This window comes from Pongo pygmaeus, chromosome 22, assembly GCF_028885625.2.
Source record: "Pongo pygmaeus isolate AG05252 chromosome 22, NHGRI_mPonPyg2-v2.0_pri, whole genome shotgun sequence".
Taxonomy (NCBI): Eukaryota; Metazoa; Chordata; class Mammalia; order Primates; family Hominidae; genus Pongo; species Pongo pygmaeus.
Window position 1 is genome coordinate 55,155,987 of NC_072395.2, and position 142,284 is coordinate 55,298,270.

The 142,284-nt window shown below is 50.5% G+C and overlaps 3 protein-coding genes across 6 annotated transcripts; 1 reads left to right on the forward strand and 2 right to left on the reverse strand.

Moving 5' to 3' along the window:
* The first annotated feature begins 10,220 nt into the window (after window positions 1–10,220).
* ABCG1 (ATP binding cassette subfamily G member 1) lies at window positions 10,221–87,686 on the forward strand. 4 transcript variants are annotated; one of them, XM_054468569.2, is made up of 15 exons: window positions 10,221–10,393; window positions 16,760–17,003; window positions 61,542–61,659; window positions 63,876–64,008; window positions 67,567–67,617; window positions 72,956–73,101; window positions 75,422–75,545; window positions 76,696–76,810; window positions 78,690–78,874; window positions 79,012–79,113; window positions 80,852–81,020; window positions 81,894–81,994; window positions 82,300–82,458; window positions 84,998–85,116; window positions 86,597–87,686. In XM_054468569.2, exons 1-15 carry the CDS (start codon window positions 10,352–10,354, stop codon window positions 86,823–86,825), a joined length of 2,037 nt encoding a protein of 678 aa, XP_054324544.1. In that variant the 5' UTR covers window positions 10,221–10,351; the 3' UTR covers window positions 86,826–87,686. The 4 variants fall into 4 exon arrangements, with proteins under 4 accessions (XP_054324544.1, XP_054324546.1, XP_054324543.1 ...); XM_054468571.2 differs by having other exon boundaries at window positions 10,223–10,393; window positions 78,690–78,838; XM_054468568.2 differs by lacking the exon at window positions 10,221–10,393 and adding an exon at window positions 10,973–11,136.
* Window positions 87,687–102,567: 14,881 nt separating this feature from the next.
* Window positions 102,568–106,318, reverse strand: TFF3 (trefoil factor 3). The gene is made up of 3 exons (XM_054468938.2): window positions 106,202–106,318; window positions 104,394–104,540; window positions 102,568–103,171 (listed from the first exon to the last, which is right to left on the reverse strand). The coding sequence occupies exons 1-3, from the start codon at window positions 106,281–106,283 to the stop codon at window positions 103,158–103,160; spliced, it is 243 nt and encodes an 80-aa protein (XP_054324913.1). The 5' UTR covers window positions 106,284–106,318; the 3' UTR covers window positions 102,568–103,157.
* Window positions 106,319–136,310: 29,992 nt separating this feature from the next.
* Window positions 136,311–140,733, reverse strand: TFF2 (trefoil factor 2). Its single transcript, XM_054468953.1, has 4 exons — window positions 140,618–140,733; window positions 139,619–139,768; window positions 137,431–137,577; window positions 136,311–136,493 (listed from the first exon to the last, which is right to left on the reverse strand). The coding sequence occupies exons 1-4, from the start codon at window positions 140,694–140,696 to the stop codon at window positions 136,480–136,482; spliced, it is 390 nt and encodes a 129-aa protein (XP_054324928.1). The 5' UTR covers window positions 140,697–140,733; the 3' UTR covers window positions 136,311–136,479.
* Window positions 140,734–142,284: the final 1,551 nt, after the last annotated feature.

Here is a 142,284-nt window from a genome sequence, read left to right on the forward strand (position 1 = left end):
GGAGACCTGGATCCTTGTCCAGGCTTTATGGCCCTAAGCAGGTTACAAACCTCATGGAGCCTCCATTTTCTTATTTTCATGTAGCAGGATAATTTACTGGGATAATTTATGACGTTAATTTTCCCTGCTCTAGCAATTTTCCCCTCCCTTTAAAAAGTAGTCCTGTCTTTTTTTCTTTTTTAAAATGAGTTGTTTTTCTCCTAAAGCCTTTAGAGAGTTGCAGGACCTGAGGCAGAAGTTTCCAGGCATGTAGAAGATAATCTCTCTAACCAAACTTTTGCTTTTGAAAGCTTAGGCTCCACAAGGTGACTGCCCCAGGCCCTCCTGGAGGGGAGAAATGCAGAGCTGGGGTTCTGGGGGAGGGAGGCAGGAGGGTCAGGAGAAATGTCTCAGAGCCTGGAAAGGGTTGCTGTGGAGTCTGCAGGCACCAGGAGAGCTCAGAGGTCTCAGGGAGGCAAGAGGACTTCTGCTCAGGTGATCAGGGGGCTGAGTCCACTGAACACTTGAGCTGTGGCCTTTGGAGCCATGGAGAGTTGATCTGGGCCTGACCTGGGCTTGGCGTGGAGGAGCTGCCTCTGAGGGACCAGGCGCAGATCATCTGACTGATAGAAATAGCAAAATGTGGGCTGCCTGGTGCCTGGTGTGAAAGTGTAAAACCCATGAGGGTCCAGCGATGGCACCTGCCCTCCTACCCCACAGGGCGTTCTGAGGCAAAATGCAATCATGCACATTACAACATTTTCTAAAGCATTCGAGGTTGTCCAAACATAACTCATGGTTTTTATTAAGCACCTACTCCAGCTAGGCTCCATGCTGGGAATGATGTTGGAGCAAAGCAATATTAGTGAGATGATGGAATTTATCATCTCTTTGGAGAGATAATGCATATACTGGGTGAAGAAAAAGCTAAAGGTTAGAGGGTCAATCTAGAAACTACTTGTAAGGATTTTCTCATAGAGTGGCTTTGGGCCTCTGACTTTTAACTTCCTTGTTAAACTGATGATTGTAATCAAGACTTTCTAGCTGCAAGTGACAGAAATCTAATTCATACTAGTTCAAGTTCAGAAGGGAGAGTAGAGGATCCCATAACAAAGAATAATAATAATGAGCACCAGCATTTATAAGATGCACACTATGTGCCGGCCACGGCTTTCAAATGCTGACACCTCTAATCCTTGAAACAGTCTTCTGAGGTGAACAGGATCGATCATCAGCCCACTTAATAGCTGAGGTCACAGGGTCACTGAGAAGAACGAGTTTGTTTAAAGAGCCGCCATCTGGCTCTGGGGCCCAGCACTTATCAAAAGTTAAAAATGGTTGCCCAGCCACTTGGGAAGGGCCAACGATGGACAATAGGCGTGAAGTCGGGAGGGCAGGATGTAGGGGCTCCAGCGATGAAAGGGCTGATGAAAGGGCTTTGTCACTTCCTCCATCTCAGCTCTACTTCCCTGGGGGTGTTTATTTAATTCCTAGCCAGACAAACACTTTCCTTACATCAATGCCAAAAGGAAACAGGGAAAGAAACCCTCTCCCTCTTAGGGTCCAGGAAGTCCCTGCGAGAACTCTGATGGCCCTGGTGGGTTGTGTATCTTTTCCAGAACATCAGTAGTGGCCAGAGGGATGGAATGTTCTGGGTGGCTCCAGGTGGGGGTTGAGTTCTACAGTTGACCACACAGAGTCAGGGGTGGGAGGTTCCTTGGAGGAAACGTGGGGTACACAGTGGTTCCAGTTACTTCCTAGCAGGGATCTGTTATGGGTGTGATGGGAAGCTTTTAATTATTTGTGGGAAGGAGGCCTCCAGTAATTTTCCGGTGTCTGTCTCTGAGACTTCTGTCCTAATCTTCAACTTTGAAGGTCATCCGGTGGCCAGATGTTATTTACTCTTTCTTCGTTTAAAGAAATGGTTTCCTAGATCTTTCCCAGCCACTCTTGATTCCATGCTAATGGAAGAAAACAAAAGGAATCTGTCTGTAATACTTAACTTGTCTTGTCTTAACTTAATCTATGAAATATCTACTTGCAGTTTTTCCCCTGAAACCATCTCTCATCATCTGTCTTGCCACCATAGCTTCCAGGCATCTGCCGCCCCTCTCCCTCCACCCTGCACCTCCTTGATTTCCCTCATCTCATGGCCTCTTCTTTGCACTGACCTCCCACAGGCCGTGTGTGCTTGGTGAAGAGGGGGTCCTCTCTACAGCTGGGCTTGCTCACCAGAGGAAGCAAAGGAACGTATCTGGATGCTGGAGACAGAATACCATTGAAGTCAAGAGTGCCAGCAAAATAGGAAACAAACAGTGGAGATTAAGCATTCTCATTTCTTTTTTTTTTTTTTTCTTTTTTTGAGACCAAGTCTCCCTCCGTCGCCCAGGCTGGAGTGCAGTGGCGTGATCTCAGCTCACTGCAACCTCCTCCTCCCGGGTTCATGCCATTCTCCTGCCTCAGCCTCTGGAGTAGCTGGGACTACAGGCATGCGCCACCACATCTAGCTAATTTTTTTATTTTTAGTAGAGACAGGGTTTCACCGCGTTGGCCAGGATGGTCTCAATCTCTTGACCTCCTGATCCGCCCGCCTCGGGCTCCCAAAGTGTTGGCATTACAGGCGTGAGCCACTGCACCTGGCCTCAGCATTCCTATTTCTTTCAAATGAACCAACACACAGAGTTGCTATTTGGTGTATCCAACCAGCCTTATGCTGCTGCCCTCCCTGATGACATGGTCTCTGTGTCTGACCCACTTTCCCAGGCTTCCGCTTGAAGGGCTAAGGCATGGTTTTCCTCTGCACCTGTTCTTCCTGCTTTCTCCATTCACCTTTCCCTTCCTCCTTCCTTCCTCTCTCTGTCTCTACCTCTCTTCTTTCCTTCCCTTCTTTCTCCCTGCTATGATCCAAATGTTGGTATCCTCCCGAAATTCATAAGTTAGAACCTAATACCCATTGTGACAGCATTAAGAGATGCAATCCTGGGCCTGGCCTGGTGGCTCATGCCTGTAATCCCAGCACTTTGGGAGGCCGAGGCAGGTGGATCACCTGAGGTCAGGAGTTCAAGACCAGCCTGGCCAACATGGCGAAACCCCGTCTCTATTAAAAATACAAAAAAAAAAAAAAAAATAGCCGGGCACGGTGGCATGCGCCTGTAATTCCAGCTACCCAGGAGGCTGAGGCAGGAGAATCGCTGGAATCTGGGGGGCAGAGGCTGCAGTGGGCCGAGCTTGTGCCACTGCACTCCAGCCTGGGTGACAGAGCAAGACTCTGTCTTAAAAAAAAACCAAAAACCAAACCAAAACAAAACAAAAACAAAAAAAGAGATGCAGTCCTTGGGAAGTGATTAGGCCATGAGGAATGGGATTGACAAACTTATTAAATGGTTTGAAACAGGTTGAAAGGAGCCCCTTTCCTTTCTACCATGGGAGGGCACAGAAGGCACACCTATGAGGAACAGGCCTCCAGACCCTGCATTTTCTGGCACCTTGAATTTGGACTTCCCAGCCTCTAGAACTGTGAACAATAAATTTCTGTTGTTTTTAAGTTACCCAGTCTAAGGTATTTTGTTATAGGAGTCCAAATGGACTGAGACAGAAATTGGTACCAAGAAGCAGAGTGTTGCAGAAACAAAGACCTGCAGATGTGGAAGAGGCTCTGGAACTGAGTAATGGGCAGAGGCTGTAAGAGTTTAGAGGAACAGGCTCAAAAGGCCTGGACTGCCAAGAGTGGACATAAAGGGTGATCCTAGTGAGGTCCGAGAAGAGGACACAGAGCCTCTGAGATTATGTAAGTGGCTGTCATCAGAATGCTGATAGAAGTATGGATGATAAAGGCCACTCTGTTGAGGTGTCAGACAGAAATGAGGAACATGTTACTGGAAACAGGAGGAAAGACCATCCTTGTGACAGACGGCAAAGGACTTGGCTGAACTGTTTGTGTCCTCATGTTCTGTGAAAGTCAGAGTGGCAAGGGATGAACTTGAATATTTGGTGGAAGAAACACTCTAAACCATGTCTTGAGGACACTGCTTAGCTTCTCTCTACTGCTTATGGTAAAATATGAGAAGGCAAGAAATCAACTAAAGACGGAATTTTTTTTTTTTTTTTGAGACGGACTCTTGCTCTGTTGCCCAGGCTGGAGTGCAGTGGCACAATCTCGGCTCACTGCAAGCTCCGCCTCCCAGGTTCACACCATTCTCCTGCCTCAGCCTCCCAAGTAGCTGGGACTACAGGTGCCTGCTACCATGTCCGGCTAATTTTTTGTATTTTTAGTAGAGACGGAGTTTCACCATGTTAGCCAGGATGGTCTCGATCTCCTGACCTTGTGATCCGCCTGCCTTGGCCTCCCAAAGTGCTGGGATTACAGGCGTGGGCCACCGCGCCCGGCCTAAACACAGAATTTATAGTCAAAAGGGAGGCAGAACTTGCAGAATATTCTCAGCCTGACCATACTGTAAAGAATAAAAAAGCAGGTTTGGGAGATTGAGGGTGTAGCCAAACTAGGATTTCAGGCAGAGATTAGCATGGACAGGCAGAAACCAGGTGCTGTGCATGAAGACTGTGATGGCATAACCCTGAAGGCATTTCAGAGGTTATTAGTGCTGCCCTCCCATCACAGGCCCAGGGTGCTGAGGTCTGGGGGACAGAACTATGCCCACAGAGGTGCCTGGAGTGCCTGCAGGACCTCGGCACCTGCTGCAGTGTGTCTCCCTCAGAGGGCACAATCAATAAACCTTGGGGGTCTGTGCAGGGCCATCTCCATGGGTGTGTAGAGGGTAGGAGCTATGGAGGCATGGCTAGCTCCATCTGGATTTCAGAGGACGCTTTGGAGAGCCTTGGGGTCCAGGCAGAGAACTGCCACAGGGACAGAGCCACTGCAGAGAGTCCCCAAAAGGACAATGCCCAGTGGAGGTGTGGGGGCAGGGCCACCTGAAGACCTCAGACTAGCAGAGCCACTGACGTGCACCTCCAGCCTGAGAGAGTCACAGGCAGGAGACTCCAGCCCATGAGAGCTGCAGTGTGGGCTGTGCCCAGCAAACCCATGTAGGAGGTGCCACCGAGAGCCCTGGGGGCCTAAGTCCCTCCTTAGAGTGTTCAGAAGGTGGGACCATGGAGTCAAAGAAGATATAATGCTTTTTGCCCTGTTGGGTTTTGGACTTACTTGAGACCTGTTATCCCTTTCTTCTTTCCTGTTTTTCTCTTTTTGGATGGAAATATCTGTCCTGTGCCTGACCCATCCTTGCATTTTGGAATCACATAACTTGTATGACTTCAGAAGTTCACCACTGAAGGAATTTGCCCCAAGAGGACATTTACCTTGAGTCCCACTCACATCTGACTTAAATGATGTGTAGCTGGGACTCTGGGCTTTAGACTTTTTATTTGGTGCCAGGAACAATTTAAGACTTTGGGCACTATTGAGATGGAATGAACATATTTGGCATGTGAGAAGACTGAATTTTGGAGGGCCAGGGGTGGGATGCTATGGTCTGAATGTTGGGGTTCCCCCTAAATTTATTTGTTGGGACTTAATGCTCAGTGTGATTAATACTCTGATAGTACTAAGAGGTGTGGCCTTTGGAAGGTGATTAGTTCATGAAGACTTTGCCTCATGAATAGGGTGGAGCTCTCATAAAACAGGTTGGAGGGTCCATCTCTTCCTCTTCCATCATGTGAGGACACAGAGGCGCCATCTATGAGGAACAGGCCCTCACCTGACACCAGAGATGCTGGAGCTTTGACCTAGGACTTCCCAGCTTCCAGTGCTATGAGCAATACATTTCTGTAGTTTACAGATTTCCCAGTCTACGATATTTGTTACAGCAGCCAGAATGGACTAAGACACACATACACTCTCTCCCTCCCTTGGTCAGAGAAGCCAACAGGGCCGGGGCCAGGCTGACCAGAAGGGAGATCTCCAGGCCCAGCCCAAGGCAAGCTCACCACAGGGATGTGTCTCAAGCATGAGCACCTGCTGTGTTGTCCTGGCCTGGGATGCCAAGGGCACGGTGTTCATCCCTGTCTCTCCCTCCCTCACATCGCTCACCACTGTCAGACAGGACAGCCACAAGCCCTCTTTCCTACTTACACTGGGGGCAGCATCTTCTATTCTTAACTGGCTGGGAACTTTTATCTTCAGAGTCAGAGATTTGGGTTGTGAAAAGCAGGCAAGCAGACAAACATCTCTCTGCAGCCTCCTCCCTATTCTCCTACCCAGTTTCCAGAATCTGGGGAAAAAAAAATCCCATAAATTGTCATACTGCATATTGCCATCAGGCAGCAGTGGCCATGGTGCAGGGAGGAGCTGGGCAAAGGGGCAGAGGGACAGCTTTCTTTGTTTTTTTGTTTTCCTCCATGAAATGGGGAGGTGTCAAGTGAGCGAGATGTCCCCGGCCACACAGTGAAGCACAAGGCAGCCGAAGACACAGCAGGCAGGTCAGGTCTGTGTGCACATTGGCAGGCTGTGTGCAGACCAGCCTCGGCCCAGGTGGAGAAGCAGAGGGATCTGCAGGGGAACGAGGGATTCAGAGACCTGTTGTTGGGGTCCTGCAGAAGATGAGGCAATTCAAGTCACCAAGCCAGTCTCATCCCAATGGCCCGGCTGGTTGCAGAAACTCACCAGGGACAAGGGGTCACCTCACCACAGGCCCACCTGGACATGTGACTCCCCTGCACCCACCCTCACAAGCACCAAGTGCAGGATCCTCATGCCAGAGGCCAAGTCCTCAGGGTGCCCCTTTCTCCCCTTCATGTTCAGCCTCAGCAGCTGGAAGTCCACAGAAATAAATCAGACACTCCTAAAATGGGACACCATAGGGGAGGCCAGATGGAATAAGAGTTCTCTTCCCACAGACCTAGACTTCCATTGACTCCACTCGAAGTCAACTTGGTGATGCTGTTGGCTGCAAGTCAAGGCCAACATAGGCTGTGCTAATAGATGCAGACCCTCTAGAGGGAAGGAGCACATCACCCTGGCCTGTTCTGTCCTGATCACACTGAATAGGTGTTCTTTGGTGGCCCTGAATTTCATGAGGGACACGAGGAACAGGCACCCATCCTGAGAAGGGGAAAGTGGGACAAAAGGGCATCTTCTAGGAAGCCACACTGGAGAGACTGGGGGCATCTGGTCCAGAGAACAAGGGTCTGGAAAGAATGTTGGTGCCATCACTGGCTGGCCAAGGCCTACTCTGGGGAGTGACTCCATGTTGCTGTGGTGCGCAGAGCAGTCAGGGTGACAGGGAGTCTGATCAGACACAGGTTCAGTTTGCTAATGGTGACAACACTTGATAATGGAGTGGGTTGCCAGTTGAGGTAGTGATATAGTTTGGCTGTGTCCCCACCCAAATCTCATCTTGAATTGTAGCTCCCGTAATTCCCACATCTTGTAGGAAGGACCTGGTCAGAGATCACTGAATCATAGGGGCAGGTCTTTCCTGTGCTATTCTCATGATAGTGAATAAGTCTCATGAGATCTGATGGCTTTATAAAGGGGAGTTTCCCTGCACAAGCTCTCTCTCTTGTCTGCCGCCATGTGAGACATGACTTTCACCTTCCGCCATGATCATGAGGCTTCCCCAGCCACATGGAACTGTGAGTCTGTTAAATCTCTTTCCTTTGTAAATTGCCCAGTCTCAGGTATGTCTTTATCAGCAGTGTGAAAATGGACAATACAGACAGGAAGGGGGTCCCCACTGGAAATTATCAGGCCCAGTAGGACTCGCCTGTCAGCAATGCCTTAGCAGAAATTTCTGTTGGGGTTGGGACTAAGCTGGTCCTGTTGAGAGCTCCCCTTGCCTGGTTGATCCTCAGGGTTCTACTTAGAATGCCTTGAAAGGCCTTGGCTGGGCACCCATGCCCAGTCTTTCTGCAGGGTTCCATTGGGGTTAATCTTCTCATTTCATCCCATGTGAACCAGGCCAGGCCCATCAGGGTTTGGCAACCCCCTGATGCAGTGGTAGCTGCCAGGTGACAGGAGCAAGGCTGCAGCTGCTGGGGGGCCATGCAGAGACAGCCTGCCAGAGGGGAGACCACCTGGGGAGGCCAGAGACATGGAGACTGCAAGAGACCAGGGGCTGAGGACAGAGTAGTGTACAGGTCTTTGGTCCCAGCAGTCCTGAAACCAGTGCACTCCGAACCTTTCTGTACTTAGCTTAAGCCAGTTGGAGTTTCTGTCCTTTACAACCAAGAGCCTTGATAGGAACGGCACAGATCTGTGCTACGCTACTGTTGGCTTCTTCCCCAATCGGGCACTGGAGGGGAACACAGCAGGGACTAGAGTGGGATGCTTGCTCGGTGCCGGGCATGGTAGAAAGTGCTTGCCATGCCTTATTTCCCACGTGGTGGGGATTTTGACCCCACTGTACAGATGGATAAGTGAGGACCCTTTCACTTATCCTGCAACAGAAAATCCAGCAGTCAAAGCCAACAAGGGCCCAGCATAGAATCGTCCCTCTCCGACTGCATCCTCATGCTCCACACACCATCCCCCTGGCCATTCCCAGCAGCCCAGTAAGCACTGCCTCACACTTCCAGTTCCGGACCAGCCACGACGGCCAGGCTGGATGGGGGCCATCCACTGGCTGAAGCCAATTGCCTATTCTCAAGCTGAAGGTCGATCAATCCCACATAAATCTTGGGGCAGAGAACTGGGGGGAGGTAGAAGGGGGGGAATGTCTAGAAGGAAATTCTGGGCACATTCCTGGAAGTGAGGAAGCACCCGGTAAACACAGCAGTCAGATTTCTTCATCTCAGCCAAGTGTAAAATCAAGGTAATGGATCTACTCTTTTTTTTTTTTTTTTTGAGACGGAGTCTTGCTCTGTCGCCCAGGCTGGAGTGCAGTGGTGAGATCTCGGCTCACTTCAAGCTCCACCTTCTGGGTTCACGCCATTCTCCTGCCTCAGCCTCCCAAGTAGCTGGGACTACAGGCATCTGCCACCATGCCCGGCTAATTTTTTGTATTTTTAGTAGAGACGGGGTTTCACTGTGTTAGCCAGGATGGTCTCGATCTCCTGACCTCCCAAAGTGCTGGAATTACAGGCGTGAGCCACTGCGCCCAGCTGGATGACTCTTGAGACAACACCATTCAGACAAAGGCAAGGCCTCCCACTTAAACTCATAACCGTGTCTCCTTTCTCTCCTTCGATTTGAGCAGCAGAATTTGGTTACAGTCATCTGACCTGTGGGTGTGAAGTCCACCTGCCTGGCATAAAAAGCTGTGCCTCGTTTCTAGGTGAGGAGAAAGACAGAGACCTGCCTCATCTGAGGTGTGGTTGGGAGCGGGGACCCAGGTGTGCTGGAAATGAAAAGAAATGCATTCCTGTTTTTCCTCCCAACACACAAACAACTGAACAAAAGCATTAGGGCCTGAGACTGGGAGTAAAGAATTCCTTGTCACCATGGGTACCAGGAAATGGCCCCACATATATAATAAGGGCTTTAGAGATGCTGGACCATCTGATATTCCAGCCTGGGGCCACATGGGAGGGTGCCCTGTTGTTATTCCTTATACAGTTCCATGAACACGGCTATGGCCAGGTTCTAAATCCGGCTCTGGAAACACCTCTGTCTGCAGAAAATGAGGCTTTTCTTTTTTGTTCGGGGATGAGCAGAGGGCAGAGGCCTGGACATCTTCACTCAGCACCCCTTTGAGACCCAGCACTTAGCACCATGGCTGACGCACAGCAATGTCACATGTGTGAGTGCACACGCTGCCTCACTGCCAGGGGTCACCCCACACCGGTGCTGTTGGGGGTGTTGGAGTGGTTATCTCTTCTTTAGTCCTCAAGCTCCTACCTGGCAGAGAGCTGCCCAACACCGTCGGGGTGGGGGGGTGGGGGGGGGTGGGGGGGGAAGGGAAGAAGCAGCAGCAAGAAAGAAGCCCCGTGGCCCTCACCGTCCCTCTCTGGACACCCCCTCTTCGGCCCCATCACACAGCCGCTTGAGGCTTGCAGGCAGTGGATTTCGGAGCCTGGGAACCCCGGCGTCTGTCGGGTGTCCCCGCAGCCTCAGCCATGCTGGCCCAGCCCCCGCGAGTTCGGGACCCGGGGTTTTTGGGGTGGCAGGGGGTTCCCATGGCGCCTGCGAGGCCTCTGCTCGGGCCGCTCCCGGAACCTGCGCTTCAGGGGGCCTGGTCCACCGCCGCCAGCAGGAGCAAAACAAGAGCACGCGCACCTGCCGGCCCGCCCGCCCCCTTGGTGCCGGCCAATCGCGCGCGCGGGGCGGGGCCGGGCGCTCTGGAACCAGAGCTGGAGCCGGATCCCAGCCGGAGCCTGAGCGCAGCCCGCACCCAGCGCAGCGGCCGAGCCGGGAACCAGCGCAGCCTCGGCCCCGCAGCTCAAGCCTCGTCCCCGCCGCCGCCGCCGCCCCCGGGGCATGGCCTGTCTGATGGCCGCTTTCTCGGTCGGCACCGCCATGGTGAGTGAGCGCATCCTTCGCCCGCCGGGAACAGGTTTTATTTTCAAGGAGAGCAGGAAACACACAAAGACTCGCAAGCTCGACCTGACACCCCTCCCTGGAGCGCGTCCTCTGGGCGCTGACCCAGGGCACCCTAGAGAGGCGCCCGGCTCCGATCGCTGCCCCCGCCCCTCCGCCCGGGCCACCTGGAGCCTCGGGATGCCCCTTGCACCGGCAGAGAGCACGGACTAGGTGGAGGGGCCGGGAGTGGGGCGGGGGCAGCGAGCAGCCCTACAAGTTGGACCGATGGCCTTGACCTGATGGCTTCTGGGCGGCGGGCGTGGGGCGCTGGGGACCCGGAGCGCACTGGGGACTGGGGAGGGGCCGCAGCTTGGGCCGGAGGGAAGAGAGGACTTGAAGAGGGGGAGCCCCGCGCGCACGGCTGTGGGCTTGGGGACCGGGGACTTCTCGCGCCATCCCCAGGAACGCCAGGCAAGGTCTGGGGGAACAAAAGAGGAAGCTGCCCCCAGAGAGCCGGAACCTGCGACTGCACTCCCGGGGACAGTCTCTCCCGGACCCACTCGGGGAGGGGGCGGCGAAGGCCCGGGGAGACCCGCGAGGGGAAAGCCCGGATTCCTGCCGGCCGCCTTTCTGCGCGCGCCGGAGAGAGAGACGCGGTGGGGACAGGGATGCGCATCTCACTTCCCCGAGCTCCGGAGAGGGATGGCGGGGTATCGGCGAGTTCACTGCTGGACACAGTTACTGTAAGTGCTGTTCCCAGGGGTGGTCAGGAATCTCCCTTTCTGGTTTTCTGGCATTAGGAACAAACAACAAACCAATCATCAGGCCCCCAGCCACCCACCTCACCTTATCCTAGGGCCCTTCATGTCTACGCCCAGCACACCAACATCGTATAGGTAGCTAAAGTACAAATGCAAAGTCTTCCGTATTCCACGCCGTGTATCTGTGTAGTTACTACCCTGATATTACTTCCCCGAGGCTGTAAGCCCACAGTGCATGGCACGCTCCGGGGCTCACCCCGCCCCTCCCCTGTAAGTCATTTTTAGCATCCTGTATTTGAAGTCAGCAGGGCTCAGCAGGATTTGACCGACAGTTACCTCTTGCCTTGAGCTCAAGAGAAAAAAAAAAAAAAGTAGCCAGGTTTCTGCGCATGCTCCGCTGTGACAACTGCATCCTATGATTCCAAACAGGTTACTGTAGAAGATACGGAGCCTCGCCAGCTCATTATATAATGATTTTGTGTAAACGATAGAATGGGGCCGCAGACATGGCCAGGCGGTGGGTGGAGGAGCGGAGAGCCCGAGCGGGAGACCCGCAGGCTGACTCCCCTCTCTGGGCTGCCCTGCCTTCCCTGCGTGGCTTCGACATAGAAGAGGCAGTGAACAAAACGGAAAAGCCGTTTCCCTCCCGGTGACACTTGCTTTTCTCTGGTTGAATCTTTGAGCAACACTTGGGAATTCTGCCTTTTGCACTCGTTCATCTATTAGGATTCCTAAATGAGGTTGACCATAGAAAATTAAGGAGGTTATTGATGTTAGTTGCAGGTAGAGAAAGTTATAGATCTTGCATTAGATGCTAGTTAACTCTTGAATTCCTTTTAGAGCTGCAAAGGTGGCTTGGTGTGGGTTTTCCTATAATGGACATGTGGAAAAATAATGAATCCGATGTTTTAAGGTACAGATTTTTAATACCAAGATCTTAAAAAAATGTTATATTATCATTTGATACTGCCCCCAGAGCTCAACTGTCTTGTTATCACATGGAGACAGTAATGGCTGGGCTCATTGTTTTGGTGAACATTATTTTATTTTGAAAATTATTTTCCTCTCTGAAAACTTGGTACTTTAAAAAAAGTTTAAACATTTCTATTCATGCACAGCTGTCCCACCCTGAAAGCACTAATCTGATGGTAGAAGCTAAGCAGAGTTAGGCCCCGGCTAGTCCTTGAATGAGAGACCACCTGGGAATTCTGGGGGCCGTAGGGTTAAAATAAAAATAAATTAAAAATAAAATATATTCTGGCCAAGTCATAAACAAAGAGCCCTTCAGAGATACCCAGGATCTTAAGCCTTGCTTTTCCTTCACCTCCGTGCCCTGGGGTCCATCCTGGTGTGGACCCTCTGAGCTGTGAGTCAAAGGAGGTACTTGGGGGTGAGCCAGGCACTCAGGGGAACATGCTGGAGCCCCTGAGTTCGGTGGGTATGCAAGGGGTGGCAAATGTGTCCAGTGGGAGGGTGGTATTTGGAGGTGTTCTGGGATTCCGAGTGACCCCTCAAGTGCGATCTGGTCTCTGGCTCAGTTCAGGGTATGATGCCTTGGGTATTTTCTTCTGGGCAGTCGCCTTGAGGGCTCTTGGTCAGTGCATTTTCCTCTTATGTGCTTAGGATGCTTAGGTGGGTACCAAGGCTGGCAGCAGTGAACCAAAGAGAGAAGACAGAGAGCTGCATGCTAACCGTGCTGCTGACTGGCTCCTCTTCCTGTTTCCTGACTTCCTCCTAATACTAGGAGAAAAAGTTTCTATCTCTGTGTTGCTGGTGGAAATGGAGTGAATGCGGCTCACCATGGCCTATGGGTGGCTTACTGACTGCTAGAGACCCTCCCCAGCTAAATAGGCATGTCTATCTGCCCAGGATTCAAACTGTAATCACAGGCCACTCTGCTCAGCGCCCAGGAAAATATTCCCATGAACAGCAGCCAGGAAGAATCCAAACAGGGTCTCTTTGGCATTCCACATCTATGAATGAACTTACTATGACTTACAATGTATTGTGCAGCACAAATCGTATGTGGCCCGGTGCGCGGGTGGGGGAAGGTCAAAGACAATGCTTCAGTAGGATAGGGAAATGGAAGAGTGGAAGGAAAAAATGAAGAGAGAAGATGCATGTGTTTTAATTTTAATGAGCTCAGGAGGCTAAGGAGAAACTCGCTGTAACCTACATTGCCGGCAGCTCTCATCGGAGGATGTGTTTCCAGAGAGCTGGTCTATTTCAGACTGACAGGCCACTGCCTCGCATCACACAATTTTCATGATCTTATTAATTGGGAGAGGCTGTTAGACGCTGTGGAGGAAAGGTGGTCAACTGTGTGCATTGCTTTGCTGTTGGTTTATTTGGGGGTGGGGCTGTATGATTTCCTTGGTGTGGATTTTCCTATAATGGACAAGGGCTGAAAGACGCCGAAACACCCACAACTCACCCGTGGAAGGCTAAGCAATAGTCAAGGGCCGTTACAGAGGCTTGTGGTCTCAGACCTGGAAGCCTCTCAGAGCAGGGCCCCAGCCTGGCCACGCCCTAATCATGGGGTCTTAAGCAAGTCAGACAATGTCTCTGTGCTTCCGATACCTCCTCCGAACTGGAGATGGTCATCCCACCTCCCAGCGCCCCGTCCCTGTTAGAGTTGTGGAGGTAATAAGAGGCATAAACTATATAGGCTAGAGTTTAATAGGCACATGGTAATTGCTGGATCGATAAACACTATTGTTTGTAATCACTTACCCAGCATGCACGAGCCATTATTATTTAATACTTTACATCGCAAGTACTTGATTCTGGCTTCTCTCTTTCTTACTCCCAAATCAGTTTAGTCACCCAGTTTTATCCTCCTGGCCTGTCCCCTTGCCTTCAGCCCCACTACCACCAGCGGATCCAGGCCACCATCACCCCACCTGGTTCACAGCAGGAGACTCTTTTGCAGTTCTGGTCCTGTTATTCCCTTGGGGCTCCCCAAAGATCTTTAGATAAAATGCAAAACCCTTAACGAAGTTGGCAAGCCCTTCCCCATGGGGACCTTGTTTGCCCCTCTAGTCTCATCTTATTCTAAAGCCCCCTACTCTCCTGCCCCTACCCTACTAGCCCAAATCCACACTCCAGCCCCCATATTTCTTACAGGTCTCTGAACACTTCACTGTCTCGTGCTGGTGGGACTTTGTCTATGCTGTTCCCTAGCAGAAGCCACCAGGAACCAGCACCCCTCTATCTCACCTTGCTAAACTCAGCTAAGATTCTATTTCTGCAGAAAGACTTCGTCCTGCGTCTCCCCATCTCAGGGTCTGTATTGCGTTAGATATCCCTTCTGAGTTACCCATAGTATGCTCTCCGCCTGGCTCTTGGCTCGACCTATTGTAATTAGTTGGTCTTCCTCAAAATGAAAGAAGCAGATCATAGGCACACATGGGGAAAATGCACTCACCAAGAGTCCTCAAGGCGACTGCCCAGAGGAAAATAACCAAAGCATCAAGAAGCACAGCTGAGCTTCTCAACAATCTGGAGGCACTTATGCTTTCCTCCTGGCTCTTGCCTTAACCTATTGTAATGAGTTGCCTGTTTTCTTGCCTGGGGCCAGATCTTGAACTTGAGCTTGCCAGGTCAGGGGCCATGTCTGTCTGGCTAATTGCTAACCCCAGGGCTTTATCTGGTGCTCAGTTTGTCCAGTGAATGAGTGAGTGAGACAGTGAGTGAGTGAGCAGATAGTGAGTCTAGCAGAGAAAGTCAGGGTCTCATGATAATGTAGATGGGTGGTGTGGTGGCCATTCACCCTGTATTAGTGTGGGCTTCCACAAGAAAGAAGCACCTGTCCCTGGGCTTCAGCAGGGGCCCCACACCTGTAATGGGTGTCTGAGGAGAGGGTGCAAATGTTGCGTGGCAGCTGGCCTCCTGGGGTGGAGGTGGAGAGGACCCACAATGGGAGAGAAGTTGCTCGAGCCCCCTAGGCCTTACCCTCAACTGCACACACAGCCATTGGGGGTCGCGTGGCAGAGCCCACGTCTCCCAGCAGGATTGGGTAGAACCCAGCACGTTCTGTGTATTTACTTGTGTGGCAAGATGGGGATGGAAACGGACACAGGGAACCAGGCCTAGAGCGCATTGTCTTGTTGCACAGCTTTGTTGATATCCCCCCTCCAAAGCCCAGATTTGGTGCTTTTGGGGCTCTTTTGGAATCAAAGTGAGCTCTAAACACCTGGGGCAGCAGCACGGGACCCCAGAGGGCAGGCTGAGGGGCATGGCACAGCAGCTCCTCCAAGAGGCCCTGCCACAGGGGCACTGGGACCAGCTGGGGGGAGGCTTCAGGGTCCCTCCCTTGGAGTCTGCATCTTATCATCACACCAGACCCCTAAGGAGTGCGGATCCCTTGTCAGACACACACACACCCTCCCAGCTCTGCTCGGGAATGTGGGAACCCACTTACGCTGGCATCCTAGACACCCTGCATGCCCGGGACCAGCAGACCAAGCTCAGCTTTGTCAGAGTTTCACTCGGCACCTTTAGTTTTAGCCACACAATATTATAGCCCAGGAGCTAAGTTTTGTTTTCATGAAGGACTTCAGAGGTAGAAGATGCCCGGGAGGGGTGTGTGTGTGCTTTTGGCACTGTGAGATGTTCTCTCTTGATTTGGAAGACAGCAAGAAAAACCACAGCAATTTGCTCCCCCAGGGTTCTTCTGTGTTTTGAAAGTACCTGAAGCTTATTGATTTGCTCATGGTTGCCAGGCCATTAAAAAAGGATATTTCTTTCTTTGCATAGATACTTCTGGGTTCTTGGCAATCGGTTACAGTTCGTTTGACTCCCAATGGAAGCTTTAAAAGCCAATGGTAGCTACAAAAGATTAGGTACTCTCACGAGGCAGTGAAGTGAACACCTATCTTTTTTTTTTTTTTAATGACTCAAATTCTGGGATAACTTCTGCTACTCACTTGATTGTGAGACCTGGAACACGGTCCTTAAATTGTCTATGTCTCCGTTTCCTTGTTTGTCTAACATATTAAAAAATGTTAACCATTCCAACTTTTCAGCACTATAATGAAGAGGTAGCAACAGAGTAGAATTGTAAGTGATTTGGAAATTTTAAATGCAAAATACAAAGGCCAATCCCCACAAAACTCAGCAACTCAGGTGATGTCATTGCTCCTGAGACATTGTTATGAGATTACACGAGAAAGGCACAAAACAGTTCAGTGTAAATATAAGTTTCTCGTTTTTTTATTTCTTAGGCACCTGGTGTGTCTTTATTGAGGTTTTTAAAATGAGGGGACTGTAAATAGATCAATGCCTATGGTGGCCAGTGTTTTCTTCTTTGAGGCAAGTGATGATTCATGGATTATAGTTTTATGATTAGATTTTATGATTCCAAAGTAAGACTTGTAGATCAGCGTAACACTTTACCTTAATCATTTTTTAATAGAAGAAAATGTGACGGAGATGACAAATTCCACTAGGTAGGCACGTTTCTTCTGGGGCCAAAGGCGCTCCTGCAGTGGAAGAAGTGTTGCTATTAATAACCAATGACCCTGAGCCTCATGGTGAATCTCTTCATGTTCTTTTTCTTGATGCAGCTTATAACAGGTCTTGTTGCTTCCTCTGGTTTTTCTAGAATGCCAGCAGTTACTCTGCAGAGATGATGGAGCCCAAATCGGTGTGTGTCTCGGTGGATGAGGTGGTGTCCAGCAACATGGAGGCCACAGAGACGGACCTGCTGAATGGGCATCTGAAAAAAGTAGATAATAACCTCACAGAAGCCCAACGCTTCTCCTCCTTGCCTCGGAGGGCAGCTGTGAACATTGAATTCAGGGACCTTTCCTACTCGGTTCCTGAAGGACCCTGGTGGAGGAAGAAAGGTAGGGAGGGCGGCTGCTTTGTGTATCAAGCTGGGAGGAGCCTCTGAAGGAGGCAACAGGTTGTTTGGGCAAAATCGGGGTCTGGAAGTTGAGAGGCTGAGCTTCTCTTCCCAATGCCGTCACTGCTGTGGTCAATTTATTCTATTGCTTTCTGCCTGAATTTTCCTGTCCTATAAAATGAACAGGTTGGATTTGGTGATCTCAAAGTTCATGGTTGCTCTGAAATTCTGCAATGTCATTATGGAGAATTTCACAAAGATTGACGGGTGTCAAAGTGTGCCTGTTTCTGGCATGTGCTCAGAGAGCCCTCTTTTGTGGATGCTATTCATGTCCATCTTTCAAGATGGAACTGTTTTTCAACCGCCCAGAGCAAAATGGGTGACAGGTGCCCCCTCCCAGGCGTGAAGCGTTAAAAAGTGGCCAGTGACCTACTGACCTCTCCAGAGACCCATCTTGAAAGGATTCTTTTGTGGGTGATTGTGGTAGGCTAGAAAGAAAACTAAACTGTTGAAATGAGCTGTATACATAAAAATAGAAAAAACAGAGAGGACAGAGCTCAGGAGGTGTCTGGAACACCACACAATGCAGGAGTTTGCCACCAGCTTTTTGCATGTTACAGGGAATTGATGAGTGGTAGTTTGAGTTTTCTCAGCAACCTTCCCTAGCTCTAGAGTTTCACAGTTTGTGGAGTTAATGCCGCCCTGGGTTGGTGTGTTTTTTTCCAGCCTGATCTGTTTCTTTCTGTGGAATTTATCCTTCATCTCCTTCTGCTCCAAGCACTCATTGTCTGCTCCTAAGTGGATCAGACAGGTGGGTTGGGGGAGCTGATAGGCAGAGGACATGTCAGACTTCATCAAGAAACCATGGTCCCTAGTTTCTACTGAATCATGGAAAGCAACTTGAAAATCTGGGAAGACTTTGGAACAATACAAATGACTCAGGTACCCCTGGAATATGCTAATATTTTAGGACTTTGAACTTAAAACTGGATTCAGCCCTTCTCTCATTTTGAAGAAGACCAATCAAGACTCACGTTTTAAATTTTCAGTTGTCTTTCTTCTTTTCCCTATTATCTTCTTTTGGTTTTTCTACCCTCTTGAAGCTAAGTCTTTGAGACCCTTAGTGTGGGCAGTCCTATCTTCATTGTAATCACAATTTTAGAGCTTTGACCGACTGGTGCCTGAGATCTGCAAGCCCAGTTGGTGGCTGGGTAACTGTATGTCTGTGTCTGCACAAGCAGAAACAGGTTCAGTACCTTCTCAACAGACAACAGTATAGCACTGTGATGCGATACTTGCATTTTCAGAGCATCCCAGACTGTTCTGTTAAGAAAGCAGCACTGTGGCAGGCTCAGATGTGGGCCCACTCCTTTGATCATGTTGGAATTTCAACATAGGGTTCTAGAATTCTCCTTCTCAACTTAAAGAAATATTTTATAGAAAAATGTATCAAGAAACCCAGACACCGTGTCATGTTTTGGCCTCATTTGTCTATATAGACAAATTACGGCAAAGCAGTGAGCAACACAGAGCGATTCCTCTCTGTCTGTTTTGTGTGGCCTTGGAAATGTTGTCATGATGGTAGAAAATGCTGGGAAGGGTGTCTTGTAAAATGAAGATGGGTTGTAATGCAGAAATGAAGACATCTGAAACCTGGTGGCATCTGGGTTTGAAATGTCTTGGCATAAGCCTGGTACACAGGTGTAGCCAGTGTTTGCAAGTGAAGAGTATTGCTCCCCTACCCAGTGTGTTTGTCTGTTTTCACACTGCTATAAAGAACTACCTGAGACTGGGTCATTTTTAAAGAAAAGAGGTTTAATTGACTCACAGTTGGGCATGGTTGGGGAGGGCTCAGGAAACTTACAATCATGGCAGAAGGTGAAGGGGAAGCAAGGCATGTCTTACATGGTGGCATGGGGTGGGGGGAGAGAGAGAGAGAGAGAGAGAGCGCAAAAGAACCCACACACATTTAGAACATTAGATCTCATGAGAACTCCCTCACTATCATGAGAACAGCACGGGGGAACCGCCCCCATGATCCAATCACCTCTCACCCAGTCCCTCCCTTGACACGCGGGGATTACAATTCAAGATGAGATTTGGGTGGGGACACAGAGCCAAACCACATCACCCAGTGTGTGACTTGTCACTCCTATATTCTCTAAGTGTTTAAACTGATCACATGAATCATCACAGTTAGCCAGCTGGTAATGGCTCTTAGTGAGGGAGGAGCCCCAACTGTCCATTCTTAGAAGCGCAGCCCGGGTCGGGTGGCCACCAGATAGAGACTTGCCCTACAGTAACCTTGTGTGCTCAGGCAGGGGAAGAGCCCAAAATGGGCCCCCGAGGGACCTGCCCATGAGTCAGAAATGGGTGGAGCCAGAGGGGTTGACAGACAGGATGTGTCTGGTGTGTTTCACCTGCTGGTTTCTGCAGGGGCCAAGGGTAGTTTTGCTGTCTGGCTTCCTCCCCACTGCCCTCCCCAGCCACAGCAGCACCTGCGTCTGCCTTCCCTCTCCCTGCTCCTCCTCCCCTGTGTGCCCCATCCTTTACTTTGTCCCTGGTGCCTGCAATTCAGAGTCTAGATGGTTTATCACTCCAGCACACAGAATAGAAAGGAAACTGAGGCAAAGGAGGTTAAGGACTTGCCCATGCTCCTGGGCTCAAGAAGGGCAGGGCTGGGATGAGGGCAGCAATTTCTAGCTCTGTGCACTCCGACAAGGTGGCCATGCCTTGCCTAACGCAGGGCCTTATGGGGTGCCAGTGTCCATGCAGCCAGCAGGGAAGCAGAGCTCTTCCTGGAGGCTCTGGTGCCCGCAGGGTTTCCTGCTGTTGGTGGTTCGGTTGCCACTGCTGAAGAGTTTTTCCTGCCAAAGGGCGCTAGCTGCAGAAGCCCTCTCTGTGCCCACTGTTCTCCCAACACCAGCCTGTTCTTGGGTGCTGCGTCCAGTTGGCTCCAAACTTGGGTACCATATTTCCCCAACTAAAAGCCAGGACAATCAATAACAGTGCTCATTAAATGTGGATCTTGTGTTGCGGCTGCAGGAGGAGCTGCATCCCACTGGACCTCACCTGCACAGGTCGCCACCCTCCTGGTCCGCCTCTGTGCCTGCTGGTCCTCCAAGTCGGCCTCTTTTGCCCCTCCCATGCATGGGTTCCTCCTGCTCCTGCTTTTGTCCCTCCAATTGCTGGCGGTGGTCTCAGTCCCCAGCCATGATTAGGTTAGGCCAAGAAGTCAGAGCCCAGCCTCGCTCTGCATTTCTCTCTTCTCATGGTGGCGGAGTTTGCATTTGGCATCATCTCTGTGCGACTCCAAGTGTGACGTTGGGTCAGGGGCTACTTCTCTGACTGCTCTCAGTGTATTCATTTTGCTGTCTGGACCAAGTCCATTGTTTTCAACTTTTAAAAATTCAGTTTGATGCATTGAGCTAATTGTAATGATCACGCTGAGGCTGGATGTCCTGGCATTGCTGGGGAGGTGTCTCCGAAGGTAAGAAGTGAAGCAGTTTTGAAAGTGTCTGGTTCCGGCCAGGCGCAGGGGCTCACGCCTGTAATCCCAGCACTTTGGGAGGCTGAGGCGAGTGGATCACAAGGTCAGGAGTTCGAGACCAGCCTGGGCAACATAGTGAAACCCTGTCTCTAGTAGAAATACAAAAAAAATAGCCAAGCATGGTGGCAAGCACCTGTAATCCCAGCTACTTGGGAGGCTGGGGCAGGAGAATTGCTTGAACCCAGGAGGTGGAGGTTGCAGTGAGCCGGGATCGTGCCATTGTACTCCAGCTCAGGTGACAGTGTGAGACTCTGTCTCAAAATAGAAAGAAAGAAAGTGCCTGGTCCCATGCTTCACAGTAGGGCAAAGGAAACAGGAGCTCAGACACAGAGCTGATTCGCTCAAAGGCAGAGACAGGGCTGGGACCCAGCCGTTCTGACTCCAAGTTCCTTCCCATTACAAAGACACTGGACCACTCCAGTTGTTTCCAGGAAAGACTTTTTCTCACGTGATTTCCCCCAAAACATGGTGCTGCGATACAAACTCAACATACAACGCCCTAGCAAAGCTGGGCATTGTGACCAGAATAACTTTATGAAGTCCTACATAATTATTTTAAAGAAAGAGAACTTCACAATCCTTACAAGAAAGGCGATGCGGGAAACAGTAGTGGTATTTTTAAGAAGAGATGCCAGGCACTGATTCTTTAAAATTTTTGAGCTTGACGATTACTAAGTGTTGAATATGGCATTTTAACAAAACATCTTGTATTTTCAATTGTAGTTACATTTTCACCATATGACTAATGATGTCTTTGGAGGGAAAACTAGATCATATAATAGATTCCTAGCAGAGAACATAATTGTGAGAGGAACTATTCTCAGGAGAGAGGAGTACACCCCAAGGATAATTTCCCCGGCTTCGGATACAGTAATTACTCTCCCTCTAGGAATTCACTCACGTAGCTTGTGTTGATGGGATAAATGGCTCGGAACAATATCAGCTTTGGTGCTGTCACACAAACTGTGTTGGGGACAGATCAGAGTGATCTGGTTTAGTTGTTCCTCCTCACCCTTAGGTGTGACTCTTTTGAAAGCAGCCTTTGCTTCCTACAGAGTAGACACTATGTTGAGAACATTTAGGAATGTGTAAGAGTAAATTCACAGAATAAAATTCTTCTTAGGTAAAGATGATGCGGATGAGCAGATTTTATTGTAAGCTGCTTTCAGAGCCCATTCACACAAGGGTCTCATTTTATTAGGGTGTGATTGGCCACAGTGAACAAATGGAATGTTTGGGTACTCGTACACTGCCCATCCCCCAGGAGATCCCGGCGGTTTCCACGTGTAGTTGACTGAATGATAGCCGTTCTTCAATCCATTTGGCTCATGGGGCCGATTCAGGAAGGATCTGTGCATTCTTCCTGTGGAAAACTGTGACATGAGGCTCAGAGATGTGACCAAGTTCATAGGAGTGGGGAGGAAGGAACTCAGAACCAGGTCTGTGGGATTTCAGGCCAAAAAGGAGCATAGCAAGTGCTTAGCTCTGACGTGGGCACAAGACTGGACCACCAAGGCACAGCTGTGCCTAGCCCCATGTTATGAAATGGTTTGGGGTTGCCTTGGCTGTAAACTGATGCATTTCCCTTTTAATTGGCCTGCTTGGATGTCAGCAGCCGTTGGACATTTATAGGGATTTCCTGTCCCTCTGGAGAGGCTCCAGCTTCCCTCTCCTCACCAGGAAGGGGAGGCTGATGTGCACGGCGTGCTTTCTCTCCAACAGGTGAAGCGATTCTCAGAAATCAAATTCACCTCCCAAGATTACCTTGAGGTGAAGTTCAGGTTGAGAACAAACGTAGTCATATCTGGGGCTTTAGAGCATTTTCTTTCCTATCTGCAGTCAGGCCGTGGCCTCCACATGGTGACACTCTGATGGAATACAACATCGCCTCTTGCTTTGAAACCCAACCCTCCAGCCTCATCCTTGCCAAAAACCAGGAAGGGGCTAAATATTCCGGGCAGCGCCAAGTCAGATTATCTGTATTGGTTTGCTTCTACGCTATAAAAATGTGTTTGGACACCTTTCTCAAATTCAGGGTTGCTTTCTCTTAATTTCTATAGCCATTTCACAGGGCCTGTAATGACAGGCCAGCTAAAGTGCATGGAAGGCACCATTAATAAATCCTTTCAGGAATTCCATTAAGGGAAGACTGGATTCCAACCAAGTGCTGGTGACTTGATCCAACCTGCTAGAACAGGGAGGGGAGGCAGCCCGGTTAAAGGCAGAGTGTGGAGATCCTGTCGCTAGAGGTTTTGAGAGGGGCAGATGCTCAGGCTGAAGGGGCATGGATAGTTCCCTAGCATGAGTGAGTTACTTTTGTGCTTCTTTGAGGCTGTTATGCTAAGGTGGGCTTTCTTGTGGGCCCACAGAACATTTCTTTTAGTCCTTTGCCTTTAATGGAGGTGATAGCTGATTCCCGGTGCAGTGTCATGGCCCCAGGCCACTTGCAGGGATGGCTTGCTTGAGGCTGGGGCATTAACAAAGAGTCTGCCTTGGAGAATTCAGAGGACTGGAGAACCCTTCTCTTCCCTGCTGGGGCCAGTTCCTAGGTTCTCAGTGGCCCCAGGTGGGTGGGCTACCACTCAGGTCCTGAGGGGTAGCACTCCTTTGGTGATGAGGTCTTCTGGCACAGTTCTGATCCCTCTGCCTTACAGGGCCCCAAAGAGGCTTTGAAAAAATGTTGAGAATGGACCAACTCTCGCAGCAGATTCATGTGAGTTGAATGTTTAGCCGCTATGTGCAAGACCAAAGGGGTTTGCTACTTTCTTGGACAGGCTTCATATCCAAGGGGTCTAGATGCTCCCCTCCAGCCAGCACGTTCTCTCCCTGTGAACACGTTGCAAGGGAAACAAAACCCTCACCAGCTAGGGCCTGCGATCTGGGTGTGTGACTCCTAAGTGTGGCGTTGTTAGCAGTGGCAGCCTCCCTGGACAAGGCTCAGATGGTTCTGCCATCATTGGCCTTGGGGTCTCCTTTTCTCTTTGCCAGCCTCAGATTGGCAGGTTCTTTATTTGGACTTGTTAATACTTTGTCATTTTCCCAGAGAGTGCTCCTGTTCTTGAACCATCTGGCCCCTTCAGTGCAACTCTGTAGGACTCTGCTCTGCTCCGTGGGGGTTGGTGTCACTGTTTAACTGTTGGAGGATGTTCTTACTACAATCGTTTTCACCTGCATGGTGGGTGTCCCCCTGCCTTCCTCTACCGCCTTGAATAGGCTTGTATTTTGAAAAGTTCACGTTCTCCAATGGAGGCCCTCCCTATAAACCAGAACCTAATCCACCAGTCCAAGAAATAACCAAAGGTGGCATTTTGCTGAACATGACACCATTTCTTTTGTTTATAAATTGGCAGGAAAAAAAATGTTTAGTAACCATACACCTGCTCTTTCTGAGTTCAGTTCTAGAATCAACAGATTAGCTATGAACAAAGAAAACCATGTGGGTCAGATTAAATATATCTTGAAGGACTAAACTGTAAAACTAGGGATTTGTCATGGAGGTGCATTCTCCATCAAACTCAGTTGATGAAGTTCCAACACCTGCATAGGAAAGCTTACTCTCAAACAGTGCCGACTGTTTTTGCTCACATTGTGAGAAAAGGCAAAAAGATGGGTTTTCAGTCATAAGTGGTGGCAGGTGGGCCTGCAGGGATCCAGTCTGATCTGCAGCCAAGAGTTTCACTTCCCACTTTGTCAGCTGTGTGCTGTTTGTCACCTCCATGCTCTGTGGGGTAAATGGCATTTGGTGTCAAAAGTAAGACACACCAGGGTGACTTCAGGGCTGTGATTACGTCCAGCTGAGACCTATATTTAGAGTCCAAATCTTGGAGCCAAAAGGAGTCGTGCTGCCGTAGCCCGCCCTCCTGCCCTGTGGAGGGAGCCTTCTTGCACCATTCCTGACAAGGGACAGCCAGCTTCTGTCTGAGCACTTCCAGCAACCAGGAACTGACACCTCCCAGGCAGCCGGGCTATGTTTGCACAACTCTCATTCTTAGAAAATGCTTCTGTCTGTTGAGCTGAAATCTGTATTTAAGCAATGTTCATTTGTGGATCCAGGTTCTGTTTTTTGAAACTCCGCAGACCAAGTTAATCTTGGTCTTGAAATGAGCTCACAAATCAAGGGGAAAAGCCCAGCCAAGTACAGAACAATAACCAAATACATTACAATCCAGAGCTACCTCGAGAGGAAGAAATAAGAAGTACATGGCCCTTGCAGGAAATGAGGTCAGAGTCCTGCTTTGGGAGGTGGGCAGCACAGCGGCATCCGCAGGGTGCAGGGCAGTGGGCAGGCGCCCCTGCTGGAAGGTTCTTGCTGTCTGTAAACTGATAAGGGTGGAACCCACTGGAAGGGCAGAATCTGAGTCACGTTCTTTCTGTTTCTTTTACTGTTATAAGGCAACTTGGTGCCTTCCAACCAAAAAAGTCCCCCTCTGATATCTCAACTGCCTATCTTGAAAGTGAACCTTTTGGCAGGAGTTTTTATGGGATTTCTCAGTTGTTATTTCTCTCCTCCCACTGTTTTGGGAGAAGTGTTTTCTTTGTTGTTGTTGTTGTTGTTTTAATTAAAAATAACTGGTGTTTACTGAGCAAATCGTGTTTGCTTTATTTGGCGCTTTGCCTCATTAAGCCTTTGGGGAGCAGCCTGGGACACAGATCAGTATGGGCATCTTCTCCAGAAGGGAAGGAGGGTGGAGGGGGAACGAGGGCCTGCCCAGGACCGCTGGCAGGTAGGGGGCAGGTCCAGGACTGGACTTAACACCTGGAGTCCCAACTCCCTGCCTCTATAAGCGCCACTGAGAACTCATCTCTTTGCAATCGCTCAGACCCAGGTAATAAAATGAGCTGCGTTGAGTTTTCCTTACCCAAGACATAAACCCCAAACCCTGCTGACAATGAGGAGCTACAAAAGGCCTCTCCTCCTCCTGGGGCACGTGTTCCGGGAATTCTTTCATGGATATAGGTATGGGGGCATCTTTGGCCTCTGTCCTTTGTCTGGAGCTCCCCGCACCCGGCTGGGGGCTGCACTGGACACGTCTGCCCACCCTGGCCCTGGGGTTATCAGGCCACCTGGCCTCCACCAAGGCGTTCCCTCCCAGGGCGGGATTCATCCTGGCCCGTGGTGATGTGCAGGCTCCTGGAAGGCCGGGCTCTGCCCACTGAGTGTCAGCTCTAACGCAGGCTCTCCATACTGAGTAAAAAAGCCCGTCCTTTCTCTGTCTGGTGCAGGTGCTGACTCTGCAGGCCTGTGGACGCACGGAGACGTTCGCGCCCTTGCCCGAGCTGAACGCCCGGGAGAAAACAGCGCTGCCGGGGCCTCTCGCGCGCGCAGGTGCGGGCGGGGCGGGTGCGCGCTGCCGCGCGTGTGCAGCGCCCGCCCATCCGCCGCCACCGCCCGCGCCGGGGTTACTACCGGTCAACGCTCGCTAGTAACCTCCGCGGCGGAGCGGCGGCGCGGGGAGCGGCGCGATTGGCTGCGGGCGCCCGGCGCTGTTGCCAAGCTGGAGGAGGCAGCTGCAGCCCCGAGCGGGGGTCGCAGCCTCCCTGGGACAGGGCGGCCCCATGCATAGGGGATCACCGGGGCCATGCAAATCCCGGCGCCCCGCGCGTGCTGGTGTTCTCCTCTCCAGGTCCAGGAACACCGGTCCAGGAAGCCTGAGAGCGCTGGCAGTAGGAAGGGTCGCCAGTGTGGACCTGAGGGTGGAGGTGTTGCCACCCGGGGCGGCCTGCGCTCCATTCAGGCTTGAGCGGTGACTGGGAGACCCCGGGAATGGAAATGGCGCGCAAATGCTGGTGTGGCGTCCGCAGGGGAACGGCCCGCGGGTGTGTGGAGTCTGCGCCCCTGTGGCTTCAGCAGCGTCGGGGGACTGCGGGAATCTTCCAGACTCCAGTTTAAATCAGAGAGGTCTGTCCACGAAAAGAGTCAAACTAAAACATTTAAAGAGATTTATTCTGAGTGACCATGGCCCGTGACACAGCCTCAGGAGACCCGGAGAACACGTGCCCAAAGGGGTCGGGAACAGCTTGGTTTCATACTTTTAGGGAGACGTGAGACAGTGATCAATATTTAAGATGTACATTGGTTCCGTCTAGAAAGGTGGGACAGCCCAAAGGGGGACTTCCAGGTTATAGGTAAATTTAAATTTTTTTCTAATTGGTTAAGTTATTATAGATAGAAAGGGATGTCTGGGTTACGATACGGGGCTGTGGGGACCTAGGTTGTATCATGCGGTTGAGGCCTCCAGGCAGCAGGCTTGAGAGAGAACAGACTGTAAATGCTTCATGTCAGACTTAAGGTCTGTGTTGATGTTAATGTTACAGGCTACCATAAGGCATGTCGGACGGACCGCCACTTCCCGTCATGGCCTGAACCAGTCTTTCAGGGGAAATTTTAGAGTGCCCTGGCCAAGGAGGGAGTCCATCCCCATGGTTGCAGGGTGCCTGTGAATTTTATTTTTGATTTACAGGTCTTTACTTCAGGTGGCATAATTTTCCTAGGAGACGGTTGATTTTTGATTCCTTATAAAACATGCTGGTTTTGTTTTTAGCTGACAGTGTGGGGTGAAGCTGTAAGGGAGCCAGGGCCTCCTGGGGTTGATCCAAGCATGTCTGAGGCTTCTCTGGGGTCAGCACTGAAAAATGGCCAGGGTGGGGTTGGGAACCTTGGAATTGCCCTTGGGAATCTGCAGCGTTGGATCCGCTAAGCCGGCTGGAATCTGGAGATCATGCTGCAAGGTCACGCTTCCCGGCTGCCTGCCGAGTCACTTCTACCCGGGGCAGGTTAGAGGCAAGGACAGATGACAGCTGAACTTTACGGAGTGTTTTCCAGGGCATCTATTACGGTTTTTTATGTGTGAACTCAAAAGTGTGATAACAAACATCATTTCCACCAGCTGTACTCTGTTTGAGTATCTGCAAGGCCTGGGGCCACCTCGGTGGAGTCGGAGGTGCCACGCTTTGCTGTCTCTGGAGACCAGGGCCTTCTCTAGACACCCGGCGGGACTAGTTCCTTTGGGCATAATTTAGATGTTTTGTGAAATGTTAAACATTGTCTTTCAGACGCTTTGCTCAAGCTTTTGGGCTCCTGACCAAATGCAAAGAGACCCAAGGGCTTGCTTTTCCTTGCAGTCTTGGGTTTTCATTGCCTGCTTGCTTATTTGATTTTGTGACTGTGGAGCTGGCATTTCTGTAAGCCCATATAGAAATTACAGTTTCCAAGCCTAAACCCACTAAGCCAATGGGGGGACACAGGAAACCAGAGATGGTGGTGGATGAAAACCTTTGCAACAAGAAGGAAGGGTACATCTATGATAACTATGGTGTTACATTACTAAAAACAGTAAAGATGAGTGTCACTAACATGAGAATGTACTGTACACAAAAGTCTGGTGAAAAAGGGAGGAGCCCTTTCACTAAGTTTCATGTTTATCAGCGCTCACGTTAAGAATTACAGCAGAAGCTGCAGGTTTCCTGTTTCTGAAGACCTGCAAATGAGTTTGTCCAGAAAATGGCCGTGTCCTGAATGGTGTGAGCAGGAGGCCATCCAGCCTTGTGCCTCTAGGCCTCCTCCTCTTCAGTTGTCATAAATGTGCCATATGGCCCGGCCCAAACCCGGCAGCCTTTCTCTGAATTTCATCTGGTTTAGAGAGGAAAATGGGCAGCATCATTTTGTCACCTTCTCTCTTCCCAGGGGCGTTCTGTGCTTCTTGAGAACTATACCTCAATATCTGAGTTGGCTAAGTCTCTAGAATATAAATATCAAAGAGCTCAGCCTGGCCAGCAGGGCTCTCTTGGAGCCCTTTTTCTCTCCCAGCCTTGTGTCTCCGCAGCCACTCTCCATGGGCTAGCTAGGCTGAACTGTCTGTCATTCTAGCATTTGTGCTTTCTTTGGGCCACTCTCTCTACCAAGAACCCACCTCATCTCCCCAGGCTAGGGGAAGCCTTCCTTCATTCACCCTTAACCCTGTGGCCAGGAGAGTCTTTCTTGGTTACCTTTGTACTGCTCTGCCCCTACGATCATGGGATTATGGCACTCAGCATGGGATTTTGTGCTTCTCTTCTGAGCTTCCGAAATTACCCCTGCGTCTCAGCTGCTCAGCCAGTGCCTGGCTCAGAGTTGGCATGCAAATGAATGAATGGAATCACAAAAAGCTAAATCACAGTAGAAGAGCCTGTACTTTTACCCTCAAAGACAGCTTGGTAGAGAGGAGAAGTAGAGAGGAAAACAAGAAGTAGAGAGGAAAACCAAGAGCCTTGAGATGCTGGGCTGTTTTGATCTTCCCTTGCTGTGTCAAACCCACGAGCCACCTCTGACTAAGCTTCACGCAGGTGGTTTCTGAGGGTTGTTTCTTTGGCCTCACAGCACCGTGGATGGACAGAGGGGTGGTTGGGTAATGGTAAGAGCCTGGATTCTGGGTCAAGCAGCCTACTCTTGAATGCCAGCTCCACCTCTTCTTAACCATGTGACCCTGGGCCTCAGTTTTTGCATCTGCAGAACAGGGCTGATCTGAGTGCCAAACTCAGAGGATAGGAGTGAGGAATAGCAGAGGTCATCACTACAGCCAGGGCTGGTACACAATAGTGTTCAAGGTATTTTAATGTTACAGGTCAAATTTTGCTAAAAATTGATTTTCGTGTTCTTGGTTTCATGAAGCCAAATACTCCTCTTTCTAATAATAATAGTATTAGCTTGGTATTTATTAGTCTGTGAGCAGTAACTTACTCTGTCTTCACAGCAACCCTGCGGTCAGGTTTTCTACCCATTCTCTTTGAGGGAGGAAGATGCTGTGGCCGGGAGCAGTAAGGGCCTTTGCCCGGGCAGCACAGAGAGTGCCGTCTCTTACGCAAAATGGGGATTTCGAATCTCAACACCCTGAGCTCTCTGCTTTCCCCTAAGACAGGCTACGTGCTCCCTGGAGTTGTCCTCTGAGAGAATTTTTGTATGGTTCCTTTTCTGAGACTTCTCCTGGTTTCTTACTCATGGCTCATATTATGACTAATTTCAGACACGTTAAATCCCTCTATCTTGAGACTTGTGTACTTGCGTGTACAAGACAGGTAACCGTCTTATTATTTCTGAGAGATCTCTCAAGTACTTTCAGATCACAGGATGACAAACTTTGCATCTTTGAACTATTTATATTTCAGTATCTACATTTGTGAGTTACTGGATGGAAATTTCCACCATTGAAACAAAGCTTGGCAAGCAACATTACACTTCAGAATTTGGCTCACGGGCAAGGTTGATGCAAGTTATCTTAGGAGGATGTGAGATGTTATCAGCTCTTGCATGTTTTAGTCTTGTGGCTAGATGGTCATGACTGAAAACTGAGGATGTTGTGCCCACTGCTCTGGTTGGCAGCTCGTGGCAGGGAGAGGTGGCAGCAGCTCTGGGGTTGGTGGGAGCCACGGTCTCACACCCATTGGCAGGTTGTGAACATTGTTCTTGGATTTGCAAATATTTAATGTAAATCCATTAATGTTGTAGCTTTATAGAAAATGCACTTACTCTCCTTTGTGGTAATTCTAAATTAATATGTAACAAGGAGGTTAAGATGAATTGAACTATATGTGGAGCTTAGTTAAAATTTTCTTTCTCCCGCTATTTCTTTCAATAAAATGATTCCAGGTATAGTACTTTTTAGCAAAATGCCCTCAGTAAAGGAGGAGGCAGTATAGGATACAGCTCAGGAATGTGGGCTCCACAGTAAGACAGTCTGGGTTCAGAATTGGCTCCACTGCCTACTAGCAAGGCAACTGGGTGGACTTACCCCTCCTGTGAAAAGGAAATATTAATAATAAAAATATCCATCTTATTAGATCAAATAGCTTGATACCTATGAAGCACGTGACCATCATGTGATACTTAATAAACCATGGCTACCCTTCTTGTATGTGATGTAATAAAATCGTAATAGCTTAGAATCACTAAGATGGATCAAAGCCTTTTAGTTCTCATTCTAAATGTGAAGTGTGGCTTGATACCTTAGGCTTTAGAAATGAAAGGCAAAGAGCAAGGATATAGTTGGTGGCCACTGTTGATCTAGTGTTTTCTAGGCAGCGGGTGGTGTGCTCAGAGCCTCACACCTACGTGCTCCCATGAGCCTCATTGCTGCCCTTCGAGAGTGGAGGGGCGAGGGGAGGTGTAGGGGCCTTGCCTGGGGTCACAGGGCTGTAAGTAGCAGAGCCAAGAGGTGACCCAAGTAGCTGCTTCCAGAGCCCCACACTGGTCCCCTGGCTGGGCTACATCTTGCCTTTGTGTGTCTTTGGTGACCGTGCTCCTAGAGCCAGCTTCCAGTTGGGGCAGAAGACCTTCCGGGGCCTGGCCCCTGGCTAATACGATGGCTACTGCTCATCTACTCTGTGTCGTCGATGCTCACACCACTTGGGTGATGAGCCTTTGTCATGTGGCCTCTGCAGGATCAGCGAGCTGAGCAAGGGGCCTAAGCTCCAGAAGGTTCCCCTTTGGTCATTTTTGGGTGTCTGGTGATTGCCAGGCTTCCAGTATCTCACCACACAAATTAGAGCCCCAGAAAGGGAGCATGATGTCATTTCATCCCCTGGGCTGTGGTTTTGGGAGCCCATGGTGCCTTCTGCAGGGCACTGGACAACGCTGTGTGTGCTCATCTTGGGACAGGCAGGAGAGGAGGGTGGGTGGCAGGATGAGGGGGGCTGCAGCCTCCGGGTCACACAGTGTTATGACAGGCCATGGTGCCTGCCACGCTGGGTCTCCAACGGCCACACAAGGTACTGCTTCCATGTTATCAGCGAGGAAACCATGGCCTCGAGGCAGGTGGGCGATGAGTTCAAGTTCCTGCTGCCAACAGATGGACCCCAGGACCAAGCCTAGCCCAGCTGACCCCTGGCTCCTCCTGTTTGCTCTTTGAGATCATATGAAACAGCTAGTGACTGCCTAGGGCCATGTTCCTTTTCAGTGAACTTGAAACATTAAAATGTTTACTGCCTTCACACTTATGGCTTTAAAAGTTGGTTGTTTGTGTTTTCTTTGAGACGGAGTCTCGCTTTGTCACCCAGTCTGGAGTACAGTGGCGCTATCTCAGCTCACTGCAACCTCTGCCTCACAGATTCAAGTGATTCTTCTGCCTCAACCTCCCATGTAGCTGGGATTACAGGCACCCACCACACCTGGCTAATTTTTGTGTTTTTAGTAGAGACGGGGTTTCGCCATGTTGGCCAGGCCGGTCTCAAACTCCTGACCTCAGGTGATCCGCCCACCTTGGCCTCCCAAAGTGCTGGGATTACAGGTGTGAGCCACCATTCCCAGCCAAAAAGTTAATTTTAATGAGAATGAAGCCGCATCGTTGAAAAGTCTGATGAGCTTGAGAGGTTGTCTAATGGTGGAGGCTGCCAGCCAGGTCTCATGGCCTGGACCAGATTAAGCCCCACTGTCCATCTTCTGGGAGAGTAAACGGCGTGACCAGCACAGGCCACACTTGCTCACACCCACCAGATGTGCATTCCCGCACCACCCAGGGGACCAAGGGCACAGATGGGGAGTTAGGAGGGAATTCAGGGCATAGGCAGACCCTCTGAAGGAATCCGGGAGGCTTGGGATCTGGAATGGACACTCTGGGCTGACAGTCAGCAGTCCTGGTGAATAGCATGTTGGTCTCTGGGAATCTTATCCTTCTGACTTTCACAGACACGTAGTGAGGGCACTGGCCATGTTCAGATGTGACTGCCTGTCAGGATTCTAATGGAGATGACCCTGGATGGGCCACCAGCTTTCAGCATCCATTTATCGTAAAAACCAAGTGCACAGTGGAGATGCTTTTTTCCCCACGACATCCGTGAGCTCATCATAAACGGAAACGGGGAAATGCATCAGAGTGTTTCTGTGAGGAGTTTAAAAATCCATAGGGCAGTAATCCCAGCACTTTGGGAGGCTGAGGCGGGTGAATTACTTGAGGTCAGAAGTTTGAGACCATCCTGGCCAACATGGTGAAACCCCATGTCTACTAAAAATACAAAAATTAGCTGGGCATGATGGTGCATGCCTGTAGTCCCAGCTACTCAGGAGGCCAAGGCATGAGAATCACTTGAACCCGAGAGGCAGAGGTTGCAGTGAGCTGAGATCGCACCACTGCACTCCAGCCTGAGTGACAGAGTGAGACCCTGTCTCAAAAAAAAAAAAAAAAAAAAAACACAAAATCTCTAAGGTGTTTGTAATTTTATACTGTTTCCTAAGAGATTCTCTTGTATTAAAAATGCCCTGCTGGGTGCAGTAGCTCACACCTGTAGTTCCAGCACTTTGTGGGGCTGAGGCGGGAGGATTGCTTGAGGGCAGGAGGTCAAGACCAGCCTGGGCATCAGAGACGCTATCTCTATTAAAAAAAAAAAACAAAAAAGCCAGGCATGGTGCATGCCTGTGGCCCCAGTTACTTGGGAGGCTGAGGTGGGAGGATCACTTGAGGCCAGGAGGTTGAGGCTGCAGTGAATCATTATCACACCACTGCACTCCAGCCTGGACAACAGAGCAAGACCCTGTCTCAAAAAAAAAAAAAAAAAAAAGAACTCCCCATGGTGTTTTTGGTTACTTGTTTTACAAATATGCCTGCCATTGAAAGCACAAAACAGTGAAAACCCTTTCTAAAGCATATGGGGCCAGCCATGAGGTAGACTCCAGTACATTTTATTTTAAGCAAAGTTACAAAGCACATGCAGTTGTTACTACTGTATTTTGATTTTCTGAGTTTCCTTTAGGAAATATTGGCTTTTTAAAAAGACTATACAATGGGCCTGGCACAGTGGCTCAGGCCTATAACCCCAGTGCTTTGGGAGGCCAAGGCAGGAGGACTGCTTGTGCCCAGGAGTCCAAGGCCAGCCTCAGCAACATAGCAAGATGCTGTCTCTACAGAAAATAAGATTAGCAGAGCATAGTAGTGTGCACATGTAGTCCCAGCTACCGGGGAGGCTGAGCAGGGAGGATTGCTTGAGGCTAGGAGTTCAAGGCTGCAGTAAGCTATGATAGCACTGCTGCATACTGCAGCCTGGGTGACAGCAGAGACCCTGTCCCTAAAAACAAAACAAAACAAAAACTCAAACTGCACAATGAGAGAGGAGGAGGGAGCTGTATTATAGATGTGTGGTATCTGGAACCAAGCGGTGATGCTGAGGAGGGCAGAAGGAGCATGATGAGAGGTGGCTGGGTGACTTGGCTACTGGAGAACGCTGACCATTAGGGCACATTCATTCTGCTCCAGCTCTTGTGTTATTTCACACTTTCCATATCCCAGTCCTTTAGAGCCGACCATGAACCGGGGCAGTGAACCATATTGTTGTTTGTTGTGTTTTTTGGTTTTTGTGCCTTCAGAGGCTGAAGTGCAATGAGGCAATCAAGCGAGCTCCACTGTGGCCCTGAGGGCTTGTGAAAATGCAGGTGGCTGGGCTGCACCCCTGGGGGTCTGAGTGAGCAGGTTTGGGGCAGGCAGGGTTCCCTGTCTGATAAGTACGGGGCAATGCTGCTGTTGCTGGTCCAGGGATTCCACTTTGAGAACGGCTTAATTAGAGTAAAGAGGAGTTGATGGCCACACGGGAGCCACCCTGAGCCCTGGGAAAACTGGAGCAGGAGGTGGCGTCACCCACACTTGCACCGCAGGCAGGAGTGAGGGGCCTGCTCTCGCGTGGTCAGGCGGCCTCAGCATCTCACCACTCCCAGGCCTTCAAAGTCAGCTTTCCTTGCGAACCTGGGTGGCCCGAGATGCAGACAGCAGGCCAGGTGGTGTCTCACGCGTCACACTATGAATCTGGGGAGTCCGTCGGCCCCTCCCTCCGCAGGGATGGGAGTAAAAGCTCATGTCCTCCAGGGTACCTCCTCGGGGGTGGCGGACCGCTGCATGCCAGGGAACAGGGCAGAAGTGCCTGGATTCAGCAATTTATATTATTATTTAAGAGAGTGCGGATTTTATTTTTATCTTAATCTGTTTCACAGAACCGTATTTTAATACCGTGCGTGTGTGTGTGTGTGTGTGTGTGTGTGTGTGTGCTGCTTTGCAATATCACCTGGGTGGGATAAAGATTAGGTTCCTTTCTGCTTACTTGTAAAACCTGTTCAAGCTGCAGTAAGGTTGTCATGATCTCCATCATCATCTGATTTATCCCCCAGCCAGTTCCTCTGTAAAATCTGGAAAGACAGTAGTTGCTGAGGGGCTGCAATAGAGGACTGGCGTGAGTGGAGAGGTGTCTGTTGCAGGATTCCTGGGGCCCTGTCCAGACAGCGGTGGTGGAGAGAAGCAAAGAGAAGTGCGGTTCTATCTAACCTAGTAATTTTCTTTCCTCTTTTGTAAGCCTTCTTTATCTTTGGCTTTTTTTTTTTTTTTTTTTTTGAGACGGAGTCTTGCTCTGTCACCCAGGCTGGAGTGCAGTGGCGCGATCTCGGCTCTCTGCAAGTTCCGCCTCCCGGGTTCATGCCATTCTCCTGCTTCAGCCTCCTGAGTAGCTGGGACTACAGGCACCCACCACCACGCCCAGCTAATTTTTTGTATTTTTAGTAGAGACGGGGTTTCACCATGTTACCCAGGATGGTCTCAATCTCCTGACCTCGCGATCCACCCATGTCGGCCTCCCAAAGTGCTGGGATTACAGGCATGAGCCACCGTGCCTGGCCTATCTTTGGCTTTAAAAAATGTTTTAAATTGCTCTCTTCTTGCTGAAACATCGCTGTAAGTGACAAAATTATTTGCAGAGGCTGGAACGTGAGGTTAGCTGGGGGTGGAGAGGGCATCCTAGGAGTGGACATGGGGGCTCACAGGGATTCAGAAGGGCATCCAGACCCTGAACTTCCCTTGTCCCCTCCCAGTGCAAGGTTCTGACAAGAGCCTGCCTGAGCCCTTCTCTCAGTATTTGGTAACACTCGATCCTAACAGAAGAAGGTCGGCCATTTCCACCGTCCTCTGTGCCAGCTCTCAGGACCAGATTAGAAACACAGTTAACACAGCCATTGCCTTGCCAATAAATTGATGAAGCTAAAAGACTTCAAAATCTTCTTCTCTTCTGCACTGCATTTCCTAAAGTCTAATTTACAGTCTTGTCTTACTTTGCAATTCTCACTCTTTTTTTGGTGAAGAAATTGAGCTTTTCCTCATCTAAAATGATGGCAGATTTTGAGTTGCAAGGATCACAGTTCGTGAATTTTAAAAATTCTACCTGGAACAGGGACGTGGCGGTGGTGGTCTGAGAATGAGCTGGGAGGTGTGAAACCTTCTTGCCGCTGACACTCAAGGACAGGGCTGTTTACATGACATCCATTTCCTAGCCACAAAAAGCTTGGGAACACCCACTTAGAGCTGAGAGTGACCTTCCCTATGGGAGAGGCACACTCACAAAGGGAACGATCGTAGAAAGATGAAATCCCCAGCTTGCTGATGGAACCCGAGCTTCAGAGAGGGCTGTTGACTTGGCTGGAGTCATCCATGGAGGGGGTGAGTTGAAACCACAAGTGAGAACTCCATGTGGGAATCCACCACCCGCTGAGAATGACCCCCAGGAAGAGGACCTCCTTCCCCAGTCCTGTCCCAGCTCTGCCCCCACGCGCTCCACAAGCTCAGGTCTGCAGTGGGAGCTGAGTGTCTGGAGTGAAGAGTGGTGTTTGCCAGACCTTGTGTTCCGTGGGCTGCCTCGAGGGGCTCCTCCAGTGAATCTAGACACCCCACGCTTTGTACCAGAGAGTGGAAAAGGTGATGTGAACTTCTGAATCCGAGGACTTCTGAAAAGCCACAGATGGAAGAACCAAAGAAAACAGGATTTACTTAGAAGGTTGAGCCTCTCCACTGGCTCGCATATAGGTCTAACTTATAAGAAGCCTATTGGGTTGTGGTTTTTGTAGTTATAAAAATTATTAAGGAACCAGAAAATTGCATTCTTCTCCAATTGGTTTTAGGCATTCAGTTGAGATACAAGGATTATGAAACTTAAAAAGCAGCATCTTAAGCCCAGCTTAACCCCAAACAACATCTTAACCCCAGTGAAGCGTTCTTAAAGGGTGGGTGCGGCCACACATCCTGCAATCCAGCGCAGACCAGATGGCCTCCCTGGCCAACCACGGGGACAGGAAGAAGAAGGACAGAGGACACACGAGACACAGGACTGAGCTGGGTTCCCATGTGGTGTGAGGGAGGCAGGGAATGGCCCAGAAGGCTGGATCTGCAAACAGGAGTTGCATCAGAGACAGAGAAAAGAGCACAGCTCACGGCTGAGATAAGACCAAGAGAACTGGGGCTGTATTTCCTTATCTATTCCTGAGATCCATGCTTTCTGAAAATCATCTGCACATCTAAGCATCTTGGCGCAACTCCGATGAGGAGGGGACCGGGCACCAGGCAGCAGACTCTGATGAGGAGGGGATGAGGAGGGGACGGGGCACCAGGCAGCAGACTCCGATGAGGAGGGGATGAGGAGGGGACGGGGCACCAGGCAGCAGACTCCGATGAGGAGGGGAGGGGGCACCAGGCAGCAGACTCCGATGAGGAGGGGATGAGGAGGGGACGGGGCACCAGCTAGCAGACTCCGATGAGGAGGGGATGAGGAGGGGACGGGGCACCAGGCAGCAGAAAGTGCTGACTCAGCAGCACAAGACCACATGGCCGGCTTCCCTTCTCCCTCGGAATGGCCTGGAATTCGATCAAGAATAGCAGCCCCGGGAGCATCCTAGAGAGGTGGGGGCAGGCGGGGGACACAGCGAGGGAGGGAGTGGCAACTCCGGGCAGGTGGCAAGAGCCAGCTGATGAGTACGGGGAGGGAGGTCCCTTCTCCACCCATCCACACTGACATCTGGGGAACTCATTTAAGCTACAGATGCCAGCTTTTGGATTTGCAGAACAGGGCAGTGACTGAATTCACCATCCAAACACTTAGAAGAATAAATGCACCAGTTTCTACAGAGGCTGTAGATATAAAGCCATTTCTCAAGAGGAATGATAGATGTCATTGGATATAGGATAGCTTTGAAAGGGAAAGATTATGGAGATATTTGTCACCTCTTTAAGATACTGGCAAGACAATAAAGCTGTTCTAATAATTTGCCTGTTAATAAATATTTTCGTAAAATAATCTCAGTCCATGTGCAAAAATAATAAACAGTGCTGCTTTGCTGTGATGGCTAAAAGAAAGAGATTCTCAGTTGCAGTTTTTCCTCACTGACGTAAAGGGATGGAATATCATTTCATGAGAATTTAAGATTCTTCATCGTTTTTCCTTTCAGAAAGTAACAAATGTAATTTCAAGATACAATGGCATATGTGTATATATATGAATATGTATGTATTTATGCTTCTATACAAAAAGACATACATGTATGATTATATTTTAATGAGAGCACTTTTTTTAAGTCAGGAAAAGACCTTAAAGATTCATATAGTCCACACTCCACATTTCATAGATTAGAAACCCAAGGCACAGGCTGAGATTTTTAGTTTAAAATAAATCAGTTTTTGAGATGAAATTCTGGTACTGCCACATCTCAATTTGAATCTTATATGCCTGTATTTATTTGTTCTGAGCAAGAAGGTTTGATTCCATCATCAATTAAAAAGTCCCAGGCAACCAGACTGGGATAAGTTTTTAAAAGAAAAAAAAAATTCTACAATTAAAATGAAGCCACAAGACTTAGAATATGACCATGATTTTAAAACTATTCTAAAGAAACTTTGTTTTACTTCATGTTAGACGTGACTGTCTAAGGTAAGATATATGAACTATTATGAACTTCCAAGAAACAATTTCTAGCTGGTCCTCTTTCTGTTTCTCGGTGAGTTTGTGTCTTTCTCTGAGTAATTTTCAGGATAAAAATACTGGAAACTCTTTTTTTCTATTTTCATTATGGGGAAAAAGCATCTTTTCTTCATTCAACAAACTTTTATTATCTGTTATAAGCAAAGTATTTTTGCTCAGTCTTGGGGAGGAAAAAGTAAAAATAGCATGTCCCTCAATGAGTTTATAATTGATAGGGACACAAGGAGCCCTCACTATCAGGCAGGGGTTATCTAAGACAGTGAATAATGCCCAGAGAAGGGTTATAGGAATTGGAGGAGGATGAGAATCTCTGGAGAAATCACAGCCTTTGGAAAAGGCCACAAGGAGGGGACAGAACCCAGGGGCACAAAGGCAGTTGGTGGAGAACTGAGCGGGTGTGCTGTTTAGAATTTAGGTAACGGGAAAGTATGGTGATGGGCAGTCTTGGAAATGGACTTTCTGGGAAGCATTTGGGTGGAGATCTTGGATTAGACTGGTGACTACAATGTAGTGGGTTGGTGGTGACCATCCAAAATGGTACATACATGTCCTAGCTCTCAGAACCTGTAAATGTGAACTTATTCAGAAAAAGGTCAATTTGCAGATAGATGTGATTAAGTTAAGGATGTCCCGATGGGGCCACCCTGGATTAGGATGGATTCAAAATCCAAGGACATGTTCTAACAAGAGAAGAAGAAGAGAAAAAGTCACAGAGATGCAGGGAAGAAGAGACAGAGACATGTGGAGGAGACAGCCCCGTGAAGATGGAGACAGCTGTTGGAGTAACACAGCCACAGCCCACGGACACCTGGGGCCAGCAAGAGCTGGGAGACGCAAGGAAGGACCCTCCCCTGGAGCCTCCGGAGGGAGTGTGGCCCTGCGGACACCTCGATTTTGAACTTCTGACCCCAGAACGGTGAGACGGCACATTTTGTGGTATTTTCTTGTGGCAGCCTGAGGTCACTAATATTGTACAAAAGAAAAGGAAGCAAAGATGGTCATGAGCGAGCAACATTTTGAAAAAGAAAAGTGGTAGGAAGCATAGAGAGGAGGATAAAGATTAGGTTTCTTTCTGCTTATTTGTTAAACCTGTTCAAGCTGCAGTGAGATTGTCAGGATCTCTGTCGTCATCTGATTTATCCCCCAGCCAGTTCCTCTGTAAAATCTGGAAAGATAGCAGTTGCTGAGGGGCCGCATTAGAGGATTGGCATGAGAGTGGAGATGTGTCTGTTGCGGGACTCCTGGGGCCCTGTCCAGACAGCGGTGGTGGAGAGAAGTGAAGTGAAGTGCAGTTCTATCTAAACTAAAAACCCTGGAGCAAGGAAGACTGTGAGACACCATCCATGGAGGGTGCAGGGGCAGCTGCCACAGACGTCGTTTTGGCTTCATGAAGCTGAATTGAAGATGCTCACCCTCTGTGGCCCAGCGTTTTCACTTCGACCTGAATACAGCACTCTCAGCAGCACTGTTCATAAAAACAACAAGACTGGATATGACCCAAATGCTCATTGAAAGAGGAGTGAATAAACCAGGCAGGTGTGGTGGCTCATGCCTGTAATCTCAGAACTTTAGGAGGCCGAGGCGGGTGAATTATTTGAGCCCAGGAGTTCGAGAGCAGCCTGGGCAACATGGCGAAACCCTGCCTCTACAAAATAAAAAAATTTTAAAAATTAAAAAAAAACACCTGGACATGGTGGTGCACACCTGTAGTCCCAGTTACTTGGGAGGCTGAGGGAGGACTTTTTGAGCCCGAAGATTGAGTTTGCAGTGAGCCATGATTGTACCACTGCACTCTGGCCTGGGTGACAGAGCAAGACCTGTCTCAAAAAAAAAAAAAAAAAAAGAGAGAACAAACAAACTGTGATGGGTCCCACAGTGGAATATTACAGAGCCCAGAAAAGAAATGAAGCACAGTTACAGGCATCAACAAGAACAGATCTCATGGACAAGATAATGTGGAGGGAGAAAAAGCAATTCCTAGAACACATGCAATGTGATGCCTTTTCTAAAAACTTCAAAACATTCAAAAGTCACCAAAATTATTAAAGGATAAATACGAACATGGTGCAAGATAGAGAAAAACAAGGCTGTAATACCATTCAAGAGAGTGGGGACATCTGGTGAAGGCAGGAGACTAGAATGAGGGGGGGCGCCGGGCCTGGGGTGTGTTGCTGAGATTACCGCCTGGCTGGCTCGTGGGCACATTTATTTTTCATTGATTTATTCATTTACTTTTCTTCCTCACATCTCACAAGCAAGTGATCTGCACAGAAAGTGTCATATTGTGTGTGGACTCTGGAGCCAGACCACTCAGTTTAGGTTCTGTTTCTGGTCAGTTTCGCTTCTGCTTACTAGCTGTGGTTCTTGGGGGAGGTTATTTTAGGTCTCTGGTGCCTCAATTTTCTCATCTGGGTGTATTGAAATGTGGACCTTGCATGGTTCTGGTGAGAATTAAATGAGTTATGTGTTGAGAATTAAGTGAGTTAACCTATGCGAAAGCTTAGAATCGTGCCCTGAGGCATAGTAGATCTATATAAGCATCAGCTATTGTCATCATCAGCATCATCATTTTGTAAATGTAAGGCAGTTTGAAATCAAAAAAGTAAAAAGATGGTATGGAGCTGTAAAGAAGTGAGAGGGAGGGCCAGGTGCGGTGGCTCACACCTGTAATCCCGGCACTTTGGGAGGCTGAGGCAGGCAGATCACCAGGTCAGGAGTTTGAGACCAGCCTGGCCAGCATGATGAAACCCCATCTCTACTAAAAATACAAAAATTAGCTGGTGTGGTGGTGCATGCCTGTAGTCCTAGCTACTTGGGAGACTGAGGCAGGAGAATCACTTGAACCCGGGAGGTGGAGGTTGCAGTCAGCTGAGATGGCGCCACTGCACTCCAGCCTGGGTGACAGAGTGAGACTCCATCTCAAAAAAAAAAAAAAAAAAAAGCGAGAGGGGGATGAAGAGTCCTCACTGGGTGAGGAAGGTGCCCGTGTGTTGTGTGTCTTGGGTCACGTGTGAACACATATGGGGTGCAGGGGGAGAGGGCGTTTAAAGGATTCTAAGTCTAAACCACTGAGGACTCTTGGGGACAGGAGGAGAAATGAAGACTGGAGGAGGAACTGAGGGTTTCTAGCTGGGCGTGTTGACCTTCTCCTGGGGTGGCACACCCCATTGAAGCAATGTTCCCAGGGGACAAGCAGAGTGGACCCAGCTCTTTGGGGACTTTGGTGCTTCCAGTCTTATTTTGAAGGCATTACAGAGGGGGCAGAAGCCAGATCCAAACCCAGTTCACTTCCCATTCCCTGCCCGGTGCCTCAGTGGTCTTTGGTTTCCCGTGGGTGCTGTGGGCATCCTGCATGGAGGGGGACTCCAGGCTCCCAGAGATAGGCAGCCTCATGCAGTGGTGCCCAAACATGGAGGAGCACAGTCCAGCTAGCCTGTTGGAGGAGAGCCCTGAAAACAGGGCTGGGGCCTCCCAGGGAATAAGTCAGGGGCCACCCATGAGCCTCCCTGCAGGCCTCCTCTGGTGGCCGCTCGTGGTCGTTGAGATTTTAGTTCTTTGGGTCACACATACAGTGAGCGCCAGTGGACAGGACTTGCCTGCGTGAGGTCAGCGTCTCTCCCTCAGTACCCTCCATGTGGGCCATTCCTGAGTCTCATTTTCACTGATCGGAACATAACACAAACGTGCTTTGTCTCTCTTGCACTTACCCCTTTCCTCCCTGGCACGCTGTGCTGCTGGCATGGAGGCTGGGTCAGGAGCCCAACAAGGGGTGTGTGCAGGGTATAGTAAGGTGGTCCCCAGACCCCGCAGAGATCAGCTTGGGAGAGACCCACTAGACACATGAAGGGAAGCAACAGCAGCGCTAAGTGGTATTGCTGGCAGGAATGGCAGGGATCACAACAGAAAGGCAACAACAGAAATGAACACAGGGACAGCTCAGCGCCCAGCAGACATGAACTTGCCTGACCGTAGCCCTGTGAGGAGCTAGGGCTGTCACTATCTCCTCTGGATAACAGAGGCCCACGGTCGGTGACCTACCCAGGAGGGAAGTGGGATTCGGACCTGACTAGTTTGCCTCCAGGCTCTACTGTTTTGACTCTCCTGATGGTAAAATGATGAGTCTGCAAATTGAACAAATAGATGTGAATGGCCCTAGTGCTTGGAGGAAGGAGGTTTGCTTCAGGTTTGGACAGGAAAGGGAGGACCTGTGTTCATGGAGGCCCAACCAGGTGGCAAATGCTTCACAGTCCTGATCTCATTTTGTCTCCCCAGCAGCGCCAGGTGGAAGGAGGTATGTGTTGTTACCCCAATTTACAAATGAGATAACAGAGGCTCAGTGAGATACACTAAGTTTTCTTAAGTCTGAAGATGAATAAGGACTCGATGTAGGATTTGAGCTGTGGCCAGCCACCGTATGAAGTTTACTTGCTTCTTGGGGCCACAAAACTGGCTCGATGAGCAGGCAGGACAAGGTTGGGATGAGGATAGGGTGGTCCTTCTCAATGGGATGAATGGCAGCGGCCAACGCATGTTTGGGAGACCCTGACCAGACCAGCCTGGTGTGGGGGAAGTGGAGGCGAGGAGGGGGGAATGGGAAACGGGTCTGGAAGGGCCCAATTGTGGAAAGAAGGCCTTGAACCCCAGGCCTGGGCACAGTCGGTCCTGGAGGGAGACAGTGGGGGCCCACCCAGAGAGAGCTGGGAGGCTCTCAGAATCCCACTGGAGCCCCTACTGTTCCCAGGCAGGCCACGCCAGCACTGGCCTTGGGCAGGGGAGGGCCTCCTAAGTCATGTGCAGACCCAAAGTCCTTGCTTTACTTTACAAGACAAGCGCAGAGCCGAGGCCCAAGGCTCGCACGTGGCATCGTGTCCGTGTCCGTCGAATCTGAAAGGACCAGGGAAGCTCAGGAAGCTGGGTTCAGAGGCATCCCTCTGCTTTGCAGCCACCCTGACCATGCCATTGGGTTGCTGGAAACCCCAGCTGTGGAAACGGAACCGCTGTTTCTGAAGCTCTCCCCGAAATGCTTCTTGGATGTGACCGTGCACGGGGGCAAGGGTTTCATGAGAGCATCTGTGCCATTGCCCGGGCAAGAAGGAGCTATTGCCTGTCATTCTTTCCAGAAATCTCAGCAATGTAAATGTTCAGGGAGAGCGATAAGACCTCGTGGTTGTCAGCCAACTCCTGCTTCTGGAAGCTTTCCAAATCTCCCTGTACCTACCACTGTGCCTGTGCTGGATTTCTGCTTGTTTTTCCTTTTTCTTTCAGAGTTTGAATTTGGGTTTGGGAGGATAGTAATTTGATATATTAGAGCAGCGATAATGGCTGTCATTAAGCAGAACCCAGCTCCTTAATGTCTGTGTGTGGATGGGCCAAGTGCGAGCCAGTGTGTGGGGCTGGGATGCCTGAGAGCACAGAGGAACACAAAGCCAGGGCCGCCGGGCAGCTGGGGCAGGTTAGGGACACTTCTTTCGTTGTCCTGTTCGAGACTCAGCCGTGGCTGCTTTGGATGGTCTCTGGCTTCTGGTTGGTGTTGGACTATGATTTTTCTTTAGCGGGGGTGACTCTGATGTCATTCAGCTTGGAGATGTGTCCCAAATAAACCTTTAATCACAGAAAAGGTGCTTGGAAGGACAAGGGGCACCTTCCTGGCCCAGTGACTGCGGATTGGGGGTCACCCTCCCATTGTCTGGCCTTCCCTCCTACTTCCCGAGCAACCACCTTTTGGGTTTGGCATTTTGAGGTTCCCCACTTGGATTTTAACCCCCGTTGGCAGCAGGTTTAGGAAAGTCATCAGAGGGAAGCCCTCCTCCCTGATGTCATCCCCGCCCAGGTGGTGTTGGGGTGAGTGAGGTTCTGGTGCCTGGGGAAGCTGCTGCTTGAGGATAGCAGTGGGAAGAAGTTTCGTGGCAGCAGCTGCCTCCTATGTGTTCTGCAGAGCATCTGGCAGGAGAGACTCGCCTTCCCAGTCCTGGCACGCCTGGCTGCCACATTAGCACACAGGGATGGACATGGTCAGAGCTTCAGGATGCAGTGGGTGAGGTGTCTAAGATCCAGATGCTAGCCTTGGAGCAGCTGGTGGGACAAAGGCTGTTCCCAGGGATTGCACCTGCCTGGCCCTGCATCCAGGGAGGATCCTTTCAGCCAGAGATGCCAGAAGTTGGCAGAGCTGGGGTAAAGGGCAGAAACATAAAGACGAGGTCAGCAGCAGCTCCAGCTAAGGCAGATGCCCAGAGCAGATCAGAGAACCAGACCAGGGATGATCCAGCACCGGTGTGGGGGGAGGATCATCCCAGCCGTCATGTGGTTTGGGGGAAAGCTGGGACCCCGCTTGGTACAATTCAGCAAGGTACAGAAGAATGTGCATTCCATCATGTGGGTTCTGCTTCTCTCCTGAAGCCTCTGTCAAGAGCCGCTTTGGGTCTTGATATGGAGAAATGCCTTCATTTGGCCAGACCCATCTGGCAGAGGCAGTCATGATGCCATTGGAACCCCAGGCAAGCAGCCCTTCCTAGAGAGCAAGGGTCTTGGAAGGCCTGGTATGACCCCCATGACATTCTGTTTCCTAGGGAACCCTAAAGGGAAACTGCATGTGAGGGACTCCACTGAGATAACCCTGACGTCACCGTGCCACTGTGCCCCTTGTCTGCAGGGTAACTCGGCTTTGAAGGAGCGTCAGGGGACCCTCTGTAGGACTGGGGGTGAGATCAATGGACCTGCCAGCTGTTACTGTTGGGATTATAGGGCAGTGAGGAGGTCATGTGTGCCTCCTTGGGGTCTGAGTGCCTCCTTGGGGTGCCTAAGGGAGACTGAACATCATTTTGGTGATATTTATTTATGTAACTACTCCCTTTGCACGATATTTATTGATGTGACTGCTCCCCATCACTTGTGGGATGCTGAGCTGTGCGTAGCACAGTTCAAAATATCTGATCTAAGCAGGCAGGAAGGAGACAGCTGCTGCTGCTTAGAGTTAGGGGCAGGGATGAAACCCACGAGATGAGGAGGCTGGTGAAGGAAAGGGACTGGGGGCAGTGGAGGGATGGAGAAACGAACAGAAGGATGGATGGGGAATGCTGAATGTGAGGGAGACCCCAGAACCAGGATGACACAAGAAAACAATCCTTGGCTGTGGTCAGGTGACCATGTTAAGGCCATTAAAGTCATGCTCGGAGAAACCACATAGATGCTTGCAGCTTTGCCTGTCATCCAGCGGACTTCAGAGCACAGCATCTGCTCGAAATCCAGCGGCAGATTTTCGTAGTCTGACAAATTAAATCAGCTGTTCTCCTGGCGCCAGAGTGGGCTTCCTGCCCCACACTCACTGAGGGGTGGTGGGGAGGGGTGGCCTGTTCTTTTCACACTAGTGGGCAAATGATACTGTCTTCATTTTATGAGCAGTTCTTGCTCCCTGTGACTTAGAATCCCTCATATGTGTTTTGAGATCCATTTTGATGTTATTAAGCCCAACTTCCCAGACCTTCTTCCTGTTCTTGTTGGCACAAAAGCCCCCTTCCTGTTTCAGAAGGTGCAAAAAGCAAGAGGACTGATCAACGCGTGGCTTTGCCACATGATCACAAAAATGGAGGCGGTCGATGAGAAGGCCCTTAGGCATTAGGGGGAAAAAACAAGTAGAGTAAAAAGGAAATGTCGCTGGATGTCATAGAATATGGATTTCTGTCCTTTCTGCCTTGAGCTTTCTCTTGGGGAGGGAGGAAGAGGGGTCTGGGAGAACAAGACAGCCCGTTCTGAGCAGAAGCCCCTTTCAGCTCTGGGCTGAGATGAATGGGGAGTGAGGGGGAGGGGAAGGAGTGTAGTGCAGCTGGGCTCATCCCATCAATGTTGGCATCCAAAGAAAAATCATGGCTTTGGGTGGGGAAACTGGGTCCTGCTGTGTAGTTTTCAGATTGAGGTTGATGTGAGACTTGGAGATCATTTCGCAACCTTATTGGTGCTATTGGCATAATTTAAATAATGGGAAAGATTTTATTCTTAATTGTTCCAGTCAGGTTTAGAAGCCTGGAAAAAGACCAGTTCTGCTTTTAGAAGTATAAAAATACCGCAGGGATGGAAAATGCTTCATGCCTGACAGCCAGATGTAAATGATTTCCAGTTATATTTCAGTACCTGCGCAGGGGCAGGGCCCCGTTGCTAGCGATCCGATGAACTAGTCAGCCTGTGGGGCACGGTGTGCAGGGGCCGTGTGCGTGCACACAGGATGTATATACATGGTGTGTCTGTGCCCACATATGATAGTGTGTACATGGTGTGTCTGTGCACGCATATGATTGTGCGTACATGGTGTGTGTGCACATGATGCACGTGTGTGTGTATGGGTGGACGTGTATGTGATGTGTGTCTGAGCACATGGTGTGAGTGCACACGTGTCCGTGTGTGGGTGTGTGTGCATGTGCGTGTGCCTGTGGGCACATGGTGTGTGCATGGCATGGGTGTGTGTCATGGCGTGTGTGCGCACACTGTGTGTACAGGGCAGACGCACTCACTGAGGGCCCCTTCAGTTGTAATAGGCAGGAGGAGCGCACAAGGAGGCTGAAACGCCAGTTAGAATTTCAGCTGTGAGCTCTTCTCTTCCCCACTTAGGGCTGGGATGTTTTCACAGAAATCACAAAGCAGCTCTCAGAGCCCACACTCATCGTTTCTCCTGGTTTTATTTGTGTTGACTTTCCCTTTAATCCATGCTCAAGCCCCTCACCTGTTTAGAGGGGATGTGGCCCGACTTTCAACGAAAATCTCTCCAGTTCTCCTGCCGTGGCCTCTTGGGCTCCCAGGGAACAGCACCCTGAGCCTTCTCCTTCTTAACTGGTGAGTTCCGCAGAGAATGGGGCTATGATTGATAGTGTAGTCTTTGGGAACTTTTGTTATTGGACAAATGTCCACTTTGTTTTCTAGCCCATCTCTTTGTGTCCCCAAGGTGAACCAGCTGGAGCCAGGGATCCCCTAGAGCAGTAGCAGCCATTAGAGGGAGCTACTGGGAGTCAGGTGCCTTGACTTAGATCCAGGTGTGCACACTTTCTTTCCAAGGGTCTCTGGGGGAGGCCCGTGACCTTCCCAAGCCTCTCCCTGTCTTGTGAAACCTGGGCGTGATATACCTCCCTTTTAGGGCTGCTGCAATCATTTAGGCAGATTAAACCTCATAAGTGGTTTCCCATACAAGAAAGATGCTAGCAGTGCAACAGGCAGAACACTGACCTGCCTGCCCTCCCACCAGTTAGTGGTCTTCCAACTTTTGCCCAGAGTCTACAGAGGGTGGGCCCTCTCTGATGGGGCTCCAGGACATGGTCAGGAGAGGCTGGTCTGTCTGTACCGCCATTCTCTTGGCCAGACTATGGTGTCTGCACCTGGTCCCTACTCACACCTTCCTGCCAGAGTATCCAGAGGCCCCAGGGTATCCACACCCTGGCTGGGTGTACTGGCTACAGATGGCTGTGGCTCCAGGTCACCTGCATGCCTAGGTGATGAGAAATAATGTCACAACAAATATCCCGTCTGCATTCTCTGGGACACCGACCCATGAAGAGAAAGCAGTTCTCACAGTTTTTACAGGCACAGGTCAGCTCTCAGAGTGCTGGGGACAGGGTTCCCACCAGGAAGCCCTTTCTGCTCCTCCCAGAGACTGGCGGCTTCTTTGCATTCGGAGGGATCTGGGAGCATTGCAGGAATAGGCTCTGGCTCTTCAGAAATGACCACGAGCTTAAGGAACCGGGTCTGCAATGTTAAGCCTCAGGTCCACTCTACTTGATGGGAGCTCATGCCCTCCCCAGGCTCCAGGACCCAGTGAGGAGTCTTAATCATGTGGCTATGTCAGCGCAGCTGTCACTCCCTGAAATGAAGAGAGACCCCTCTTGCCGTCATTCTCACATTGCTTGCATTTTCCAGCATGCGTTTTGTTGTGATGTTTTGTCTCTAACTGCAACTCCAGCAGCCAGTGTTTATTAAACATTTTCTATATGCCGGGCTCAATATGAGGCATTTCAAGCACATTCTCTTGTTTGGTCTTCACAGACACCCTTAAGGTTAAGTACTCATTTCATGCCCATTACCAGAGAAGAAAACAAATGTTAAAAACTCAAGGAACTTGCCCAAGATCACACGGCTAATTAGAGGCAGAACTCTAGAGCCGATTTGGAAACTTCTGGACCCACTGGAATCTCCTGGGTCATGCCCCAGGCCAATTCCATCAGAAGCATTTCTCAAACTCCCCTGGAGATTCCAGTCAATCAATTTGCATGCAACTTTTTGGGAACCCAGCTAGGCTGGAGTCTATGTAGAATATCCGTGGCACCCGCAGCCTCTGCAGCATCTGGCCTGAGTTATTCTTCCATTGCCTGGTGCTATAATAGAAATACAGGACTGGTGACTACAAACAGTGTTAGCAGAATGTACTTGGAGCTCATTTGGCAGGGAGAGTGGACGTGCTGGGGGCCATCCCCCCTCCACCTGAAGCGTTCTTGTCCTAAAGCATGTTGCTGAGACAGCTGTGTGGGGCGTGGCGGTGACCCTGGGGAAGGACCGTACTGAGAGCTCCAGACTCCAGCCAGCCTCCTCACTTTGGCCACATTCCCACAATGCTTACTGCCTTCCACAGTGGATGAAATGTTCCAGAAATCAGAATGTGTTGAAATGTGTGGCAAAGAAGAATGTCATACTTGAAGATGTGCTTACACTGGCCACTGAACTGCATACACAGTCCCAAGAGGTCTCCCTGCACCGCGAGGCCCATGCTAGAAAAGGCATTCTTCAGGAACAGACTGAGGCTTCATGAAGATCCTTCCCTCCATCCATCCCTCCATTAATCCTCCCTTCCACTCATCCCTCCACCCTTCCCTTTATCTACTCCACCCTCCTTCCACCCATTTCCCCATCCACTCCATCAGCCTCTCCATCCATCCCTCCACTCATCCCTCCGCTCACCTCTTCATCCACTCCATCCATCCTTCCACACATTTCCCCATCCACTCCATCAGCCTCTCCATCCATCCCTCCATTAATCCTCCCCTCTACTCATCCCTCCACTCATCCCTTCATTTACTCCATCCATCCTTCCTCCCATTTCCCCATCTACTCCATAAGCCTCTCCAACCATCCCTCCATCTGTTCCTCCATTAATTCTTCCCTCCACACATCCCTCCCTTTATCTCTCCATCTATTTCTCTCTCCATCCCTCCCTTCATATCTTCCTCTATCCCTCCTCCATCCCTCCCTCTATTCCTCCCTCCATCCCTCCCTCCATCCCTCTTTCCATCTCTCCCTCCATCCCTCCCTCCATCCCGCCTTCCATATCCCCCCATCCCTCCCTCCATATCTTCCTCCATCCCTTCCTCCATCCCTCAATGCATCCCTCTCTCCATCCAGATTTCACCACACCCTGAGTCCCCAATGCTGCACTCCTGAAACTCACTCTGGGATTTGCAGCTGGGGGTTGCCTCGAACATGTTCCCTGTGTACGCGGTTGAATTTTGGAAACGCCCATATCTCCATCTACTCTATCGGCCTCCCCATCCATCCCTCCATTAATCCTCCTCTAGAGCGTTCTACGAGAGAACAGCCGAGGTCAGCCTTCCTCTGCCTCTCAGGGGAGCAGGGCGCCTGCTGGCAGCTGCTCTAAGACTCGGGATGAGGGCTGCCCCCTGCAGGTGGCTCTGAAAGCTGCAGCTCTGGGTGGTGCCCCCAGCAGCAGCTTTGTTCCCTAATTAGGAGGGCACAGTGGGTGTCTAGAAGCACCCGGGAGGGAGCTGCTCCAGAACTTTCTTTATCAGCTGACAAATCAACCTTCTCATGTGAGGGGAGTTTGAGTCGTTCACTCCAGAATTCTGGAAAACTGTAGGATTCGGAGCTCCTTGAGGGCATAGTCAGTCCTTTCCCTTGTTCCTGGTAGTGATCCAAGCTTGCCTTTCTTTCAGACCTGCCTCAGTTGTCCTGTTCTCATATCCTGTCTTCCCCCAAGAACACAGGGTACATCCCCAGCCTTAGCTGGATTTTCTTCCACCTTGCAAAGGCCCCTGCCTGGGAGACATGACTTGGTGTGAGAGAGACGACATTGCGTTCCCAGATGTCGCTAGTGCTGGGCTCAGCTCCAAAGTTCTGGAGCAGAGTCAGCAAAGCACAGCCTGGAGACCAGATTTGTGCTCTGCCTGAGTTTGTAAGTGAAGTTTTGTTGCAGTAGCCACAGCCGTGCAGGTACAGGTGGCAGCTTTAGCTTCTGCTAAACTGGAGAGCTCAGTGTTTGTGACAGACTGTGTGTTCTGCAAAATCTAAAATGTCTGTGATTCAGCTCTTCAGGGAAAAAGAGTCCGATGTCTGGCCTAGAGGGCTCAAGCATTGTCATCATGCCCCCATCCAACCATCCACTCAAGGTGCATTGACTGAGGTGCATTGACTGAGGCTCCCTGGCTGGAGTCGTCACGTGGGCCCTCAGGCTATGGAGGCAAATCGAGTGGCATTGCTTCTGAGGAGCTGGCCATCACCTTGTTTCCTAAGTGTCACTCATTTGATAAAAACTGACAGGATTGCTAGAGCCACGTGTTTGCAAACCAGTGGGCATTTGCATGTGCATGTAATCCACACAGTTACTCGGTGATGGAAGTATACCTGAAGGCAAGCAGCTCACAGAGTTGCCATTTGCCACAGGTCATGGTTTAGGAAGAGGCAGAGTTGGGGTGTTTTCTCATTAGCTCGTTGCCTCCTCCCTTTGGATGGAAGAAAGGAAAAGAGCAGGGGAGAGAGAGGCCAATGGCAAAGGGGCACAGCGGGAGAACGAAGGCCCCCAGGCTTGAGCGGCCCTGAAGCTCAGCAGCTGTGGGTTGGACAGTGGTATTGGCTTGGTCTTCCCCTTCCCTGCTGGTTTCTTCAGGCCAGTGTAGCATCCTGCATGTGGTCAGTCCAAGTCCAGGGAGGGCCCCATCACCTGGGGGTGGTCTCTATCAGTGGCAAAGTCTTGTCAGCAGCTCATGGGGCAGGAAGGGCCTATGGTTGGGGTTTTCCTGGCGATCCCGTGGAGGAAGGTGAGGATGCGTTGTGTTGCTTCTCGGGTGAAGCTAGTCACGTGGCCCTAAAGGCATTCAGAGTAGATGCTCACTTCAACCCTGCAGGTGGCATTGGGTGCCAAGCATTTCTAGGACCCAGCTTCCACTGCAGAGCTGAATGGTGGCCCGGCTGGGGCCAGGGCCCCTCTCGAGGGGGCCTGAGATGCTGAGACCCATGACGCTGCTGCTCTTGCCAGGGCCTCATCACCTGTGAAACACGAGCCGGGGAGCCTGAGTGTGGCAGAGTCTTCCTCCCCAGGGTTCCCTCTGCAGGATTTTGTTTGAGTTCTTTTGAAGTTGAAAAGATTTTCAAAAGAGCTCACCAGAGTATCTACAACCATGTTATTTAAGGAGGAGAGGAGCCGCATGGGAGGGCCCCAACTCCCCAGTGACCTCCTCCACCAAACGCACACCAACTGGTGGCATTAGAGGTGACAGTGGAGCAGGATGGACTTCTTACTTCCCCTCTCAGTCTTTGCACTCAGCCCCACCCAGCTGCTGCCAAGGAGCCAAGGAGAGGAAAATATCCCTTAGCAGGAAGGAAAGAAAATAGAGGCATCTCAGAAACTGAACAAGGACCCAGAAAGCAAACCCCACCTCTGTTCCCCCATGAGCTACCCACTTTTCCCCACAGCCCCACAGTTGTGCGCCTCCCTCTTTCCCATTTTCTTTTTCTTCTTTTTGAGACGGAGTCTCACTCTGCCAGGCTGGAGTGCAGTGGCACCATCTCAGCTCACTGCAACCTCCTCCGCCTCCCTCATTCAAGCGATTCTCCTGCCTCAGCCTCCTGAGTAGCTGGGACTACAGGCGCCCACCACCACACCCAGCTAATTTTTTGTATTTTTAGTAGAGACGGGGTTTCACCATGTTAGCCAGGATGGTCTCGATCTCCTGACCTTGTGATCCGCCCATGTCGGCCTCCCAAAGTGCTGGGATTACAGGCGTGAGTCACCGTGCCCGGCCCCTCTCTCCCGTTTTCTACCCTTTTTCTTCTTCTAGTACGGTGAGTGGGGGGGGGGTGCTCTTGTCCCCCTTCCCCCTCTCCCCAACCCCCCCACCCCCCGCCCCACCCAGGCAGCTCTGGAGTCCTGCTGGCTGCATGTTTACTAAACAGAGGCATTTGTGAAAGGATTTCAGATACCCTGCTGTGCTCAGGCCAGGGTGACAGTGTTTTGATGTTTGTGGTTAGAAAGCTGACCTCCTGGATGTGGGGTGATGGGAGCGGCCGGTGGGAACAGTACTGTCTGCATGGCATCTTCTCCCACGAGAGAGGATGACTCCTGAGAAAACAGACAGGCAGGATAGGAAACTCCATCGCAGACTCCCTGGCCTGGTCGAAGGGGCACAAAATCCACAGGGGCCTGGGGGAAGCTTGGGCAGCTTCCCACCCCCCCTCCACTGAAACCCCGAGCCAGGGTCCCTCTGTATATCGGGGACTGCCTGCTTGTGAGGAGACGCATTGCCTCACTCTGGCTTGGAAGAGGAATGTCCTGCCTGGCCCGGCCCCCTCGGGAAGCGGGCGGGTGAGTGAATAAGACAAGGATGGCGAAACACGCTGCGACCTCGGCCTGCGGAGCTCCGTAAACACAGGATGGCCTCTTGTCCCTGCTGTTTATCCACAGTTATGTTTATGGCGTACTTAACTCACGGAGAGGTCAGAACTCTGAGCTATCAGAGTGACATTTGACATTTGGACAACCACAAAACAAGGCCCTGATTCTCTGCGGGTGCCCACTTCACCTGGTCCCAGCCCAGCCCAGTGCAGGTGGACAACACGCCTTTGTTGGTGCTGCTGGGAAACAAAACCCAATGACCGATCTTCCCCAGGGTCTCTCGAGAAGCAGCCGGCCCCTTTCCAAACTGCAACTCGTTCAATGAAACCTGAGTGAGCTAGTCACTTGCTTATTATGTTCTGCAGGTAACCAGGACTGGGGGGCTAATGGTTCCCAAGGGGCTCAGATCCCTTGGTTGCTGGGCAGGTAGTAGGAGAGGTTTTTTCACATGAAGCTTTAGGGAGCATGCATTTGGCTTGGGGAAGCATACTTCCTAGCAGAGGCTGCAAGGAGTCCTTCATGTAAACAGGGCTTGAGTCCTCCCTAAGGGACAGGAGACTTTCCCACACCCTGGCAAGAATTCTTTTTTCTGAGGATGTTTTGTGGAATGAAAAATAAATTGAAAGATAAAGGTCAGTTGCACAAGTGAAGATCTCTTTGAATGGGCATAGGAATTCTTATGGTCGTAGCTTTCAGAGCGTCTCACTGCATCAGCGCTGCGAGCTACCCTGCCCACACCTGGGTGGTATTCTTAGCCTTAGGTGACCTACGGGGTTTCTTCTTTATGAGGGGAAAGGCTTGAAATTCCTTCTGATCCTCTGTTCAATATTTCATGCAATATCAGACTAAATGCACAATTCTGGATTGAGCTGACTGTATTGATTCAATGGGAATATGCCTGCTCGGAAGAGGAGGGAGGAGGAGGGAGGAGGAGGGGAACGGCTGGGAACCGCTCTGCGGGGCCTGGCAAAGGCACTCGTGGCCCCGGGTGCAAGAGCCGCCTCCGGGTTTGGCAGAAGGGGTTGGAATCTTGGATCCTCTGCTGACCTACTGTGTGGCCTTGGACAGGTCATTAACCCTCTCCAAGCTCTTGTATGTCACCTGTAAAAGATGGAGAAGGATGCAGTACTCGCTTGCTGTGAGGCCTAAGCGGAGTGACAGGAGCAAGGCTGGTGCCATGCTCACCCCAGTGAGCTCTGGCCTGGCGAGGCCCGTTCTGTGACTCATGGCCTCTGCCTGGGACTGGGCTGGCCCTGCCTGTGCCTCCTTCAAGGGCACCTTTCTACAGAGTGAGGAAAACTCTCCCGAGCGATGCTGCTGTGTCCCCTGACTCTTCCTAGGTGTTGATAGTTGACAGGTATCAGTTCTCTTTGCGAAGCACTGTTAGCTAATGTAGGAAATGTAAACATTCAGTGCCTTCCTGAAATTCCTTCTAGACCCAAACCACCTTGTCCCAGGGTCTGTCTGGCAAGTGGTGTAGCCACAGCAGCTAACAGGACTCATGGGATTACTGGGGGGTAATCTCCATCTCAGAAAGGTGCCTTGATTTTTCTATGGGCAAAGGAATGTAGCCTTCATTTCCAAGGGAGGAAACTGTCTTTTTTATTGTTTGTTTTGGAAAAGTTGTATTTCTTTGTTTAAAAATAAACACCTTTGGGGGTTTACTTTAGATTTAAAAGTAGTTATCCCTGAAGTGACAGGAAGGGGGTATGAGGGAGCTCCTAGGAGCGGGCCATGTCCCAGTTCTGATCTGGGGGCTGGGACCCTGGTGTGTTCGATCTGGAAAAGCGTGTGAAGCTGTGTGTTTATGGTCTGCGCACTTCTCTGTGTTTTCTACACCTCAGTGACATTTACAGCAAAACATAATTACTCAGAAGTGAACACAACAGGCACATTTCCATGGCCATTGTCTACGGGTTTCCTGATGATTTCTGTCCCACCCACTTGGGGAGGGGTTTGTGCTTCTGTAACACAAGACAGAGGGAGCCAGCGACCCCGTAAAAATGCCTGAAGTAGGTTGATCCTGCCGTTAGACTGTGGGGAGGGGCCAGGCGGCTGGGCCTGCAGTGGCCTCTGGGCATTGCCTGATGGCTCTGGACCCAAAGGGGTCTGTCCTGTCAGAAGGGAGGTGTGGGAAGAGACGACAAAGCCACGGCGTTGCCTGAGATGGGATGTTGCTCGAGGTTCATTTGTGCCAAGAGCCCTTCCTGTCTTGTGAGTGCCACGAACATTTTCTTCCAGTAACCATCGTGTAGGCTCTGTTCCAGGTTTGTGGGGCATGATAATCAGGAAGCTGGTCTTGCTCACGTCCTCATGGAGCTGACATTCTCAGGGCCTCCAGGGCAGTGACAGAGCCGGAAGCAGAAGAAGACGTGCATCATATGGCGTCTGTCTGATGCCCTGCTCATCTGGGGTGCCTGGTTTGGGGTTGGCCAGCTGGCCTTTAGGAGAAGCAGCTTCATTCCAATGTTGTCTCCTTATACTCATGATCACCAGAATTCAGGATGTCTGCACAGGCTGTCTCTGAATCTCTAATGTTCTAAAAGTGGCTCATTCTGAAGGAGGGGATAACTCAGGAAACTCTTTAGTATTCACTTAATTTTAAACATTACTAAATGCTTCATCCGCATGGTTTTTAAACATCTGTTCATCCATCCATCCGTCTGTCCCTCTGTCCGTCCATCCATCCATCCATCTGTCCATCCATCCATCCATCCATCCATCCATCCATCCGTTCATCCATCTGTTCATCCATTCATCCATTCATCCATCCATTCAGCGACACTTGAGTATCTGCACTGGGCCAGGGCCGAATGTTTAGAGATGGAAAGCTGAGGTTCCTACTTCTCAGAGGATGCTGGCTAAGGAAAGGTGAAGGGTGAGAGAAGGAAGGTGGAGAGAAAGAGAGAGAGAGGGAGAGACAGAGAGCAGAGAGAGGGAGACAGAGGAGAGAGGGAAGGAGGTGGGGGAGAGATGGCCACATGGGGAAAGGGGGAGGACCAGGAGAGATGAGATAGAGGAGCGCTGTTTGGGGTGCTGGTTGGTGTGCTCTGGGGAGCTCTCCAGGGTCTTGGCTGGTGGCACATGCATGGGGAGGGTTGGGTCTTGGGAAGCCTTGACAACACCAGGACTCTATCTCTGGCTTTGAGGCCACTAGCTCTCATGGTTTCTGCCCGTGGTGGCAGACAGTGGGTGGGAGGGTGCCATGCTCCCCGGCCAGCCTGGGCTCACACTCCTCTCCTTGAGTACAGTCAGATCTGAGCAGGCTCCTCGGAGCCACCTTCTTCTGGAGTCACTGTGTGAGGGACTTTGGGGGCCTACCTCTTGGGCCCTTTGGCTGAGCTCCTCAGGACCAGAGCCAGCTTGTTGGTGCTCGCTTGTGCTGGCCCCCCATCCCCATGCAGGACAGCTTCACACCATCTTTCCGAGTGCACACAGGGGTTCATAGGAGCTGCAGCTGTGCTCGGGCAGGGCTGCACCCCTGATAACAGAGTCCAGAGTGCTCAGGCCCTCACAGCCCTCATTCCGGCACCCACAGGTCAGTTTCCTCCTGGAGGCTGCATCCAGTGCAGCAGCCCTGGGTGATGCTTTCTCCCTAGCATTGTGCTCTGCTGTGGGTTGAGTTGTGTCCCCCAAATAGATATGTTGAAGTTCTAACCCCTGCTCCCTAAGAATGTGGCCTTACTTGAAACAGAGTCACTGCAGATGGCATTAGTTAAGATGAGGTCATGCTGAAGTAGGGCAGGCCCCTGATCCCATATGACAGCTGTCTGGATAAGAAGATGGGAATTTGGACACAGGGTCACAGACACACAGGGGAGAGGCCCATGCGCAGACGGAGGAGAGATCAAAGGGAGGCAGCCACGAGTCAAGGAACACCTGGAGCACCAGCAGCTGGCAGAGGCAGGGGAGGTCCTCCCCTAGCACCTTCAGGGGGAGCACGGCCCTGAGGACACTTCCAGTGAGGACTTCCGGCCTCCAGGGCTGTGAGAGGATGAGCCCTGGAAAGGGGTCAGCTCTAACACACAGCAGGGCGGCCTGACCACTGTTGACTTCTCAGGCTTTCCAGATGTGCACCTCTGGTCCACTACACCGGACTGTGAGCTGGCTCAGGACCGCAGGCTGGGATGGCCTGGAGACATTTTTCTCCACCTCTACAGTCAGTGGCATCCTGCCAGCCCTGGCCTGCCCCTTAGTGAGGCGGCCCCCTCGCGCACTGCCATAGTTTGCTCCTCGTGGCTTGAGAGATCAATCTGCAGACCGCCCCTTCCTGGACAGGGTTCTTCTCTTTTACGCCTGGATAAGTGGGCTTGCTCTTGGTTTTGCTTTGACAGTGGGCTTGTGAATTGCAATATGAGGCCGGGCGCGGTGGCTCACGTCTGTAATCCCAGCACTTTGGGAGGCTGAGGCGGGCAGATCATGAGGTCAGGAGATTGAGACCATCCTGGCTAACACAGTGGAACCCCGTCTCTACTAAAAATACAAAAAATTAGCCTGGCATGGTGGCACACACCTGTAATCCCAGCTACTCAGGAGGCTGAGGCAGGAGAATCGCTTGAACCCAGGAGGCAGAGTTTGCAGTGAGCCGATATTGCGCCACTGCACTCCAGTCTGGGTGACAGAGCGAGTCTGTGTCTCAAAATAAATAAATAAAAGAGAAGAAAAGAAAAGAATTGCAATATGAAATTCAGCCAAGATGAGTCTGATTAGGAGGGTTTGGGATCAAGGTGCTTCCACTGCTCCTTTTATAGTGAGTAGCTCCGAAGGACCAGCATGCTCTGTTCTCGTCTCTCCCAAGTATGCATCATCTTAGGGAACAAACCGTAAAAGGGGAAGAGATAGACTCTGTGGGTTGTCTTTGGAATATCCCAAGGGATTTGTTCCTCTCTGATCATGTAGGTCTGCGGCTCCAAGGACAGTCCGTCGCCACCCTATCTGGAGCACTCTTCTATCCCCCTCCCATCTCTGTCCTCTGGTGATGATCACAGCCCCCGGCACTGCTAGTTGTGCCCCTTGCGAAGCTCCCAGATTTTTTGTTAAAGAGCAAGGATTTTCATAGGCTCATAGAGCATTTGCTTCCTTTCTAGGGTAATTAAGACTACACTAGAAACCATCTTGTCCGGTTCTCTTTTACAGATGTTGACATTAGGGCCCCAAGAAGATACGTAGCCTCTGGTGTCACTTAGGGAATTAATTCCTGAGCAGGTGTCTGGCGCCTGGGGCCCTGCTCAGACCCCATTCTCTCCTCTGGTTCTCGATGGCCCTCACCTCCCATTTCTTTCCATTTCCCAGAGGAGTCTGGTTGAACTTACGGCTTTTTTTGCCTTGATTAATTGACTATGAATTTATGTCCCCTAAAAAAGGATTAAGTTGCATCATTTTTTCTTAGCATGCAGTGCTCAGAGACAACCCCGCAATTGATAAATACTTCAGGGTTGGTGCAGGGAAAGGGGGAAACAGACACTGATTAAAGATAAATGGGGAGTGGAGCCTTCCTCCCATCCAGGCTCACAGAGGCCAGCCCTGCCTGCCTGGCGCTCTCACGGGTTCTGGTCTGCAGTTTTTATCTGAGTTCCATTTAGTTTCTGGTCTGAGGCTCTGGTCTGGTCTGGGTTCTGTCTGGGTTCTGTCTAGGTCTAATCTGGGTTCTCTCTAGACCTGGTCTGGGTGTGGTCTGGGTTCTGTCTGGGTCTGGTCTGGGTTCTGTCTGGGTCTGATCTGGGTTCTGTCTGGGTGTGGTCTGGGTTCTGTCTGGGTCTGGTCTGGGTTCTGTCTGGGTCTGATCTGGGTTCTGTCTGGGTGTGGTCTGAGTTCTGTCTGGGTCTGGTCTGGGTTCTGTCTAAGTTCTGGTCTGGCTCTTCTGGTCTGCGGCTCTGGTCTGGTCTGGGTTGTGTCTAAGCTCTGGTCTGGGCTAGCATCTGGCTGTTTCAAATACTGAACCTGGGCATCCTGCACGGGGCTGATGGGCCTTCACTGGGCCTGGCTCTGGCAGTCTCTGCACTTGTTATCCTGGGCGCTCACTATCCCAGCCAGAAAAACAGTGGAAGACAGCACGCCCTGTGAACGAGAGCCCACAAGGACAGGGAGGCAGGTGCATGTCCATTATGCCAAGAAGTGAGCTGAGCAGAGCTCAGGGGTGCGAAAGTAGGGCAGGCGGGGTGGGATGGTCGCATCTTCGCTTTATATTTCTGTAAGGGGAACCAAGCGCAGGGCTCTGCGGGGAGGGTGATTTCCTTACATAAATAGAGGGGTGTGTGTGTGTGTGTGTGTGTATGTGTGTGTGTGTGTGTGTGTGCTGGATACTCAGGAAACCCGACTACCACAGGAAGCCTCTGACTGGTGTTTCCTGGGCCCCTCAGCCCAGGACTCACTTTTAGACCTGCACAAGGTCGCTGTTGCACCCGGGCTATCCCACAACAGAGCAGACTAATGTTTACTGGACTTTGTTTCCAGAGCCACTTTTAGGATTCTTCAATTCCAAATGCATGTCTTTTTTAAAAAAAAGAAAGAAAGAAAAACAAGTTTCTAATGGTAGAGAAGTACAGCCCTGAATTGGGTCTTGTGTCCACTGCTGGACCCCATGAGGGCCAGGTGGAGTGGACGCCTGCAGCCCCAGTTGTGTGCACTCTCTGTTTGGTGCAAATTCCAGTTTGGTGGTTCTCAATAGCAAGACCAGCCTGAGACCACCTGTCCTGCTCTCCCCATGAGAGGGCCGAATGCTCCCAGCCTCCACGCCATGTCCTGTTCCTGGGGTCCTGGGGGTCATTGCAGCCTGTATGTGCTTCCTCCAGCCAGGGAGGTCATCGGGTCACCCAGTGAGCCCCAGCACTGAGGGTCAGCCCCAGACACTGTCAAAGGTGAGAGCTCAGAGGCTGTGCCCAGAAGGAGAGGTGGGCCCTGCCTGCCCTGGACAGAGGGAGAGAGGCTTCTCAGAGCCTGAGGCATGAACCCTCAGGTGTGTCATGACCATGGTCAGATGATGGCTGCTGGTGAGCTCAGTGACCGGGCGTCTTCAGGCAGCTCATAAGTTGGAGAGGACACAGCCTAAGGGAGGTTTGCTGGGGAGCAGCCCCACTTCCACCCTGAATAGACAAGAGACAGTAATTAGCAGGTACCCAGCATTTAGTGCTTTCTTGGGGATATTGAGTGGGTCCCCGGGGGCCTGGGTCCCCGAAGTGCCGCAGTACTCTGTGGTGCAGGGAGCTTGCTCCTGTGGAGGAAGGGTCTCTGTCGTCCCCAGCTCTTCTGTCTGCCTGTTCACTGAGGGGCACCCGTGGCTCAGCAAAAGGGCTATTCTTGGGGTTCCCGGTCCTCCTCCAGCCCCGCTAATCTGTGTAGGCCTCAAGTGCTGTGTGTTTGTAAGCACTGTCATCCACAGTCCTGTTGTACGAGCTGGTTCACCTGCAGCTCTGAGCTGCTCTCCAGCCCCAGCCCTTTCTTCCTCTGCCACTGCCCTGCTGGGATGACTCTCCTGGCCCTCCCTGGGGCGACAACCGCCCTGTCTGTAATGAGTGGCAGCCCCAAGCTTCCTGACTGGCTTCCACAGCTCTCTGACTCCCCTAAACAAGGCCTCAGGGACTCCACATCCAAATTAAGGCGGCACCTGGTGACAGGTTGGCATTTTCCGGTGTCCTATCTATGAAAGACAGGAAGACAGCAGGGAGCAAACTCCCCTGGGCCAGACTCTTGGAAACATACAGGCTTGGGTGCCCAGCTGGGGACTGGGAGAAAGTCTAAAACACAGGACTGGGCCAAGGACCCCACGGGTCCCTGTCTCATTGGGTCCCCTGAAACGTGTGGGAGCTAAAATTGCATTCACATGATTCTTGATCATTTAACAGAGGATTCTGATCTGATACTACACTGAGAAGTGCCCCTGGATTGGGAGACATTATCTATGCATCCAGTTGCTTCTGTTTTATTATTTACAGCACTTTTAAACAGTCTATTTGAAAAAAAAATTAATGTGACTTTGCTTGGGATGTGTAGCTTTTCCCCTTTTATAAAGCTCTCAGATGGAGACTTGGCAGAAATTCCAAAGCAGTTTGGTGTGGCTGCAAAATGACAAACTTTCTTAATTATTAATTAAGGGATTAATAATATATTGATTATTTAATCATATGTTGATTATTTATAAATAAATCATATATACATAATTTATACTTACATAAATATATAAAGCATAAATAATTTGTAGATGCAGTAAGTGAATTATTAATTAATACAGAAACATGCATAGCATATCGGGGCAGGAGCAAGCTGGTAGTGCTGCAGCTCAGAGCTGGGTTCTGCCCACACTGGCCGAGGGCCTGGGCAGGTCACCTGGGCCCACCGGACATCACTTCCTCACTCTGAGACGAGAATGGTGGATTCCTCATAGACTAGACAATGAGTGGGAAAGTGCTTTGTAAGCTCTAAAGCATTACACACATGCTGGTAATTATTATCATTATTATAACCCTTGAAATGCAATTGAAGACGTAGACCAGAGAATTCAAAAGACACGAAGTTGATGTTCTTCCCTGGAATGCAGCCTTTTCTACGATGCATGTCAAAGGTTAACTTTGGCCTTGGTCATGTGAACTTGGACATTTGCATATTTACTGCATTAGAGATAAAATGAAATGAATATGAATATGATCTGCTTTTTGCAGGATACAAGACCCTTCTGAAAGGAATTTCTGGGAAGTTCAATAGTGGTGAGCTGGTGGCCATTATGGGTCCTTCTGGGGCCGGGAAGTCCACGCTGATGAACATCCTGGCTGGATACAGGTGAGCAGCCCTGCCCCGGGGGCAAAGTTCTCACCCGGGTGTCAGGCCAGCAGTGGGAACAGTGGAGCTCCTTCCATCAGCCCCATCACCTGGAGCAGGCTGTGGTCTACAGCAGTAGTTTCTTAATGCTCTGTATATACAGGCTTCAGCGGAGCACAAGGTGGGTTTCAGATCAGGAAGCTCTGGAATCTGTGAAGGAAACTGGTTCCAGGGGAGAAAGTGACATTGAGAGGCTGCACTCGCCAAGGGTCATATGATGGGTGGAGACCCACACTCAGAGAGGGGATCCCTGGGCACAGCGGCCACAGCAGCACCCTGGATGAGCTCAGCCTGGCTAAAGGGACAGGAAGAGGTAGGAAGGTCAAGGTCAGGGGGAGGGGTGGCCAGAGAACTTGTAGAGAATAGGAGTGAATGCAAGTTGAAGAGAGACAAGGCATTTTCGGAAGAGAATGAGAACTGTTTGGCTGGGGCTTGTGATGTTCTTAGTTGTTTAGACGTTTGAGCCGGGTGTGGTGGCTCGCACCTGCAATCGCAGCACTTTGGGAGGCCGAGGTGGCAGATTACCTGAGGTCAGGAGTTCTAGACCAGCCTGGCCAACATGATGAAACCCCATGTCTACTAAAAATACAGAAAAAATTAGCTGGGTGTGGTGACAGGTGGTATAATCCCAGCTACTTAGGAGGCTGAGGCAGGAGAATCATTTGAACCCAGGAGGCAGAGGTTGCAGTGAGCCGAGATCGTGCCACTGCACTCCAGCCTGGGTGACAAGAGCGAGACTCCATCTCAAAAACACACAAACAACAACAACAACAACAACAACAACAAAAAACCAAAGAAGTTTGGCGACCATTGTGTCATGTCATCCATTTGGGAATGATAAGAAAACTTAGATTAGAATCTTTAGAAGTGTTTAGAAAATGCTCTGTTAAAGTCAGTTATTTTCATGTATGATTGGTTTTGTTTACTAACTTTGGCAAATAGTAATAATAGTAATAATTTCATTTACTGAAAAAATGGCAAATATCACCCTTTTCTTTAGAGCTTCTGAATTACACCTTAAGGCCAGAAATCGGGATTTGAGAAAATCTCACTTATGGCAAATTCCTGCCTGTGACAGTCACATCTAAAGGTTAAAGTTGAATTCTCAGAGTGATGCAGGGCCAGAGGGGAGTGGAGTATTCTTGCAGGGGTGGCTGTTCCTCAGATCATCAATACACCCACAGCTCCTGGCAGCCTGTATGGGTGCTTGGCATCCCGGAGCTGCGGAGGCCACTCAGGATGGGACCTTTAGACCTGGGGATCCAGGGGAAGCCAGTTGACCCCAGCCTGTTCCTGGAGGAGACGAGGGACCTGGCCGCAGGCCCACAGTCATAGTAACAAGCTGAGTAAAGTTGGAAGCTAGACATGCTTTCATTAGTCTCCATAGATTCGCCTCTGTTTTATTCTCCATCACATCTAGGAGTTAGGGCTAGAAAGACTGGATCCTTAGAAGCATAGTGTGCAGACTGCCTGTGGCATGCACCAGCTCCCGTGCTGCACTGGTGCTCCCAGAACGGCAGGCAACAGAGGCGCACGGTAGGTCTGCAGTGAGCTGATGAACCAGCCAGTGAATGAGTGTGCCTGGTGAGGCCGTGCCTGCCTCTCATGAGCACCTGGGAGGCTCTCAGCCTGCTCAGCAGAGAGAATTCTCCCTGGTGGAGAAGGGCCATCCACTTGGCTGAGCCAGTCCAGGCCCCAGGCCCCTCTCTGCTGGTGCTCCTTCCCAGGCCTGAAGTCTGCAGAGGTCTGGCCTTTGGGCAGTTGGGTGCAGCCTGAGCTACACACAGAATTGTTCAGAAGACAATGTTACAAACCCCCACAAATCCAGGGGCTGTACATCCCGACCTTGCGGCTGCATATAGGACCATCCCTGCGTATCTTTGTTTGGCAGGTCAAGAAAGTGCTGCCGTTACCCTTAGTATAAACACTTAGTATAAACACACAGGGAGGCCTGTGTGTGGCTTCCTCTTCCCACTGGGCGCTTTCTCTGTGGAATCTCTTCCTCCCGATTGCTGCAGTGCTAGCGAGGTCTGGTCTCTTTCTGCCCCTAGGGGTCCCTGTGGCCAGTGGTTCAGCTGGGAAGATGCTGGGAGGAAAGCCCCCCTCTCTGGCTTCCCTCTCCTGCCCCAGGAGAGCAGGAGCCCGACTGACGGCTTCTCCTGTCCTTGGCTCTGCAGGGAGACGGGCATGAAGGGGGCTGTCCTCATCAACGGCCTGCCCCGGGACCTGCGCTGCTTCCGGAAGGTGTCCTGCTACATCATGCAGGACGACATGCTGCTGCCCCATCTCACTGTGCAGGAGGCCATGATGGTGAGCTCCGCCCTGCCCTGCCCCGCCCCTGCCACCTGCCCCCAGCCCCCACATTAGACACAGCACTGGCCGAGTGCCCAGCTTCGAGGGACCCAAGGGCTCTGCCACGCAGTCTGCACAGAGTCAGCAACCTCCCTCTAGCAGAGTTCTAACACCAGACTTGCTGTTGGGACAGGCAGCGTCATCCCAAAACCCCCCAAGGCTGTGAGTTTAATGGACCTTGTTTGGCAGGGTTGGGGTCAAGTTTCTGAGAAGGTTATTAACCCAGCTGGCTTGGGTGATCCTCTCCAGGGCAGCCACCACTTTATTTCTCCTGCAGGCCAGTACGTGTGGTTCTCCTTCCTGTCAGCCATCCTTGAGTCGTTCCGTGTCTTTGGCCCAAGCACCCAACTCACCTGGTGCCGTGGTCAGGATACCAAGCAAGGGTCTATTCCTCTGACTCACCTGCCTCCCAGGTGGGAAAATGAAACCAGCAATGGCCGAGTATCTCCTGGGTCCCAGGCCCTGAGCACATAGCTCTACACACACCAGACAGGTCGTCCCAAGAAAGTGGGTGGGAAATGGAGCTTCCCCCAATTAAGCCAGGATCCCAGGGTCACACAGCTGCTGATGACCACACGTGGCCAGAGCTGTCTGCCTCCAAAGGCTCACCTTTAACTGCCAGCTCGGCTTCCTTGCCGTGCACCTGCTTTATCCTCACAGCCTCAGTGTCCTCATCTGCAAGGCCGTACGGGGTTGGTGTAAATATTAAAAGGGAAAATAGAGGGAAGGTGGGGTAGAATTCTGGCATACAGTTGGTGCCTAATCAAGTCAACTTGGTCACTGTTTCTTTTCACTCCTAGTAAGGCTCCCCACAGTGTCTTCACTTGTGTCCTCTGTGGATAAGTCCAGTATTTGGGGAATTTAAAAATATCTTCCCCTCTTGGGGCCACCAGAAGGGTCCAGGGGGTATCCTCTGCCTGGGTTTCTGGAATAGCTGGTTGTGCTCCTTGGACAGACCGCGACCCAGCCAAGTGCCATGCCTCTGGGTTTCCAGGGCCTTTTTTTTTTTTGAGACCGAGTCTCGCTCTGTCGCCCAGGCTGGAATGCAGTGGCGCGATCTCGGCTCACTGCCACATCCGCCTCCCAGGTTCAAGCAATTCTTCTGTCTCAGCCTCCCAAGTAGCTGGGACTACAGGCGCCCACCATCATGCCCGGCTGATTTGTGTATTTTTAGTAGAGATGGGGTTTCACTATGTTGGCCAGGCTGGTCTTGAACTCCTGACCTTGTGATCTGCCCACCTCAGCCTCCCAAAGTGCTGGTATTACAGGTGTGAGCCACCGTGCCCGGCAGGGGCCATTTTTTTTTAAAGGCCCAACTCATGGTGACTGAAACTGCACAGACCTAACTGTGAGCAGAAGCAGCCAGGAGAATCCTCCCATTAAGAGGAGACTGAAAATCAGTGTGCAGCTCCAGCTGCTGGTCATGGCTGACTTTATGTGGGGGACTGTTTGTATTTCTGCTTCCTTCCTGTTCACTGCAAAAGAAGAGTCCCCAGGCTTCATGTCTCTCCTGGCACCCTAGGGGACATCCTCAGCTTGGTCTGCTCTGTGCTTTGGTCAGTAGATGGGGGTTCGCCTTGGTTTTCTACCTGGAGAGACCCTGACTTGGGTTGGGCAAAGCTTCTTCCCCGTGGTGTCTGAGAGTAGCATGTGAAGGGCAATGCCATGGGGTTCTTAGCTCAGCAAAGAGAAGCAGGTTACGTTTGCAGACACATGATCTGCTCCCTAAACTTCTTTGTGGGGAAACAGAAACAGAGGAACCTGTGGGGCTGTTCCCATTCGTGTTCCCTGGTCCTGCGTGTTCTGCGGGTAAGCGGACGCCATTCCCCTGGGCCCAGCATCCCTGGGCGGTATATGCCCCATGGAGCCCTGACTGCTGATCTGGCCTTCAAATGGATGTTCAGATGGGGCACAGAGGACCTCTGAGGAGTTGGCAAACAGATGCCGCAAAGCAGCCGTGAAGTTTTTCTTGACCTTAATGTTTACTGTTCCATGTATGCCGTAAGTGCAAACTCCATGCACAACCTCTTGATTCCTGAACAGCTCCTGCGTCTTGGGTAGCCCGAGTTTGGCTTCTCAGTGAGTTCTTGAGTGAACCCCATGGCCACATGCTCGAGACCCTTCACTGGGACCCCAGCTCAATGGCTGCATTCTCCACAGATGCGACTAGGGACTCCTGCTGTCCTCTCCCAACCTCGCCACCGAACCTGCTGTGAAATGATCTATTTTCACAATCAAATTCAGTTCGATTTTGATTCTGAGAATTTCATGAGGCCCTGGAGAAATACTTTGAGGCTATGGTACGTGTTACCACTCAAGGTCCTGTCTCACACAGAGGAGATATTGGCCCCCCGTTGCGGAGTCCCAATCCCACATCAGACACAGTTGTGCATTTTTATGCTTTTCACCCTTGCAGCCAGGCAGACTGAGAAATGGCAGGCAGTGTCACATGGCAGGAGCGTGGGCCTGACCCTGTCCAACTCTGGGGCCTGAGACCTCTTTGCCCCACACCCCGCCCCCCTCCCCGCCACCGCCCTGCATCTCACCCTCTCCTCTGATCCTCACAGCAACTTCTCTAGCTAATGAGGTGGACAGAGCTTAACCTCACCATTGTGCCAGTGAGGAAATGGAGGTTGCATATTTGCCCAAGGCCACAGGAGGCAGGAGAGTGGAAGCAAGGCCCGTCCTGTGCATGGGGATCTACTCTGGGTTTTCCCAAGCAGGGCCAGGAGCCCAGTGCTGTGTTAGCAAATGGGATCTCAAAAAACACAACAACAAAATGCGGCATCCTGGTGTGTCGCCCTCGTAAATTCCTGTGCTGTAAAGACTCTCCCTGTGGATAAGTTCAAGCCTCAGCAGTTTAACAGGCGGTTTGTGGAATTCCTAACTCGCACCGCTGGTTCCGCCCAGGCTGGTCGCCAAGCCCCTGATGCCTGGGGCTTTCTTACCTCTAAATGGCCCACATCTGACTTCTCTCCTGGGTACAGCAGAGAATTCAACTGAGATAGCAGGAAGCATAGCACATGGACTGCTCTCCTGCGATCCTACCATTGTTAAAGCAGGGGGCATCAGAAGCCAAGAACTCCTTGGGTTTTCCGTGGTGATCAGCTAGCTGCATGGTGGCTAGTTGCACCATGGCTAGTGGCATTATGCCTAGCTGCACTGTGGGTAGCTGCACCGTGGCTAGTGGCACCGTGGCTAGCTGCACCGTGGCTAGCGGCATTGTGGCTAGCTGCACTGTGGGTAGCTGCACCATGGCTAGCTGCACCGTGGCTAGCAGCATTGTGGCTAGCTGCACTGTGGGTAGCTGCACCATGGCTAGTGGCACCGTGGCTAGTGGCACCGTGGCTAGCTGCACCGTGGCTAGCTGCACTGTGGGTAGCTGCACTGTGGCTAGTAGCACCGTGGCTAGCAGCACTGTGGCTAGCTGCACCGTGGCCTGCAGTGCAGACATGAGGCTCACACTGCCAATGGCCGTCTGTTCTGCTTCCACACTGTTGTCCTTGTTCCCTGCAGGTGTCGGCACATCTGAAGCTTCAGGAGAAGGATGAAGGCAGAAGGGAGATGGTAAGTGGGTTGTTCGGGGCCCACGAGTGGTCCAGAAAGTGCATGAAGTGCGTGTGGAAGGTGTGCCTGCCAGGGCATTTTGGCATTGGCTTTTGTTTGTTGATTTGTTTTTGCCTTGCCTTCCATGTGTGGGACAGGCGACATTTCAGGGAGTGCTGTGGCCTGCGGCAGCCAGAGGCCAAGAAAGGCAGATGTGGTGCACACGCTCACGGCTTTGATTCTCAGATTCAGGAGTCAGCATGTAACATGAGGGACAACAGCCTTGGCACTCATGGGGCCAGAAGATGCCAGCTTCAGGGTTAGACCAAGAGTGCTGCCCCTTTTAGTGTTTAATATGATCAATATTAAATTTTTTATAAGACAATAACAATGAAGATGGTTAGTCATTCGTTTAAAAATAACCACCCTCCACCCACCTACACTTGCAAAAAGAAATTTAGTTCTTACATGTTATTAACCAGCCTCTTAAAAAAGAAAATAAATACATTTCCAGGATGATGAAGACTTTCTAATCCCTTTAGCCATTTTTTTTTTTTTTTGGCTTCTTAAACCCAGGGAGCAGGGACGGATGCAGGTGGGCAGAGCCAGAGGGAGCAGCAGAAAACCACACAGAGGAAAGAGGCCACCAGCCTGGACTCATCCACCCTCCATGGGAAACCCACCGTCCTCCTCTCCACTGCAGCTAGTGCTGGTGGGATTTTCAGCGTGAGATGGAATTTGGGGAAACCCCCCTTCTATAAGATTATCTTTCTCTTCTAACACCCTTAAAGGACCACAGTCTGGCGGCAGCTGAGAGTGGGGTTTGCCGGGTTAGTGCCAGTGGCTCGACGTCACCCTTTCTGTTCTGGTATAAAATGGAGTGATTGATGGGATAGAGTCAAACATGCTGAGGAACAGTCATAGCAATTCCATTGCCGGCATTTCCGCCTCTCCGGTCATCTGTAATAGCTAATATTAAGTAAATGTAAACCACTTTGGTACGGAAAAAAAGAGTTGGACAACCTTAATGCTCCTCCTCCCCCAGCAACTGTGCCCTTCGAAACTCAGGATTCAGCCCGTGTCACCGGGGCTGGGGGGTGAAATGCCCGGTGCAGGTGGAAAGAGCCTAATGTCTGAGAGAAGGAAAACAATTCTTTGTTGCTACAGAAAATGTTCTGTGTGGAATTCTTTTGTTCTGAGATTGAAAAGAAAATGGATGAATGGAACCCAAAAGAGAGAAAATGTGGAAATCACATGTGTTCCTGGCCCTTCATGGGGGCAGAAGACCCAGCCTTGTGAGTTTATTGTCTAGGCTGAAAGGCGAGAGCCCCCTCTGGATAGTGTTTTCTAAACAATGTAACATAGACACACCCCCCCCACACACACCACCTCCCAAGCCCGAGAATGTTACTTATACCAAGTTATGGAAGATGAGTGTTATGGCCTGAATTCCCCCCAAAAGATGATATGTTAAAGCCTACGCCCCAGAAACCCAGAATTGGCTGTATTTGAAGATCGGGTCTCTACAGAGGTAATGAAGTTAAAATGGGGTCATATGGGTGGGCCTCAGTCCAGTCTAACTGTGTCCCTGTAAGAAGAGGAGAGGAGGACCCAGACACACACTGAGGGACGGCCCCATGAGGACACAGGGAGGAGGCGGCATCTGCCAGCCCAGGAGAGGGGCCTCAGGAACCAGCCCTGCTGCCCTCAATCTCAGACTTTGGCTTCCAGAATTGAGGCGGGAATTTCTGTTGTGGAAACCACCCGGTGTGGGGCACTTCGTACGGCAGTGAACGTGACAAACGAGAGCCTTAGTTCCAGGCACACAGAAGAACATGGAGAAAAGCAGGTGTCAGAGCTGAGTCTCAGCAAAGTCTCCCATGGGAGGTGAACCCAAATCAACAGAACAGGGCCCTGGGCTTGAGCCAGGGCGACCTCCACTCTCCCTGTCTGAGGTCAGTTTTGCCACCCTCCTGTCCCGGGCCCTCCTTGCCGTCAGCTACAGGAGAAGAGGAGAGGCCCGCAAGAGTGTGCAGGGCCCCCATGAAGCAGAGGCTTTTCCACCCGGAGACTCAAGAAGCTGCTCCTCCCGAAGCCTGGAGGACTGCAGTGCCCCTGGATCCGCCTTTCAGGGCCCTCCTTCTCATCCCCCAGCCTCCCTGCTTTCATGGGGTGTTGGAAGCACAATCCAATCTCTTTGTCTCGGATAGCCCTCCATCGAGGTCCCAAAGACCCCTCCAGACGCTGGCCTGCAAGCTGAGGGGCGGCTGTGGGGGCTCCAAGGAGAGACGGTGGAAGTGGTCACTGATGCTCGGCGTGGAGGAGCAGCCGAGAGCTCTGGACGGGGAGGCACTGGAGAGAGGGAATTTGGCCTCTCTGACCCAAACCAAAGGCCCAAGGACAGAGCAGGTGGTGGAGAGGGTCTCGGGGATCACCAGAGGCCAGGGGAGCAGACACAGGAGGCAGAGAGCAGAGAGATTTGCTAACACGGAGAGGCCCTGGGGTGAAGCGGAGCTGAGCACACAGGAAAGCCCTCCACTCTGGCCTCCTGGAACCCACCAGATGGCCTTGGGCCACTGCCGGCCGTGCCCCGAGCCGAGCTTCACCTGTAACATGGGGACAGGAAGCCAGGCCCCACCTGCGTTTTGGGGCAGTGCAACCTGAACTGGATGGATTCTTTAAGGTCTCTGAGCTCGATGGAACCCATGTGATCCATATGGGAGGGGCTGTGGGATTGCTTCCCTGCAGCATAAGGTGACAGTCACCAGTCTTTTCCGGCGTAGCTGGTGAAAGTCACGCTCCCTGAGGGCTGGGTGCACAGTGAGTGCTGCTCAGCAGGCTCCATGCTGAGGCCACAGCAAGCCAGGCCCCTGGCCTGCCGGTGCTGGAAGACCCAAAACAAGCTGGCATCTCGGTGGAGAATGGAGGTGCCTCCCAGGAGTAGCTACATGGGGCCTGAAGGCAGATGGCACCCATAGGTGTGTGTCCTCGTGGTGCCTGGGCCCTGCCTAAGACACAGCCTGGATGAGAGCCTCCAGCTATTTTCAACTGGGTTTACAAGGGCAAAAATATCAGCTCATGTGGCTGAATCATCCCTGAGGAGTGAGCCCCTGGCGCCGTCCTCAGATTCCTCTTCGGCTGGATTGAACAATGCAGAGAGCCCTCCCCACAGGACCTGGAGGCCACGCTGCGTCCTGCACATGCTCCTCACCAGCAGACCCAGCTGTTCCTCAGCCGTGGCACAGGTGCGTGCCTCGCCATCGGGCCCACCATCAGGATTGCTTCAGGAGAACATGGCAGCAACTTCATGCCTTCACTCACTTCCCTCCAACCCCTGATGTGCACCTAGGTCAAAGTTCTCTCTCTGTCTCATGGAAACACAATGGAATGGAATGTTCTAGAAGATCGTGGAATTTTGCTGTGTTGTTCACGGCCTTCTTTGATTCCCAGCAAAGCAGCCTCAGCCCTCCAGAGCCCTCCAGCAAGGCCACTTCCTCAGGAGTGAGGTCTCCAGGGGCAGCCTGGGCTGCCAAGACCCTTCCTGGAGCACCCGCCGGGAAGCCCCAGGGGGGCTGGAGCTACAAGCGGCCTTGCAGGTTTTTTGTTTGTTTGTTTTTTAGGGAAAATGTATAAATAACTGAGATCATTATTTGTTCTTTCTGACTAGTCTTTAAAACAGAACCCATCTGGGTGGCATCACTCCTGAGTGGACACTGGAGAAAGTGGGGTGGGCCCAGCTCATGGGCAGGGGTACGGAGGGAAAGGCACCCACAGCAGTCTCTGCTTCCAGCATCCCCTCCGTGAGGGTGGAGGGAGAGAAGAAGATGTGCCGCATGTGTGGGGCCCCCACAGTGAGCCTGGAAGCACCAAAGCCACTCAGTCGGCTGAGAGCGTTGCCCAGTGGTTCCAGAAGATCTGGAGGCCTCGTCCTGGGAAGACCAGCAGTCGATGCCGGCTGGGAAGAGGGCCCTGCCCACCTTGCACACCCCCACCCACGAGCCTTTTCCAGACTGCCTTCCAGAAGCTGTTTCTGGGTTGGCGGCCCTCAGAGCCAGGCATCCAGCAGAGGCACCAGGGCTGGGGTGAGGGCATCAGCAAGGAGGTTCAGGACAGGGCTGAAACCCAGGTCAGCTGACCCTGTACTGCCACCTGCCCTGGCCTGTCCAGCAGCCATGCCCCGGTTCTTTCTGTCACCAAAGCTGCACTTTGTACTGACCGTGCATAAATAATTCAGAAGCTCAGAGTGGAAATTTTCTTCCTCGTGAGTTCTTCCTCCCTTCAGATGACTTCATCTCCCTAGACGAGCCGCTGGAGTAGGGTCCTCTTGCTATGGCTCCCAGGGGCCGGCCACCACAGGGCTGCCCTGGCAGGGTGGGGACAATAGCTGGGTGAATGCTGGAGGGAGCTCCAGGTGGGCTGTCCCCAGGGTAGGGAGGCAGGGATGGCAGTGGCTGACCCAGGGCCTGCTTCTGAGACGATGCTGGGGCTGAAAGCAGCACCAAGCCGGCACAGAAATCTGCTGACCTTCGTGTTCCACGAGTCGATACAGGATCAATAATCTGGAGCAGACAGGGAGGGCTCCGTGCACAGTGCCCTGCTTGTATCTTGGCGTGCAGCCTGCTTCCCAGAGCCTGTGCCGTGGTGTGGCTACCGTGGGTCATAACTGCTTTGAGGGGCACTGCAGATCTGTTTCGTTGCCTTCCTGACACCTCAGAGACCTTGCTTTCAAGTCAAACCTATTTACAAGAACAAAAGTGACTCTGTCCCCCTCCCTGAGAGCCCTGGCATGTGTGACTGTGTTCCTGCCCTTAATGCCCACCTCAGCGATGACAAGAGTGCTGGGAACAGCCACCACAGACTCCATGCTGCTCCGTGCACTCTGCATTCACTCTTTCAAGTAACCATCACAGCGACCCTCCCCTTCGTTCTGGGCAGAAACCCAGAAATTGTGCATCCTCTCATGTGTCCATTCATCAAGTATTGACTGCACACCTTCTCCATATGGGGCACTGCGCTAGGCTTAGCAGTGAGGAACGTGCCCCAGGCACCTGCCAGAGGCCATATGACTGATGAGGATGCAGGCCCTCGTGTCTGACCCCAGCACTGTTGCACAGCCTCTGGGCAGTGCAGAGCCTCTGCGCAGTCTCTGTCCCTCATCAGGACTGCTGACGTGGAAATGGCACCTGCCCCACTGGGCACCGGGCAGCCTGGAGTGGGCTCGACTTGCATGGCCTCCACGTGGACCAGGCATGGTGTGTCCAGCAGGCTGAGGGCGGCCGGCAGGTCTTACTGCATGGGCCATGGGATGTGGTGAGCTTTGGCGGGCAGCTCCCAATGTCTCTCGTTCTGTTGCCCCCAGGTCAAGGAGATACTGACAGCGCTGGGCTTGCTGTCTTGTGCCAACACGCGGACCGGGAGCCTGTCAGGTGGTCAGCGCAAGCGCCTGGCCATCGCGCTGGAGCTGGTGAACAACCCTCCAGTCATGTTCTTCGATGAGCCCACCAGGTAAGTCAGGAGCATCTGGGCTGGTGTCCAGGGGCAGGAAGAACCCCCTCTATTCAGCAGTTCTTCCAGGTGACCGTGACATCCTGATGTAGCCTCAGAGGGGGTCCCCATCTGGGACCACTGGGCAGAAGAGCTGACTTATGCCCCCTCTCTCACTCACTCTGTGCTCAGGCCTGCAAGGCATGTGTTGACCCTGGGGGTATGGCTTTGGGGGAAATGTCCTTTCACGATGCACATCTCTTCCATGACACCGAGTTCCCCGTGGCTCAGCCACTCTGAAGGCCAAGTTCATGGGACGCCCTGGGAAACGGCGTGTCTTCAGGTGTGTTCTAGAAACGCCCTGCAGTTTAGCACAGAGAACAGTATCCTGCCTCGGTTGCTCACCAGCTCTCTATACCCACGGGCGCTCTGACCCCTTTCCTGGGTGATGTCGTTTATGTTTGGGGCTCCCTACAGAATCACTACTCTGGAGTCCTGGCTCTGGTGCCCCCAGCCGCAGGTTGAGCTCGCCTGACTCCTGCATGTGTCCTGTTCAGTTGTCCCAGGCAGGATGGGCGGCCAGGAACCAGGCTGCTGCTGAAATGACTTCAGCCAGACTTTACGTTGTCTCATTTCTGCCACTCACTCACCTCTCCAAAGTCCAGCTAGATTTGACAGCAGTGTGACAGCGGCCTTCTGAGGGGTGGGATGGTGGGGCTCATCTGTTTCCTTCTCTTGGGCCTGCACAGTACCAGCCCACAGTGTCTATAAGATACTTCAGGAAAAGAGACCACAATGAACCCTTGCATAGCATCTTGCAGGCTGAATGCCCTGAGGTGGGTGGGCTCCGGGGGACTGCCCAGCACACACTGTCCCCCGCCTGTCACTTCAGAGTTGAGGGCAAGGGAGCAGGAGTATATCTGAGGGGCTAGGAAAGGAGAAGAGAGGTCCCCCCAGGACCCTGCTGGACAGTGAAACACCTGCTGGAGTAAAGCCCACCTGGGCTGCAGCAAGACCACCTTCTATGGGGTGACGCCCCCATCGCCAGCCCCATAGATGGGAGGTGGGGAGTGGGGGTGGTGACTGCGGAGCACTAGACCACCTGAGGCACAGCTGCCTGCCTGGACAGTTGTGAAGTCCCCCACCACCCAGATGAGTGGGGACCCCCCCACCTCTGTCCTGCCTGGACAGTTGTGAAGTCCCCCCCTGCCCAGATATGTTGGGACCCCCCCAACCTCTGTCCCGCCTGGACAGTTGTGAAGTACCCCACCGCCCAGATGAGTGGGGACCCCCCCACCTCTGTCCCGCCTGGACAGTTGTGAAGTCCCCCACCACCCAGATGAGTGGGGACCCCCCAACCTCTGTCCCGCCTGGACAGTTGTGAAGTACCCCCCCACCCAGATGAGTGGGGACCCCCCTACCTCTGTCCCGCCTGGACAGTTGTGAAGTACCCCCCCACCCAGATGAGTGGGGACCCCCCCACCTCTGTCCCGCCTGGACAGTTGTGAAGTCCCCCACCACCCAGATGAGTGGGGACCCCCCCACCTCTGTCCCGCCTGGACAGTTATGAAGTCCCCCCCCGCCCAGATAAGTTGGGACCCCCCCACCTCTGTCCCGCCTGGACAGTTGTGAAGTACCCCCCCCACCCAGATAAGTGGGGACCCCCACCTCTGTCCCGCCTGGACAGTTGTGAAGTACCCCCCCACCCAGATGAGTGGGGACCCCCCCACCTCTGTCCCGCCTGGACAGTTGTGAAGTACCCCCCTACCCAGATAAGTGGGGACCCCCCACCTCTGTCCCGCCTGGACAGTTGTGAAGTACCCCCCCACCCAGATGAGTGGGGACCTCCCGACCTCTGTCCCGCCTGGACAGTTGTGAAGTACCCCCCCACCCAGATGAGTGGGGACCTCCCCACCTCTGTCCCGCCTGGACAGTTGTGAAGTACCCCCCCACCCAGATGAGTGAGGACCCCCCCACCTCTGTCCCGCCTGGACAGTTGTGAAGTACCCCCCCACCTCTGTCCTGCCTGAACAGTTGTGAAGTCCCCTCCTGCCCAGATGAGTGGGCCCTCCCCCAAGTCCTGGACTGTGGCAGCAAGGCTCGCTGGGGTCCCTCCGTTCTTACCAGGAATAAAATGCAACATGCAAAGCCCTGCTGTGTGCCCCGCCACTGAGCAGCAAAACAAACACCAAGAGCAGAGCCCGGCCTGGGATGGGGCAGCTGCAGCTGCAGCCCCTGATGCCAAGCCCTCTGGGACAGGAACTCCCTGGACCCCCAGAACCTGGGGCAGTGGCTAGTTCCTGCTGCCTGCAGGTGTCTCACGGTGCCCCTTGACTTGCAGCGGCCTGGACAGCGCCTCCTGCTTCCAGGTGGTCTCGCTGATGAAAGGGCTCGCTCAAGGGGGTCGCTCCATCATTTGCACCATCCACCAGCCCAGCGCCAAACTCTTCGAGCTGTTCGACCAGGTACGTGGGCCCCAGGCCTTCCCTGCCAGATCACTGCTGCACTCAGGTCAGCCTGAATGACACCAAACCCTGGGTACCCACCGCCTTCTGTTAGCTCGTGGGGCGTCTTCATGACACCAAACCCTGGGTACCCACTGCCTTCTGTTAGCTCATGGGGCGTCTTCATGACACCAAACCCTGGGTACCCACAGCCTTCTGTTAGCTCATGGGGTGTCTTCATTTTTGAGAGCGTTTAAGTGCCAGGTTTTGTGAGACTTGTGGAACCACATGCAGCAAAGGGGGCTGGGGAGTGGAAGGTGCTGAGCAGAGTCCTCTCTCTGTCCTGGTGGTCGATCGTGGGATCCTGGGTGTCACCAGAACTTCATCACCTCCCCTGTTAAAATGGGGGGGGACACTTGTTTTCCAGAATTAATAACAGGTTACAGCATTTGCACAGTATCATTCGGTTTATAAATCTTAGGTTTTGGCCAGGCATGGTGTCTCTCCCCTATAATCCCAGCACTTTGGGAGGCTGAGGTGGGTAGATCACTTAAGCTCAGGAGTTGAAGAACAGCCTGAGCAACATGGTAAAACCCTGTCTCTACAAAAGAAAAAAAAATACAAAAATTATCCAGGTGTAGTGGCACACTCCTATAGTCCCAGCTACTGGGGAGGCTGATGTGGGAAGATCACCTGAGCCCAGGAGGTAGAGGTTGCACTGAGCCAAGATCGTGCCACTGCACTCCAGCCTGGGCAACAGAGCAAGACCCTGTATCAAAAAAAAAAAAACAAAAACAAAAACAAAAGACAAACAAACAAAAAAAATTAGGTTTTGATATTAGTCTAAGCAAAAATAGTCACAAAGGGATAAAATGTGTATAGCTCCAAAATTTCTTCTGAGCAGGGGGTTAGCATGAAAAATAAACAGCAAGCAATATAATCAAATCATCCTGGCCGTGCGATATTCTTCCCTGGCTTATCATGACTTTCCCTTCAGATGTTAATAGGGCCCTTGGGGGTGATGTAAAGCTCTCAGGAGAGGAAGTGGCTGATCGCTGGGCTGACTGATTGATTGGTTGATTGATTGGTTGATTGATCGATTGATTGAGGGCTCCGGTTGCCTTCCGAGGAAGGCAGGGCTTGATCCCTTTTTCTCCTTCCTTTTTTCCAGCTTTACGTCCTGAGTCAAGGACAATGTGTGTACCGGGGAAAAGTCTGCAATCTTGTGCCATATTTGAGGGATCTGGGTCTGAATTGCCCAACCTACCACAACCCAGCAGATTTTGGTAAGCGGAGTCCTGAGCAGCTCGGGGGACAGGAAGGGGATTTTCCTCCTCTGTGGGTTTCACTTTTAGCCAACGCCCCCAACTCAGAAACTACTTGACTACCACAAATGGCTCAAGTGTCATCCAGTTATAAAACTTTTAAAGAACAAAAAAATTAGGTTTCATTTCCTCTAGCCTCTAGGTAAAATCTGGCCAGCCTGTCTCTGCCTCTCTCCTGTCTCCGTGTCCTAATCTGAGGACAGCAGTCATTGGATTCGGGGCCCACCATAGGTCCAGGATGATTCATCTCAAGATCCTAATTACCTCTGCAAAGACGCTTTTTCAAATAAGGGTGCATGGTGACAGTCCAGGTGGCCTTCCCTCCTCCTTCACCTTCCAGCCATCAGCCTTAATCTGTCGTTTTTCTTTAAGGTATTTGATTCATGCAATTCCCAGGACTCCACATTTTCTGCCACACTATTTCCCAAATTGTGTTCCATGAGACACTGTTCACGGAAGTGCCTCTCACTCACAAGGAGCAGGCTGTGATGGAGAGGAGAGACGGCAAGGGGTGCAGGGAGTGTGGTTTAAGTGGGGACGGGAGCCCCAGGAGGGCTGTGGTTCTGGTTTCACGCTCGCTCACAAGGAAGAGTAACAGATCAGTAACGGGTCACTAACGGATGCTGCTGAGTGGGGCAGGGGAGGTGAGGTCTGAAGCCTGCATGGAGGTGAGAACCTGGAGGGAAGGGCGGGCAGCAAGGAGAGGAAACACGGTGCGTGGAGATGCAGAGAGGTCCTGGAGAGATGAGGGCGTTCCCTTCTGGGGATTCCATTTCCTCAATGTCGTCTGACCAGAGAGCGGGAGGTGAGGGGAGTGTGGCCCACGGTTGAGGGTGTGGGTGACCAGAGGGGCCTGGAAACATTGCCTGGCAGTGCTGTGGGCTCGTTTGGAGCCCTTGAGGATAACTTTCCAGTGGGGCCAATGTGTCCCGGTTTGTGGCTTGATCTAGGAGGTGTGGTGGCCCCCGTACCAGCTGGGAGGAAGCCAGTAGCTGGCTCTGCCAGAGGGAAGTGTGGAAAAGGCAAGGGTGTTGGGGAGCTTTGGGCCTTAGCAAGAACGTTACTGGAGTGGGAGGTGAGGCATCGCACAGGGAGGACACAGAGGCAGGAGAGGGCAGAGGGGTTGGGAGAAAGCAGAGGTAGGCAGAGGGAAGGAGGCCAGTCGCCACGGGAGTGTGGAAGGGGTTGCAGGCTGCAGAGGAAGTCGAGGTGGAGGGACACCTAAGGGGAGCGAGTCCGCAGGTGGAGCGGGGAGGTGACGACTGGGATGCGGGAGGCAGGAGCAGTGGGGAGGGCCGGTGCAGGAGACTCTCACTGGAATCTGAGGTGCAGGTCGAGGGTCCCAGGACCTCCAAGTCCCCAGGGTGCCAGCCACTCATGTGGTGATGGGCATGTCCTTCTCTGCCGTCTTGTAGAACGGCAGCGGCTCTCATCACACTCTGCCAAACCACAAGCTCCTCAAGGAGGAGTCCCTCAGGGAGGAGTCCTTCGTTCTGCTCCCCTCCCCAGCTCCACCTTGGAGGCTGGCCCAGAGCAGGCATTCAGTAAGTACCGGCTGGATGAGCAGTCGGTAGATGGAGGAGCTCATTACTTCTCAGACCACTGACAGCACAGTGCGTGTTTGCGTTTCCCGTCTCCTGACGTGATAAAGGGCCTTGCTGGGGGGTTTGAGAGCCGCACGCTGGTTGATAAATGATTTTGACGTCATGCCGTTAGCACAGCCACGCAGCATCTATGTAATCACTTTAAAACATTCCCACTTGGATAACTACTTTCGCATTTGGGTGACTGGTGCGTGCTGCCTGGAGCCCGGGCTGACCCCCGTCTGTGTCTCCTGCAGTCATGGAGGTTGCATCCGGCGAGTACGGTGATCAGAACAGTCGGCTGGTGAGAGCAGTTCGGGAGGGCATGTGTGACTCCGACCACAAGAGAGACCTCGGGGGTGATGCCGAGGTGAACCCTTTTCTTTGGCACCGGCCCTCTGAAGAGGTAAAGCAGACAAAACGATTAAAGGGGTTGAGAAAGGTAATGCAAATCCCAAAGCCCCCTGGGGAAGGCTGCATGTGGCACTGTGCACTGCTGCATGAGAGCTCTTTCTGAGCAAGAAGGAGACCAGGCTCCGGACTGGCTTTCACCCGCCCCCGTCTTGCGTGTGTCCTCAGGACTCCTCGTCCATGGAAGGCTGCCACAGCTTCTCTGCCAGCTGCCTCACGCAGTTCTGCATCCTCTTCAAGAGGACCTTCCTCAGCATCATGAGGGACTCGGTAAGGCTGCCCCGTATCTTCTCCTGTGGCTAGGGAAGCCGTGGGTCATTTTCTCAGACTCGTCCTGACGGAATGTGTTCGTTCATTCTCACATTGCTATGAAGAAATTCCTGAGGCCAGGCATGGTGACTCATGTCTGTAACCCCAGCACTTTGGGAGGCCAAGGCAGGCAGATCACTTGAGGCCAGGAGTTCAGACCAGCCTGGCCAACGTGGGGAAACCCCATCTCTACTAAAAATACAAAAATTAGCCGGGCCTGGTAGTGCATGCCTGTGATCCCAGCTACTCAGGAGGCTGAGGCAGGAGAACTGCTTGAACCCAGCGGGGCGGAGGTTGCAGTGAGCCAAGATTGCACCACTGCACTCCAGCCTGGGTGACAGAGTGAGACTCCCATCTGAAAAAGAAAGAAAGGAAAGAAAGGAAGGGAAAGGGAAAGGGAGAAAGGAAGGGAAGGGAAGGAAAGGAAAGGAAAAAAGAAAGAAAGAAAGAAATGCCTGAGCCTGGGGAATTTATAAAGAAAAGAGGTTTAATTGGCTCGTTGTTCTGCAGGCTGTGTAGGAAGCATGGCTGGGGAGGCCTCAGGAAACTTTCAATCATGGTGGAAGGCAAAGCGGGATGGAGCGCTACACAATTTTAAACATCCAGATCTCACAATAACTCACCCATTGTCACGAGCACAGAACCAAAGGAGAAGTCCACCCCCATGATCCAATCAGCCCCATCTCCAACATTGGGGATTACAATTTGACATGAGATTTGGGTGGGGACACAGACCCAAACCATATCACCAAACTTTCAAATTACTTTTCTTCCATTTGCAATAGTCAGCATTCACTGTAATGCTGCAGTAACAAACACTCCCCTAATGTACATGTCTCCCTCCATCGATATTTGTGCCCTGCTTGTGTTAGGGGTGGCAACGGTGGGTTGTATCATGGCTCTGTCCCATAAGTCTTCTTATCCTGGGACAGCTCCTGTCTGGACATGCCTTTCTTCACCATATCAAAGGAAAAGTGCAAGAGAGAAACCAAATGACAGCCCTTAAAACTTCCAGTTGGAAGTAGCAAATCATCACTTGTACTCACATGCCATTGGCCTAAACAAGTCACATCGCCGAGCCTGAAACCAGGGCTGTAGGCGAGTCCATTTCTCCTTCGGGAAAGCACTGTGAATCAGGAGGATTGGGGTGGGGGGGTTGGACAATTCCTTATAGGGAAGGAGGTGGTGAATACGCAGGAACCATAATTCCACCAGAGAAGTGGACAATCTGGCCACCAACTTAGGAGCGGCTGAATGCCTGGCATGGCTTCTGGGACCTAATTTGAAAGACAGAGGGGCTCACCGCAGCCCACACCAGAGTTCTTGGAGCCTCTGATATAGCCACTTTTCCCTCACCATTGTTTTTACCTTTCTTCTCTTCTGAGGGTAGACTTCCTTTGTTCTCCATTTTAAAATCTTTTACAAAGGATAGTAATTATGTCGGTTTTAACACAACAAAAGCCTGACATGTGTGCATATATGTGTGTGAGCAGGCGTGTATGTGTGTGTGTGAGCGTGTGTGTGTATGTGAGTTGCTTTAGGGTTTGGCTTGTTTCTCTGGAGGAGAAGACAGGATAAAGTCTAACATCTGCTGTCACAGAGTTCAGGGTCCCATGCTTCCAAAGGCCGCAGCTGGGTTGTTCTCTGAGCTGAGGATGGCTTTGCGCACGCACTGGGTAAGACGCGGGTCTGCCCCCAGGTCCTGACACACCTGCGCATCACCTCGCACATTGGGATCGGCCTCCTCATTGGCCTGCTGTACTTGGGGATCGGGAACGAAGCCAAGAAGGTCTTGAGCAACTCCGGCTTCCTCTTCTTCTCCATGCTGTTCCTCATGTTCGCAGCCCTCATGCCCACTGTTCTGACATGTGAGTGACAGACTGCAGACCCCTTCTTCCTTATTTTCAATTCCTACCCAAGCATGGGGGTCTGAAGTCATGCCTTGACCAACAGATGAGTTTTCTAAACACAATGTTTTTGTTTTTTTAAAATATCTTTTCTTTGTTGACAGATGCAAGTTGTATTGTATTTGCTGTTAGATAAGAACACACAATACTTAAGCCAAAGGAATGAATCCCGAATGGAAGACTTTTAAGCATGATGGAAGGCTGATGGGAGGGAGATTTCTCAAAGATTCACTAATTAGGAGCCCCCCAACTCTACTACTTAAGCACTACCTAGTTCAATTGTTAAGATAGCTCTGCACGGCCCACTTCGGGAGCAGATAAGCTCTCTTAGATGGATCTCCACACAATTCCAGTTTGTTCACAAGGAGACTGCCCTTGGTCACTTTGGGCTGACAGCGAACACAGAGGCTGCTTCTCCAGAACTTCAGCATAAACAGCTCCTCCCTAGATACCTCCTCCCCGAGCTTCCCCTGATTTCCAAGAGCAGCTTGCAGCCTTGCTCACAGGAAGGCACCACGTTGATGCAGAGTTTCAGAAGAGGCAGACTCAGGAAGAGTAAGGCCAGGCATGAATCCTTGCATTCATCACTAAGATGATGCTTTGTATTCACAGACATGCTCCCCATCCTGATTCTCCACTCAATGACTTTTCAGGTTATACACACGGGTGGCATTTTTCAGGCTAGCAAAACACATCCTCTGTTTGTTCAATCTCTCAGTGCGCTAGGCCAGAGCTGGGTTACCAGCCGCTCAGCTCAAGATCGCCTGTTGGGATGTTAAACGGGCTCCCTGCACATGGTCACTGACCCTTCTTTTTTGCTTTTCTATCTCCTAGTTCCCCTGGAGATGGGAGTCTTTCTTCGGGAACACCTGAACTACTGGTACAGCCTGAAGGCCTACTACCTAGCCAAGACCATGGCGGACGTGCCCTTTCAGGTGTGTTAGCCGGGGGCTGGAATTGGAAACGGGGGCAAGAGTTCTCCTGTACACCCTTTATATCGAGTAAGAGGGCCTGCCAGGGATGCAGAGTGACATGGCCCGACTTCGGGAGCTCTGGTGGGAGCTGCGGGGAAGGGCCTGACTTCGGGAGCTCTGGCGGGAGCTGTGGGGAATGGGGAAGGACCCGACTTTGGGAGCTCTGGCGGGAGCTGCGGGGAAGGGCTGGCTGCCCAGGAGCTTTGCTGTTGGCCCGCGGTGGTGGGAAGCGGCTGAGCCCTTGGCTGACAGCCCCTTGTTTCCAGATCATGTTCCCAGTGGCCTACTGCAGCATCGTGTACTGGATGACGTCGCAGCCGTCCGACGCCGTGCGCTTTGTGCTGTTTGCCGCGCTGGGCACCATGACCTCTCTGGTAGCACAGTCCCTGGGCCTGCTGATCGGAGCCGCCTCCACGTCCCTGCAGGTGCCAGCCCAGGAGGCGCTGAGTGAGGGCGTGACGGCTGGGCTTCCCTGAGCCACCTTGGCCTGAGCTAGGGGGCTCTGCCACCCCTTCCCCTACTTCTGCCCTGACCCTCCTAGATGGGGTCGTTCCCACGGGAAGGGCCCGCATTGTCGGGGGTCAGGATCAGCTGGCTTCCACAGTGCACACAGCGGGCAGCCTCACATGTGCTGACTGCGTGCTGGGTGCTCTTCCCAGCACTTCCCAGATCTGAACTCCTGTAGCCCCAAGCACAGCCACGCTTAGGTGCTGTGCTGGCCCCATTTTACATAGGGGAGCACTGAGGCCCAGAGACGCAAAGTGATTTGTCAGGGGGTCACACAGCTGACTCGGGAGCCAAGCTCTCAACACCTATGCATCACTGCCTCTGTGGGGTCCCCCCGGCCTCCTCCTCCCCCCCTTCCTCCTCCCATCGCCCACCCTGCCCCCGACCTGCCACCCACATGCACCTGCAGGTTCTCCACCTCTGTGGCTTTAGGACGCTCGGCCTGAGCCTGTCCTTCTGGACAAAAGCAGTGCTCCTGGGTGGATTGGGAACACCCGAGGCCCCCGGGGTCCCATGCTGGGTGCAGTGTATTCCTGGGTCACCTCCAGTCCACCATGAGCCAGCTGTCTGGCCCCCAGGGCCCAGGTGCCCTCACCCTAGATGAGGATTGCCATGGAACCCGTCTCACAAGGCTGCCATGGGACCAAAGATGACACTGCAGGAAGGTGCCGGGCCCATGCCAGCTGCTGCAACCCACGTCCCCCAAGGCCAGCCCCAGTGCACCTGCTCAGCCACCCCCAGGACCCCTGCCTAGGGTGCTCAGGCTCCGCGGGGGTCACTAATCAGACCAGGGCTGGGATGCCCCTGTCTGCACGGTTGCACACCGCACACATGCACACACACACTACACACTACACACAGACCACACTACACACTACACACCACACACACTACTTACCACACACTACACACATACCACACTACACACACACCACATTATACACACTATACACCACACACACTACACACCACACACTAAACACACACCACACTACACACACACCACACTACACACTACACACACACCACACACTACACACCACACACTACATACACACCACACTACACACTACACACACACCACACTACACACTACACACTATACACCACACACACTACACACCACACACTACACACACACCACACACACCACACTACACACTACACACACACCACACACTACACACCACACACGCTACACACTACACACTACACACACACCACACTACACACTACACACTATACACCACACACACTACACACCACACAAGCTACACACCACACACTACACACACACCACACTACACACCACACACTACATACACACCACACTACACACTACACACCACACACACACCACACTACATACCCTACACACATACCACACTACACAGTACACAACACACACTACACACCACACAATACACACTACACACCACACTACACACTACCCACCACACACTACACACACACCACACTACACACTACACACCACACATACTACACACCACGCACTACACACATACCACACTACACACTACACACTACACACCACACACTACACACACAACACACTACACACCACACACACTACACACCACACACTACACATACACCACACTACCCACTGCAGACACACCACACTACACACTACACACAAATACTACATACACCACACAGTACATACCACATACCACACCCTACACACAAACACACACTACACACTACATGCTATGCACACACACCACTCACTGCACACATAAACTACACACTAGAAACATCACACACTACACACCACACCACACACCACACACTCCACACCACACACCACACACTGCAGACACCACACACACCACACAGCAGACACCGCCCACACCACACACACTCCACACACACACTCCACGCACCCTCCTACCCCCGACACACTCACAGTGCCCCGGCTGGACCTGTGCTTGCTGTGAACCCTGAGTCGCGGCGGTTGGTTCCGTCTCTGGGCTGCTCTTCCGGAGGTGCTGACAGGCAGGCGTCCATCCCGCCTGTGGAGGCTGCAGTCCTTCCTCTGGGCCGCGACCGAAGGGGTGCCTGCCACACACCTGCCACGGGCCAGGCACTCAGCATCCCCCCAACCCGGGGACAGCTGTGGAGGAGCAGACGGCAGTCTGTTGAGGAGGGTGTGTCCCCACCTCCTGGCCTGGGGACATCCACTGGGTCCCAGCTCATCCTGGGCTGCAGGAGGCTCTGGGGCTGCCACGTCACAGCAGGGCAGCCGGGGGGTCCTCAGAGATGGTGACCCCACACCTCGGGAACGCTGCATCTTCTGCCCCATTAAGCGCCCTCATTACCCTGCCCAGAAGGTGCCCTGGCCCTGCCCGGGGGAAGCTGGGGCGGACGAGCCTCCTCTGCAGGAGGCCAGGCTGCAGGTTCTGCTACATCTGTCCCGTGTGCCCCCAACTCCAGGTGGCCACCTTCGTGGGTCCGGTGACGGCCATCCCAGTGCTCCTGTTCTCAGGGTTCTTCGTTAGCTTCGACACCATCCCCACGTACCTACAGTGGATGTCCTACATCTCCTATGTCAGGTAGCGGGCGCGGGGCACGCGTGGTGTGGGGACCGAGGGTGATGGGGGAAGAACCGTCTCCAACAGCGTGAGGGGCTCACAAAAGCCACTCTGGGCTGCTGGCCAAGTGCAGATCACACATCTGAGGATCCATGCCTTCCATCTTCCTGCTAGTTCCACCTCCTCCTACCCTCACCAACACACACACACTAAACAAGGAGGCCACACAAACCAGCGCTTCACACCCGGAGAGCCATGGCAGGCCCAAGTGTTCTGGGTGTTGCCGAGAGCTGCCTTCGGTGGCAGCGCTTCCATCCTTTAGGAACGTTCTTCTTCCCCGAAGTGAACAGTGCTCCTAACAAGTGCTGATTGTAAAACCTTTATTAGAAATCTGGTGGGGGTTGGGCATGGTGGCTCATGTCTGTAATCCCAGCACTTTGGGAGGCCGAGGCAGGCAGATCACTTGAGGTCAGGAGTGCGAGACCGGCCTGGCCAACATGGCGAAACCCCGTCTCCAATAAAAACACAAAACAATTAGGTGGGCTTGGTGGTGCACGACTGTAATTCTAGCTACTCCGGAGGCTGAGGCAGGAGGGCAGGAGGATCCTTTGAACCTGGGAGGCAGAGATTGCAGTGAGCCAAGATCGCGCCACTGCACTCCAGCCTAGGTGACAGAGCGAGACTCCATCTCAAAAACAAAAACAAAAACAAAAACAAAAACAAAAAAAGAAGGAAATCTGGTGAGAAACAAGTCATTTTTAAACATCCTAATATCTTGGAACAAGAATGCCCAGTGCCTCGGGTCCTTAGCTACAAGGTTTCGTGCCCTCTGCGGAGTGGGGTGTTGGCACGCTGGCCCCACCAGGGGCAGCGCCCATCTTCCGAGCTGCAGAAGTTCCATGTGACGTTAAGACCCAAAGTTGGGAACAAGCTCTTCTTTTCTAGAATGTCAGTTCAGACTCAGGTATATTGTTCAAGAAAATAAAGCACTTGTACAGAGTTTCAACAACATGTGTGTGCTCCAACACCACGAATTCAGAAACTGACGTCTTTCTTCTCAAAATGAGTGCTTTTGTTCTGACAGGGCAGGGCTGGAGGAGAGGGAGAGAGGGGGCGGGAATGTTTCATAGAAATGCTCTCAAGTCCTTGCAAGTTGGCCGGCCCACGATTTCCTCCAACCGTTAGAAAGCATGTAACCTCGGAAGTGAACAAAAGACTTCTCAGTGTATTTCACCAGTGAATATGTACCGCTCATTCAACTTGTTTTCTTGCTGGGGGCCCTGGAGGAAACAAAATTGGAAGAAAAACACAGTAGAGCTGTTGCACGTGTTTGTCTTAAGAAGGTGGTGGGTGGTGAGGAAGTATTCTGGGGAAGGCGGCCCTTTGGGAAGGGAGGACAGCCAAGCTGGGAATCGCCGGGAGGGTGAACAACATTGACCTTCAGCCAACGGCGTGGTTGGCTAGGAGAGCGTCCTCCCTCATGCCCGGCCTTTCCTCCTAGGTATGGGTTCGAAGGGGTCATCCTCTCCATCTACGGCTTAGACCGGGAAGATCTGCACTGTGACATCGACGAGACGTGCCACTTCCAGAAGTCAGAGGCCATCCTGCGGGAGCTGGACGTGGAAAATGCCAAGCTGTACCTGGACTTCATCGTACTCGGGATTTTCTTCATCTCCCTCCGCCTCATTGCCTATTTTGTCCTCAGGTACAAAATCCGGGCAGAGAGGTAAAACACCTGAATGCCAGGAAACAGGAAGAATAGACACTGTGGCCGAGGGCATGTCTAGAATCGAGGAAGCAAGCCTGTGCCCAACCGATGACGCAGAGACTCTTCTGATCCAACCCCTAGAATCGCGTTGGGTTTGTGGGTGTCTCTTGCTTAGCTGCTCCGCCCAGCTGGGTTGGATCTTCTCTCCATTCCCCTTTCTAGCTTTAACTAGGAAGATGTAGGCAGGTTGGTGGTTTTTTTTTTTTTTTTTTTTTTACATACAGAATTTTAAATACCACAACCGGGGCAGAATTTAAAACTGCAACACAGCTGGTGATGAGAGGCTTCCTCAGTCCAGTCGCTCCTTAGCACCAGGCACCGTGGGTCCAGGATGGGGAACTGCAAGCAGCCTCTCAGCTGATGGCTGTGCAGTCAGATGTGTCATGGCAGAGAGTCCGAGCACGGAGCGATTGCATTTTATGACTGTTGTTTTTCATAGTTTCATCTTTCTAAGGTGTGTCTCTTTTCCAATGAGAAGTCATTTTTGCAAGCCAAAAGTCGATCAATCGCATTCATTTTAAGAAATTGTACCTTTTTTAGTACTTGCTAAAGAATGATTCAGGGTAAATCACCTACTTTGTTTAGAGAGGCGAGGGGTTTAACCGAGTCACCTAGCTGGTCTCATACATAGACAGCACCTGCAAAGGATTGAATGCAGGTTCCAGGTGGAGGGAAGATGTGGACACCATCTTCACTGAGCCATGCAGAAATTTTTAAAAGCTATACAAAAAATTGTAAGAAGACATTGGCCAACTCTTTCAAAGTCTTTCATTTTCCACATGCTTCTTATTTTAAGCAAAATATATTGTTTGTTTCTTCCTAACTTTCTGACTACCTTAATGTTGCCTAGGTTGATTTAAACAAACAAACAAACAGCTTCCCTTTCCTCCTGTATCACCTCAGCTGCCTCCACTGAACCTGGAAGAACGGGGCTTAGGGAAATTCAGGCACGACCTTTGAGGGTTGGCTCTGCAGGAGCGGCCAGCAGTGCAAGATGGGCTAACTGTGCAAGAGGGGAGGAGGCCAATGAGATGGCATCAGAATCCAAGGGCTTAGGATGAAGTCAGTAGACTTCAGCGTGTGGAGGCATTTGAAACTTGATCAAACAACGCATTTCGAGTGGTGGGAGATTTCATCTCTGGGTTTTGCGACCTCACAGCCACCTCACCGCCTCAGTGTTAGGCCTGTGTAAACTTTGCATATTGGAAACCGCTTCTTTCTTGTGACTGAATCACATAAGTCACATCCCGCTAGGGCAGGAACAGGTGCCTATCTGGAGGTCAAGTGGCCTTTGAATTCATAACAAGGCTGCCTGTGAGTTTGTCAGCTCTCAGAGGCAGTTTGACTACATGCAGAGAAGGTGATTCTGGCCAAAGAAGTCCATCTTTAGGAAAATGCCATTGTTTACTCCTTCTAGAATATCATTCTCCTAGAATCAGGGCTTCCAATGGAAAGGCTGTGTTTTTGTGGGCAAATCAGTGAACCTTTCTGAGCTACATTTTTCCTCATCTATAAATAGTTACAGTACATCATGCCCAAGGCCGTGCCAGTTCAAAGGTGGTGGGATTCCTTGGTGATGTCCCTGAAGTTCTTATTTCCCACTTCAAAAGAACAAAAAGGGTCTGAATTTTATTTACACATGGATTTAGTTTGCTAATTCTTAGAGATTCCTTTTTTACTGCTAGATCTTTTTTAGTAAACACAATTGAGATAGATATTAAAGTGTAATTTTAAGTGTGCTTGTTCTATACAAATATGGTATTGCCTTCCAGATTAAGTTTTTAACCAGAGTCAAACTTAGCCTTTATAAAAAGTCCTCATTTAATTTCAAAATAGATCTTGTAAGACATTACACATAGGGAAGACCTACCTAGGAATAGCCTGGTGAAATGCAGAATTGGAAAAAGGCAAAAGTCCTTGCTCATGATTCAGAACTACATCGAGTGAGGTCAGTGTTGAAAACGCCCATTCCCTCCAGGTGAGCCTTTCCCATTGTGGACTAGTGTTCTGGCTTCATGGCCCTAACAGGGGTGTGTCTGCCAGGAACTGCACTGCATGGGGCCCACAGCTCTGCCCCAGAAGCAGCTTGGTCTCGTTTGCTGAGACCGCTTGCTGTGCCTCATCAATTTCAGGAGGAAACAGTGAGATGCCTCTAGATTTTAAATCTGGTTTCGGAGAGCACCTAAGCCCTCTGATGGAATGATTCTCGTAGGAGTTTGATGGGGGTACTTCTAAGGGGGAAGAGCTTGGGAACCATGAGGGCTGTTAGGCTGCAAGAAGGGAATGGATATGTGAGATCACGTGGGTTTATTTTTTGAAGGGTGAACTGGAGTAGGTGAGGATTCTGCAGTCAACGCCCCAGGATGGCTTTGCTCAGCCCTCCCCCGTAGACTGGAGGAAAGCCTACCGCCAAGGGAGGAGAGGATGCATCTGTCCTGCGTGCAGCCGGCCTTCCTCTTCCAGGTTCAGCAAGGGTCCCTGGTTGGGCATTTTCCTCATAACCTTTGGCAGCATTGGCTCAAATGCCATTGTTTAGCTTCCCAGATATTTCCCCGCTGCTTTTGTGTTAAGGTAGTTTGGTAAAATGCCTTATTCCAATGACCTAAGATAACATCAAGCAACTCACTGGTTTACTTTTCTAACTAGCTGTGGTTAAGAGGCACACGGCAATGTGCTATCTTTCACATGTTGGACGTTAAACCCAGACCAACTCCCCAAATCTAATTTGTTTCAGTAATTTCTGAATGCATTGACCCAGATATTCCTTTCATCTCTGATTGAGTTCCTTCCATTAGAAGGAAGGATTAAACTTTGGATAAAAGACTTGCAGCCGCCCCAGTGGTTAGTAGAGGTGAAAATGGAGGTTTCAGTGAAACTGCTGGGGCCTTTCGCCTTTGTCCTCATCCAAAGCATTTTGTGCTTCTCTTTCTTCTCCTCTGGCTGAATATCCACTGGAGATTGAATTCTCCGAAACTCCCTGTGTGGGTGAAGTGGGAAGCTGTGCCCAGGAAGGGGAGTAACTGTGCAAAGTTTTATGCAGTCGGTGCTAGAAATGGATTACATCACCTGGGGGAGGCGCCTTCAGGACCAGGAAATGGTACATGGAGCTTTGAGGTGAAAACTCATCTTAGAAACCCACAAAAAGTCATTCCCCCAGCCTGACATCAGGGACAGACCACACCCATGGGGCAGAAACCAGGCTTGGTTGTTGCAGTGGGAAGAGAAGGCATGACTCTGGTGCACCGAGCGCCTTTCCTCATGGCTGTTTCCAGGCACTAGGCTGGATGTCCTCGGAATCCCCTGACCCCTGCCCACTCCTCAAACCCTTACTGAACCACCCCTCTTGCCTGGTGCTGTCCCAGGCCCTGGGGGCGAGGGGGAGGGGACTCCAACATGGGCTTGCCCTCCAGTGTGGTGGGAGGGAACCGCGTGGCCACTTGGCTTAGCCATGCTCGTGGTGCAGACGTGGAACGTGGAGGCGGGGAGAGGCTCCGTGACGTCCCCAGGGCCCCAGAACAAGGAAGGAGCAGAGCTGGGATTCCAGCCCAGTTGGACCCTGAAGTCCCTGTTTTGTTTACTGCCTCCTGTTCATGGCGTATGAATGTATCTGAGATGCTTTGTAAGGCATAAAGTGCAATACTAGCTTAGTGGCTGTTTGTTCAGTGATTCCTTCTGTCACCAAACAGATGGCTGAGATGAGAGGGCAACCCAAGCCTAACGCCCTTCAGTGGCCTTGCATCAGAGTGCTCATGACAGTTGCCTCTCCGTGGAGAGGGGTTGTCCTCTGCCCTTGCCTGCTCCTCCTATTGCAACAGTCCTGTGGACTAGCTCAGGCTCTAGAGGGGCTGGTGTGTGTGTGTGTGTATGGTGTGCATGTGTCTACCTACACACAAGCACATGTGCACACACGCACACACATACATGCAAGCACACACACATGCAAGCACACGCACACACACTTACATGCGCACACACACACATGGACACACACATACATGCACACACATGCACACACACGCACATGGACACACACATACATGCACACACATGCACACACACATACATGCAGGTGTGCAGACTTGGCTCCAGGCATATGTCTGATAGTATTATTCTATGATATTTCCCTCATCTCCATAGAATACCAGCTTCTGAATCCTCAATCAGCCTTTACTGCAAGAAGAAAGGAAAAACCTCTCATTCCAGGTCTGTGGTGCAGATGGGAAAAGTATAGTCAAAACCCATTAAGGCCTTAGTCAAATGCCAGCCGAATTAGAATGCAATGAACGCTAGACAAAACAACCCAACTGGGCAGGCGGGGGAGGCGCAGAGTGTATAAATATAAAGTTAGATACTTTTAAGGAATAAAGACTCTAATAAAATATTTTATATAAAACTTTTTACCTGTGTTCAGCGTCGGATGCTTCAAGTGATTGGCTTTGCATTCTCCTAAGTCGATGGATTCTTAGGCTGTGTCTAGAATGCGTTTGTTATCCCTCTGGGAAGAGCACTGATTTGTCACTCATGTTCTGGTCCAAGACGTGGCTCTAGATGAGCCCTTTCTCGATGATGTTCATGTATTATGTTGAATTGTCTTAAAGTTTTGTGTTTTCTGTTCTCCCAGAATCCTCACCCATGTCCTCCTGCCTCGTGATGTTGGCCATGACCTCGAAATGTGCCTGGAGGAGGCTCGAGGCAGGGCTAGCAGGAGGGCACTGGGCCACACCTTCCCTTTGGTCCTCTCCACCCTTGCAGGGGCTCCCTCAACCCGGGCTCTGGGGCAGTAGCTCGCACAGGGCAACGTCGCTTCTTCCTTACTCTGCTTTGCTGGAAACCCATCTCCCAGGCTCAGCCCTGTAGAGGCAGCTGCTAGTGGGGAAGGCAGCCCCTCTCGAGGTTTTGGTCCCAAAGCTGAGGTGAGCAGGGCCTAGCCATTGCTCAGTGTTATGTGCTGCTAACGTTAGCCCATGGCTCCCTGAGCTCCGGCCAGGCAGTGAGCCTCAGAGTGAGGACTTTCCAGGACAGCAGCGGCTTAGAACCGGGCTTTCAAATCCAGCTTCCCTCCCACCCCTGGGACACAGAGCAGAGAGCCGGGCTAGGTGAGGTCACGGAATCGATCCGCAGTGACCCCTGCACTCCTCCTATGGCGGGCAGGCACAATCGGAGGCTGCCCCAGGCATGCACACAAGCTCACGACGTACACTTTGCTTCCCCCTCGGTAACCCCAGCCTCTCTGGACTGCCCGGCCACCCTGGGTCCCAGTAACGTTAAAGTCACGGTCCTTTCCGAGCCACTGTGCTTGGGCTGTCCCGTCAGGGAGATTCCTCCAAGATAATCGCCCCCTGCAAAGACAGGGGCTTCTGATGTCCACATGTGGGGCTGAACTTTTTGGGGAACCTCCCGGAGACCAGAAGCAGGGAAGAAATAAGAGACCCTGCACCCCCATGGCACAGTCTAATTTTCACTTACAAGCTCAATTCAGGCTGTCCTAAACCACGTGTCCTGGGCAGGAAGGAAATGTGGGGACAGGCACACATGCACATCCTTCTGCTGTGCTGGCCTGAAGTTCCTAATAGCTATCCTACATCCTGCCCGTTTCCTTTTTCCATATTTGAGGAAACAGAAGGATTTAGCCTTAGCCCGGTTTTTTATGTTATCTCTGAACAGGCCAACCTGGAATCACCCCTCACACAGACACCTGTGGCCTGCCCCAGTGTGCCTGAGGCCCACCCAGGAACCCTGCTTTGCCTGGAGTTTATGTGAATGGCACACATGTGAGCAGAGGCTGGGGTTAGGACCCTGAGGCTTCCCTGTTCTCAGAAATAGTCTCCTGGCATCAAAAGGAGAAAACGGTCCATGCCACTGGCTACCATATGCCAGCCTGGCAAGGGGTTACTGCTTATAGAGGCACCATTTGGGGGCCTTTCCATGTAGAATGGCCATTGTAAAGCTGAAGAGAAAGGAACAGAAGCACAAAATCACCTTGATTCTTCGCAAACACAGGCAGGGGCTGCTGGCTGGATGAGGGCTCTGCATTTTGAGGGCGTGCTGGACCCGCTGGCAGAGCCAGCCCTGAGGGGCTTCTCTGCAGCTGTGGGCTAAGCTTGCCCAAGCCCCTCCCCCTTTCCAGAAAGCCACCCCGATGGCCACCTGCCTTTCAGGTCCAGGTTGAGGACACAGCCACGGGCACCTATGTGTTTGTTTCACTGGGGTTATGGTTTTGGGGACAGTCTTCTAGCCCCCGAGGTCTCGGGAAAGGCATGAGCTCAAGCCACATACCCAAAAAGTAGCAAAACTCAAAATTATTACTTTCAGCTGTTTTGTCTCAATAGAGCGCCACCATTGTCTGTGTGTCTGCACTGAACAAACATACGAGAGAATCTGGCTGATCACTTTGAGTGCCTTTGGCCTAAACTTTGCACATGACTTTAAACGTGGCCCTGATACTGCACACAGTAAGAAATACTTTTTATTTTATGGTCCCTGAGGTTACGAGATCAGATCTCTGGAAATGTGTAAGCCACCTGCTGTTACCTCTGACCCATGTGATCCATTACCATGAGGGCCGGTGAGTGGGGCAGAGATGCTGAGGCCTGGCTGGCGAGCCCCCGAGCAGTGAGGCAGGACCCTCCCTGGTGGCCTGTGTGGGGGCCAGTCCTCTAGTCCCCCAGACAAATCTCCCTTTAAGGAGGCTTCTGAAGCTCTGAGTGCCGGCGCTCAGAATTAATTTGACTCTTCGCTGCTCACTGCACCTGCCTACGAGCCTCTAGAAAACAGCTTGTCCAATGAGAGTGCTGCAGCTGAGGCAGCAGCAGACATGTCCGTTTCTGGGGAAGTTACTCAAACAATCGTGCCTCTTAGGGGGCCCTAATGTGCCCCCTCCTGCGGGTTGAAATGCATCTGGCCTTGAAGGGGAAGGTTAGGAAATTATGAAGTACGTGGCTTTAGGGTTGACAACCTCATATCCGTGGACTCCTGGAGATCCCTGAACGCCACCTAATCTGAATGGTACCACAATTTGGTTTGTCTGAAAATATAGTAGTAACCATGGCAGTGATTTCATTTTTACACCTTTGCATTTTTACATGTCTGTCATTGTGCATCTTGGGGTCTCTTTTCCATGACCTACCAGCTTCCCAAGCTTAATAATCAATATCTCACTATTATGTCATTGGCCAACTAAAAACAGTAGCAAAACATTCTATCGTCCAAATTGCTAATAAAATAGACCACCACACCCACATGCTGGGGGCTTCCCATTTTTACAGTCTTATCCTCCCACCTGGAGGGTGTGAATGGGGTTCAGTTTTTCAATAGAACATGTGTGTTTGGTAAGTTAATATGTGTAGCTGACCCCTTTGCCTTTGTTTTTATATATTTATGTTTTTCTTTTGTAGACATATTGGTGCAATACTGTTCATAGTTGAATCTGTTACAGATTGTTACCTTTTATTTGATGACGAACTATTTAAAGATTTTCCTTTGTTATTTCTTCTAAAGCAAAAGTCAATGCAAGTAACTCTAATCAGCGTGCAAACGCGTGCATATATCTGTATATCTGCTATGTAATTATATAATGTTTTTATAATGCTGTGTGGATAACTTTTCACTGATTTAGTTACTTGACTGTAGGAAACACTGTTGCTTTGCACGCTGTGAGAGGTTTGCACTGTTACAGATGAAGGCAACATATTTACATATGTACATGTATATACTTATATATATTCAAAAATAACATTGGCTCTTTGGGGTATCTTTTCCTTGTTTGTCTCACACCACTGGAACACTGAACCTGGACAGACCCTAGGATGTGAGGTTCCTGACTCCACCTTACAGACCACAGAGCCACGTGTCTATTTCTGTAGACCTATCTCCTTAGATTTGTACATGCATTTTTTGCAGACTTGAACTTTGTTTTCTGAAATTAGATGCCATTTATGATGATGTGATGTCAATCAAATAAAGCATCATTATTTTCAGATTTCTGCTTCTCTTTCCTTTTGCTTTCAACAGCCCCAGCTCTCAGACCTGCTGGGGGAGTCGGGTCTGGTAGAGCATCTAGTATTTTCCCCCTACCCGCCCTTGCTCTCAATGGAGCAGTTCTCTCTTCAGTGTCATGACGGATTCCAGTGAGGAAGATAAATAAGAGTGATGGTAAGGATGGCTGTAGCTCCAGACTCCATGGAGCACCGCGTGGTGGCAAAGTACCCTACCTTTCCATGTGCAATCTCATCAAACCATCATCATCAGAGCTGGAGAACCGCAACTGGCCCCATTTTTCAGGTTAAAAACACCGAGGCTCAGGGATATTACACAACTTGCCAAAGCCACAGAGCTGGTCGGTGGTGCACGCAGAAGTGAGACCCTGGCCATCCAGCCAGGGCTCCTGGCCACTCCATGGCTCTCCCTTCCTCCGGGAGAGGCATTTAGGATTTGAGACCACACAGGAGGAGAATCCACGTTGTGCGGGAAGTGGTGTGGCAGGTCTGACCCTCATGACCAGTGGAAACTTCTCCTCCCAGACACTTGGCTGAGGGCTGAGATGATGTGCCAACATCCCCAGGGATCGGCCTTGAGGTCCTTATGCTGTCAAGGCCCCCTGTAAGTCAGCGCTGGGGCCTGAGTCCAGATGTCATCTGGGACCATCACCTGGGACATGGCCCTACTGGGCCCTACTTGTAGGCGAGGAGGAAGGCGTGCATGTGTGGGTGGGAACGAGACAGTGCAAAAAGCCGCTGCCTGGTGACCTGGCATGCAGACTCGGCCCTCCTACTTGCATGGTGATCCACTGAAGACAACAGCCGCCTCTGTACTCACGGTCCCCCACACTCCCCTCCTTCCTGCCCTGGTTTCTCCATCCCTAGATGCCATCCCATGCCCCAAACCATCCGCCAAGCACAATAACCTCGCCGCCACCCACCCCATGAGGTCACTCGAGTTGACAACCAGATAACAGTTTTTGTTTTGTTTTGTTTGTTTTTGAGACGGGGTCTCGCTCTGTTGCCCAGGCTGGAGTGCAGTGGCGTTATCTCGGCTCACCACAACCTCCGCCTCCCGGGTTCAAGAGATTCTTCTGCCTCAGCCGCCTGAGTAGCTGGGACTACAGGCGCGTGCCACCATTCTCAGCTAACTTTTGTATTTTTAGTAGAGACAGGGTTTCATTATATTGGCCAGGCTGGTCTCGAACTCCTGACCTCGTGATCCGCCCACCTCAGCCTCTCAAAGTGCAGGGATTACAGGCATGAGCCACCGCGCCCAATAGCAATTTATTGACCCATCCCCTTCACTGCTGGGAAAGGGCTGGGCACCGCCCACACTCCATGCAGCTCTCATTCCCTGGCTCGGAATCGCTGCAGGCGCCGCAGACCAGACGGGCACTGTTCCCCGCTCCTGCTTACCGGCCGCGCGGCATCCCCTTGTCGGAGCGCTTCAGCATCCATGCAGCCGCGCGGCACCCCGTCGTCGGAGCACTCCAGAATCCATGCAGAGCGCAGCACCCCACATCCAGAGCGCTCCAGAATCCATGAAGCACGCGGCACCCCCTCCTCAGAATGCTCCAGAATCCATGAAGCGCAAAGCATCCCTTAATCGGAGCGCTCTAGAACCCGTGCAGCGAGCAGCACCCCACACCCAGAGTGCTCCAGAATCCATGCAGCCAGCAGCACCCCACACCCGGAGTGCTCCAGAATCCATGCAGCGTGTGGCATCCCCTCCTCAGAGCGCTCTAGAATCCATGCAGCCAGCAGCACCCCACACCGGGAGCGCGCCAGAATCCATGCAGCACCTGGCACATCTTTATCAGAACACTCCAGAGTCTATGCAGCCAGAGTCCTCCAATGGACCCTGAGATTGTTTCTGCAAAAGGCCATGCCTTCATAAACCTGAAAATTTGGAAAACATCCTTCTACTTATATCCTTACAACCCACCATTCAAGCTGTAGAAGCCTTTCTGGAACCCCAAGCCTTTCTGGAACCCCAATGTAAAAATGGTGGGGCCTGCAATCCCACGGAGTACCCCCCACTCTCATGGTGCCCAGGTCGTCCCACTCAGCACGGACATTCTGCCTCCAGCCCTGGGGCCTCCAGGTTATACCCAAAAGAGGTGACTCTTGGGGACGTCAGGTGCGTGGGGTGCCATGAACTCTCCCAAGGCTGCAGCCTCTTGGACAAGGAGTCCACAGCGCTGTTGCCAGCCAAATTGGCTGCACCCCTGCACGAGGGGGCTGGTCTTCCCCACAGCACCACTGTGGCTGGCATCGCAGTAGGTGCCACTTGTTAACAACCTCATTCTACAGAGAGATGGTGAAGTCAGACGCAGGTAAACCTGTGGCAGGGCACTCTTCTTGAAGAACCAACAGATCCCCTCAGGCCCGCCCCGCTGTTTTATTTCCCTTCTCTGCCCTTTCCCCGGTGCAAGCAGCTGTTGGTCTGTGCTTCCTGCTGCTCTGCTCTGCAGATACTAACGAAGTCACAACCAGGGGGCGGGTGGCCACAGCAGGGACCACAGCTGGGCAACCTATAAGCTCTGTGACATTGGGCGCTCTGGGACCTCATTTTTCCTAATGTCCCCATCTGTAAATAGCCAGGTTGCCATAGTTGAGAGCAGGTGTCAGAGGGAAATGGGATCTCGCCACACTGCAGGACTGAGACAATTCCTCTGGTTAGTGAGGGCTGGGGCTAGGATGGCAGGCTCAGAGCAGTGAATGAATGGATGTGGTGTTGGATGCTTCCTCCAGGAGGCCTCCCCACCTGCCCCTGCGGAGGACAAAGGTCAGGGAGACAGGTCAGTGGGATGGGGGAGCAGAGGGAGTCGGCTGCACCCCACAAAACCCAAGAGGGAAAGGCTGCAGTGTTCAGGCCAACAGGGGCAAAGACAGCTGCACAGCGAGAAGCAGCAAATGATTCCTGTGCCTGAGTATGGTCTTAGAATGGCGGAGAGAACCCTTGAGACTGGGAGCTACCTGGAAGGGAACGAGGCCGCCTGGCAGCCACCTGGCAGGACCCATGGCATTGAAGATCAGACGTGCCAGCCACACCTTGGTGCTCGGTTCGCCCTTGGAAATAAACTCTCAGTTCTCAGGGCAAAAAGGCCTTGTCTAAATGGGCAAGTCAACAGAGGTATCAGCACATGTACAGATGTGTGCTTGATCGAGATATTATTCCCATGCCATAGAATTCACTTTTTTAAAGTGTACATCTCAGTGGGTTTTAGTATTGTTTTAGTAAAGTGTACGATTTGGTTGTTTTTAGTATCTAATATTGCACAGAATTGTGCAGCCAGTATCATATGCCACTCCAGAACATTTCCATCACCCCAAAAGGAAACCCCTTCCCCATGAGCGGCCACTCCTCATCCCTCCCCCTACCCAGCAACCACTGAAACACTGTCTGTCTCTGTGGGTTTCCCTATTCTGCACATTTCATATAAATGGAATCACACAACACATGGCTTTTTGTGATCGGCTTCTTTCGCTTAGCATAAAACACACTTCAGTTTTGAAAACAAAATAAAACCTAAGGAAGAAAGGGAGCATGAACTCTAAATGCACTAGAAAATTATGGCCCACCAAGGGGATGCGGCTCTGACCTCACACGGGAATAAGCTTTCTCAGCCTGCACCTTACTTCTGCAGCCATCGGCAACCCTCTGATACAGCCATTGCAATTGTCCCATTTTGGTGATAGGAAATTTGAAGCCCCAAGGCTCTCTAACTCTTTCCAATACATGATGGTGCCTCTCAAGCCCCCAAGAAGGAGGACTGAGGGGAGAATTTCCAGCCTCCACAGCTGTGTCACAGCCCAGGGCCCTGCAGGGCCTCAGAGCAAAAACCTAGTGAGCCTAGAGGCTTCTTGGCCACTGGAGATGCGCCTACCACTCAGCTGTCCCTCAGAGACGACCTGCTGCAGGGACCCAGGTCACCGACAGCCCCGCGTCCAGCATGACATCCATGCCAGGCCAACTTCCCTGAGGCTGCTCCCAACCAGGGCATTCCCACCAGTCACAGGGTCCCTCGAGGGGCACTCTGCTTTGGGGACTCCCCATCAGCCTGCTGGAGGCTCTTCCTCCCCAGTCCTTCCCCCACTCAGTTCGGAGGCATCAGACCCATATCAAGGCCTGCAACTTCTCAGCCTGTTCTTCCTCCTTAGGGGGTTCCCCAGTACGTCTGCTACTTATGGAAGCCCACATGGGTGTCTCAGCTTGAAGCCAAAATCCTCGCCATTGGAAATTTAGGAATCCTTAGAATACAGTGATGAATACAAGTGAATATCCAATGTATTATGGAACAATGTAGAGCTTTCCAGCAGACTCCAGAGGAACTGTGGAAAATGAGAAGTGCCACAGCCACACCCTTCACCACCAACTCAAGAGGAGGGGAAGGCGTGGGCATGGCACGGAAAACTGTCATGGGGTGTAAGGGCTGCAGTGTGGGGAGAAGCCTAGTGTTTCTCTCCCCTTTCCACCAGCAGCACATGCCAGCAGCAAAGGAGTCCAGCCATGTTCTGGCTTCTTCTGGCAATCAAAGTGTTCATTCTGGAAGGTTCTGGAAACATGGACCATTTCCAAGTTAGTGATGAAGGTATTTGACATAAAAATGGTTCCTGGGTCCTATGGGTCACAATTCATTATTTGAATTCACGTGAGCCGCTGACGGATGTCGGTTTCAAATGTGCCCAGACCAGGAGGCAGGAAGGCCCAGCAGGTGGCATTGAGGCCACTTGGGCTCTGGACAGCTGTTGTCAACTGATGCCCAGTGCTGGAAATTAAATATGCATGAGGCCTTATGAAAATATAAGAAATAAAAGGAGAGTAATGTTCAGTACACTCCTATTCAGTGCACCGTGCTCCCCACGTCCACACCAGAGGACGGGATGAAGGAATCCAGGGCTCGAATCCCCCTGGATGGGCCACCCACGAACACAGGCAGCCCTGGCACTGACATGCTTGAAATGAACGACTCGGTTAACGCTGCAAACCAAACAAATGCAGTCTTTTCTTGATTTACATGACGTACACTCCTGGAGAATTCAGGTATGTTCAAGCCATTTGAAACAACAAACAGCAAGCAAAACAACTGTGTTAAAATGTAACACAGAAGTAGTCTCTGGGCTTCAATCGTCATGAATAGGTTTGCAGCCACCATGAGTGTCCAACAGGACGCTAGCACGTCCATCGGGTGGAGGCAGTGGTCTGTTCAGGACACCTGGGGACATCACAGGGTCCTGCCATGTCTGGCCTGTGTCCACTCAACGACCCCTTTCATATGATTCATAAACACGCCCACAGATTCTCGAACATCCCCGTGGCAGCAGCCTCCACTGGGAACCCTTGGCTGAGATCATGTGTCCTGGGGCCCAGATCCTCCTCACCAACAGGAAGCCCAGGGTCATTCTGGGGCTGGGTATCTTAATTTGTATCTAGAAGTGGCAGCAGCTGTGATTGGTGGCGAGCCGCAGTGACTCCAGCAGTCAGTAGAGGGCGCTGTTTGGTCACTTTGTGGTTTGGACCAGGTTTCCGTTCTGCCGTCGGGCTGGGGAGTGGGTGGGCTGCTTTGGGTCTTGCTCCCCCATTGGTGTCTGTGATCTCTTATGAGAATGTCACAGCCCCCAGGTGGGTGCTGTCAGGGGCGTTGTGCTCTTTCTCACAGCATGAACCCTACCTGGGGTTCTGAGAGCTCCCCCGACCATGCCTGGGACTCGCCAGGAAGGCAGGGAGCTTCCAAGGTCCCCACAGCAACCTAAGCCGAAGCGAGGGAGAGGCAGAGACGGTCGGAGGCAGGACACCGGAGACAGAGAAGGACAGGGGTCCAGTCCAACTCATTCCAGGACCCCAGCCCTCCTCAGCCCTTTTCCTTTCCTCACTGGGGTCTGCCCTGCACAGCTGGATTATGGAGATTCTCTGTCCTGCCAGTTGTTGCCAGCAGAGCTCTCCATCTGATGCTATTTCATTTGATGGAAGCAACCTCGATCCAGCCCACATGGGCAGCAGGAGTCAATGGTGAAGCTTCTAGAATGTGCATGAAGCATTATCCTTTCTGAGGAAGGCACAGGCTCGGGCTGGAGACAGGGAGCAGCTCTGTGATGGGTGAAGGAGGAGTCCCACCTGGCTCAGGTTCTGGGGGAGCCCTCCCTCTCAGGGGCACAGTGGGAAGAAGTCAGGCCGGGGGGGGACCACAGTGCAGGAGGTGTCTGCAGTGACTGCAGAAGGCAATGCCGGGAACAGCGGGGTGGGGCAAGTCTAGAAATTCTTTGGAAATGTAGGTGGGTGGTGCCCATGAGTGAGGCAAGGAGGCAGCAGAGCCCTGTCCCCGGGCAGAGGGCACCAGGTGGGGTATGAGGAAAACGGAGCTGGTCATCCAGTCGGCAGCGGGGTGGCCTGAGGCTGAGGCCAGGGCCTGGGGCCAACCTTTCCGTCCCTCCAGACCTCAAAGGCTGGACATGGTCTGTGAGGGAGAGGGACGCAGAGCCCCGCCCAGGAGGATGTCCAGGCCAGAGCAGCTCTCAGTAGCAGAGCTCCGGAGCAGGGAGGCCACACTTGGCGTGTGCTCTGAGGCCTGGGATAGCCCTGGAAGTTTCACTCCCAGGGCTGGCAGCTGATGCTTCAGGGCATTGGATGGGACACCCAGGGCTTGAGATTCAGAGACCAGGACATCCTGACAGTGTCCCCTCTCAGTAGGGGCTTTTGGACAAGCTACTTCAAGAAAGTCTCTTTCCATATCTGTAAGACAAGGGCAATACTGCCTCCCTTCTAGGGATGTTGTGAGCTCTAGGGACCAGGCCCCGAGTGCAAGCTCAAAAACAAAGGCTGCTGTTTTGTTTTGTTTTTTTCTTTTTTTTTCTTTTATTATTATTATTATTATTATTATTATACTTTAGGTTTTATGGTACATGTGCACAATGTGCAGGTAAGTTACATATGTATACATGTGCCATGCTGGTGCGCTGCACCCACCAACTCGTCATCTAGCATTAGGTATATCTCCCAATGCTATCCCTCCCCCCTCCCCCCACCCCACAACAGTCCCCAGAGTGTGATGTTCCCCTTCCTGTGTCCATGTGTTCTCATTGTTCAATTCCCACCTATGAGTGAGAATATGCGGTGTTTGGTTTTTTGTTCTTGCGATGGTTTACTGAGAATGATGATTTCCAATTTCATCCATATCCCTACAAAGGACATGAACTCATCATTTTTTATGGCTGCATAGTATTCCATGGTGTATATGTGCCACATGGAGCAGTTGTCTCTTTTCAAAAGGGAAGAGATAGCTCAGAGCAAGAACCCCACCGCTGTGACCGCACTGCAGTGGAATTGTGGATCCAGCCCTAAGACAGACCCAGCAGTGGGAGCAGCACAGGAAGCCCAGCCAGGCAGCGCTCACAGGAGGCCCAGCCAGGCAGCGCTCACAGGAGGCCCAGCCAGGTAGCGCTCACAGGAGGCCCAGCCAGGCAGCGCTCATTGGCCTTTGTGCATCTAAAACCGTCTTGGTGGGAGTGGAGAGCTGCCGTGTCCCAGGACAGTGCGTTGGGGAGAGAACCACACTCAGGTCCAGAAGTGGATAAGGCTTCATGAGGACGTGAGATGCAATCCCCACTGCCACCAGCTCATTCATTTCCTATAGCTGCATCCATTTTTTAAAAAAAAGAGAAAAGGAGGCCACCCAATGTGTCACAGATGTTTAAACTTAATTAGCAAAAACAAATTCAACAAAGTGCCAGTTTGTTCATAACAGTTACTGTACAAAGAAACAAAACCCAGGAATAGTACGAGCATCAAACAGTAGCGAGAGCGGTTGTGAAATAAAGGACCACTTTGGAAGATCGTTTTATTGGCTTGCTGTCTTCACCAAGAAAGACACTTGTGATTTTTGAAAACTTCTACCTGAAATGTATTTTTTCTGCTTTCCCGAGGAAGCGGCACTGACAGTGTTCCTAGGCTTTCCTGTGACGTGGGTGCCAGTCTAGATTCAAAATATCCTTGCATGCACTGCAACCTCAAGGGAGTCTTCTCCCGCCCTTGAGGCCTGGGCAGACCCTCCCCTGACACCCTCCCGCCATCTCCCATGACACAGCAGAAATAAAGCACAACCGCAGAAAGTCTCAGGCACGAAGAACTGTCCTCGGGCAGAGCATGGGACCTTTATTCGTTAAGACATCAGGCTCCAGACATGAACTTTCAGCAGAAGCGCTTGCTGGGAGCAAAGGGACAGAAAAGCTGAGATGAACAGCGCCCGGCAGCAATCACAGCTGGACAAGGGTGCTCCAAGCCTCGAATCCCCAGGTCGGGGGCAGCTGGAGGTGCCTCAGAAGGTGCATTCTGCAAACAGAGCAAAGGCCTGTGTGAGCAGTCTCTCTCCACCCACGCTGCCCAGCTTCCCAAGGTCAGGGCAGGCTCCAAGGCCAGCACCTAGTGCTGCCTCCTCCCCAGAGTCACCGGGGAGTGTTGAGTCCCCACCACATGGGGGAATAGCCAAGATTCCCACCTCGTGTTGCTAAGCGAGATAGTGGGACCCAGGGGTCGGCAGATAACAAGTGAGATGGGCCTTGGCAGGGCCATGGCTGGCGCTCAGAGGAGAGTGTAGTTCCAGTGGAGCCGAAGGAACAGGATCGGCAGTGGACAGTCGACAGACCCCTCTCTCTCCTGGCCTTCTCTGGACCCCCACCCTGGACTTGCTGGGGAGGGTGAAGGGAGGCCCTGGGCAGGGCAGGGGCCCATCATTGATCAGGGAGCCGGGGCCAGCAGGACTCAGCCTCCCGCATTTCACCCTAGGACAAAGGGCAAGAGAGGCCCCTCTGGATGCTAGTTCCAGGAAGGTACCTCATGCAGATGCGGCCTTCGTGGGGGCTGAGCTGGCACTTGGACGCGGCAGATGGCTTATGGCCGATCGCCCCACCCACGATGTGGGGCAGCTAAGCCTGGTGGAGCCAGGGTGGCAAACCCGTGTGCAGGGCCATCTGTTACCCGTACAGCACACAGGCTCTCCGCCCCTGGGGAGGGAACCCCCAGGGTGGTTGCCCTGCACCTGCACCTGCTCTCCACCACGGCAGAGAGAGGGAGAGGAGATGACCCTTGCGGGGGGCAGAGTGGGGTAGGTGGGGTGTGGCACCGAGGTCTGACGCCCAGGGCTGGCACCACCTGCCATCTGTGAAGGGGATGCCACAAATGACAAGACTTTGGGGGGCCGGTTTGCAAAAACAGCCCGAAAGTCAGCCTGGCTTTCCACACCTATGTGTTTCCACTTCTCTCAAGAATAGTTACAAATTAGTTACCTCTATGTGATGCCATCATTTTGAACACCTTTTTGAAACAATTGCTTTTATGTTTTACATAAAGGGGACAGAAGAGGACAACTCCTGGCCATGGCTGTCCTGAGTGTGAAGCCTCTGCTCTGAGGCCTCGGAGCAGGTGTGTGTGTGTGTGTGTGTGTGGCTTCCCGGCGTCCTCGTGCCTCCATCTCCAGCCCAGAAAGGACAGGGAGGCCCTGAGACCCCCTGCCTTATGGGGCTGGGCCCAGACCACGATGCCACTGGGGCCTCACCTGCTTCCTGCAGGGGCTTGAAGCACCAAGGCACTCCGGGGATCTTGGAGTCAAAGCAGCAGCCTCGGTTGTTGCACTCCTGTGGGGTCACCTGGGGGTAGCCGCAGTCCACCCTGTCCTTGGCTGGCACGGCACACTGGTTTGCAGCTGTCCCAGACAAAGCCCCGTCAGCTGCCAGAGCCCTTGCTGGGCTGCGGTGAGTGTGTTTGCCTCACTTTGCAAGTTTGCATCCACCCGCTCCCCCCGCCACCCCGAGTTCAACCACTGCTGAAACCCTCGGCCTTATGAAGATGCACTTTCCCTGTGAATATTTAAAGAGACGCAGTCTGTTAAATGCTCAACTCGGGGACTCTGGCCATTTGCCTAAGCATCTTTCTCCTTGGCACACTCTTATCACCTTCTCGGGAAGTCGCATACGGACCTGGGTACCTTCCAGCTGGCAGGAACCCCCTGAGGAATCTGGGGTCCCTTGAACCCAGAAACAAAGTTCCCCTTCATTGTTTGACCAACAAAACCTTGCCCCTTTGTTTTAAATGAAAACTGTGACGGGAGACACACACCCCATAGAGATCATTGCAACGCATGCTGCCTGCTTTTCACTTTTTTCTGCATCTCCCCTTCCTGAATTGTTGAGCATGTCCCACCCTCCCGGGACATCCTTCAGTCCCCAATACTTTCATGTTTCGGGCAAGCCTCTATGTCTGTATGTGCAGCAGAAGTTCACTGCGTTTCATTAACGAACTGAGTATTTCCTTAGGAAATGGAAATCACATGCAGTGTCTTAAATTCCCTTCTGTTGCTCCCAGTCTGTAACTGCTTATCCTCGTGGCGTCCAAACTTCGCTCACACTGGAATCAGCTGCAGAGCTTTAAAAATGACTGACGTTGGCTGGGCTCGGTGGCTTACACCTGTAATTCCAGCACTTTGGGAGGCAAAGGCAGGAGGATCACTTGAGGCCAGGAGTTTGAGACCAGCTTGGCCAACATAACGAAACTCCGTCTCTACTAAAAATCCAAAAAATTAGCTGGGCATGGTGGTGCATGCCTGTAATCCCAGCTACTTGAAGCCAAGGCACAAGAATTGCTCGAACCCAGGAGGCGGAGGTTGCAGTGAGCCGAGATTGTGCCACTGCACTCCAGCCTGAGTGACAAAGTGAGGCTATCTCAAAACAAAACAACTGAGGCCTGGCTCTCGCCTGGAGATGCCCTGATGTAACTGGTGTGCCCCAGGCATTAGGATTTTTAAAGATCTCCAGGTGATTCTAATGGGCTGCAAGTTCAGGAACCACAGCCTTTGACCCTGCTCAGAAGACACCCTGATAAAAGTCATACCCTCATTCCTTCACACTTGGGTTAAAAGAGCAGCCACACCCCGTGGCAGGGTTGCTATGCAATGGCTAAATGAACCTGGTGCCTGCAGGTATTGAAAGTGTTCTGAAGTCAGGGTTTTTCTCCTGCATATTTCCTTTTTCTTTGTAAATGTGGAAACAATGCATAAAGACCTATATTGTAATTTAGAAATCTCCGGCAAAGATGGCTATGGGGTCATTAGGGGATGGGCTCAGGCTCAAACCCTGATTTCAACACAGACTGGGCAGGGCTGCCTTAGATAAGTTGTTAACTTTCTCTGAGCCTCGGTTTCCTTGTCTGTGAAATGGGGACAATAAAGACCCACTTTATAGGGCTAGCGCAAGAAAAAGTGTATATGCGACAGGTGGCCGTTATTAAATGAATGCAGAATCCCCCCTTATCCTGGATCCCTTCGCTTCACGCCCACCCTGCCACTGGGGCAGTCAGAACGGTACTCACACAGGCCCACGTACTCCTCAGCAGAGCTGGAGGACACCAAGGCCAGGACCAGCCCCAGCATGCAGAGCACTCTGGCCGCCATGACCACCGTGGGCTCCGGGTTGCAGCTCGGGACTCACTTCATGGTCCAGGAGGCCTCATTTATGCACTGGTGTTTGCACAGCTGCTCTGGATTGTTTGCTTGGGGAAGGCTCTCCCTCCTGGCTCTGGCTGCTCCTGTTCTCTCCTGCGTGCCTTGTCAAGCTCCTAGACAGTTCTTCCCTCCCAAAGGGGAGAGGTCAGTTCAGCCCCCACTGTTTTGGCAGCAAGCGGTGAGGGCGGATTCCAGTTCTGGTTACGGGTCCTCTACTGGGGAGCGGACGTGTGTCAGTCGCCCTCCTATCCTGGCCTGGTGTAGGGTGCAGGAGCCATGTGGGGCTGCAGGACCAGGGCGTGGTGTCCGTCTCAGCCTCCCAGCCAGGAGCCCTCAGAACACCCCTGGTCCCATGACAAGAGAGCCCCAGGCCACTCCATCCCAGATCAGCCTCGGAGGCAGGCAGCTCTGAGTGAGTCAGGACCCTATGGCTCTCTCACAACTCGTGAAACACAGAGATTCCTTGTCTTTCCTTATTGTTTTCTCTCCTAAAAATTATTAACTACATTTTAGTAAGTGGATGAAATGAATTGATTGAAAATATGTTAGTAAAAACATGGTACACATAATTGATTTTTAAAATCAAATAATACAAAAGAGCCTCTCCTATCCAGAGGCATCTATTGATCTATTGTGAACACTTTTTTAGGTATCCTTTCAGAATTTTTCTCTCTGGACCTAAGCACGTTTTTTTGTTTGTTTGTTTGTTTATTTGTTTTTGGAGACAGGGTCTTGCTGTGTTACCCAGGCTGGGGTGCAGTGGCACAATCTCAATTCACTGAGACCCCCGCCCCCGCGGGGCTCAAGTGATCCTCCCACCTCAGCCTCCTAAGTAGCTGGGCCACAGGCATGTGTCCAGCTAATATTTTGTATTTTTTTAGAGACCAGGTGTCGCCATGTTGGCCAGGCTGGTCTCAGACTCCTGGACTCAAGTGATCTGCCTTCCTTGGCCTCCCAAAGTGTCAGGATTACAGGCGTGAGCCACTGCACTCGGCCACATTTTTAACACAAACAGGAACTGACTCTCCACCTTTGCCCAGCGTACTGTTTTAAAAACTAAAGATTACATCTCAGGAACTGTTTTATAACAACATATCAGATGAGACAGTGATGATTATATCCATTTTCCAGAGGAAGAAACTAAGACTCAACATTTCCGGTGCCTATCAGAGGTTACTCCCGTATCCCTGGTATAGCTGATATTTAACCCACTCCCAGGACCCTAAGCCTCTGCCCTTGGCATCCGCAGCACCCCCCAACCCCCCAACCTCCTGCAGTGGACTGGCTGGTCGTGGGCAAGAGACTAATCTCATTCCAGGAAAACGGGCTCCTACATTTTGTGTTCTCCGTGTTTCTTTTCCAGGGAGGCATTTTGATGACCCCCACTGGCCCTTCCAGGAGCCTCTGTCTGAAGGGTGGACTTGGTGTATCACGCCGAGAAATGGGAGCACCTGGCTGCTCAGATTTAGCCTCCAGCTGGGGTTCCCAGTGCAGGGCGGCCCTGAGCCTCCAAGGGTGCGTCCACAGACTGCCCTTCCCCAAGTGACCCATGGGAGCCCGATGGCGCACGTGCTGGGCACCAGGATGTGTCCTGCCTGTGACTCCCGGGCCCCGCCCTTGTGCTCAGCAAGCCCTTTGTGGATGGATTTGAGGGCCCCTCGCCTCTGATGTGCCACTCCCACTGAGGCCGGCGAAGGAGGAAGGAAAGAGCATTGCCTGCCTTGTTTTCAGGGCACTCACTTTTTCCAGGAGACAGTGGACCCAGGTTCATTAATGGACAGCAGGATTTTCATGTTATTAAAAAGGTCATTGTAGGGGAAATCTCTGGTGAGACCTCCCTGCCTTCCCATTGCTCATAATACCCAGAGGCCAGGCCAGGTCGTGGTGCAGGGCTGAGGGGAAGGACCCCCGCAAGGGGCTTCTGCAGGTGATGTGGTCTCCACCTGCCACACTCAAAATTGCCTGGAGTGGGGAGAATATCAATGCCTGGGCCCCGCCCCGACAGGTGGTTCTGCCGCCTGTGATTCTTCTCTGTGGCCAGCACCGAGAACTCTACTGGGGTTTGCTTCAGTTTAACTCAGTGAATGTTGACTGAGCTCCTACTGCCCACACCCAGGGTTTAGGGCTGGGGAAGGAATAACAAAGGTGACACATTCTTGTCCTAGAAGAGTCCCCCCCCCCCGCAAAGGGAGACAGGATCATGTCAGAGTTAAGATGGTGAAGCCAAGACTGGGTCCCAAGTCCTGCACTGCCTGACCTTGGGCAAGTCACGTCCCATCTGTACCTCAGTTTCCCTACCTGTCGCAGGGTGCTCACCCCACAGGACAGCATGAAGTGGTGCCGCACAGCCCAGCCAGGCACCTGGGACACACCCTGACTGCCTGCTGAATGTGCTGGATCAGCCACAACGGCAGAGGAGAGGATTCCTGGTCCCAGCTCTGGTAGGAGCAACGGCTGTGGCAAGGGTGCCAGAGCTGGGTCCCGCCTGACGGAGACGCACAGGCTTCTCAGGGAAGGGGGATTTGGGCTGGGCCTCTGGAGAGGGAGATGGGGAGGCCCATGTGTGTCCCCTCTCTCTGTTCTAGGAGCCCCCTCCCCAGGATCCCTGGGCTCTGTACAGGAACAGAGGATGACAAGGGAGAGCCCACCCTGCCTTCCAGAGCCTGCATTCCCACAGCCTTCCCCAGCCACCCTGTTCCCCTGGGGGAGTTCAAGTTCCAGAGAAACAGCAGAGCTGTTGTCAGAGCTGTAGGCCATGCGGCAGGGGCGTCGGGCCCCACCCAGACAGGTGGCTCCCCTGGGCAGCCCAAGACCTGGGGGTGAGCAGGACTGGCTCTAAAGGAGCCGCTCTCCTTCCTCCTTGGGAGCCGCATCCCGCATCCCTGCAGTAGCCTCTTCAGTCGTGTGCGGTGTGGGCCGTCCCAGGAGCCCTGCAAATCCCTCCCACCCTGGGCTTTGTGCACTGGTGTCCGAGGGAAGGGCAGGGGCTCCTGGATGGATCCAAGAAGAAGACAGTCTTGTCCCCCATGCTGGGGCTGCAACCTTTCACCTCCCGGATGCGTGGTCATTGTCACATGCATATAACAAGCACAAGCTGAACATGGGTCCCAGGTCAGGCACTCGGCCTGCAGATATGGGAGCCCCAGAACATCAGGCAGAGCCCCTGCCCTCAGAGCTCACAGGCTGGCGAGGAGGAACAAGCCTTCAAGCATGAATTGTGGTACAGTATGATTAGAGCTGGCAGAGTGGGGTGAAATCTGACTAGGTCTTGAGGGATGAGTACAAGTTCACCAGATTGGGGGGATGAAGGTCAGAGAGGCACATTTTATTTTATTTTATTTTATTTTATTTTATTATTTTATTTTATTTTGAGACAGGGTTTCTCTCCTGTCACCCAGGCTGGAGTACAGTGGTTCGACGACAGCCTACACCTCCCAGACTTAAGTGATCCTCCTGCCTCAGCCTCCCAAGTAGCTGGGATTACAGGTGCCCACTACCATACTTGGCTAATTTTTGTATTTTTAGTAGAGACAGGGTTTCACCATGTTGGCCAAGCTGGTCTCAAACTCCTGACTTCAGGCGACCCATCTCTCTTGGCCTCCCAAAGTGCTAGGATTATAGGTGCACGCCACCATGCCGGTCTAATTTTTATATTTTTAGTAGAGCTGGGGTTTCACCGTGTTGGCCAGGCTGGTCTCGAACTCCTAACCTCAAGTGATTTGCCTGCCTCAGCCTCCCAAAGTACAGAGGGACAGGTAAGGCCATAACACTGCCTACTTTGTACTACTAACTCACCACCCCACAAAAAACTTAGAGTTGATGTGGCACATGCAGGTTATAGGGTCTGCATCACCGCTCAGTTTTCTGGTATTGTCACTCGGTTACTCAAGCAGCAGACAGTCCGATGGAGGAAGGAAGTAGGAAGTTGTGCTAATCAGCACCCCTGGGTGGCCCCGGGCCGCACACCTCCCAAGAGCACCCTGCTGCCCAGCTGTCTCTCGGTCTGCAGCTGCCATGGGTGCCGCCCCTCCCTCTGCACAGAACTTCCTCCTGCCTCCCTGACAGAGGCTCGAAGACCCTTCCTGAGTCATCACGACCTGAATGTAGGTGCTTTGGGGAGGCAAACACAGTGACCCATTCAAGGATGCTTCTGTCTTGACACACAGTCAATTGAGGACAAATGGGGGTGGGGGACCAGGAGCAGTGCAAATGCCACCACCAAGTGTGGAACAGGAAGATCAGAACGCAGAGCGGCCCAGTGGGCTCGGGAGGGGGCATGGGCTCCAGGGTTCCCTTGTGCAGCTCAAGGAGCACTTGGTGATGTTTCAGACACTCATCTTGAGAAGGAGCCAGAGAGCCCTCTAAACCCAGAGCATCTGTGGGTTTGGGACCGTTGCATCAGCCCCACATGCAAGGGACAGGAAAGGTTCCCAGAAATGCATGGACTGACAGCCAGAAATAATGCAGCTGACCGCCGTGGACAGGAGCACCTCACCCACAGCCACACCTGCTGGACCCAGATGGGCCCTTCCCTAGCAGCCAGACCTGCTCTACCAGGAAGCAGAGCCTGAGAGGAGGGTGCAAGGCCCTCACCCAGGCACCGGAGGCACGGAGTCACCTCACCTTCCGAGTGACACACTCCAGTCTGCAGTCCTGCACTGAGCCAGTCCTGGGCCGACAGCTGGGAGCCCCTCTTGTACCAGACCTGGGCTGATGGCATGCAGTTCTCACAGACAGTCCTTGAATGCATTGGTGCAGGCAGCCAAGTTCAACAGCCCCAGACAGCACAGGAGACCCCATGGGGAGCCAGGTCCTCCCACCACCAGGCTGGGAAGACGCAGCCACTCTCAGCCTTCGGACTTGGCTCATACCTGTGAGTCAAGCCTTTACCACCAAGTGATTCCCAAGTACACTGAGTCGAAGGGTGTCCTCCTCAAAATTCACGTCCCTCCTGAAACCTCAGAATGTAACCTTATTTGGAAATAAAGTTTTTGCAGTTGTAATTAAACTAAGATAAGGTCTAGATCAAGCTTGTTCAGTGTGAGGTCTGTCTGCCACATGCAGCCCAGGACAGCTTTGAAGACGGCCCAATACAAATCCGTAAACTTTCTTAAAATGTTATGAGATTTTGTTTTGCGATTTTTTTGGGGGGGCTCATCAACTATCGTTAGTGTTAGTGTATTTGATGTGTGGCCCAAGACAATTCTTCTTCTTCTGGTGTGACCCAGGGAAGCCAGAAGACTGGACACCCTCAGTCTACATGGATCCGCTCGCCATCTGGCCTGGTCTAGATGGAGTAGGGTGGGCCCTAAATCCAATATGACTAGTGTCATTGTAAGAAGAGAAGAAACACTGAGACACACACAGGGGTGCAGATGTGAGCACAGACGGGGCGGGGAGGCCACATGGCGATGGCAACCGGGGCAGAGACTGAGTGATGTGCCTGCAAGCCAAGGAGGCCAGGGACTTCAGCACCCCCGGAAGCCGGAAGAGGCAGGCAGAACCCTTCCCTGGAGCCCTGAGAGAGAGGAGGCCCTGTGACACCTTGACCTTGGACCTCTGACCTCCAGAGCTGAGAGAGAATAAACAAGAATAAACGTCTGTTGTTTAAACCACCCAGCTTGCGGTGCTGGTTATGATGGCCCAGGACCCTCACACACAAGGGGCACCTGGCAGCAGGGTCTGTTCAGCCTGTGCTTTCTGGTGTGAGGGGAGAGGGAAAGGAAGGACACATTGAACAATCCCAGTGGCTTGTCTCATGGTGACCTTTCCCTTCCTGCCCTGGCCTGGCCCCCTGGGGCCCTGGACGAGCTCTGCCCGGGTGCTCAGTGCCCCCCAGCCAGGACCACTGGTCCACTCGGCCGCCTGGATGCCTTTGACCCCACACATCGCCAGGCCTCGGACTTTGTCCTTCCTGGCATCCATCCGATTGCTGGTCTCCACGAGTCCCCGGCTATCATCAATCCCCAGACGTGTATTTGATCCCTTCCCAAACTCCCCTGTCACCAGAATTATCCCCAGTGGACTCTTTCATTCCCATTTCCTTGTCTCAGGGGAGGCTAAGACAACACTGGCTGGCGAGGGCTCCAGGACTCTCGCTTCCTGGTGGGGCTTGGGCTGGGCTCTGCCCGGTGGAGGGCGGGGCACGCGACAGCTCATGCCCAGGGCAGAGCGGGACAGAGAGGCGGCCCTGTGAGAGTTTGTCAAAGCCTCTCACAGGATTTTCAGACAGGTGAGTGGGGGTGCTGTGAATAATGATGCCAGGACAAGAGGTGTGGCCAGGGAGTGTCCCTGGCAAACTGGGACCAGGACCCCCTGCCAAAAGGGCATTCCACAAGCCCCCCCGCTGGGCTGCAGTCATTTTCAGAGACTTGAACACTGTGGGACTAGGACAGAGGGAGGAACAGGCACTCCCCCAGCTTTGGAAACAGAGACACAGTGATCCCAACACAAGTGTGGCACAGCGTCATGGCCTGACATATGTGGTCGTGCACAGATGGGGAAGGTACATGGTTGCATGTGTGTGCATCTGGCCCTGCAACGGGTCGGGAAGCTGAGGAGCCACACAGCACTCACAGGGCCAACCGCAGTACTAGGTGTCTTTGTTTTTGTCTCCCATTCTGTGGAGATTGGTTCCTCCTCTTTTGGAAAGAAAAGTCAGTTAATCCTATGGTCTCTAAAGTCACAAAACATAGTTGCCATTTAGACACAGTTGCCATTTGGGAGTTGACATGTCCAGTCGCATATGACAATCAAAATTCTGAACTCGACTTAAAATTAGATGTTTTCATTTGATGTAATAAAGGAATTAGTGGTCATTTTTAGCATGGGGTGGATCTTTGAGTGTGTAGCTCTACGTATATGACACACATATGGATGTAAATATTTACATGTATCAGTATCTCTTCAAGGTATAGACAGAAATATTACATATAATCTGTGGGACTGCCTTCAAAATAATTCAGGAAGGATAATTAGAGGTAGTAAGTATAGATAAAACAAGATTGGCCATAAGTTGATACTTGTTGAAACTCATTGATGGGGGTTCATCATACTATTATCTCTACTTTAATATATGTTTGCAATTTGCCATAATTAATAAGTTGAACCTTCTCCCTCTCCTGGCCTGCTGCTCCAGGGGTAGGAACAGTGGTTGGGGCAAGGGAAGGGCAGGGCAGGGGGTAGTAAGGGGAATGGGGAACAGAAGCTCTTCCTATACTGGGCTGGTGTTTCCCAGGCTGGCTCCACACTCTCTGGGCCCATCAGGTGCTTGAAACAAACGCTTATCTCATGTGCTGCTTCCGGGGGGTCTTCAGAGGTTCCTCATCTGCAGATCCTTTGACGCTGGGGATGCACTTTCCACTAGCTCATCAATTTCTCCTCCCATTCCCGGGAACGTGGTGTTGTCTTTGGTTTCTCTGAGATGATGTCTGCTCCCACCTCAAGTGTCTCTCTTGTACAAAGTCTAGGATGACGGACACAGTTCTCTTGAGCTCCATGGCTTACCTGTGGTTCACCAGACACATTTGTGCCTCCTTCACCCCAACACACTCTGGGACGCAGGCAGATCCTAACGGTTCGTCCTGTTCCTCACTAGATATTAGAGTCCCCAAGAGTCAGAAATCGGTGTCCTGTAGCCTCCAACCATGGAGGACATGCACCACACTCTCTTGGTGGACCCGCTAAGACCTCATTCCTAAGACCTGAGACTACAGACAGGCACACCCCACCCTTACCCCTTGGGGCAAGATGACAGTGAGAGAGACTCATAGCATATCAGCAACTCCTTAAAAATTCTCACACTTAGCATTTTCTACAAAATTCCCTTCTCTTAAACCTTTTGTAGCATCGGTAGAGGCAAAATACTGAAGAATCATCTAACAATTCTCAGCCAAATTGTTTTTGATGTTTCGGGGTCTGTCGTCTCACTTTGAAACATGACATCTACTGTTTCTTGGTGTCTCAGCTAAACCTCCACTCCAACACCCACAACACCAAGAGTTCTAACTATATTTATTCATTGTGTTACAGGAAAGGGGTCCTGATCCAGACCCCAAGAGAGGGTTCTTGGATCTTGGGCAAGAAAGAATTCAGGGTGAGTTCACAGTGCAAAGTGAAAGCAAGTTTATTAAGAAAGTAAAGGAATAAAAGAATGGCTACTCTATAGACAGAGCAGCCCTTACTGAGGGCTGCTGATTGCCCATTTTTATGGTTATTCTTGATGATGTGCCAAACAAGGGGTGGATTATTCATGCCTCCCCTTTGTAGACCATCTAGGGGAACCTCCTGACGTTGCCATGGCATTTGTAAACTGTCATGGCACTGGTGGGAGTGTAAAAATGAGGATGACCACAGGTCACTCTCGTGGCCATTTTGGTTTTGGTGGGTTTTGGCCGGCTCCTTCACTGCAAACTGTTTTATCAGCAAGGTCTTTATGACCTGTATCTTGTGCTGAGCTCCTATCTCACCCTGTGACTTAGAATGTCTTAATCGTCCGGGAATGCAGCCCTGTAGGTTTCAGCCTCGTTTACCCAGCTCCTGTTTAAGATGGAGTTGCTCTGGTTCACATGCCTCTGACAATTGGATTCTGTATTTCGATAGAAAACCCAAAGACAGAGGTCTAAATTTGTTTCTTGAGGGCTCCTACTGGGCAGATAACTGTGACAGACTCTGGTGAGAGAGAACAAAGGCAAAAAATGTGTAGCTCCTTCCTAGGAGAGACTTTGGAGTATAAGGGAAGACTAGATGTGCAGACAAATTATGGACTTTACCGAAGGGCCTGAAAGAAGAACTGAGGAAGCAGAGACGTGCCTATTCATGGATAAGAAGACCGTGGATTCTAAAGGTGGTAATTTTCTCAAAATAAACTATATATTCAACTTATTTTCTATCAAAGTCTCAAAGGAAGATTGTAATTAAATGTCACAAACTGACTTCAGGATTTAAATGAAAAGATAAAGCACCAAGAATACCTAGTAAAAGTTTAAAGAACAGTTCCTAGGAAGAGGAAAAGAAGAATCAGAAGATATCTATCCTATCAGACGTTAAGACTGATTACAAAACTACTGCGTTTAAAGCAGGGAAGTATGAGTGCGGGGATAAAATCAGACAACTGGAACAGAACAGAAAGGTCAGAAATAGATCCACACACATAAGAAAATGTGGATAATATATTTGATATCAATGGGGAAACAGGACAATTGAATAAATGGTACCATGACATCAGTTATCTGTATTTTAAAAAGAGAAATTTAGATCCCCACCTAATGACGCTAAGCTATTTTTAATTATCTACATTGAAAAAGGTAAATTTCGAACCACAATTTAACAACCCACTAACAAGTTTTCCTCTCTGCCCTGGCTGGCTTCCTGGGGAGCTGGACAAATTCTGCCTGGGTGCTCAATGTCCCTGAGCCAGGACACTTAGTACTGCGGTCGGTACCGTTCGTGCTGTGTGGCTCCTCAGCTTCCTGATCCATTGCAGGGCCAGATGCACACACATGCATCCATGTACCTTCCCCATCTGTGCATGACCACATATGTCAGAGCATGACAATATGCCACATTTGTGTTGGGATTGCTTGTCTGTGTCTCCGTGCCCAAAACTGGGGGAGTGCCTGTTCCTCCCTCTGTCCAAGTCCCACAGTGTTCAAAGTGAATTACAGGCCAAAGTGAAAAGTAAAACTTTAAGTAACTAAAAGCAGAGATGGTCAACCAGCTCATACTAGACCCTGCCCTTCTTGATATAACAATGAAAACTCTGGAAAAAGCACAAAGCAATGGCCTGATGGCACTGCAGAGTGAGAAAAACAAACCAAGCACAGCTGTCTGAGATCCTGGAGGGGAGCTGACCCTGGAAGAAGGAGAGGGAATGCTGTGAATTTACTTCTGTATGGGACTTTGCCTGAGGATGGGTCACAGTGGGTGTTGTATAGTTGTGGCTAAAACACCAGGGGAAACCTGCGGTCCTTCTAGGTTGGAGAATCACTGTACTGAGAAAAGGGCAAATCCAGCTGCAGGAAAGTGAAGGAAGAATCCCAGAAAGGAGAGAGCTAGAGAGGAGAAGCTCCAAATTCTGTGTAAAACGCTTCCCAAGTCTCTCTCTGACCCATGGACCATCCACATACAGGACAGACTCTGGCTAAAGATGAAAAAACTGAAGTTTGAATGACACCCAAGAAGCAGAGTTTGACGTTTGAATCCAACGGAGTTGATTGCCTGTTAAAACAAACATACAAAATAAATAAACAGGCAAACGTAACTATCTTCAGAGGAATAGAACAGAATCTGCATTCCCCACAACGTAACAATACAATGACCTGGCCACAATCGGAAATTACTAAACACACAACAAACAGGAATGTCTCATGCATTCTAAAGAGAAAAAAAGCCATCAACCTGAGATGACCCAGACATTGCAATGATCAGATAAAGATTTTAAAACAATTAGTATAAGTATGCTTGAGGAAATAAAGAAATATTGCTTATAATGTATGTAAAAATAGAAAATCCCAGAAAAAGAAAATTTAAAAACTGTATAAAAATAACCAAGTAGAAAGTATAGAACTGAGGGGAGTCAGGTGTGGTGGCTCATGCCTATAATCCCAGCACTTTGGGAGGCTGAGGCGGGTGGATTACCTGAGGTCAGGAGTTCAAGACCAGCCTGGCCAACGTGGCAAAACCCCATCTCTACTAAAAAATACAAAAAAAAAAAAAAAAAAAAAAATTAGCTGGGTGTGGTGGAGCACACCTGTAGTCTGAGCTACTCGGAAGGCTCAGGCAGGAGAATCACTCGAACCCAGGAGATGGAGGTTGCAGTAAGCCAAGATCACACCACTGCACTCCAGCCTGGGCAACAGAGCAAGACTCTGTCTCAAGAAAAAAAAAAAGAACTGTATGAATAATAAATCTACAGTGAATATAAACTAAATAAGTAAATGAAAGAATAGTAACTATGTACATGAAAGTAAAACGTATTGAAGTCTTAGAGTAAAATGAAGACGAAAGAGGAAAGAGTCAATTAACATAAAAGATAGCACACTTTAAATTATCCAGTTTGAAGAATAGAAAGAAAAAAAAGGTTGAAGAAATGAACAAAGCCCCAAGTACCTGTGGGACAATATCAAAAAGTCTGACAGCGTGAAATCAGAAAAAAAAAAAAAAAGGGGCCAGACATGGTGGCTCATGACTGTAATCCCAGAACTTTGGGAGGCTGAGGTGGGAGGATCACTTGAGGCCAGGAGTTTGAGACCAGCCTGGCCAACAAAACAAAACCCTGTCTCTACTAAAAATACAAAAAAATTAGCTAGACATTGGGATGCACGCCTGCAATCCCAGCTAGTCAAGAGGCTGAGGCACGAGAATCACTTGAACCTGGGAGGCGGAGACTGCAGTGAGCCGAGATTATGCCACTGCACTCCAGCCTGGGTGACAGTGAAACTCTTTCAAAAAAAAGACAAAAAAAAAAAAAAAAAAAAAGCAATTGAAAAAATTAAGAATGCTGAATCTTTGAGAAGATATTTCTTTTTAAAAGATAAACGCCTAACTAGACTGGTCAGGGGAAAAAATAAAGAAAATACAAGTTACCAACATCAGGAATGAAAGATAGGCTATTACTATCATGGTACAGACATTAAAAGGATAATTAGATAATATTTAGAGTAACTTAATACCAACAAATTTGGTAACTTAAATATGAAATGAACAAATTCCCTGTAAAACACAATTTACCAAAATGGACACAGACAAAAAATAGGAAACCTAAATAGTCTTATGTCTATTAAAAATTTTGAAGTTGCTATCAAAAACCTTCCTACAAAGAAAATTGCAGGCTTGAGTGGTTTCACTGTTGCATTCTACCAAACACAAATGAAGACCTCTAATCTATACAAACCTAGGAAAAAGATGAGCTAGGCATATTTTCCAACTCACTTTATGAGGCCATCATAAGCCCAATACGAAAACTTGACAAATATATTATGAATAATGAAAGAGCAACATCAACACGGATTGAAAAATGCTTATAAAAATATTAGCAAATTCAATCCAGCAAGATATGAAAACAACAATATGTCAAGATGTAGATTTGTTTTCTAAGAAAAATAAGGTAGAGTTTAACATCAAATAATCAGTGCAGTTTAACAGAAAAAAATTTAAAAACGTAATCATTTCAATGAATGTGTAAAAAGCATTTAACAAAATTAACACTGATACATGATAAAAATTCTCAGAAAACTCGGAATAAAGAGATCATTCTTAAGCTAATAAAGGAAATCTACAAAAAATACAAATTATACTAAATGGTGAAATATTGAATATTCTCCTCCTAAAATCTAGGCCAAAGCAAGAATTCCCACTCTCATCACTTCAATTTAACATTGTAATGGTGCTTCTAGCAATGGTAATAAAGCAAGGAATAAAAGGCATAAAGATCACAAAGGAAGAAGGAAAACTGTCTTTATTCAAGGAAGATCATTTGATTTTCAATTGCCTGTTGCTAATATATGAACACCATTGATTTTTGTATATTGTTTCCTGTAACCTTGTTTTAAAGAATTTTTTAAATAGATTTTTTAAAGGATGTTCTAAAATAGCACAAATCATGAAGGTGCAGTTGATAAATCTGACTCAATTACAGTTAAGGATATCTATTCATCAAGACATGACAGAGGAGTAAAAAAAAAGTCGAGTCATGAACTAGGAAAAGATTTCTGAAACCCATATAACTAACAAAGGATTGCTATAAAGGATAGGTAAATAATTCCTTCAAACCAGTGAGAAAAAGACAAATAACATGATTTTTTAAATACACAAATAGGATTGCCACTGAAAAGAAAAACTAGGTAGTCAATAAGGATATAGAAAGAAGCTCAACTTCACAAAAAGTCAGGGAATTACAAATAAACCAATGTTAAAATATCACTTTACTTAACATCAGATTGCACTGATTACCAAATGTCGACAAGTTGTGGAGAAATAGAAACTCTTATGCAAATCTGGCAAAAGGGTAATTGACACACCCTCTTTGGCAAGCATTTTGACGACAGCCAGTAAATTGAAGAAGTCCATATTGTTTTGATAGAAAGAAACTGGAAACATTATACCTAGTTTCCTATCAACAGGGGACTGAATCCCATGGAATATTATACACGTGTTAAAATGAATGAAGCAGATCTATTTTTATTAATGCAAATACATTTCAAAAGTTAAAAATAAGATATAAGTTGAAAAGGCTGCATACTAGGATACCATTTCTGATTATTTTAAAAAACAACAAAATAATACCATGTATTGTTTATGGGTATCATGGGAATAATGCCCACTGACTTAGGAAGAGTGGTTAATTCTGGAGAGGGAGGAAAAAGGATGGATTAAGGGAGTACTTTCATGATTTTATTTCTTTTTAAAATAAGAGGCATTTTTAAAGTAAGAGGCATCAAGGCATAAGTAACTGACAAGTTGATGGATCTGGGTAGCACATATATAGATGACACTACATTAGATACCATTCAAGGAAAGGCATTTGACATATGGCTGTTTAAAATTTTTATTTAAAGAAATCCAAATAACGGAGGTGGTGTGGGCAGCAAGACCCAGCTGCTGGGTGTGAGAGAGACTGGGAGAAGCCAGCCCTGAAGCTGGGACTGGCACATGGGTCCTGGTTTGGGGGCCATTCTCTTGCTTCATCCTGGTTGCCTGGCCAATACCCTAGGGGTTTATCTGGTGAGGGATGGGGAAGGGACCACTGACTGAGTAGGAGCATTGCCATCTTGGACAAGCACCACCTTTTTAAAGTTCACCTTGATCAAAAACTGCCTAAATCCAAAGGGCCTCAGCCTAATGGCTAAGGTCAGCATGACCATAAACCACAAATGACATCTCTGACCAGAAACTTTCCAACCATAAGAAATAAACTCCTCCCCAAACCAGAGGCATGCCAGCCCCAAGATAACCTCCCCTCCAGCCAGAGACATTCCAACCCCGCCATAAACTTCTCCCCCACACAGAAACATTCCAAGCTTGTGATAAGCTCTCACCCTAAAACCAATAAATACTCTTAAGTCTGTAAGAGAGAGTGCTCCTGACCAAAGTTACCAGAAGCCCCTCTCAGGTTTATTCTCCAAAATCAACCTGTCTTTGACTGTTGAGCCACTTTTTGTGTTTGTTTCCTCTTTCTTTAACTCTTACAACCACTTTTAAATCCCAGCAGCATCCAGCTTGATGGCAAATAAAAGTCTTAAGTCCTTTCACATTTTTAAATTTTAATTCCCAGGTCTTTGGGCCCCTGCAGTGCGATCTCAACTTTCTCTCTATATTAGCAGAGTCAAGAGATCCACCTGAGGATGAGTGCCTGACTGTGTCCTGGACAAGTAGGGAGCTCGAACTAGAGAGGGAATTAACATCCCAGTGGGGAAGCACTAGAAAAAGTCAATGTTTAATACAAGTAATCTCTGGATCAAATGTGCCATGGGTGTGTCACCCATGCTGTGCCCCAGCTCATCCCTCCCCTCGAAGTCTGTCAGAGAACATAAACTAAAGATTATTTTTCTGACTTCTTGAAAATGACCATTACTTTGTTCAAAGAGAAGAAGGGTCATTGTTGGCTGCTCACCACTAGAGGAGAAGAAATGGTCTCTTTGATTTTTCATGGGAATGTAGAAATAGAATGGTCAGAATTGAAAGTAACTTACATCTCATAAAATGCAACCATAGCTGGTGCCTAATCCCATCACATTCTCTGCAATTGTTAGCCTAGATGACTAGAGAGTAGTTTTTAGGGAATTCAAAAGAAATTGAAAGCAGGGCCCACCCTTAAGAAATATGTTGTCTACCAAAACAAAAACATGGTGGGACTATCAGAACTGCAAAGTGACTATGAGATGGCCCAGATGGAAACCACACATGACCTCTGGACCCTCACCCTGGGGCTTCCCTGTTTGTGCAGAGAAAAGGGTGATTTCCCTGTGTGGAGGAGGAGCCCCTCACAGTCGGCTACCTTTCCAGGGCTGGTGTCCACAGGACTCTGAGTGGTTTGTGCTAAAGGTGCCCTGTGGACATTTCTTAGGTTTGAGGCAGGCATGCCTCTCACTTGACTCTTTCTACTCACCACAGCTCCATGTTTCAAAGGATGCTTTTTCCCTGCTGTAATGTATTCACCTCATTCACTATTTACTCCATCCAGGAACTGAAAGCAAAGTGTGAGATCACAAAGTATGGCAACATCTTCAGGCAAGAGCCTACCTTAATTGCCAATGCCTCCCCGTGGCTCTTCATTATAGAGGCAGCCCATGTTCTCAAGACTTATAATAGCCCTGTTTTGCATATCAAATGGCAAGGAGCTAAATACCAACTCTCATTAATACATTCTTCATACTTCCATGACACTCATATGATATCTGGTTTTTCAATGTCTTAAGTTTTACCAAAGAGTTAAGATTTGTTGAGTTCCTATGAACAGAAATATTATTGAACAAAGAATATCAGTCAATATTTATTTAATATCCACTGTGTGCACAGCCTTCAGTCCAGGTGCTGTGGGAGGTTACAAAAGAAGAAGATTATATGGTCAGTGTTGATAAGAAACCTGCGGTCATGGAGGCATCATAAACTCCAACTCAGCCCCCAGCATTATGAAATCCATGCAGCATTCATATCGATATGGTGTGTCCTCTAGCAGCTCAACATATTAAGAGGGGTTGAGAAGGTAAATATGGTCATTTAAAAAATCAATTCACAGATACACATACAGTCAACAGGGAGGAAAAAATAAGTGGTTTTAGGCTTCAACGTTAGCACAACACTTCTCCTAACAGAGGAAGTCTTAAAGGGAAAGAAGACTCTGAATTGGCTCTGCCAGGCAGAGGTGATCTGACTGAGTCAATGGAAATGTGTTACTTCAGAGGTGAGAAAGAGGATAGTAAATGGAGATGCAACAAGAAAATACCTTTCTCCAGGGCAGCAGGGCAGAACCAGACAGTCCTGAGACTCAGAGTAGAAATGGTGGATGATGCCCTGGACAGCCCTTGGGCAGAAGAGTACTTGACTTACAGATGGCAGCTGCTCAAGAACCCAAGGTGCAGTGGCCATGACCTGGGCTCTTCACTTTCCTCTACCCTCTTAGGTTCTTCAGCTGTCTGCAAATTAAACTTGTTAAAAAGGAAGATTAACAGGAGAAAAAGAAAACAAACTTGATGTTGATATTTTAATTTTTATGTGCATAGAGACCTTCATAGAAAAGAAGTGAAGATCCCAAGAAGTGGTTACATCTAGGGGCTTATATATCACTTTAACAATAGGTAATAAACTATGGAGAAGTGATAAGGTGAAGGGAAAGAAATTTGGAGTCCTAGAGGTGGGAAATTGTGGGAAGGTAAATATCTGAGGGAAATTAATGGAAGATAAGAGTTATTTTAGTAAAGTTCATTTGTGCAGACCCATCTCAGTGCCAACTTTCAGTCCCCTGGTAGGGGAGAGAGGAAGAAACACCTTCACAAAGGAAAATTTATGTCCTGCTTTGAGGCAGATTAAGAAGGGCAAAGTGCTCTTTCTGCATTTGACGCTTCTTCATTGCCTTCATCTCAAAACAATTCTTATTCCAAAGCGGCATATCTCGGGGATAGCAATTCTGATCTCCTTCACTTTCATCTCTGTTGAGGTGCAGGAAGACTGACAGGTGATGCCCCATAGGGTCTAGAGACACAAAAGTGGAATTCAAGTTTTGTGGGTGTCATTGGACATCCAGCCATAGTTTCCTGCTGGATAATAATGATGCCTTTCTTGCCCACCCTCGCAAGGTAAGCGTGAGGCTCAAGCAATGGTAGGCAGTGCAACCTGAAGGGTGAAGCACTGTCCACCTGCTGTTAGCAGATGTCATTGCTGTTATAATAGGTAAACACACAATGACTACTTTATTGTGGTTGTGACTGTCTCAAGATGCAAACTCTGTAGACATACTCAGTCAGTCCCTCATGATTCTGTTCAGTTTGACTTGATCTAACTCACTGGCCAGCCCCCTGGGCTGTCTCCCCCTCGGGGTTTCATGCCCAGAGTGACTGTTCACTCCTGGAGCAGATCCTTGCCTTCACCATCTCTTCCAGCTCTTCTCCTGAGCCTCCTCTGCTTGGGTGGGAGTCGCTCTCAGCTCAGCTCCCTGCCACCCCAGCTGCAGGAGGATGGAAGTCATTGATTGCAGTAGGGTGTGTGCAATAAATGAAGACAATAAACTATCTTGACCTGGCCCGAAGCTCACAGGTTTGGAGGCTTGCAGTGCAGTGCTGACCTCTGAGCCCAGAAGTCAGTTTTCCAGCAAATTGCATGGCTCTGGTGGCTGAATGATTAAAAACCTTCAGCAAAGGAGGCTGAATACCTGCTGATCATCAGACTTTTATAGATTCCAGGTAAAGCAATGGCAGGAAGAGAGGCAGGGACCCTGAGCTTGTTTATTTGCCATAATGAGGGTTATTTGGTCATAATTCAATACACTCAATGTGCCAAGGTACAGTTTGCAAAAGAACACAGCCATAAAGCAGCTGAGTTCAGAGAAATCCAGAGATAATACAAAGCTCATGGAGTTATTGTGAGTGACAAGGAATGCAGAAGCAAGCACTGAGGTCGCATTTCCCAACCCCCACCCCCCTCCTTTTTTTTCTGAGACAGAGTCTCACTCTGTCGCCCAGACTGGAGTGCGGTGGCATGATCTTGGCTCGCTGCAACCTCCACCTCCAGGGTTCAAGTGATTCTCCTGCCTCAGCCTCCTGAGTAGCTGGAATTACAGGTGTGCACCACCACGCCCAGCTAATTTTTGTGTTTTTAGTAGAGACGGGGTTTCGCCATGTTGGCCAGGCTGGTCTTGAACTCGTGACCTCAAGTGATTCGCCCACCTCAGCCTCCCAAAGTGCTGGGATTACAGGCATGAGCCACCGTGCCCGGCCCCCAACCCTTTTTGACTTGTGAACACATTTCACAGGGAAAAGAAACCCATCTTACCCATCTTGTTTGGAATTTTACAAAAACTTATTTACAGTAACCTTGTCTGGCATAAGATAAGATGAACTGATATGAAACTATTTTATTTTAGATAAGCATTTCATCAAAAATGCAATAATTCAGATTACGGTCTTTTTTTTTCCTTTTTAACCTTATTTTTAATTCTAGAGAAACTTTGATGTGCGCTATAAGACTTTTAAACGAATCCGTCAGATAACTTACCTATTGAAAAGCGTAAGATGAATCGGCGCTATTGTCATTTTTATTATTATTCTCTTATCCTCTTCCTCACTGGCACCTTTCTTCTCTTCTCTTCTCTCTTCTTTCCTTCATTCCTCCCTCCCTCTCTCTCTGTCTTTCTTTCTTTTTTCCTCTCTCTCACTCTCTCTTTCTTTCTTTCTCCTTTTTTGACAGAGTTTCATTCTTGCCCCTAGGCTGGAGTCCAATGGCACGATCTCAGCTCACTGCAACCTCTGCCTCCCAGGTTCAAGTGATCCTCCTGCCTCAGCCTCCCGAGTAGCTGGGATTACAGACACGCACCACCATGCCTGGCTAATTTTTGTATTTTTAGTAGAGACAGGGCTTCACCATGTTGGCCAGGCTGGTCTCAAACTCCAGACCTCAAGTGATCCATCCACCTTAGCCTCCCTAAGTGCTAGGATTACAGGTGTGAGCCACCACGCCTGGCCCCTTATATTTCTTGACTGGTATTTCTTTTCCTTTCTGCTGTTAACCAACAGCTATTCTGATGAAAAATTAATCAATATATTGCTAAAATCATAGAGCTTTGAAGCACTTGATGACCAAAACTGATGTAACTACTAGAACTTTGAGCTGAGCAGGGGCTGCAATCTCAACATCAGACAAAATAGAATTCAGGCCAGCAGGCATCAAACATGATGAAGACAGATGCTTGGCAGGTCACAGTTCACAATGGAGCAATAACAGTTATAAATATTTTTGTACCAAGAAAGGGATAGGAAAAGTATATTTATTTTATAAGCCAGAAACAGTGAGATGCAAACAGAAATAGACAAAACCCATAACTGGTCATGAGAACATCATTCTGGGGATAAGACAAGTCAAGTGAACAAAGAAAAAAGTAGGTAAAAAAATAGAACTTAAGGAATATAATTAATAAGGCAGATCTTATGAATAGACATATACACTGTGTATGTATGTATACATATGGATATGTCAAAATTTAATTCCCAATATTAATACAACTTCTTCTCAAGCACACATGAAATATTCACAAAATTTAATGATACATTTGTACACAAAAAAGCAATAAGTTCCATAAAGTAAAAGTTTTGACTGGGTGCAATGGCTCAGGCCTGTAATTCCAGCACTTTGGGAGGCCAAGGAGGGATGGTAACTTGAGGCCAGGAGTTCAAGACTAGCCTGGGGCAACATGGCAAAACCCTGTCTCTACTAAAAATACACACAAAAAAAATTAGCCAGGTGTGGTGGTGCACGCCTTTAATCCCAGCTACTTGGGAGACTGAGGCATGAGAATCGTTTGAACCTGGAAGGCAGAGGTTGCAGTGAGCCAAGATCATGCCACTGCACTCCAGCCTGGGTAACAGAGAGAGACTCTGTCTCAAAAAAAGAGAAGTAAAAATGTTATAATCACTCTATGATCAAGTGCAACAAAACCAAAAAATATTAACAACATTATTGCACATGGAAATGGAAATATCTTCTATTAAATACTTGTGGCTAAAAGATAAATTACTAACCAAAATTATAGAATATCTTAGAAATTATGATAATAAAAACACCACATTTCTGAATCTATGGGCAATATTTAAAATGGTAATTAGAGGAAATTGTGTAGATTTAAACACACGCCATTAATCCATAAATTGAATTCCCAAACCAGAAAACTAGGAAAAGAATAGCTTGTTGAAAAAAGGCTGAAAGAAAGCAAAGGGAAGGAAATCAATGAAGTACAGAAGAGAAAAAGAGTGGAATTAAGTCACAAATTCAATCCCAGTTATTTTTAAAAATTAAACAAAATATGCAAACCACCGGCTAACCCAATCAAAAAAATGAAAAAAGGATCCACAAATATCCAAAATAAGAATTGACAATGAAGGAAATAACTATTGAAATAGAAGAGACTTTAAAAACAGTAAGAGGCTACCCTGAATAACTTTATGCAACTAATTTTTAATATCTAGATGAAACGCGTAAGTTCCTAGGAAAATAACAGTTTAACAAAATGGGTCCAATAGAGACATAGGGCTGAAATAAACCATAGAAGAAATGGAAAACGTTATCAAGGAGCTGTCAACAAAATCACTAAAAAGGATTTTGCTTATTTTTTTAAAAAGAAAGAGACTTTATTCCAGTAAACATTTTGCAAACCAGGGAGACACCCCATTCGGTACAAAACAAAGGTGCAATCTGAGACAACAAAGAGAGGGGTTGTCTTTTAAAGAGAAAGCTCGGTCTGGGTTCCCACTCTCATCTGTTATGCAAATGGAGGATGGAAACTTGCTTAGCTGTGATTAGTTGACGCTTGTTTAGTTCTGATTGGTCGATGTGGGCCACATTCTCCTGGTGAGCTCCAGGGGCCAAGGTGAGGCTTTCCAGTAGCCGTTGATACAGGAGTGAACAGGAACAGCTATGAATGTCCCAGAGGGAAGCAAACGTGTGGGTTTCCAGGAATGCAGAGTACGTGTGTGACGTCTGGTCAGCAAATGGCCACTCGGCTCTATTTTGAATTTAGCCCCAGTTGGCTCCCCGGGATCCACCTTGAAGGGCTGGTTCTTTCGGAATTCCCGGAAAAAAAAGCCGTAAGAATCTCCATGTCCAGATAATCTCACAGGGAAATTCTAGCCAAGCTTCAAGTACCTAACAGTCCCAATGCTGCAAAAATTGTTTCAGACACTTAAAAACAAAGGAAAATGCACAAATTTATACAAAAATCTTAACTGAAAATGTGTCATAGACAAAAGTATAAGCACTAAAGTTATAAAACTCCTAGAAGAGAATATAATAGACAATGTCCGTGGCCTTGAATTAGGCAAAGATTTCTAGGTAGGACACATAAAGTCTGAATCATAAAAGAAAAATTAGAAAAACTAGATTTCATCAAAATTAAAAATATTTTCTCTTTGAAAAATATTCTTAAGGAAATGAACGAAAAGGTAAGTCACAGGCTAGGAGAAAATATTTGCACAAAATATATCTAGTAAAGGGCTTGTATGCAGAATATATAATTTTAGAACTCATTACAAAGAAGAAAAAAACACCTGACTTAAAAAGTGTTAAAGATTTAGACAGATACTTCACCTGAGAAGATGTGTGAAAAATAAGCTCATGAAAAGATGTTCAACATCCTTAGTTACTAGTGAAATGTAAATTAAAATGAAAATGGGATATCACATTCCACACACCACAATGGCTAAAATGTAAAAGACCAGTAAACCAAGGATGTAGTAAGTATTTGGAAATCTCCTTCATTGTGGCTAGGGAGGCAAAATGGTTCAATCCTTGGAAAACAATTTTTTCAGATTCTTATGAAGTTAAACATAACACCGTACTATCCAGAAATCCACAGATACCTACACTTCCAAGAAAAAAGGCATTTTCTCAAGCATTTACCCAAATCCCTTCACATACATGTGCATAATTGTTCATAGTAACTTTATCCATAATAGTAAAAAGCTGGGAATAATCCAGATGTCATCACCTGGTAAATAGGTAAGCAAATTGCAGTGTATCCTGCTGTGGAATACTACTCAGCAATGAAAAGGAACAAACCACCCTTCTGTGCAACAACCTGGAAGAATCTCAAAGAAAGCTGTGTGCTGTGTGAAAGAAAACAGACTCCAAAGACTGTGCACTGTGTGATTAAACTTACTCGAAATTCTAGAAGAAATGAAACTAAAGCGAAAGAACAGAGATTCTTGGTTTTCTGGCGCTAGGGAGAGGCTATTGACAGCAAAGGGCACGACGGGATTTTCTTGGAGGGAATGAATGTTCTACATCTTGATTGTGGTAGTGTTTACACAATTGTATACATGTGTCAAAACTCAATGAACTGATTCATTTAAAATGGGTGAGTTTTATTGTATGTGAATTATACCTCTGAGAAACTAATTTTTAAAAAATCTCAAGGCATGAGCATTGCCATCATCAGCGTTACGAATGTGAAGACAGTGAATTGATGAAATGACGGGGCAATTTGCAACGTGTGATAGGCACTGAGATCTCTCTCTGGACATCAGGAAGCTGCGTGTTGTCAGATGCCGAAGCTGAACCCACTTGCCCGTCGGGCTGCAGGAAGGCTGAGAGTCTGTCCCCAGCATGGACAGCAGAGGGCGCTGTGGAGCATCATTAACCTGTAAGGTTCTTCACGGGAAAACACCTTAAATTAATGAGCCCTGTGCGCTCAGAAGGTTGAATAGAGGTTGAATAGAGGGCCCTTCCTTCCTCTAAGCCTCATTTCTGGTTGCGCCACATTAGGTCAAACAATTATTAAGTGCTGAGCAGTCTTTGGATCACGGAAAACAAACACAGAGGCTGCAGCCACTGGGCCCTGTGGAAAGCTGGTGGCCGTCCTGCGATGGTGTCAGCTCATCCGTGTCCGCGCTGCTGGAGGCCTGGCAGGAGCTGACATCAGAGCCCTTCAGCGGGAGTGGGGCGACTCCTCCCTCCCCTGGTTTCCCTGGAAGCTGAGGAAGTTCCCAGGAAAGTGCTGAAAACCTCCCACCACTCTTTACACAGACCTGAGAGGGGGCTGAGGTGGGGGAAGCTCTGTTGCAGAGGTGGGCTGACTCGGGAATAGGCCAGGGGGTGGGACAGATGCTGGAGGGACATATGGGGCATCAGAGGGGACAGAGGCTGTCAGGGAGCTGCGGTCTTGCACATGGGAACCAGTCCTTGCCCAGACTGTCTGGAGGCCCCTGGGCTGCTGCTAGTTACTGAGAGGGCGCAGTGGCCAGGCTGCACCTCCCTGTGGCCTGGTCCCTCCACTAGCTGGAGGAAGGTGGGGCTGCTCCCTCCCAGCCAGTGCTGCAGACCCAGAGTGGCTGCAGACCCAGAAGACACACGCTGTATATATTCCTGCATGCATGGCCCTGAAATGGTGGCCTCATGGGTTGCAGTGTGCACGCTGCTTCCACAAAGAAGAGACGGCTGCTTGCTCCATGCCTGGGGGCCCCAAGGCTCAGGCATCCTTGCTGTGGCCCACCCAGCGAAGTGCAGCAAGAGGGAAGGCACCACCCCTGTCTATTTCACTGGCGAGGGCAGGCCCCCAGGGGTCTCTGGGAGAGGTGCAATAGCAGAGTTCCAGCCTGGGGTGGGGACAGCTATGTGTCAGGACCACGACATTGTCCAGGGCCACAGGGAGGCGAGGCAGAGGCAGGCAACCATGGGAGAGCCCCTGGGAGAGGAAGCCCGATGTGCTTATGGAGGGGCTTGGTAGGCATTGGCCCTCCTCTGTGAGCAGGTGGAATGCTGAGGGTCTGATAGCCGGGTGCCCTCCACTGGGACAGTCACTGTGAGACAACCAGGACCACGCGCGTCTTCCCGGATGAATGGGCCTGGGATATCGGGATGTGCATGTATGAACAATCATAGCAAGAACAGCTCTAAGCACATCCTAATTCAACTCATGAAACCTCACCACAAACCCAGAAGGGAAGATGTTATGAATATCTGTACTTAGCATGTGAGTAAAACTGGGGTCAATAAGTCTACATAACTTGTCCAAGGTCACACAGTGACCCTGAGAGAGAAATCGCAGTAGAGCCGAAGTGCGATAGGTATTTTTGAGATCTAATTCACACGCCCTCATTGCAGCCCCCTGACTCCGGTTAACTGCCCGGCGTCCCATGGTGGGGGTCAGATTGGGCTTCTAAGGCAGGGTGGGTTGAGGGGGACATCACACCAGGGCTGGCCCCCTGAAGCAATAGCTAGAGATATTTATGCATGTACCACAACTCCAAATTATAGATAATGAATATAAAATGCATGTAATGAATATAAAATGCATGTAATGAATATGCAGTCTATTCTCATTACATATTCTCTATTTGCAAATTCGCCTACTCACTAAAATTTATTTGTAACCCTAAATCAATATTTGGGGTGCTTTCAAGGTCATTTGCAGAAATGTACAAAGTGGTGACAAATTTGAGTCGCAGACATGCATATTCCCAACTGAAGTCACACAAGGCCTTTTTTTTTTTTTTTTGAGATGGAGTCTCGCTCTTGTCGCCCGGGCTGGAGTGCAAATGCACGCTCGCAGCTCACCACAACCTCTACCTCCACCATACAGGTTCAAGCAATTCTCCTGCCTCAGCCTCCAGAGTAGCTGGGATTACAGGTGCCTGCCACCACACCTGGCTAACTTTTGTGTTTTTAGTAGAGACAGGGTTTCACCGTGTTAGCCAGGATGGTCTCGATCTTCTGGCCTTGTGATCCGCCCACCTCAGCCTCCCAAAGTGCTGGGATTACTGGTGTGAGCCACCACACCCAGCCACACAAGGCCTTCTTGCTTCAACCCATACTGTGAACAAGTGTCCTTTTCTTGGTCCATGTAGTGCCACGTTTTTATGCCTGTTGTTGGTGATTTCCCATTTAAAATGCCCCCACATGCCGTAGTGAGGAGCTGTCCGGTCTTCTGAGCGTGAGGTGATATGGCTCCGGGGAAAACACCAGGGGCAAGGCAGCCTCACTGGGGCTGGGAGACAGGGTGCCAGCCTGGAGTTCAGCATTAATGTAACCACCGTGTGCACTCCACAAGGTGTCTACAGGAAACACACTCGAGCCTGGGCAACAGGGCAAGACTCCTTTTCAAAAAAAAAAGAAAAAAGAAAACATACAGTCAAAACATGGTGTGAAAGATAAAGAATGGGATGGTATATAGGCACTTACCATGAACGGAGCTTGCAGGACCGGACAAGACAGGGAGGGAGTGGGGAGTGAATTCGAAGGCCCAGGACATGACTGTCCTACCATAGACTTCATAAACACACGACATTTATCAAAAATACTATTCTTTCTTCAATAATAAAATTAACCTCAACTTACTATAACATTTTTACTTTATATATTTTTTTAATTTTTAAAAATTCCTTTTTTTCTTTTCTTTTTTTTTTTTTTTTTTTTTTTTTTTTTGAGACGGAGTTTCACTCTGTGGCCCGGGCTGGAGTGCAATGGTGTGATCTTGGCTCACTGCAACCTCTTTCTCCCGGGTTCAAGTAATTCTCCTGCTTCAGCCTCCTGAGTAGCTGGAATTACAGGCGCCTGCCAACTCACCTGGTTAATTTTTGTACTTTTAGTAGAGATGGGGTTTTACGATGTTGGTCAGGCTGGTCTTGAACTCCTGACCTCATGATCTGCCTGCCTCGGCCTCCCAAAGTGCTGGGATTACAGGCGTGAGCCACTGCGCCTGGCCAAAATTCTGACTCTTTTTAATAATACTTGCTTAAAACACAAATGCATTGTGCAGCTGTACAAAAATATTTTCTTTCTTTGTATCCTTATTCTATAAACTTTTTAGTAATTTTAATATTTTTTAACTTTTTTAGACTTTTTGTTAAAAGCTAAAACACACACACATTAGCTGAGGCCCTCGCAGGGTTAGGGTTCTCAGTGCCACCGTCTTCCACCTCCACATCTCATCCCACTGGAAGGTCTTCGGGGCCAGTAATATGCAGGAAGCTGTCATCTCCTATGATAACAATGCCTGCTTCTGGAACCTCCTGAAGGGCCCACCTGAGGCTGTTCACAGTTAACTGTTTTTATATAAGTAGAAGGAGTACACTCTAAAATAACAATAAAAAGTATAATATGTACATAAGCCAGTCACACTGCCATTTATAATCACAGCGAGTATTAGGTGGCATACATGATTTTATGTGCTGTACTTTCATACAACTGGCAGTGCAGTAGGTGTGTTGACTCCAGCCTTCCCACAAACAGCTTAGTAACGTGTCATGCTGTGATGTTACAACGGCCGTGATGTCACCAGGTGATGGAAATTTTTCAGCTTCATTATAACCTTATGGGATCACAGTCATATACGAGGCCCACTGTTGACCAAAACATTGTCACGCGTGATGCATGACTGTGTATGCGGCGAGCACTAGGTATAGTGAATATATAAAGAATCAATGTGTGTTATCCAGGATTACCACATTCTGGAGGCAGAGCTGGCTGTCCTGCATGGTACTTGGAAGAGGCTTTTTTTTTTTTTTGAGACGGAATCTCGCTCTGTCGCCAGGCTGGAGCGCAGTGGCGCGATCTCAGCTCACTGCAACCTCCGCCTCCCAGATTCAAGCGATTCTCCTTGGAAGAGGCTTTTTTATAGGAAGCCACAGGGCAAGACCACAAGGCCACCGGCAGCCTCTGGCAGGAGCTCCGCGTAGCGGGGGCCTGCTGTGTGCACCAGGCAGCTCACAAACATTATTATTACTATTATTATTATTACTATTATTATTATTATTATTATTATTATTTGAGACAGGATCTCACTCTGTCACCCAGGCTGGAGTGCAGTGGTGTGATCACGGCTCACTGCAGCCTTCACTTCCCCGGGTTCAAGTAATCCTCCCACCTCAGCCTCCTGAGTAGCTGGGACTAAAGGCGTGCCCAGCTACTTTTTGTGTTTTTTGTAGAGATGGGGTCTCAGCATGTTGCCTAGGCTGGTCTTGAACTCCTGGGCTCAAGCAATCCTCCTCTCTGGGCTTCCCAAAGTGCTGGGATTACAGGCCTGAGCCACCATGCCCAGCCACAAACATTATTTTTAATTCTCACCAGAACCCTGCTAGGGAAGTAATCATTACTCATATTTTACAAACAGAAAGCCTGAGAATCTGAGAGATTTTTAAAAACCTCCCCACGGTGACCCACCTGGGCCATCAACCTGCACACATGGTGACGGCTCCTGCTGTTCCCACCCCCAGCGAGCTGACCGACCCCGTCTCCTATAATTGCTTTTCAAGGCATCTCTGTTACCTGGACCAGCCAGGCAGGGACCTGGAGGAGCGCAGGGAGCCGGGAGGGCAGGCAGTTGACTCGAGGGCCACAGCGGCTGTCCTGGTTAGGTCGATGGCCACTGGGCCCTCCCGCTAAGCCTCACCGGCTCTGCCATCCATGAGGTCCCTGCCTGCACTGGATGGGGATTATTGGAGCCTCTGCAGGGAGAGGGAACGGAAGGGAAGGGAACCAGGGGCAAGCAGAGGAGACGAGAAGCAGCCGGAAACCCCAAGAGGAAGGGGAAGGGAGGCAATGATTGGGGGAGAAAATGGAAAAGAGGGCGAAGGGAAAAGAAAGCCTTGTTTTACTCAAGGGGTGGGTTCAAATGTCCCCAGCTGTTGCTTCCCCCCCAAAGGAGGAGGAAGGGGGTGACCCACTCTGAACTGTCTTGAGGTGTCACGTGGTTAATGAACTCACTCATGGTGCTGGAGCTGGCGGGAGCTGTACTATTAGTAACGGATCAGAATGGCCCACGGACCCCCAAGCCCAAGCCTGTGGCAAACACAACGGAAGTTGCTTCAGAATCCCTGCTCAAGGATCCAAAGGGCAATGTAGGAACTGGCTCAGAAAATGGGGCCTTCATGCATCAGAGAATTTCTGAAGGAGGAAATGGGATTGGAGTGCCAGCATGAGAAGAAAGTTCCCGGAAAGACACCATGGGAAACACAAGTGCCCACATATTAAAGACGTTGCTGCACCCAGAGCCTCGTGCCAAGTGGCCTGCAGACAACTGCCTGAGAACAAAAGTCTGCAGACCAGAAACTGCCTGAAAAGGCATGAAACCAGAAGCTTTCACCTCATCCGGCACCCAAGAAGGCCCCAGTGCCAACTCCGGGAGCAGAACCTCCACACTCTTCACCCGGGAGGCACAGATAATTCACATGCCCCTGGAGAGCATGCCAACCACCCTTTCCAGGAATCCACTGGCCTGCTTTGGCCTTGCCACCAGTGTGGCCAGGGCTGGCTGACCCTGGAACCCATAAACTAAGTGTACTGGGCGGGGGACAAACGAGAGAGGACATGGCAGTCTGGGAAGAATAAATTCACAAACACCAGCATCCGTCTCCGCCACCTGATTATCTTGAGTGTTTCTGAGACCCCGTGTTGCTAACAAGGGCCACTGTTCGTTGAGCTGATGATATGTTGTAAGTAAGACTGAGACACAGCTGAGACCCAAGGCAGCGTGTGGCCTGCTCCCCAAAGCAGGCATCCCGAGAGTTGATGTAAGGCCACATCCATTCCTTGAAGAAGCACTTCCTAATACTCTCATCTTCCAATAGGAAGCTAGTGGCACTGGCCCCACCCCACCCTGGAGGGCAGAGGCCTTGGATTTTCTGGGGTGACAGGAGTGGGCTATTGGGTGACACATTTGCTAAGCCAATTGGCTTGGGGTAGGAGAGGGATGTTGGGGGAAGCAACAGAAATGCTGGTCTAATGTCATCCACTCTGCACTCCCACCACTGAGCTGAATGACACCAGGACCTCTTAAAGGAGACACAAAAGAATCTTTCAACTAAACATAGAGCTACTATTCAATGTAGCAATCCCCACCGAGTATCTATCCAAAGGAAATGAAATCATTCTATCAAAAAGATACCTGTACTTGTACATTTATCGCAGCACTATTCACAATAGCAAAGATATGGAATCAACCTAAGTGTCCATCAACAGGTAAATGGATTTAAAAAGTGGTATGTATACACAATGAAATAATATTCAGCCATAAAAAGAATTAAATCATGTCTGTTGCAGCAACATGGATGGAACTGGAGGTCATTATCTTAAGTGAAACGAACTAGACACAGAAAGTCAAATATCACCTGTTCTCACTCGTAAGTGGATGCTAAAAATGTGTCCACGCGCACATAGAGAGGAATGGCGGGCAATGGACATGTGGATGACTGACGGGGGTAGGGGGTGGATGATGAGAAGTTAGTTAATGGGTACAGTGTACGTGATTCAGGTGGTGGACACCCTAAAAGCTCTGACTTGACTACTATGCAAACTACACATGTAACAAAATTGCACATGTACCCTGTCAATTGGTACAATAATAATAATAATAATGAATAAATAAGAATCTTTCACACAATGATCTCCCCACGGCCGGCATTGCCTTAATGAAATGCTGTCAACTTCCTCCCTTGAATATCCTCAAATGTTAGCAGATTACCAAAGCTACCCTCAGGCAGAGGCCAGAAAACACAGAAGCAAAGAGTTGGGAGAGAATTTTTGGCCTACCTGGTCAAGGCCCCTCCCTGCTTGCCTTAGAAATAGGAGACGACCGGCTGCCTCACACTCATCTCAAAATCAAGGGGTCTGCGATGCATTTGGTCAAAGAGAAAGGATTTTGCAATTGCAATCTGAAGTCACGTATCACTCCAAGAGGTTTTCAGGGCTGGTCATTTGAGTTTTTATAAAAAGGACTGAGAATGGGAGTTACAAAGTGATTGTGAATTCTGAAATGTTCTTACATGCAATACTTTTTTATTGCTTTTAGAGAAACCTGAATGTATTTGATGAATTTTTTCTCTTAGAAAAATGGAAGGGACATTAAAACTGCCAGGCGTGGTGGCTCACGCCTGTAATCCCAGCACTTTGGGTGGATCACTTGATGTCAGGAGTTCGAGACCAGCCTGGCCAATATGGTGAAACCCCATCTCTACTAAAAACACAAAAATTAGCCAGTGTGATGGTGGGCACCTGTAATCCCAGCTACTCAGGAGGCTGAGGCAGGAGGATAGCTTGAACCTGGGAGGAGGAGGTTGCAGTGAGCCAAGATTGCACCGTTGCACTCTAGCCTGGGTGACAGAGCAAGACTCTGTCTCAAAACAAACAAAAAAAAACCTGCATATACACTCACACATATGCACATTCACACGTATACACACACCCATACATGGGTACACACATGTGTACACATGCACACCACCATCACCACCTCTGTGTTAATGAAACCAAAAAGAAATTTAGCAGATTTTAAGGGTTTTATTTAAGGGTTTTATTTAAAGAAATTATATGTTAAACCATTGAAAATGATGAAAAGATGATTAAGAAAACCCAGGATTTCATGAAATATGAAGCTGATAAGAAGGCGAAGTTTCTTCTTTGGTTTCGGAACACCCGGTGAGCCAGATGCATCCTCTGGAACCAGCCTCTCTTAGTAATGGCAGTCTAGAAATTTAAATGCAAGACGGTTGGTAAGGGAACCCCAGAAATGGGGGCACCTAGGCTGCGAAGCTAGGGTGGGCGCACGTCACTTTGCCCAGAAGCTTCCTACTGAAGAAGGAGCCCCTTTCCTGGGGAGGGGGTGTAAAGGGACCAAATCCTCCCACCCCAGGCTAGAGTTTCCTTTGTGGGGCACATTCTCCCCAGACAAGTGAACATTTTCTAGGTGGACCTTTAGGTCACATAAAAAAATCACTTGGAAAATCCTGAACATGAAATATTTTGCTCTTTGGAGTGCTTTGATATCCTAACAAAAGGAAAAGAAAAGGCATCCTTCAAGGACCAGCAGCTCTTTCCCCATTTTCCTGGATCTGCTTGGTCTTTTTTTACCTTGCCATATTCTGAGTCAGGAACACACTGTCACTAAGCGGGTGGGAGAAGTGGACCCGTTCACCCCTGCCGGCGGGACCCTCCCAGGACTGCCCGGAGCAGGACGTTGTGGACGACGTTTGTCATTCGGGGTCATGTGGGGGAGAACGGGAAGCCACGGGAGAAGGGACCAGGTCTGCTTGAGTTGGGCCCTTTCTGGTACCCAGCACAGCGCAAGACACTCAGTAACCTCCAAATGCAGATCGGTTTGCAATAAAATAGGCAACGCCTCTGAATGTTGCAACACCTGGGGAGGCGACAGGGATGAGCTGCCGTTTCTAGAACCATCACAGATGATGCAGTGGCAATGCTGGAGGCCATAAACTTATTGAAAAGACGCTGTTTTTGCCAAGAACATTCTGGAATTGCCTTCAGAATCCCATAGGAGGCAGGGGCCCTGGCCTCGACGGCATTGAGGCTGCGAGGCAGCTCCCCTCCCTGCACCCCACCTCTACGGACAGAGGAGGAATCATGGTGTCCGGGAACCAGACAGCGAGTCCCACAGCAACGTTACCTTCCACAGACTTCGGGAAGAAGCACCAGGGCACTTCAAAGATGAAGTTGGAGAAGCAGCACTTCCGAGAGGCGCATTCCTCGGGGCTGATGCCCGGGTAGCCACAGTTTCTTCGGTCTGAGACCTCCATGACACACTGATCCGACTCTGCCATGGGACAGGCACAACACCGAGACCCAGTCAGGCCTGCTGTGCCCTGGAAAGCTCCACCCCTTCCTCCTCTGAGAGCAGCGCTGACTTGCAGCCTCCATGGATCATGAGGTGCTGCCGGGGGCAGCATCCCCCGGGACAGCCTCCCTCTTGGACTGTGCAAGTGTCGGCCCCTAGGACCACCTCCCCCGGGGACTGTGAAAGTGTCGGCCCCAGCGACGCTTGGCTGGCCTGTCCTCCGCGAACGTGGGGCCCATGTGGGGTGGTCACAGTCAGAAGCTCTGGAGTCCCCCGCCTTGGGGAAATCATTTTGCCTCTCGGGACTCAGTGTTCTCAGTAAATGGGGTGGTCCCCCAGGCCAAGATGAGAAAAGGTTTGTGGGCACCTTGGTAAGATGGAAAGCGTTTGGACATGGTATTGATACCCAAAGGCACTGCCATTCAGTGGGCGCTCGTGAACAATCCACCATCTGCCTGGTTTCCCTGCGGGACCCAGCAAGCCTCCCAGCAACAATCTTGGGGAAGAATCGCCCTTCTCCAGAGGACGTGCCCGGTTCCACACACACAGGTGCACGACACACACACAACCTTCCTTTGAGCACTTGTCGGTGTTACGACTTGGGTCCTGATCCCGTGCACTGACATAAAACTCACTCCCAAAGAACCGTAGAAGGCTTCACTTCCTTCCCTAACATTTGAGGTCTGTCAGCCATTATGTTACTACTGTCCTATTAAATACCTTCATTTCCCCATGGAAGCTTCTTCAGAAGTCACACTTCAAAAACTAGAGGAGACCTACTATATATGTATATATTTTTTCTCAACTAAAGTAAAACTGATGGCTCCACACACACACGTCTGTTGAAAGAACTAACGGTGTAGAAACAGGGTAGGTGGGAAATTTTCATCTCACTGTTGGCTGACCGGGGTTGCCTCTAGACTAACAGTCCAGGCTGGCCCCAGACTAACCAACCTGGGCTACCTCTAGACTAACAGTCCAGGCTGGCTCCAGACTAACCAACCTGGGCTACCTCTAGACTAACAGTCCAGACTAGACCCAGACTAACCAACCTGGGCTACCTCTAGACTAACAGTCCAGACTAGTTCCAGACTAAACAACCTAACCAACCTGGGCTACCTCTAGACTAACAGTCCAGGCTAGTACCAGACTAACCAACCTGGGCTACCTCTAGACTAGCAGTCCAGGCTAGTCCAAGACTAACCAACCTGGGCTAGCCCCAGACTAACCAACCTGGGCTAGCCCCAGACTAACCAACTTGGGCTAGTCCTAGACTACCTCTAGACTAGGAGTCCTCTAGGCTACCTCTAGACTAGCAGTCCAGGCTAGTCCCAGACTAACCAACCTGGGCTAGCTCCAGGCTAAACAACCTGGGCTAGCTCCACACTACCAACCTGGGCTAGCCCCAGACTAACCAACCTGGGCTACTAGCCCCAGACTAATCAACCTGCACTAGCTCCAAACTAACCAACCTGGGCTAGCCCTAGACTAACTAGCCTACACTAGCCCTAGACTAACCAACCTGGGCTAGCCCCAGACTAACCAACCTGGGCTACTAGCCCCAGACTAACCAACCTGGGCTAGCTCCAGACTAACCAACCTGGGCTAGCCCCAGACTAACCAGCCTACTCTAGCCCTAGACTAACCAACCTGGGCTAGCTCCAGACTAACCAACCTGGGCTACTAGCCCCAGACTAATCAACCTGCGCTAGCTCCAAACTAACCAACCTGGGCTAGACCTAGACTAACTAGCCTACACTAGCCCTAGACTAACCAACCTGGACTAGCCCCAGACTAACCAACCTGGGCTAGCTCCAGACTAACCAACCTGGGCTAGCCCCAGGCTAACCAACCGGGGCTAGCCCCAGACTAACCAACTGGGGCTAGCTCGAGACTAACCCACCCAGGCTAACCCTAGACTAGCAACTGGGCCTCCTCCAGCCCCTGCTCTGGGCTCCGCCTGTGAAGCTGGGTCCTGGGTTGCCAGTTGCTGGCCCAGGAAGATTCCCTGGAAGATTACCTTGCTTTGGGAGGGGGTGGAAACACCAGGGGACCCCAGTGACACTGGAGTCGAAACAGCATCCATTGTCAAAACACTGGTCGCTGGTGATTCCAGGGAAGCCGCAGTTCGTCCTGTTATGGGGGCTCAGCCTGGAGCACTGGCAGGGGGCTGTGGAAAGATTCTCAGTTGGCCCCGCCCTGGTACCCCAGACCACACTGCTCCTTCTCTCAGAGGTTTTAGGGGATGCCTCTACTGTCTTGCTGCCACATAGAGAAACACAAAGTCTTATCTTGCCCATATTTAAGCAATGCAGTTTCCTCCTGAGAAACTGACAGGGCTTTGCTGAAATTGTTATATTAGTTTAAAAGGAAAAACAAAAAGCCAGGCATGGTGGCTCATATAATCCCAGCACTTTAGGAAGCACTTTAGGAAGCCAAGGAAGGCAGATTGCTTGAGCTCAGGAGTTCAAGACCATCCTGGGCAACATGTTGAAACCCCATCTCTACAAACAATACAAAAAAAATTGGCCGGGCATGATGGTCCACACCTGTGGTTTCAGCTACTCAGGAGGCTGAGGTGGGATTATCACTTGAGCCCAGGAGGCAGAGGTTGCAGTGAGCCAAGATCACACCACTGTACTCCTGCCTGGGTGGCAGAGCCAGATTCTGTCTCGGAAAAAAAACAAAAACAAAACCCTTCTAGAGGAGAATGAACAGATGGACCCAAGGCCAAGATCCAGTTGACAGGTGAGTGCTCTGGGACTCCAAGGACCCTTGGTGGGAATGCCCTCCTGGCCCGACACGGGGCCCGCTGACACCTGCCGTCACTCAGCCTTTCCCTAGGAGGGAGGCCCTTCTTGGAGCCACCCTCCTGAGTAGCGGCAAATCCCATGTGAACAACACACATTGCCAGATGCCTTTATAGTATTTCCCCTCTCAAGTTAATTTATGGTTGTGCTTTTTTTTTTCTTTAAGAGAAATAAAGAAAGCACATAAAAAGACCCTCTCCTTCACTTACAGGGTTTCTCACCCCCCGCCAGGGCACATAGCCCCAAGACGAGGAGTGCTGCCAGGAGCTGGGCGTCTCGCGGTCCCATGTCCAGCTCAGCTGCACCCCAGGGTGGCTTGCAGAATGCATGGTGCCCACTGCCGGGTATGTTTTATAATCTCCTCTCTGTTTGTCCAACAAGCACAGATAACCTTTCTTCTCTGCCCCGTGGCTCCAGCCCTTTGATAACCTTTCTTCTCTGCTCTGTGGCCCCAGCCCTTCCACCGTGGAGGCGAAGAGGAGGCAAGTGGCAGCTGTGCCCTGTGCAGGCGAGGCTTCCGGGCCAGGGTGACTCTCTCCCTGCTCAGCGAGACCTCCTCCTGCCGTGGCCAGGGAGTGGGGTCGTGCCAGGCTGCCAGCGTGGAAAACTGGCCACGTGCAGGTCTGGGGCTGGGCATACACAGGGTCACACCCAGGAAGGGATAAGCCATGCATTTCTATTGATAGAGTGGGCAGGGACCACAGGAATTTAGAAAATATTAGGGCCAAGTTTACTGGGGAAAATGAACAGGCCAGCAGATAGCATGGAAAAGATCCCTCCCTGAGGAAGGGAAGCATCTCAGAGGAGGTAAGAGACTGCTCCCAGGGCTGTGGTTAGAGCCTCCCCAACCACAGCACGATGCCCTTTGTCCCATCTTCAGCAGGAGGGGCTGCTCTCCCTGGAGATGAGGCTGACAGGGTCAGCGGAGCAGCCTGTGACAGTCAGGTTTTAATAAGTTCATTTTCAGCCAACCCCTGAAATTGGTTATTTTTGTTCCATGGGAATGCTCTACATCTTCTAAAAGATGGCACCTGGGACCCAGCCCATGGCCTTCCTGGAGTAGGATGTCCTGGAGAAGGAGTCTGTGGACCGGACAGAGAAGACAGAAGCCAGAGAGTAGACACCCGGAAAGAAAGAGGGGAAGGTGTGGTGGGAAGGACAGAGGGGACCCAAAGTTCCCCACTCCAGGGAAATGACAGGGGGTTGCCAGTCTGTTTTTGATGGTTGAGCAGTCAGGGGCCCAGAGACGCAGGAAACCCAAAATCCTTGGTCCACCACAAGGCTGTCCTCAGGGTCTGGAGAGCAGGCCCCATACTCCAGGCCCCCATCCTCCAGGCTCCATCCTCCAGGCCCTCGTCCCCCGGGCTCCGTCCTCCAGGCCCCCATTCTCGAGGCTTCCATCCTCTAGGCCCCTGTCCTCCAGGCCCCCATCCTCTAGGCCCTCATCCTCCAGGCTCCATCCTCCAGGCTTCATCCTCCAGGCCTCCATCCTCCAGGCCATCATCCTCCAGACTCCACCCTCCAGGCCCCCGTCCTCCAGGCCCCCATCCTCCAGGCCCCCGTCCTCCAGGCCCCATCCTCCAGGCCCCCATCTTTCAGGCCCCTGTCCTCCAGGCCCTCGTCCTCCAGGCCTTCATCCTCCAGGCCCCTGTTCTTCCAGACCCTCGTCCTCCAGATCCTCATCCTCCAGGCCCCCATCCTCCAGGCTCCATCCTCCAGGGCTCCTCAGGGCACGGGACTCCAGGGTCAAGTGCCTCCAGGCTCGCTGCTGACTGTTCACCACTGGGCAACTACAGGGACTCAATCCATGAAAACTCTGGCAAGGTCAGTTTCCTTGTTCTACATCCCTGTCACTTTAGTCACCATCATGACATAA

Coding starts and splice junctions, on each gene's coding strand:
- ABCG1 (XM_054468568.2), top strand. CDS start 11,062: ATGCGCATCTCACTTCCCCGAGCTCCGGAGAGGGATGGCGGGGTATCG. Junction 75,546..76,695: donor TCTTCGAGCTGTTCGACCAG/GTACGTGGGCCC, acceptor CCTTTTTTCCAG/CTTTACGTCCTGAGTCAAGG. Junction 81,995..82,299: donor TGGCGGACGTGCCCTTTCAG/GTGTGTTAGCCG, acceptor CCTTGTTTCCAG/ATCATGTTCCCAGTGGCCTA.
- TFF3 (XM_054468938.2), bottom strand. CDS start 106,283: ATGGCGGCCAGAGTGCTCTGCATGCTGGGGCTGGTCCTGGCCTTGGTG. Junction 104,541..106,201: donor TGAGGAGTACGTGGGCCTGT/GTGAGTACCGTT, acceptor TGTCTGGGACAG/CTGCAAACCAGTGTGCCGTG.
- TFF2 (XM_054468953.1), bottom strand. CDS start 140,696: ATGGGACCGCGAGACGCCCAGCTCCTGGCAGCACTCCTCGTCTTGGGG. Junction 139,769..140,617: donor GGCGGGGGGTGAGAAACCCT/GTAAGTGAAGGA, acceptor ATCTTTCCACAG/CCCCCTGCCAGTGCTCCAGG. Junction 137,578..139,618: donor CCACCCCCTCCCAAAGCAAG/GTAATCTTCCAG, acceptor GTCCCATGGCAG/AGTCGGATCAGTGTGTCATG.